At 42.7% G+C, this 144,179-nt stretch overlaps 1 protein-coding gene across 5 annotated transcripts; it reads right to left on the bottom strand.

The window, feature by feature from the left end:
* Positions 1-46,671: 46,671 nt before the first annotated feature.
* On the bottom strand, positions 46,672-130,318 carry ARHGEF11 (Rho guanine nucleotide exchange factor 11). Of its 5 annotated transcripts, XM_075844072.1 has the most exons (43): positions 129,174-130,318; positions 98,341-98,373; positions 96,008-96,022; positions 86,313-86,404; positions 84,771-84,869; positions 83,138-83,187; positions 82,343-82,400; positions 81,927-82,093; positions 81,775-81,846; positions 80,210-80,329; positions 79,802-79,856; positions 79,309-79,385; positions 78,330-78,458; positions 78,179-78,247; positions 77,353-77,454; positions 75,976-76,074; positions 74,961-75,003; positions 74,544-74,640; positions 72,737-72,859; positions 71,722-71,745; positions 71,111-71,255; positions 69,950-70,052; positions 69,184-69,213; positions 67,468-67,594; positions 62,017-62,196; positions 60,691-60,738; positions 59,997-60,178; positions 59,738-59,884; positions 59,555-59,634; positions 58,653-58,778; positions 58,408-58,525; positions 57,546-57,724; positions 57,081-57,156; positions 56,639-56,806; positions 55,514-55,601; positions 55,242-55,349; positions 55,040-55,119; positions 54,626-54,850; positions 54,024-54,443; positions 51,267-51,362; positions 48,708-48,979; positions 47,828-48,014; positions 46,672-47,478 (listed from the first exon to the last, which is right to left on the bottom strand). In XM_075844072.1, the coding sequence occupies exons 1-43, from the start codon at positions 129,206-129,208 to the stop codon at positions 47,429-47,431; spliced, it is 4,794 nt and encodes a 1,597-aa protein (XP_075700187.1). In that variant the 5' UTR covers positions 129,209-130,318; the 3' UTR covers positions 46,672-47,428. The 5 variants fall into 5 exon arrangements, with proteins under 5 accessions (XP_075700187.1, XP_075700191.1, XP_075700189.1 ...); XM_075844076.1 differs by lacking the exon at positions 51,267-51,362; XM_075844074.1 differs by lacking the exon at positions 69,184-69,213.
* Between the last annotated feature and the right edge of the window lie 13,861 nt (positions 130,319-144,179).

Here is a 144,179-nt window from a genome sequence, read left to right as displayed (position 1 = left end):
TACTATTCACAGCACTGACCCCTATTCATCACATTTATTTTATTTATTTTTATTACATTATTACAGTTCTGACACTTTCATACATACATATTTATTTTTTACCATCCATTCACACCCTAGCACTACACTGACACTCATTTATCGCACACCTTTGAGCACTTAGTTTGCCACTCCCCTCAAGACTAGTGGGAGGGGCTATCACTATTTAATGCACACTCCTTCTTCAGCATTCTTTGACCCGTCTGCGTCCTGATGGGAACGGGTTTTCACCCACCCACCTACCTAGTAAGTATGGCCTTTTTTGTGGTTTTTGATGATATCAATGTCCCATTTTTTCTGTTTGTGTTTTTAAATTAGGAACGTAAAGTTCTGGTTAGGGACTCGCAAGGCACTGGGGACCCTTGACGTTGGGTTGCGAGCTTTGCGTATTTTGGCCAAAATAACAACTAATACCCCATGTTTCATGGATATTTATTACTACGTATACTACACTTTTTTTCAGGACGCAGCCGGGTCTTATATGCTGGGAGGGCATGATGTGCTGGCGTTTGGTTTGGAATGCAGAGCAGCCCGCTTTAGCTAACACTAGCGGCGTTACAAATAGGCTGTTATTCGGCAAGTTACGCCATGCCTGACGACCAGCACATTATCCCTCCACGTATTACACATAGTACTGACACCCCATGTACTATTCACAGCACTGACCCCTATTCATCACATTTATTTTATTTATTTTTATTACATTATTACAGTTCTGACACTTTCATACATACATATTTATTTTTTACCATCCATTCACACCCTAGCACTACACTGACACTCATTTATCGCACACCTTTGAGCACTTAGTTTGCCACTCCCCTCAAGACTAGTGGGAGGGGCTATCACTATTTAATGCACACTCCTTCTTCAGCATTCTTTGACCCGTCTGCGTCCTGATGGGAACGGGTTTTCACCCACCCACCTACCTAGTAAGTATGGCCTTTTTTGTGGTTTTTGATGATATCAATGTCCCATTTTTTCTGTTTGTGTTTTTAAATTAGGAACGTAAAGTTCTGGTTAGGGACTCGCAAGGCACTGGGGACCCTTGACGTTGGGTTGCGAGCTTTGCGTATTTTGGCCAAAATAACAACTAATACCCCATGTTTCATGGATATTTATTACTACGTATACTACACTTTTTTTCAGGACGCAGCCGGGTCTTATATGCTGGGAGGGCATGATGTGCTGGCGTTTGGTTTGGAATGCAGAGCAGCCCGCTTTAGCTAACACTAGCGGCGTTACAAATAGGCTGTTATTCGGCAAGTTACGCCATGCCTGACGACCAGCACATTATCCCTCCACGTATTACACATAGTACTGACACCCCATGTACTATTCACAGCACTGACCCCTATTCATCACATTTATTTTATTTATTTTTATTACATTATTACAGTTCTGACACTTTCATACATACATATTTATTTTTTACCATCCATTCACACCCTAGCACTACACTGACACTCATTTATCGCACACCTTTGAGCACTTAGTTTGCCACTCCCCTCAAGACTAGTGGGAGGGGCTATCACTATTTAATGCACACTCCTTCTTCAGCATTCTTTGACCCGTCTGCGTCCTGATGGGAACGGGTTTTCACCCACCCACCTACCTAGTAAGTATGGCCTTTTTTGTGGTTTTTGATGATATCAATGTCCCATTTTTTCTGTTTGTGTTAATAACTACAGGAGTGCACTATATAAGGGACACTAACTACAGGAGAGGACTATATAGGGGGCACAAACTACAGCGGAGGACTATACAGGGGACAATAACTACAGGGAAGGACTATATAGGGGATAAGAACTACAGGGGAGGACTATATAGGGGACAATAACTACAGGAGTGCACTATATAAGGGACACTAACTACAGGAGAGGACTATATAGGGGGCACAAACTACAGCGGAGGACTATACAGGGGACAATAACTACAGGGAAGGACTATATAGGGGACAATAACTACAGGGTAGGACTATATCGGGGACAATAACTACAGGGAAGGACTATATAGGGGACAATAACTACAGCGGAGGACTATATAGGGGACAATAACTACAGGGTAGGACTATATCGAGGATAATAACTACAGGGAAGGACTATATAGGGGATAAGAACTACAGGGGAGGAGTATATAGGGGACAATAACTACAGGGAAGGACTATTATATTCAGGGGCGCAGTGTATAGTAATATTATATTCAGGGGCGCAGTGTATAGTAATATTATATTCAGGAGTACAGTGTATAGTACTATTATATTCAGGAGTACAGTGTATAGTACTATTATATTCAGGGGCGCAGTGTATAGTACTATTATATTCAGGAGTACAGTGTATAGTACTATTATATTCAGGGCGCAGTGTATAATACTATTATATTCAGGAGCACAGTGTATAGTACTTTTATATTCAGGAGCGCAGTGTATAGTACTATTATATTCAGGAGCACAGTGTATAGTACTATTATATTCAGGAGTACAGTGTATAGTACTATTATATTCAGGAGTACAGTGTATAGTACTATTATATTCAGGAGCACAGTGTATAGTACTATTATATTCAGGAGCACAGTGTATAGTACTATTATATTCAGGAGTGCAGTGTATAGTACTATTATATTCAGGAGCGCAGTGTATAGTACTCTTATATTCAGGAGTACAGTGTATAGTACTATTATATTCAGGAGTACAGTGTATAGTACTATTATATTCAGGGGCGCAGTGTATAGTACTATTATATTCAGGAGTACAGTGTATAATACTATTATATTCAGGAGTACATTGTATAGTACTATTATATTCAGGAGTACAGTGTATAGTATTATTATATTCAGGAGTGCAGTGTAAAGTACTATTATATTCAGGAGTACAGTGCATAATACTATTATATTCAGGAGTACAGTGTATAGTACTATTATATTCAGGAGTACATTGTATAGTACTATTATATTCAGGGGTTCAGTGTATAGTACTATTATATTCAGGAGTGCAGTGTATAGTACTATTATATTCAGGAGCGCAGTGTATAGTACTATTATATTCAGGAGTACAGTGTATAATACTATTATATTCAGGAGCGCAGTGTATGGTGCTATTATATTCATGAGTACAGTGTATAGTACTATTATATTCAGGAGCACAGTGTATAGTACTATTATATTCAGGAGCACAGTGTATAGTACTATTATATTCAGGAGCACAGTGTATAGTACTATTATATTCAGGAGTACAGTGTATAGTACTATTATATTCAGGAGTACAGTGTATAGTACTATTATATTCAGGAGTACAGTGTATAGTACTATTATATTCAGGTATTATATTCAGGGGCACAGTGTATAGTACTATTATATTCAGGAGCACAGTGTATAGTACTATTATATTCAGGAGCACAGGTTATAGTACTATTATATTCAGGAGTGCAGTGTATAGTACTATTATATTCAGGAGTGCAGTGTATAGTACTATTATATTCAGGAGTACAGTGTATAGTACTATTATATTCAGGAGCGCAGTGTATAGTACTATTATATTCAGGAGTACGGTGTATAGTACTATTATATTCAGGGCTGCAGTGTATAGTACTATTATATACAGGAGCACAGTGTATAGTATTATTATATTGAGGAGCGCAGTGTATAGTACTATTATATTCAGGAGCACAGTGTATAGTACTATTATATTCAGGAGTACAGTGTATAGTACTATTATATTCAGGAGCACAGTGTATAGTACTATTATATTCAGGAGCGCAGTATATAGTACTATTATATTCAGGAGCACAGTGTATAGTACTATTATATTCAGGAGCGCAGTGTATAGTACTATTATATTCAGGAGCGCAGTGTATCGTACTATTATATTCAGGAGTGCAGTGTATAGTACTATTATATTCAGGAGTGCAGTGTATAGTACTATTATATTCAGGGGCGCAGTGTATAGTACTATTATATTCAGGAGCGCAGTGTATAGTACTATTATATTCAGGAGTGCAGTGTATAGTACTATTATATTCAGGAGTACAGTGTATAGTACTATTATATTCAGGAGTGCAGTGTATAGTACTATTATATTCAGGAGTACAGTGTATAGTACTATTATATTCAGGAGCACAGTGTATAGTACTATTATATTCAGGAGCGCAGTGTATAGTACTATTATATTCAGGAGTGCAGTGTATAGTACTATTATATTCAGGAGTGCAGTGTATAGTACTATTATATTCAGGGGCGCAGTGTATAGTACTATTATATTCAGGAGCGCAGTGTATAGTACTATTATATTCAGGAGTGCAGTGTATAGTACTATTATATTCAGGAGTGCAGTGTATAGTACTATTATATTCAGGAGTACAGTGTATAGTACTATTATATTCAGGAGTGCAGTGTATAGTACTATTATATTCAGGAGTACAGTGTATAGTACTATTATATTCAGGAGTGCAGTGTATAGTACTATTATATTCAGGAGTACAGTGTATAGTACTATTATATTCAGGAGTGCAGTGTATAATACTATTATATTCAGGAGCACAGTGTATAGTGTAATCTGTCCCTTCTCCTGACATCTCTGTTATAGGAAATAATTGTATTCCACAAAAAGTCGTTGTGTAGTCCAGGACTAACAGACAAATGGGTGTTAGCGTTTCCCTTGTCAGAAGGATGTGTCTCTACACAGTGTGATACTGTCAGTATGCGGGGACATATCCCTTTGACAAGGGGAATCGTAACACCCATTTGTCAATTCTTGCACAGAAAGGTGGTATTCACTATAGACACGGCAAAGCACGGGGGCTGAAGTTTGAAGGACAGCCCAGGACCTATGGTCGACTTACTCAGCCACTGATTATATCAGTTGTCAATTCTTTTGTGACTGACGTTTTGCTTTCATATGCCTTAATTAACATGGTACCGACTACCTCAACAGCTCTACTGCACGTGACGCTATTTTTTTGCCAGGAGAATGGGCTTGCCGTTAGCCAATGGCTCTGGGCCATTTTAGCTCCGCCCACTTCTTGTGTCCGTGTTTTGTTTCCGGATATATGTATGTAGTGAGCGTGCTGTATTCATGTATTTAGTAAGCGTGCTGTATGTATGTAGTGAGCGCATTGTATGTAAGTATGTAGTGAGTGTGTTGTATGTAGTGAGCGTGCTGTATTTATGTATGTAGTGAGCGTGCTGTATGTATGTAGTGAGCGCGTTGTATGTATGTATGTAGTGAGCGCGTTGTATGTATGTATGTAGTGAGCGTGTTGTATGTATGTAGTGAGCGTGCTGTATGTAGTGAGCGTGCTGTATTCATGTATTTAGTAAGCGTGCTGTATGTATGTAGTGAGCATGCTGTATGTATGTATTGAGTGCATTGTATGTATGTAGTGAGCGTGCTGTATTTATGTAGTGAGTGTGCTGTATTTATGTAGTGAGCGCGTTGTATGTATGTATGTAGCGAGCGTGCTGTATGTAGTGAGCGTGCTGTATGTATGTAGTGAGCTTTCGTGTATGTATGTAGTGAGCGCATTGTATGTATGTATGTAGTGAGCGCGTTGTATGTATGTAGTGAGCGTGTTGTATGTATGTAGCGAGCGTGCTGTATGTAATGAGCGTGCTGTATGTATGTAGTGAGCGCGTTGTATGTATGTAGTGAGCATGCTGTATGTAATGAGATTGCTGTATTTATGTATGTAGTGAGCGTGCTGTATGTATGTAGTGAGTGCGTTGTATGTATGTAGCGAGCGTGCTGTATGTAGTGAGCATGCTGTATGTATATACACCGCGTTCCAAATTATTATTATTTTTCGCTGACTTTCCTAAATAGTCGATGCAAATGACAGTCAGTATAATCTTCAAGCTATCAACCGTTGGAGTATAATGCAAATTTTATTGAACAAATCTCCTAATGATAACAGATTTTTTTTAGAAGTAAAAAACTCAAAATGCCCTGTTTCACATTATTATGCACAACAGAGATCAAAACATTTTAAAGGTTGTAAAGAGAACTAAAATGGTCATTTGTTGAATTTGCAGCATCAGGAAATCATATTTACAGAAATCAAAAGCTCTTTCAAGAAAAAAAAAAAACTTAACAGGCCAAGTTACATGTTAACATAGGACCCCTTCTCTGATATCACCTTCACAATTCTTGCATCCATTGAATTTGTGAGTATTTGGACAGTTTCTGCTTGAATATCTTTGCAGGATGTCAGAATAGCCTCCCAGAGCTTCTGTTTTGATGTGAACTGCCTCCCACCCTCATAGATATTGCTTGAGGATGCTCCAAAGGTTCTCAATAGGTTTGAGGTCAGGGGAACATGGGTGCCACATCATGAGTTTCTCTCCTTTTATGCCCATAGCAGCCAATGACACAGAGGTATGCTTTGCAGCATGAGATGGTGCATTGTCATGCATGAAGATAATTTTGCAACGGAAGGTACGGTTCTTCTTTTTGTACCACGGAAGAAAGTGGTCAGTCATAAACTCCACGTACTTTGCAGAGGTCATTTTCACACCGTCAGGAACCCTAAAGGGGCCTACCAGCTCTCTCCCCATGATTCTAGACCAAAACATGACTCTGCCACCTCCTTGCTGACGTCGTAGCCTTGTTGGGACATGGGGGCCATTCACCAACCATCCACTACTCCATCCATCTGGACCATCCAGAGTTGCACGGCACTCATCAGTAAACAACACGGTTTGAAAATTAGTCTTCATGTATTTCTGAGCCCACTGCAACCGTTTCTGCTTGTGAGAATTGTTTAGGGGTGAACGAATAATAGCTTTATGCACACTTGCAAACATCTGGAGGATCCTATACCTTGAGGTTTGCAGGACTCCAGAGGCACCAGTAGCTTCAAATACCTGTTTGCTGCTTTGCAATGGCATTTTAGCAGCTGCTCTCCTAATCCTATTAATTTGTCTGGCAGAAACCTTCCTCATTATGCCTTTATCTGAACGAACCCGTCTGTGCTCTGAATCAGACACAAATCTTTTCACAGTACGATGATCACGCTTACGTTTTCTTGAAATATCCAATGTTTTCATACCTTGTCCAAGGTATTGGACTATTTCACGCTTTTCGGCAGCAGAGAGATCCTTTTTCTTTCCCATATTGCTTGAAACCTGTGGCCTGCTTAATAATGTGGAACGTCCTTCTTAAGTAGTTTTCCTTTAATTGCGCACACCTGGCAAACTAATTATCACAGGTGTGTGAGATTGATTACAATGATCCAAAGAGCCCTAAGACACAAGACCATCCATGAGTTTAATTGAAAAACTAATAATTAAATGTTTATGACACTTAAATCCAATGTGCATAATAATTTGGAACACAGTGTAGTGAGCGTGCTGTATGTATGTAGTGAGCTTTGGTGTATGTATGTAGTGAGTGCGTTGTATGTATGTAGTGAGTGCGTTGTATGTATGTAGTGAGTGTGCTGTATTTATGTATGTAGTGCGCGTGCTGTATGTATGTAGTGAGCTTTGGTATATGTATGTAGTGAGCTTTGGTGTATGTAGTGAGCTTTGGTGTATGTATGTAGTGAGCGCATTTTATGTATGTAGTTAAAGCGGTGTATGTATGTAGTGAGTGTGCTGTATGTATGTAGTGAGCTTTGGTGTATGTATGTAGTGAGCTTTGGTGTATGTATGTAGTGAGCGCATTGTATGTATGTAGTGAAAGCGTTGTATGTATGTAGTGAGTGTGCTGTATGTATGTAGTGAGCTTTGGTGTATGTATGTAGTGAGCGCGTTGTATGTATGTAGTGAAAGTGTTGTATGTATGTAGTGAGTGTGCTGTATTTATGTATGTAGTGAGTGTGCTGTATTTATGTATGTAGTGAGTGTGCTGTATGTATGTAGTGAGCTTGGGTGTATGTATGTAGTGAGTGTGTTGTACTTTATACACCTATGTGTAGTGACAGTGAATATGTGGTAGTTTAAATAACACACACAAAAAAATACACTCTGTATGGTGGTATTATTCACACACCTAAGGATAACCATCTCACAGTCAGTATTTGTGGGTAAAAAAAATTAGCAGCCCTCATCGAGGTCTATTAGAGAGACTCCACCCAGATTTTCCACCAGCTCGGATGGATTAAATGATTGGTGCCTGTAAAGGGAAGTGCTTTATATATATGTACATGTGTAGATATTCCTCCAGACATAACTGTGTATTCCTACCCTCCGGGGGAGAAGACAGTGGACACATCCAATGCATTCCCACCGACTGCTCCCCCCCCCCCCTCCACCAGGTAATGAGATTCTGTGTGGAGCAAAAGATTTCCTTTCTTTCCCTTGCCTGTTACACTCCATGTCGGGAGCCATAAACAGTCCCATACCCCCCCTTGCACGTGCATGAGCATGTGATGTCATACAGACGTGCACGTACAAGGTATAAGAGGGGCAACAGGCATGATCCCCCTCTCACTTCCTGCGCCCATCACAGGTCTCACTTCCTGCTCACCAGACACCAACAGACCTCTTTATACCAAGGACCCCATACACCGCTAAGTATCTCCCGCTCCCTCTCTCCTACCCTTCTCTAACCCCTACTTCCCATGGTAACCTTTTTCCTTCCCTGGTCTACAGATTTCCGCTGGTAGTTAACCCACAAGTAACAGGGTCAGCTAGAGCCAGGTGGGGGTGGGTCACAGAAGCATGAGTGTAATGTAACTTGTATGTATGTTTAGGTAAGTGGGTGGTGGTATAGTATAGTTAATAATACTGTGCCACGTGTAGTGTCAGTATACTCAGTACACGTTTAGTTATTATGTGTATTGGGGTATACTGATACCAAACACAGAACACAGTAAATAATCACAGTATAATGTTTTATATCGAAGTGTGATTTTCTGTTAACGACTAGCCTTCTGATCTGAAATGGCTCAGCGGTATGAGTTGCTGGAAGACGTCGCCGTGGTGTAGATGGACCTGGTTCAAATCCTCCTGTGGTCTTATATGACATTGAGGGTTTCATGAGGAGCTTCTATATGTGCTTCCTTGCTGTTTTAGTGACCAAAGTCAAGAAGACCCGGATGTTTACTACAAACTACGTTTTAAGTGAAAAGTTTTCTCAGGGAGGAGCTTGAAGACGAGGGCGACTGTAAGAGTCTTGGTGGCCCTGCGGAGATGACCCTTGAAGTCTAATGTTTGTTGGAGTTTTTTGTTTTAATCCTTTTTCTGCGTCTTGATAGATTATATTCATCTGGTAATTACATTCGGAACTAGTAAATGTTGTGGCACGTAGCGCTGGGCCAGTGGGTTGTCCTATGGCTTCGTGTAGCTCCAGGTTCTAGTCCTGCTTCTCTCGGGAGTATGTTATATTCCTTTATATTAACATCATTGGAGAACATTGTATTTATCTCGCTAGCTTGCTCAGTCATGATGTGGTTCAGGGTCTACAGAAGAACACAAGACTATGGAGTGAGATCCTGGAGTTCTAGCCCCTTGAGCATACTTTATGGTCTTATTAAGAATTATCACATTGGGTATCACGGGAGAAGGTGACCATGGTGGCTGAGGTGACAGATGGCAAAGTTGACCGTGGCAGCCTATGTGGAGATGGCAAAGTTGACCGTGGTGGCTGATAGGGAAGTGGCAAAGGTGGCCAGGGCTCGGAGAGTTGGTCATGAGGCATGGCCAATGGGTGGAATATTTGCGCTCGCTTTTTCTTTAACTGTAATAATATTGCTTACAGTATTGCCTATTAATCCTTGGCTTGGGGTAAGAAGTTGGACGACCCGGGTGATGCCCATGGTTGAACATCATGTTGACTCCTTGATATAGTTGGTCCATGTTGCTCTTTGCTTCGGATGACCCGTGCTACGCAAATAATTTGAAGCTGCGGCGTTAGGAACGGGGCGGGCGGCTGATCTAGGAGATATTTTATGAAGTATGAAAAGTCTTAGCCCAGGACTTCAGATGTTCCTGCAGATGAGTTGGAGATGCCTGGCCTTAGGATTTTCTTTTTTGCTTCTCTCGATGCCTCATCCCCTGATGAACAGTCTTAGGACTTATAGAATCTTGTTTGTGTAACTTTTCCTTTATTTTAGAGTGATAATTACAAAAATCACCTATGAATTTCAGATCTGGCCGTGGGTCAGTGGTAAGTGCAGCAGCTTGGATAGTAAGAAGAAGTCATGGGTTCTAGCCCTATCTGCTGCTAATTCATTTGTTTCCGTCCATTCGGAGCAGATTCTACGTTTTTTTTGCCCACGGGGCTCAGATCCGCCCAGAACCGTTTTCCCCATTCTCGATAATGACAATGAGAACCAAACTAATATATGTATAGAGCTGGAGCTGGCTCAGAGGGTAGAGCGCCAGGATAACCGGTGGGGATGTTGGAGCCACTGGTTTGAATCCCGGGACCGGCTCCTTGGAATAGCAGCTCAGTACTTCGGGACACTAAATACCACGCAACTATAGTGCAGCTGTGTGGAGTGGAAAGTGGGGTTATAGAAAAATGGACCATTTTTTTCACACATTTGAAATCTGAGCAGTAGGGTCTTCTCCACAGCTGGAAATCAGGGTATAAAGGGAGTCGAGGAGATTTGAACCTGGGCCTTCAGGATGAGAAGCAGAGCAGCTACCCTTCAAGCTATCAAGCCATTTGTTAACAGAGGAGGTGTTTTGGTAAAGATGACATCTAGATTGTAACCGAATAATCCTCAAACCCCCGACCTGTGAGGGTCACTTCAGTATTGGGATTATTAAGGGAGAAGCGTCTTTAGTGAAGATGTGGATCTCCGAGGTGACCTCCGAAGCTGCTGGATCTGTGTTAGTGTCGGTTTTGGAAGGCGATGTGGAAGCTCCTTATCCATTATTGAGTGAGCCCACCCACACGTTATGCAATATACTATTCCCATTGGATGGACACTGCTCTGTAGATGATTCAGTATAATTTCTTGTAATGTTGAAACAATGAAACGCGTCCAAACCCGGCCGGGTCAATATACAGCACTGGACATCACCATGTCCATCAATTTATATCCCATAGAAACAAGAGAAGCTCATCGAGGAATCCGTTCAGGTTTTCTAATTTTGTAACATTCAAAAAGTCACCAGAGAAGAATTATGTATTTTGCGTGATGCCTCTCATTTGGAGGGTAAATTAGCAGCTCCACCTTTATTGGCTATGAGATGGAACCTGCCTCTTCTGTCTAGACAAACTAGTCATTACCCTCAGGCACTGCACAGTTAAGAGGACAACATCAATATGGAAATGTTTATTTTATATATAGATACAACGGATACTAACCTGGAGTAAGATGGAACCACAGCTATCCAGCTTCTCCATCCAAGGTCTTGATATCGTGGCTGGTCCAAAGCTGTAAGGTGATTGTCATCAATGTCTCCATAGATAATGTCAGAGAAGACGAGAAGGGAAAGAACCGTTATCGGTGGGTGACCAGATTCTGAACCTTGGACAACAGGGAGCACGAGTGTCAAGATGTTAATGCACATCCTCACCATGAAACAGGCACCGGTACACAGATACCTTAATACTGGATAAATAGATGTAGCGCTGACAGCCACCATCTCCCCTCCCTCGATGGCCGTCAGCTTACCTTCTCTCAATATCAGTGTCTCCTGCCACCTCCCCAGGGAAGCCGGCACATTCTGCTACCTGACCCCCAGATCCCATAGTGGTGCGTGCGCTGGCCCTTTAAAATACCACCAGAGCACATACCCTAAGTTTCCCCAGCCTATCCCTGTACACCCTGGGCTATATAATATGACCTGCCCTCTGCACCTGAGCAATATTGTGCCTTTCCAGTGTTTGTCTTGCAAATGGTTCCTTAGCTGTACCCTGCATCCAGTACCTGTGTCCGGTTCTCGTGCCAAGTCAAGTGTCCGTGATGACCTAACTTGGAACGGCACCGGACACAGATGGAGTGTCCGAGACGATTTCACCATCTGTGTCCAGTATCCGTGCCAAATTAAGTGTCCGAGACAACTTCACCACCTGTGTTTCTGGCACCCTAGCCAAGTCCAATGTCCGAGGCAACTGCACTACTCCTGTCCGGTGTCCCACACAAGTTCCATTAACCTGAACAAGCCCACCTCTAACTATTCAGGTACTTTCACCTCACTGACTGCCATAGACTTTGTTGATCAGCAGCTGCTCTGTTACGGCAGAGTTGCCCAGCGAGTCCACGTATCTGCCAGTCGTTACAATAGACACCACCCAAAATATATAATTACGGGATGTAAAACCGGGTACAGTGCATACCATTGGCTGTCACGGTCCTGGGTTATGTGGACCCACTAGGCCGATATGCCGTATCGGAGAGGCAGCTGACCAAACAGTCTAGCGCGGGGGTACCTGTATAATACTTTTTGCATAGAGTCTAGACAGACACGAGGTGGAACAGAGACTTCGGTAGAGATGGTTCTTGGTGTGGCAGATGACACACACGACTCCAACAATAGGCTTAGGCCCAGGAACAAATACAGCAACTAGATCCATGAAGCAGGGTAAGGGAACACTGGGAGCAGGATAACACTAAGGGACCATTTGCAATACAAACATGGGTAGACAACAACAACGCTCAGGCAAGCAGTGGGAGGGCAGAGCCCTTTTTAAAGTCCAGGGTGATCTGGGGATAATTGGGTAAGTCTATGCATGTGCGCACACAGGGAATCAGAGTGCGTGCACCCTAGAGGACACTACAGAGCAGGACCACTGCATGTGCTGGCGCCTCCGAGGAGGGAGAGAGTGGCAAGCAGCCAGAGGTCTGCAGCCGTTAGACGGCGAGGGACGGTGGTGGTCTCCAAGATTGCCTAAGATCAGCATGCACAATGCCAAGCAGCAGCTGAAGTGGTGTAAAGCATGCCACTCTGGAGCAGCACGTGCTCTGGAGTGATGAATCATGGCTCACTATCTAGAAGTCTGATGGATGAACCTGGGTATGGCAGGTGCCAGGAGAACGCCATCTACTGTAATGCATAGTGCCGACTAACACTTGGTGGAAGAGGAATAACGGTCTGAACACAGTGAGCTCCATAAAGACACGATGTGCGGAATTTAAGGTGGAGGAACTGGAGAGGCTGCACAAAGCCCGAACATCAACTCCATCAAACACCTTTGAAATGAATTAGAACACAGACTGCGAGCCAGACCTCCCTCCCCTCGAACATCAGCGCCCGACCTCACAAATATGTACAAATTCCCGAGGCTCCGCAAAATCTCATGAAAATCATTCCCAGATGAGTCGAGGCCGTTATATCCACAAAAAGGGGCCAACTCCAGATTAAGGCCTCATTTACACGAGCGTGTGCGTTTTGCGCGCGCAAAAAACGCTGCGTTTTGCGCGCGCAAAAGGCACTTGGCAGCTCCGTGTGTCATCCGTGTATGATGCGCGGCTGCGTGATTTTCGCGCAGCCGCCATCATAGAGATGAGACTAGTCGACGCTCGTCACTGTCCAAGGTGCTGAAAGAGCTAACTGATCTGCAGTAACTCTTTCAGCACCCTCGACAGTGAATGCCGAACACAATATACACCAACCTGTGAATAAAAAAAGACTTTCATACTTACCAAGAACTTCCTGCTTCCCCCAGTCCGGGCTCCCGGCCGTTGCCTTGGTGACGCGTCCCTCTCTTGTCATCCGGCCCCACCTCCCAGGATGACGCCGCAGTCCATGAGACCGCTGCAGCCTGTGATTGGCTGCAGCCTGTGCTTGGCCTGTGATTGGCTGCAGCTGTCATTTGGACTGAACTGTCATCCCGGGAGGTCGGACCGGAGTTATCGGTAAGTCAGAACGTCTTTTTTTTTTTTACAGGTTCATGGATTTTCGGAGCGGAAGTCACTGTCCATGGTGCTGAACCAGTTTAACGCTTTCAGCACCGTGGACAGTGACTGTCTCCTGACGTCGCGTACCCGAACATTTTTTACCGGTTTCGGTCAAAACGAGTTTGGCCGAACCCGGTGAAGTTCGGTGCGCTCATCTCGAATTTGACACTCCGTTTGGATGTTTGTAAACAGAAAAGCACGTGGTGCTTTTCTGTTTACATTCAGGAGTTTGACAGCTCTTGCGCGAATCACGCAGTTCGCACGGAAGTGCTTCCGTGCGGCATGCGTGGTTTTCACGCACCCATTGACTTCAATGGGTGCGTGAGTGCGCGAAAAACGCACGATTATAGAACATGTCGTGAGTTTTTTTCTGCGCACACGCGCTGAGCGCAATTCATGCATCGTGTAAACTGCCCCATTGACTAATATAGGTGCGTACGACATGCGTGCAAAGCACGCGCGTCGCACGCGCGTATATTACGTTCGTGTAAATGAGGCCTAACACCAATTGTTTACAACAAGCTCATATAGGTGGGGCAGTCAGGGGTTCACATACTTCACTGTAGATTTAGATTTGTAATAGATCGTCCACACTACCAGGAAAGCAGGTTTAAAGGGTTTGTCCAGGAAAAGAAAAACATGGCTGCCTTCTTCCGGAATCAGCCCCACACCTGTCCACGTGCGTGTGGTATTGCAGCTCCGGTACATTAAAGTGGATGGAGCGGATCTGTAATACCACACACAACCTGCGGACAGAAGTGGAGTGGTATCTGGAAGACGGCAGCTGTTTTACTAATCCCGGACAGCGCCTTTAAAACCGTAAATTAGAATTCATTAAAAAAACAAAAAAATGTATCACACTATAGATTTGCACGCCGGGACGCTGCTTTATTTATGGGAGATTCACAGGTTGATATTAAAATATCTTTCTGAAAAACACAGCAAATGTTCCCCTCACTGTAGAAAGGGGCAACACATTCTACTGCAACTGTACAGCAATAGTGGCCTCTCCAACTTCAGGAGCTGATGAACTACAAACCCCAGCAGAAGCTGCAAGAAACGATTGGGTGCACTGCGAAAACCCTCCCCCCTGTAAGAAGTCAATAGGGAACCTTAAAAGGGTTTAATCACATGTCACAGAGATCGCTATAGCTTGTTGGGACCGTTTTGACTTTAACCCCTTCCCGACATCCGCCGTGTATATATACAGCGAACGCCGGGTGGGAGAATATGGAGCGGGCTCACGGACTGAGACCGATCCACAGCCGACACTTCCGGGTAACGAGCTGGATCCCGTTCGAGCGTGAACCCACTTGCTTAACCTGTTAAATGTCACGTTCAATAGCGGAATTTAAATGACTAGAAACAGGGGAGCAACCCCATGTAACGTCCCAACGGCGCGGCGAGATGGGGGGGGAGCCGTTGGTTGGCACGAAGTCCCCCAGGTCTGCAATCTTTGAACTCCTATGAAGCTCTGCCTCCGGCCCTATGTGGACAACTAAAAAAAATAAAAAAGTAAAAAACAGTAAAATTATTTTTTTTTAACAAACAAAAAAGAAAAATTAAAAGCTCAAAAAAAAACAAAACCTTTTCCCATTTTACCTCAAGCACAATGTAAAAAAAAATTAAAAAGCTAACATAACTGGCACCGACGCGTCCGTAAAAGTCTGAACTATTACAATATATCATTATTTAGTCCGCAGGGTGAACACCGTAAAAAATAAAAAATAGCAGAATTTGTATTTTGGTCCCTTCTTCACCTACAAAAAATGAAATAAAAAGTGATCAAAGAGTCTCACGTACCCCAAAATGGTACCAATATAAACTGCAGCTCGCCCCGCAAAAAATAAGCACTCACACGGCTAATTTCGACAGAAAAATAAAAAAAGTCATGGCTCTCAGAATGTGGCGACTAAACTCTAATTTTATTTTTAACAATCAGTTTTTCCCTTGTAAAACTAGTAAAACATAGAAAACGATATAAACTTGGTATCGCTGTAATCGTATGGACCCGCAGAATAAAGTTAACGTGCCGCTTTTACCGTACGGTGAACGCCGTAAAAACAAAACCACCCAAAAGGTTGAGGAATCGCTGTTTTTTTCCTATTCCACCCCACATATATTTTTTTTTTCTCGTTTCCCACGACATTATACGGTACAAAAAATGGTGATGTGAAAAATCTACAACTCGTCCCGCAAAAAACAAGCCCTCATACGCCAATATTGATGGAAAAATAAAAAAAGAGAGAGTTATGGCTTTTGGAAGGTGGGGGAGGAAAAAACAAAAGTGAAATTCCGAAAAATGGCTGCGGAGTGAAGGGGTTAAGCAGCAGACTAGCCTTTTTTTTTTTTTGATAAACAAATTTTAAAAATTTCAATGATTTCGCTGTCGTCGGCCTCCAGGTTGATATGGTTTCCGAACTTGGCGTACAGCTGGACTTTGAGATCACCGAGGACTCGCTGGATGGATTCTACTCCAGACTGTAAAGAATCAATTTCATCCTGTAATCCTCTCTGCACGGAAAGAAGGATACAAGGATAAAGTTATTACTGGACACCGGCCCTTTAAATTATATATGACCATTACATTTACTCTATGCCAATGATTAGCTCTTCCCCTTATCAGCTGGAGGGTCCCCAGTTCTCTACCCGGCCCCCCGATACACAGGTTTATATACATGATTTCTAGTTGCTTGTCCTGAAGAGACGAAGCGAGAAAAACACTTAAAAGTTGTGGGGGTGCGGGGGATGGAGCGGAGGAAACGGTTAATAACGGAGCCATATAAAGTACAGTAATTATACAGCAGCCGACAGCGACCTCCTCCTGATACATTATACTTATATAATATACATGATGACCGCGTGCTGCTCCCTTATATCGTGTCACATGGGTTATACCCGGCAGAAACGTGAACTATAGAAAACTTCCTACCAAATTATCACCGTATCAATCAGCAAGAAACTAAGTGCCCACCCATGATATATACACACGTATACAATCAACATCCATATGTACAATATATGAAACCTGCACGCCTTTTAGTACCTATAGGGGGCAGTATTATACAGTAATTCTATTCTTGTATATGAGGCAGTATTATAGTAGTTATATTCTTGTATATAGGAGCAGTATTATAGTAGTTATATTCTTGTATATAGGGGGCAGTATTATAGTAGTTATATCCTTGTATATAGGGGCAGTATTATAGTAGTTATATTCTTGTATATAGGGGGCAGTAGTATAGTAGCTATATTCTTGTATATAGGAGCAGTATTATAGTAGTTATATTCTTGTATATAGGGGGCAGTATTATAGTAGTTATATCCTTGTATATAGGGGCAGTATTATAGTAGTTATATTCTTGTATACAGGTGCAGTATTATAGTAGTTATATTCTTGTATATAGGGGGCAGTAGTATAGTAGCTATATTCTTGTATATAGGAGCAGTATTATAGTAGTTATATTCTTGTATATAGGGGGCAGTATTATAGTAGTTATATTCTTGTATATAGGGGGCAGTATTATAGTAGTTATATTCTTGTATATAGGGGCAGTATTATAGTAGTTATATTCTTGTATATAGGGGGCAGTATTATAGTAGTTATATTCTTGTATATAGGGGGCAGTATTATAGTAGTTATATTCGTGTATATAGGGGGCAGTATTATAGTAGTTATATTCTTGTATATAGGGGGCAGTATTATAGTAGTTATATTCTTGTATATAGGGGGCAGTATTATAGTAGTTATATTCTTGTACATAGGGGGCAGTATTATATTAGTTATATTCTTGTATATAGGAGCAGTATTATAGTAGTTATATTCTTGTATATAGGGGGCAGTATTATAGTAGTTATATCCTTGTATATAGGGGCAGTATTATAGTAGTTATATTCTTGTATATAGGGGGCAGTAGTATAGTAGCTATATTCTTGTATATAGGAGCAGTATTATAGTAGTTATATTCTTGTATATAGGGGGCAGTATTATAGTAGTTATATTCTTGTATATAGGGGGCAGTATTATAGTAGTTATATTCTTGTATATAGGGGCAGTATTATAGTAGTTATATTCTTGTATATAGGGGGCAGTATTATAGTAGTTATATTCTTGTATATAGGGGGCAGTATTATAGTAGTTATATTCTTGTATATAGGAGCAGTATTATAGTAGTTATATTCTTGTATATAGGGGCAGTATTATAGTTCTATTCTTGTGTATAGGGGCAGTATTATAGTAGTTATATTCTTGTATATAGGAGCAGTATTATAGTAGTTATATTCTTGTATATAGGGGGCAGTATTATAGTAGTTATATTCTTGTATATAGGGGCAGTATTATAGTAGTTATATTCTTGTATATAGGGGGCAGTATTATAGTAGTTATATTCTTGTATATAGGAGCAGTATTATAGTAGTTATATTCTTGTATATAGGGGCAGTATTATAGTAGTTATATTCTTGTATATAGGGGGCAGTATTATAGTAGTTATATTCTTGTATATAGGGGGCAGTATTATAGTAGTTATATTCTTGTATATAGGGGGCAGTATTATAGTAGTTATATTCTTGTATATAGGAGCAGTATTATAGTAGTTATATTCTTGTATATAGGGGGCAGTATTATAGTTCTATTCTTGTGTATAGGAGCAGTATTATAGTAGTTATATTCTTGTATATAGGAGCAGTATTATAGTAGTTATATTCTTGTATATAGGGGCAGTATTATAGTAGTTATATTCTTGTATATAGGGGCAGTATTATAGTAGTTATATTCTTGTATATAGGAGCAGTATTATAGTAGTTATATTCTTGTATATAGGGGGCAGTATTATAGTAGTTATATTCTTGTATATAGGGGGCAGTATTATAGTAGTTATATTCTTGTATATAGGAGCAGTATTATAGTAGTTATATTCTTGTATATAGGGGGCAGTATTATAGTTCTATTCTTGTGTATAGGAGCAGTATTATAGTAGTTATATTCTTGTATATAGGAGCAGTATTATAGTAGTTATATTCTTGTATATAGGGGCAGTATTATAGTAGTTATATTCTTGTATATAGGGGGCAGTATTATAGTAGTTATATTCTTGTATATAGGAGCAGTATTATAGTAGTTATATTCTTGTATATAGGGGCAGTATTATAGTAGTTATATTCTTGTATATAGGGGGCAGTATTATAGTAGTTATATTCTTGTATATAGGGGGCAGTATTATAGTAGTTATATTCTTGTATATAGGGGGCAGTATTATAGTAGTTATATTCTTGTATATAGGGGCAGTATTATAGTAGTTATATTCTTGTATATAGGGGGCAGTATTATAGTAGTTATATTCTTGTATATAGGGGGCAGTATTATAGTAGTTATATTCTTGTATATAGGAGCAGTATTATAGTAGTTATATTCTTGTATATAGGGGGCAGTATTCTAGTAGTTATATTCTTGTATATAGGAGCAGTATTATAGTAGTTATATTCTTGTATATAGGGGGCAGTATTATAGTAGTTATATTCTTGTATATAGGGGCAGCATTATAGTAGTTATATTCTTGTATATAGGGGCAGTATTATAGTAGTTATATTCTTGTATATAGGGGGCAGTATTATAGTAGTTATATTCTTGTATATAGGAGCAGTATTATAGTAGTTATATTCTTGTATATAGGAGCAGTTTTATAGTAGTTATATTCTTGTATATAGGGGCAGTATTATAGTAGTTATATTCTTGTATATAGGGGCAGTATTATAATAGTTATATTCTTGTACATAGGAGGCAGTATTATAGTAGTTATATTCTTGTATATAGGGGGCAGTATTATAGTAGTTATATTCTTGTATATAGGGGCAGTATTATAGTAGTTATATTCTTGTATATAGGGGGCAGTATTATAGTAGTTATATTCTTGTATATAGGAGCAATATTATAGTAGTTATATTCTTGTATATAGGAGCAATATTATAGTAGTTATATTCTTGTATATAGGGGCAGTATTATAGTAGTTATATTCTTGTATATAGGGGGCAGTATTATAGTAGTTATATTCTTGTATATAGGGGGCAGTATTATAGTAGTTATATTCTTGTATATAGGAGCAGTATTATAGTAGTTATATTCTTGTATATAGGGGGCAGTATTATAGTAGTTATATTCTTGTATATAGGGGCAGTATTATAGTAGTTATATTCTTGTATATAGGGGGCAGTATTATAGTAGTTATATTCTTGTATATAGGAGCAGTGTTATAGTAGTTATATTCTTGTATATAGGAGCAGTGTTATAGTAGTTATATTCTTGTACATAGGAGGCAGTATTATAGTAGTTATATTCTTGTACATAGGAGGCAGTATTATAGTAGTTATATTCTTGTATATAGGGAGCAGTATTATAGTAGTTATATTCTTGTATATAGGGGCAGTATTATAGTAGTTATATTCTTGTATATAGGGGGCAGTATTATAGTAGTTATATTCTTGTATATAGGGGGCAGTATTATAGTAGTTATATTCTTGTATATAGGGGGCAGTATTATAGTAGTTATATTCTTGTATATAGGGGGCAGTATTATAGTAGTTATATTCTTGTATATAGGAGCAGTATTATAGTAGTTATATTCTTGTATATAGGAGCAGTATTATAGTAGTTATATTCTTGTATATAGGGACAGTATTATAGTAGTTATATTCTTGTATATAGGAGCAGTATTATAGTAGTTATATTCTTGTATATAGGGGGCAGTATTATAGTAGTTATATTCTTGTATATAGGGCAGTATTATAGTAGTTATATTCTTGTATATAGGGGCAGTATTATAGTAGTTATATTCTTGTATATAGGGGGCAGTACTATAGTAGTTATATTCTTGTATATAGGAGGCAGTATTATAGTAGTTATATTCTTGTATATAGGGGGCAGTATTATAGTAGTTATATTCTTGTATATAGGAGCAATATTATAGTAGTTATATTCTTGTATATAGGAGCAATATTATAGTAGTTATATTCTTGTATATAGGAGCAATATTATAGTAGTTATATTCTTGTATATAGGGGGCAGTATTATAGTAGTTATATTCTTGTATATAGGGGCAGTATTATAGTAGTTATATTCTTGTATATAGGGGCAGCATTATAGTAGTTATATTCTTGTATATAGGGGCAGCATTATAGTAGTTATATTCTTGTATATAGGGGCAGTATTATAGTAGTTATATTCTTGTATATAGGAGCAGGATTATAGTAGTTATATTCTTGTATATAGGGGGCAGTATTATAGTAGTTATATTCTTGTATATAGGGGGCAGTATTATAGTAGTTATATTCTTGTATATAGGAGCAGGATTATAGTAGTTATATTCTTGTATATAGGGGCAGTATTATAGTAGTTATATTCTTGTATATAGGAGCAGTATTATAGTAGTTATATTCTTGTATATAGGGGGCAGTATTATAGTAGTTATATTCTTGTATATAGGGGCAGTATTATAGTAGTTATATTCTTGTATATAGGGGCAGTATTATAGTAGTTATATTCTTGTATATAGGGGCAGCATTATAGTAGTTATATTCTTGTATATAGGGGCAGTATTATAGTAGTTATATTCTTGTATATAGGAGCAGGATTATAGTAGTTATATTCTTGTATATAGGGGGCAATATTATAGTAGTTATATTCTTGTATATAGGGGCAGTATTATAGTAGTTATATTCTTGTATATAGGAGCAGTATTATAGTAGTTATATTCTTGTATATAGGAGCAGTATTATAGTAGTTATATTCTTGTATATAGGAGCAGGATTATAGTAGTTATATTCTTGTATATAGGGGGCAGTATTATAGTAGTTATATTCTTGTATATAGGGGGCAGTATTATAGTAGTTATATTCTTGTATATAGGAGCAGGATTATAGTAGTTATATTCTTGTATATAGGGGCAGTATTATAGTAGTTATATTCTTGTATATAGGAGCAGTATTATAGTAGTTATATTCTTGTATATAGGGGGCAGTATTATAGTAGTTATATTCTTGTATATAGGGGCAGTATTATAGTAGTTATAGTCTTGTATATAGGAGCAGTATTATAGTAGTTATATTCTTGTATATAGGGGCAGTATTATAGTAGTTATATTCTTGTATACAGGAGGCAGTATTATAGTAGTTATATTCTTGTATATAGGGGGCAGTATTATAGTAGTTATATTCTTGTATATAGGGGGCAGTATTATAGTAGTTATATTCTTGTATATAGGAGCAGTATTATAGTAGTTATATTCTTGTATATAGGAGCAGTATTATAGTGGTTATATTCTTGTATATAGGAGCAGTATTATAGTAGTTATATTCTTGTATATAGGGGCAGTATTATAGTGGTTATATTCTTGTATATAGGAGCAGTATTATAGTAGTTATATTCTTGTATATAGGAGCAGTATTATAGTGGTTATATTCTTGTATATAGGAGCAGTATTATAGTAGTTATATTCTTGTATATAGGGGCAGTATTATAGTAGTTATATTCTTGTATATAGGGGCAGTATTATATTCCTATGGGGCCATGCACACGCCTGTTTTACCAGAACCATGTGACCATCAAGACAAAAATAGGACAGGTCCTACTCCTGTGTTTTTGACGGAACAGTCTCGGCCTTTTCATTCATTTGGTCCGTGTTTCAGGGATCGTCATTGGCAGTCGGCCTTACAAACCTCATGTAAAACAGTATATGATACGATCGATATGAAGCGCCCATCCTCCTCTTTAGGGTATGTGCACACACACTAATTACGTCCGTAATTGACGGACGTATTTCGGCCGCAAGTAGTGGACCGAACACAGTGCAGGGAGCCGGGCTCCTAGCATCATAGTTATGTACGATGCTAGGAGTCCCTGCCTCGCTGCAGGACAACTGTCCCGTACTGTAAACATGATTATACTACGGGACAGTTGTCCTGCAGCGAGGCAGGGACTCCTAGCATCGTACATAACTATGATGCTAGGAGCCCGGCTCCCTGCACTGTGTTCGGTCCGGGACTTGCGGCCGAAATACGTCCGTCAATTACGGACGTAATTAGTGTGTGTGCACATACCCTCAAAGAGAAGTTCTGCAGCAGCCGAACTGTGTATTATAAGGAACATCCCGTCCACTATAGATTATAAGAACATTAGAGGTTCTCTGACCTGCAGGTTTTCTATAGTTACAGGTGACATTTAAAGAGAATCTATGTAAAAAAAAAATCAAAAACATTATTCGCAAAGTTATGGACCATTTTTCTTAATATAATAATTTGGATAAATTTGCCAAATAGGAGGTGACCATTTCTTTTCACTCTGGGCGGTGTCATGTTTTCTGTATGATGCCGTCCAATCAGCACACAGCTTCTCCTCTTCCCTGCACTGCAACACAGCGTGATAATATAGTATACAGCTCCCATTCCCGACTGGTGATACTTCAGGTCAACTGCTGGCATATGAAAGATTAGAATCTCCTCTTCCATATGCCACCAGAACCGCTGTTTTAGGTGGTCCACAGCCCGAGATATGGCTGTTTGATGTGACCTCCCCTTCCCTCCAGCCTCAGTCTCTCACACTGTGTGAAGCAGCTTCATGCTGATTGGACAGTGTCAGAGGCTGTGAGGAGGCTCCACCCCCGGAGAATCGCTGTGGTTACCTCCCACTTGTCTAGTATCAGTCCATTTGCATAGGGCCAGGTAGTGTAGAAGCTGTGATCGCGCCTGGCCCCGTATTCTCCTGAATCGCCGCATGTGGAGTACAGCAGTGAAGTTTCCCCAGTCTAATGGGCTCTGCTATGCACGCGCTAATTATGTCACACTACACCCAGGTGCTATACCGGGGCCAGGTGCGATCACAGCTACTAGACTGACAGGCCCGGTCACTCAGAGAAGGATGGCACGCCACCTAGTGGGGGCATTACCCGGTCTGTACATTACAGTATACAGTTGTGTAGCGGATGTAGGAGAGCCCGTCAGTGCGGATATAACGGCAGTTACCACATCCAGGCCAGGAGCGGGGACGTTACTTTCTTCACTTCAATCTCATCCTTCAGCTCGTTGATTCCGCTTGTATTTCTATTTTCTGCTGGTCCTCGAAGGCGACGTTCACGTCTTCAGCGACCTGCGAGGAAACGGATGTAAAACGTAACGTAGGTGGTGAAAGTAGTCAATAACCCCGATGTAAAAACGCAGCTCTCGGTGTGACTGGAGTAGAAGTCAAAACTGAACGATCAACAGACAAAGTGAAATATTTATACAGTGACTGAAGAATAAATACAGTAAATCTGCTAATCCGGGAACCAACAGTCCAGAAATCCTGCTAATCCGGAATCAAACAAGATGGAGGCATTCACCGGATAATCCGGCAGCAGAGATCCCCGATCTACATCTGATGGGTCACAACGTCCAATGATCCGGCATCTCGCGGTCCTGACCAGAAGATTTACCACATGGGAAGTCCAGAAGGAACTACAATCAGGCTCAGCTGAGAGGATGAGGGTTGTAGTTCTAAATAAGATAGAAGTATAAGGACCATGTACAGGGGAAGTAGTCCCAACTACTCTCCTCATCCTCCTGGAGGACATGCTGAGACTTCTAGTTCCCCAGGAGTCCTTCTTCCGCCGAGCTGACAGGAGCTGCTCAGTCCTCCGCCATTATACAGACATCACAACGTCACTAATTGCGCCAAAGTCTCGTCCGCCCCCCTCTCCGTACCGGCCCCTCCGCGACATTAATCACAGGAGACCCCAATTCTATCCACAGCACCACCCCAAATACCGGCCCCGAGCTGCCTCACTGTCTTCATCATGGTGGCCGCCATCTTGGGACAGTACCATTCTCGGGAGGGGGGACGTGCCTCATCTAGGTGCTATATATGGACTGTAGAGTCCGGCGTAAAACTCCACTTATGTAGTAGTAATAGTAATGAAATAATAAAATATGGTCTGCGGGGAGAGTTTTGTGATAAATAAGACGTGAGGGTGAGATACACGGATGAAGTAATGGTACGGTCCGAATAACGATCTGTGCAGACGGGGCGCAGTTCGCTTATAGTCCACCAGATGGCGCTGTGCCAATGCTGTGCGCAGAGAAGAGACCACGTGACCCACGCTGTTCATTATAAGAATATTACACGCCAGAATGACTGACCAACATGACAATATAAAGTACAAGCCGCGAGATGATCTACAGGAGAGTGTTAAAGGGGCTTTCTGACTATAGGGAACCCCCACTCCCTTAAAGGGGAAATCTCCAAAAACCACTTTCTAGCTGCTCACTTACTTAGTGCTCAATAGTCCATCAGAAAGTAGAACTGGAGAAGATGAAACATTTATGAATGATCTTGTGATCATGTGTGGTCCTCTCCTGTCTGCAGGAACATGGAGCAACACGTGGCTGCAGGATCAGACTACACAGGGTTTCCTTGTAGTCTGTAACCATGGAGACACAAGAGTATTTATAAAGTTGCTTAATTTTTCCTTTTAGATACATTAGGACAATCCAGACCTGGTTGCAAAAGTCTTCATACCCTGTATTTCCATTAACACCCAGAACTACCCGCCCGGGCATTTCCATCTGAACCCCTCCCTCTATACCCCCCCCCCACCCCTTAATGACCAGGCCATTTTTTACATTTTTCCATCGTCGCATTCCAAGAGCTATAACTTTTTTATTTTTGCGGCGACATAGCTGTATAAGGTCTTGTTTTTTGCGGGACAAGTTGTATTTTTTAATAGCACCATTTTGGGGGACATATTATTTATTGATTAACTTTTATTAACTTTTTTTGGGGGGGAATAGAAAAGAAACTGAAATTTCGCCACTCTTTTTTGCGTCCTAAATCTACACCGTTTACCGTGTGCTATAAATAACACAATAACTTTATTCAGCGGGTTGTTACGATTGTAACGATACCAAATTTGTATAGTTTTTGTATGTTTTACTACTTTTACACAGTAAAAACACTTTTTTTTTTCAAAATTATTTGTTTTTGTATCTCCATATTTGAAGAGCCGTAACGTTTTCATTTTTTCGCCGATGCGGTTGTATGAGGGCTTTTTTTTTTTTGCGGGACGACTTGTCGTTTTTATTGGTACCATTTTGGAGTAGATGCGACTTTTTGATCACTTTTTAATCACATTTTTTTTAAGTCCGTATTCACAGAAAACAGCAATTTTTCCGTCGTTTTTTATTTCATTTTTTACGGCGTTCACCGTGCGGGTCAAATAATGTAATAGATTTATAGTCGGGGTCGTTACGGACGCGGCGATACCAAATATGCGTGACTTTTTTACTTTATTTTGTTTTTTTAATAGTAAAGCAGTTTGTAAGGGGAAAAGCTGGGTTTTTCATTTTTTTTCACATTTTTTTAAAATTAACTTTATTAAACTTTTTTTTTTACTTTTTTACTAGTCCCACTAGGGGACTTCACTATCCTCCGATCGCTATTATAATACACTGCAATACTTTTGTATTGCAGTGTATTACTGCCTGGCCGTTTAACACGGACAGGCATCTGCTAGGTCATGCCTCCGGCATGACCTTGCATGCATTCGCTCCAGGCAGACCTGGGGGCCTTTATTAGGCCCCCGGCTGCCATTGGAGACACAGACACTCGGCGATCGTATCGCCGGGTGTCGGTGGGGGAGAGAGGGAGCTCCTCCCTCTCTCCAAAACCACTCAGATGCGGTGCTCGCTATTGTGCACCGCATCTGAGGGGTTAAATGGGTGAGATCGATACTAATATCGATCTCACCCGGTCGAGCAGGGACGCCCCCAGCCCTCAGCTGCCTCTGGCTGCTGAGAGCAGGGAGCTATGACGTCTCCCTGCTCTGTTTACTTTATCCTGATGCAGCGACGTAAAAAGGCCTATGCATCGGAATAAGGCCCGTTAGTGGCCGCTGTGAAAAGGCGTATTGGCGGTCACTAACGAGTTAAAATGAAAAACATTTAGTCGAGCCAGAACATCTCTTGGAACTGATATAACTGTTGTAACTGGGCTATCCTGATACTATACTGTGATTATTTACTGTGTTCTGTGTTTTATATCTAAGTGTGATTTTCTATTAATACATATTGCTTCTATTATACTATTGTGACATGACTCTGCGTACACACGCACACTTAGCGGCAAAGCGATTAGACAAGCGTTAATACAAGGAATAGGCAGGGGAGCTAGGCGTAACCCTAAGATAAAGGATAGATAGTTGCAGGGAAAAAATGTGGATCATTCCAGGGGCGCTGCTGTGTGGTGGAAATGATAAGAGCGAAATCCAGGGATACTAATAAGTTCAATTTAATTGAATAAGTGGCTACGCGTTTCAACGATGGACAATCGTCTTCCTCAGGCCATGTACACATTACAAAGGACATAGCTTATATAGCATCTAGGTTCAATTTACCATGGGTGAAAAAACCGCCAAATCTGTAAAGGTCAAGGTGCGATCGTGACGCAACTCCCGGTTTTTTTCCCCTTATTCCCACCGCGAGGCAGTGAGTACATACTATATTTAGTATACAAGCCAAATGGTTAAATATAAAGAAACAGTTATACAAAGGAACAGTTATACAAACAAAGGGGCAAAAAATGAAAAACAGCGATAATAAATATATAAATACATGGCTAAATGAAATATTCACAAACGTCTCAGTGTCATTAATATACGGATATAAAAACATATATTAGTCGGTTAACATAGTATGGTAAGACCAATAGGATGAGTATATGAAATAGTAAGAAATCATTTGGGCATAGGGTTACAGTAGAAGCCAATGTGTTGCTGAGTTACAATGAGAGACGCCGGGACGCGGTTTCGTTACCAGGGCAACCGAGCAGAGAGCGAAGTGACAGAACCACTGGAGGGATCTGCGCTCGCTATAGGTAAGTTATTAAAAGCTTTAAAAAGGTTAAAATATGTATTGTTAGATTAGAGAATGTACATAAATACTGTATTCATCTTAAACAATCTTTTGTAGCTACAAGAATAAAACAAAAGTATAACGAAAGTAAGAGAATTGGAACTTACACAATTCTCAAAACCGAACAGTCCTATTTTGAGTGGAAATGCACAGTGTATTTTTAGCTCTAGTGTGTGATTCTATGAGAAGAATATTGTATTTTAAATTTGAACAAGGTTAAAATTTGCAATTGTATTGCTAGGTTGACAGTGTCGGACAACGGGACCAGAGGATCTAAAGACGGACGGGAATAAGACGGGCGGAGCATGCTGCAGGTGAGTGGATGATAAAACAATTATATATAACTTATTATTAATCCCGTTTTTAACTGGTTGAATGTGCATTATTTCATATTTAGTATTTACACTAAAGAAAAAAAGACACGGCATGAATGAACTTCGTAGATAGTAAGGTAATAGAAAGAGAACGCATAGTGTATCAATGAATTTTGTCGTTCAAATTTAGCAAATATTTGTTGTTGTGAATTGATTATATTTATTCAGATTGTTTAAATTAAAGTATTAGTTTGCGATTTTACGGATACTGAAGGTGTGGGTTAATCTAATGAAGATTCAGAGATATCATTTAGACCCCCTGGGTGCAATGTCTGTAATTTAAAGATCCAATAGTTTTCCCTCTGTTTAAGCTTATTGAATCTATTGGGAACATCATGTTGTATATCTTCAATGGGTGTAACTGTGATTTGGTTAAATTGGCATTTATGTACATGGGTGAAATGGCGAGACACACTATGTTTCAAAAAGCCTGTGTTCACGTTGAATCTGTGTTTATTTATTCTGGATCTCAGACATTGTGTCGTTCTCCCTACGTATTGGAGTTGGCATGTACATTCCATTAAATAGATTACATAGGAACTGCTGCAACTTAGGGGTGACTTGATTGTGAAAGACTCTTTCGTAACTGTTGATGTGTATGTGTATTTTTTGTTGTTGATGCTATTGCAGCATAGACATCGTGGGTGGCCACATTTGTATGATCCATTTGGTCTAGATAGAAAGGTGGTTGATATTGTTTTTGGTTTGCGGATTCTGCTGGGGGCCAGAATGTTTTTCAAAGTCAACGACCGTCGGAAAGTGATGTTCGGATGAGCAGGTATTACATCTTTGAGGTAAGGGTCACTTTTTATAATGTGCCAATATTTGTGTAAAACTGATCTGACTGTTTTGTTACCTAGATTGAAAGTTGTAATAAAATTGGTGTTGTATTTATTTGGCTCAGATTTTTTCTGTACAGGGTTTAGGCAGGAATCCTGAGATAATAATGAGGCTTTACGTCTTGCATCTTTGATTAGTTTAAGAGGGAAGTTCTTGTCTCTAAATCTTCTCTCCAAAATGTTGCATTCTGATTTAAAGTTTCCATTGGTACTACAATTTTTACGTACTCTTCTAAATTGGCCGAAGGGTACATTTGTCAGCCAAGGGCGGTAGTGGGCACTTTTGAAGTCAATGTAGCTGTTCACATCGACAGATTTAAAATGAGTTTTTGTGACAAAGTGCTCGGTCGTGGTGTCATATCTGATGGTTAGGTCCAGATAATTAATTGAGATTTCGGAAAAAGTGTGCGTGAAAGAAATATCATAACTGTTGATGTTTAGATAATTGATAAAACTAGAGGCTTCATTTTCTGATCCTGACCACACAAAAAACAGGTCGTCGATATAACGCCTATATAAAAGGATATTATTTTTAAATAAATGTTCCCCAAGAATGTATTCCTCTTCAAATGCCCCCATGTACAGATTTGCATAAGCTGGTGCGAATCTGGTGCCCATTGCACAGCCTCTAGTTTGATTATAGAAGCTGTGATTGAAAGTGAATGCATTGTGATGAAGAATAAAGTCGATGCAATCAGTTAGAAAGGAGACTTGGTTATCGGGGATTGAGGTGTTAGATGATAGAAATGATTTGGTTACCTGCATGCCTTTTTTATGAGGGATGTTACTGTACAAAGCGGTTACATCTGCTGTAAGGAAGTGTATATCGGATGTGGTCGTATCAGTTTTGAGATTAAATAAGTCTTTGATTAGTTGGGTAGAGTCTTTGAGATAGGATGGTAACGTGAGCACAAAAGGTTGAAGGTGTAAATCTACGAAGTGAGAGAGGTTACTGGTTAATGAGCCAATTCCTGAAATAATTGGGCGACATCATCATTAGACATCACATATGCAGCAACCTCTTTTTTAGGCCTTCCCTCACAACTCACCAGACCTCCATTAACACCTACAGTTACCAGCAACGACATTCTCCTACCCTTCATAATGAGCCCCAAAGCACAAACCATCACCAACTTCTTTCCGAAAATTCAGAAAATTTCCATAAAAAGAAAACTCAATACAGACATAGAGGACGGAGAGGAGGAAAGAACCGTAATAAGTCACTGTCCGAGATTGAACCCAAAGAAAAATCGAACAAAGCAATAAAAATATTTAACCTGTCATCTTACTTATTAAATACTCATGAGACGAATCTACTTAATAAAGGACTGTCCTTTTGTCCTACATCTCTATCTAATGACTTTGATTTATTCATGGACCTCAACCGTTTTATTAGAAAACTTACCCTAATCAGACACTTCGCCTTACAGAAACCCATCACATCATCCGTTATTCTAGAGGATACACAACTACTGCATCCAAATATCAAAGCCATTCCAGTTGAAGTCCACTCCAAATCCGAATTTTACCCTATCCATCACCAGGGTCCTCTCATTGAAACTTTCTCAACACTAGTGAGTAGTGAATTCAGGTCGCTGGAAAACCCTTATCCCTATCGGGACAATCTGACCCCACATGAAAGAAGGGCTATCAAATCCCTGCAAAACAACGGAGATATAGTCATTCGTCCTGCCGACAAAGGGGGAGGCATAGTGATCCAGAATAGAGACAACTACCTCGGAGAAACTATAAGGATTTTAAACGACAATACGTTTTACTGCAAATTAACTTCGAACCCCCTTCCTACTTACACACTCAAGTATACATCCATGATAGAGAAAGCTTTCAAGGAGGGCTTACTCACGAAAAAAGAAAAACGTTTCTTACATGTACCATTCCCAAGCGTACCTTTCATTTATCATCTCCCCAAGATCCATAAAACACTCACGGACCCCCCCGGACGCCCAATTATTTCAGGAATTGGCTCATTAACCAGTAACCTCTCTCACTTCGTAGATTTACACCTTCAACCTTTTGTGCTCACGTTACCATCCTATCTCAAAGACTCTACCCAACTAATCAAAGACTTATTTAATCTCAAAACTGATACGACCACATCCGATATACACTTCCTTACAGCAGATGTAACCGCTTTGTACAGTAACATCCCTCATAAAAAAGGCATGCAGGTAACCAAATCATTTCTATCATCTAACACCTCAATCCCCGATAACCAAGTCTCCTTTCTAACTGATTGCATCGACTTTATTCTTCATCACAATGCATTCACTTTCAATCACAGCTTCTATAATCAAACTAGAGGCTGTGCAATGGGCACCAGATTCGCACCAGCTTATGCAAATCTGTACATGGGGGCATTTGAAGAGGAATACATTCTTGGGGAACATTTATTTAAAAATAATATCCTTTTATATAGGCGTTATATCGACGACCTGTTTTTCGTGTGGACAGGATCAGAAAATGAAGCCTCTAGTTTTATCAATTATCTAAACATCAACAGTTATGATATTTCTTTCACGCACACTTTTTCCGAAATCTCAATTAATTATCTGGACCTAACCATCAGATATGACACCACGACCGAGCACTTTGTCACAAAAACTCATTTTAAATCTGTCGATGTGAACAGCTACATTGACTTCAAAAGTGCCCACTACCGCCCTTGGCTGACAAATGTACCCTTCGGCCAATTTAGAAGAGTACGTAAAAATTGTAGTACCAATGGAAACTTTAAATCAGAATGCAACATTTTGGAGAGAAGATTTAGAGACAAGAACTTCCCTCTTAAACTAATCAAAGATGCAAGACGTAAAGCCTCATTATTATCTCAGGATTCCTGCCTAAACCCTGTACAGAAAAAATCTGAGCCAAATAAATACAACACCAATTTTATTACAACTTTCAATCTAGGTAACAAAACAGTCAGATCAGTTTTACACAAATATTGGCACATTATAAAAAGTGACCCTTACCTCAAAGATGTAATACCTGCTCATCCGAACATCACTTTCCGACGGTCGTTGACTTTGAAAAACATTCTGGCCCCCAGCAGAATCCGCAAACCAAAAACAATATCAACCACCTTTCTATCTAGACCAAATGGATCATACAAATGTGGCCACCCACGATGTCTATGCTGCAATAGCATCAACAACAAAAAATACACATACACATCAACAGTTACGAAAGAGTCTTTCACAATCAAGTCACCCCTAAGTTGCAGCAGTTCCTATGTAATCTATTTAATGGAATGTACATGCCAACTCCAATACGTAGGGAGAACGACACAATGTCTGAGATCCAGAATAAATAAACACAGATTCAACGTGAACACAGGCTTTTTGAAACATAGTGTGTCTCGCCATTTCACCCATGTACATAAATGCCAATTTAACCAAATCACAGTTACACCCATTGAAGATATACAACATGATGTTCCCAATAGATTCAATAAGCTTAAACAGAGGGAAAACTATTGGATCTTTAAATTACAGACATTGCACCCAGGGGGTCTAAATGATATCTCTGAATCTTCATTAGATTAACCCACACCTTCAGTATCCGTAAAATCGCAAACTAATACTTTAATTTAAACAATCTGAATAAATATAATCAATTCACAACAACAAATATTTGCTAAATTTGAACGACAAAATTCATTGATACACTATGCGTTCTCTTTCTATTACCTTACTATCTACGAAGTTCATTCATGCCGTGTCTTTTTTTCTTTAGTGTAAATACTAAATATGAAATAATGCACATTCAACCAGTTAAAAACGGGATTAATAATAAGTTATATATAATTGTTTTATCATCCACTCACCTGCAGCATGCTCCGCCCGTCTTATTCCCGTCCGTCTTTAGATCCTCTGGTCCCGTTGTCCGACACTGTCAACCTAGCAATACAATTGCAAATTTTAACCTTGTTCAAATTTAAAATACAATATTCTTCTCATAGAATCACACACTAGAGCTAAAAATACACTGTGCATTTCCACTCAAAATAGGACTGTTCGGTTTTGAGAATTGTGTAAGTTCCAATTCTCTTACTTTCGTTATACTTTTGTTTTATTCTTGTAGCTACAAAAGATTGTTTAAGATGAATACAGTATTTATGTACATTCTCTAATCTAACAATACATATTTTAACCTTTTTAAAGCTTTTAATAACTTACCTATAGCGAGCGCAGATCCCTCCAGTGGTTCTGTCACTTCGCTCTCTGCTCGGTTGCCCTGGTAACGAAACCGCGTCCCGGCGTCTCTCATTGTAACTCAGCAACACATTGGCTTCTACTGTAACCCTATGCCCAAATGATTTCTTACTATTTCATATACTCATCCTATTGGTCTTACCATACTATGTTAACCGACTAATATATGTTTTTATATCCGTATATTAATGACACTGAGACGTTTGTGAATATTTCATTTAGCCATGTATTTATATATTTATTATCGCTGTTTTTCATTTTTTGCCCCTTTGTTTGTATAACTGTTCCTTTGTATAACTGTTTCTTTATATTTAACCATTTGGCTTGTATACTAAATATAGTATGTACTCACTGCCTCGCGGTGGGAATAAGGGGAAAAAAACCGGGAGTTGCGTCACGATCGCACCTTGACCTTTACAGATTTGGCGGTTTTTTCACACATGGTAAATTGAACCTAGATGCTATATAAGCTATGTCCTTTGTAATGTGTACATGGCCTGAGGAAGACGATTGTCCATCGTTGAAACGCGTAGCCACTTATTCAATTAGATTGAACTTATTAGTATCCCTGGATTTCGCTCTTATCATTTCCACCACACAGCAGCGCCCCTGGAATGATCCACATTTTTTTCCTGCAACTATCTATACTCAAGCGGTCCCATCTGGTAACCGACTCGGATCTGGCAGCAGCACTGTGGTTTCTATTTTACATGCCCTAAAAACGTCCTATCCAGGTGAGCACATTTCTCGCTCTATTGTCTCACCCGTACCAACTGATCTGCACAAGGTGGCGCCGTGTTTTTTTCTCTTTATCACTTCTAAGATAAAGGAGGTAGCAATAGTGGGTGACACTAGCCCAGCGAATCCCGCTGTTATTACGAACACTTTTACAGCGCCAATCGAAGGCCAAAAGCATAACATGGCAGCCACCAAGATGGAAGTCTAGTTGTCTTTTCATGTGTGGTTTTGGGGTACACTGGAATATGAGACTGGCTGCGTGCGCTCCTTATCTGAAATGGCTCAGCGGTATCAGTGGCTGGTAGACATGGCTGTGGTGTAGATGGACCTGGTTCAAATCCCCCTGTGGTCTAATATCACATTGAGGGCTTCATGAGGAATGTCTGTATATGCTTCCTCGTTGTTTTAGTGACCAAAGTCAAGAAGACCCGGATTTAAGGAGCTTGAAGACGAGGGTGACTGTAAGAGTCTTGGTGGCCCTGCGGAGATGACCCTTGAAGTCTAATGTTTGTTGGAGTTTTTTGTTTTAATCCCTTTTCTGCGTCTTGATAGATTATATTCATCTGGTAATTACTTTTGGAACTAGCGAATGTTGTGGCACGTAGCGCTGGGCTGGTGGGTTGTCCTATGGCTTTGTGTAGCTCCAGGTTCTAGTCCCGCTGCTCTCATTATTTTATATTAACATCATTGGAGAACATTGTATTTATCTCGCTGGCTTCCTCAGTCATAATGTGGTTCAGGGTCTACAGAAGAACACAAGGCTATGGAGTGAGATCCTGGAGTTCTAGCCCCTTGAGCATACTTTATGGTCTTATTAAGAATGATCACATTGGGTATCACAGGAGAAGGTGACCATGGTGGCTGAGGTGGCAGATGGCAAAGGTGACCGTGGCAGCCTATGTGGAGATAGCAAAGGTGACCGGGGTGGCTGATATGGAAGTGGCAAAATGGCCAGGGCTCGGAGATCATGAGGCATGGCCAATGGTTGGAATATTTGCACTTGCTTTTTCTTTAACTGTAATAATATTGCTTACAGTATTGACTATTAATCCTTGGCTTGGGATAAGAAGTTGGACGACCCGGGTGATGCCCATGGTTGAACATGATGTTGACTCCTTGATATAGTTGGTCCATGTTGTTCTTTGCTTCAGATGACCCGTGCTACGCAAATAATTTGAAGCTGCGGTGTTAGGAACGGGACGGGCGGCTGATCTAGAAGATATTTTATGAAGTATGAAAAGTCTTATCTGCAGGAACATCCTGGGCTGAGTTGGAGATGCCTGGCCTTAGGATTTTCTTTTTGCTTCTCTCGATGCCTCATCCCCTGATGAACAGTCTTAGGACTTTTAGAATCTTGTTTGTGTAACTTTTCCTTTATTTTAGAGTGATAATTACAAAAATCTCCTGTGACTTTCAGATCTGGCCGTGGGTCAGTGGTAAGTGCAACAGCTTGGAAAGTAAGAAGAAGTCATAGGTTCTAGCCCCATCTGCTGCTATTTCATTTGTTTCCGTCCATTCGGAGCAGATTCTACGTTTTTTTTGCCCACGGGGCTCAGATCCGCTCAGAACCATTTTCCTCATTCTCGATAATGACAATGAGAAAGGAACTAATATATGTATAGAGCTGGAGCTGGCTCAGAGGGTAGAGCGCCAGGATAACCGGTGGGGATGCTGGAGCCGCTGGTTTGAATCCCAGGACCGGCTCCTAGGAATAGCAAATCAGTACTTCGGGACACTAAATACCACGCAACTATAGTGCAGCTGTGTGGAGTGGAAAGTGGGGGTTATAGAAAAATGGAGCATTTTTTTTCACACATTTGAAATCAGAGCAGTAGGGTCTTCTCCACAGCTGGGAATCAGGGTATAAAGGGAGTCGGAGATTTGAACCTGGGCCTTCAGGATGGGAAGCCGAGCAGGTACCCTTCAAGCTATCAAGGCATTTGTTAACAGAGTAGGTGTTTTGGTAAAGATGACCTCTAGATTGTAACCGAATAATCCTCAAACTCCCGACCTGTGAGGGTCACTTCAGTATTGGGATTATTAAGGGAGAAGTGTGTTCAGTGAAGATGTGGATCTCCGAGGTGACCTCCGAAGCTGCTGGATCTGCGTTAGTGTCGGTTTTGGAAGGCGATGTGGAAGCTCCTTATGCATGACCCCTGCAGATTTGTCCATTTATTGAGTGAGCCCGCACACACGTCATGCAATACACTATTCCCATTGGATGGACACTGCTCTGTAGATGATTCAGTATAATTTCTTGTAATGTTGAACCTTGAAAGGCGTCCGAACCCGGCCGGGACAATATACATCATAATGTCCATCGGTAAACAAGAGATCATCGAGGGATCCGTTCATGTTTTCTGACGTGTCAAATGTTACTAAAGCCTAAGAGAAGAATTATGTATTTTAGGTGGACCCTCTCATTTAGCGGGTAAATTAGCAACTCCACCTTTATTGGCTATGAGATGGAACCGCCCAAATCTTCTTTCTACTATATCAAGGCAAACTAGTGACCCCTGGGACTGGTTGTTTAGAGGACAACATCAATATGGAATTTTTTTATTTTTTACAGATACGACGGAGAATAAACTGGAGTAAGATGGAACCACCAGGAATGCGCAGCGGTCGTCCATCTGCGGTCTTGATATCATGGCTGGTGTAAATTGATTCTCACCAATGTTTCCATAGATAACGGTTCTTCCCCTTGTATTCTCTGTGTGTCAGATTCGGGAACATGGTAGACTGGGGCACGAGCGTCAAGATATGAGTGCACGTCTTCACCATAAAATGGGTGCAGGGTCACGGATATCTTAGCACCGCATTAATAGATGTAGTGCTGACGGCCACTGACCACCAGCATCTCCCCTCCCTCGGCGACCGTCAGCTTACCTTATCTCAATGCCAGCGTTTCCCTCCACCTCCCCGGGGACGCTGGCTGCTTCTTGGCCCCAGCTCCTGTAGGGTGCACGCACTGGTGATCTCTTAAAGGCGGAGTGCGTGCACCAATTAGGGTACGATCTCATGCTAAAGTAAAGACGGCTGTATAATACAGTGTTGTTTTCAAGGGAAAACAGCCGCTAATTTTCAGCTGTTTTGAAAGTATCAAGCGTTTTTTGATGCATTTTGCCCCATCTGAACGAAACGCTGTTTTTCCCATTGAAATCAATGGGCAGATGTTTGGAGGCGTACAGCTTTCGTTTTTCGGGGCATTTACGCCCCGAAAAACAGCTGAAAATAGCCGTGTGAACATTCCCTAAAAGTTTCTCCAGCCTCTTTCCGGTGTTTGTCTTGCAAATAGTTCCTTAGCTGCATCCAGTATCTGTGTCCAGTTCTCATGCCAAGTCAAGTTTCCATGACGACTTCACCATCTGTGTCCAGTGCCCAGTCAAGTGTCCAAGACAACTTCACCCCCTGTGTCCAGTGCCCTAGGCAAGTCCAGTGTTCGAGACGACTGCGCTACTCCTGTCCGGTTTTCTAGCTCGCTTCCTCTGATTGTCTGGCACAAGCCCACCTCTAACTGTTCAGGTGCTTTCACCTCACTGACTGCCATAGACGTTGCTGATCAGCAGCTGCTCCGTTACGGCAGAGTGACCCAGTAGGTCTGCAGACGTGCCCGTCGTTACAATAGACACCACCCAAAACATATAATCACTGGATCAAAAACCGGGTACGATGCGTACTATTGGGTCACGGTCACACTGGGTCTCCAAGGCCTGACACAGACTATTTTTATAAGGTCCTTACACACAACATAGACATCTCCCGCTATAACATGTGGAGATAACCGTCAAGTTGAGAAACTACAGCTGTGATGTGTCCTGCCCCTCGAAAAAAAATTGCAGGATGTAAGCGAGTCCCAACTAGACCGTCCTGGGAGAAAAGTCCTTCGAAGGAAGTAGAGCAACCTAACTGGAGCAAGTTCAGTTTATCAGGTAGTCATGACCCCTACGCTAAAACTTGTGGGGGGTGGAGCACTGTAGTAGGAGGAAAAAAAATAATTATCTCTTTAAGAGGAGGGTAGAAGAGAAAGGAGGCGCTCCAATAATGTGTTGCACAACAAACTGCCTCCAACATTAAGGCCATGTCTACACGTAGTATAAATACTGTTATTTGCTAGATCTGCCCTAGTCACCTGTAAGTGCTATTATTATCTGCTAGATCTACCCCTGTAAGTGCTATTATTATCTTCTAGATCTACCCCTGTGATCTATCACTGTGATCGTCCTGTCCCGCAGAATAAAAAAGTAACATGTAATTTTCACCGTCCAGTAAACACCGTAAAAACTAAACTCATAAGAAAATGGCGGAACTGCTGTTTTTTTCCAATTCCACCCCATTCTGAATTTTTTCCCAGCTTCCCAGTACATCACACATCATATTAAATACCATCAGAAAGTACATGAAATGAGATTGTCCCGCAATATTATATATATACACACTACCGTTCAAAAGTTTAGGGTCACTTAGAAATTTCCTTATTTTTGAAAGAAAAGCACAGGTTTTTTCAATGAAGATAACATTAAATTAATCAGAAATACACTCTATACATTGTTAATGTGGTAAATGACTATTCTAGCTGCAAACGTCTGGTTTTTAATGCAATATCTACATAGGTGTCTAGCGGCCCATTTCCAGCAACCATCACTCCAGTGTTCTAATGGTACATTGTGTTTGCTAACTCGGTTAGAAGGCTAATGGATGATTAGAAAACACTTGAAAACCCTTGTGCAATTATGTTAGCACCGCTGTAAACAGTTTTGCTGTTTAGAGGAGCTATAAAACTGACCTTCCTTTGAGCTAGTTGAGAATCTGGAGCATTACATTTGTGGGTTCGATTAAACTCTCAAAATGGCTATTCTTGTTCTGAGAAATGAAGGCTATTCCATGCGAGAAATTGCCAAGAAACGGAAGATTTCCTACAACGGTGTGTACTACTCCCTTCAGAGGACAGCACAAACAGGCTCTAACCAGAGTAGAAAGAGAAGTGCGAGGCCCCGCTGCACAACTGAGCAACAAGACAAGTACATTAGAGTCTCTAGTTTGAGAAATAGACGCCTCACAGGTCCTCAACTGGCAGCTTCATTAAATAGTACCCGCAAAACGCCAGTGTCAACGTCTACAGTGAAGAGGCGACTCCGGGATGCTGGCCTTCAGGGCAGAGTGGCAAAGAAAAAGCCATATCTGATACTGGCTAATAAAAGGAAAAGATTAATATGGGCAAAATCACACAGACATTGGACAGAGGAAGATTGGAAAGTGTTATGGACAGACGAATCGAAGTTTGAGGTATTTGGATCACACAGAAGAACATTTGTGAGACGCAGAACAACTGAAAAGATGCTGGAAGAGTGCCTGACGCCATCTGTCAAGCATGGTGGAGGTAATGTGATGGTCTGGGGTTGCTTTGGTGCTGGTAAAGTGGGAGATTTGTACAAGGTAAAAGGGATTTTGAATAAGGAAGGCTATGACTCCATTTTGCAACGCCATGCCATACCCTGTGGACAGCGCCTGATTGGAGCCAATTTCATCCTACAACAGGACAATGACCCAAAGCACACCTCCAAATGATGCAAGAACTATTTAGGGAAGAAGCAGGCAGCTGGTATTCTATCTGTAATGGAGTGGCCAGCGCAGTCACCAGATCTCAACCCCATAGAGCTGTTGTGGGAGCAGCTTGACCGTATGGTGCGCAAGAAGTGCCCATCAAGCCAATCCAACTTGTGGGAGGGGCTTCTGGAAGCATGGGGGGAAATTTCTCCCGATTACCTCAGCAAATTAACCGCTAGAATGCCAAAGGTCCGAAATGCTGTAATTGCTGCAAATGGAGCATTCCAAGACCAAAGCAAAGTCTGAAGGAGAAAATTATTATTTCAAATAAAAATCATTATTTCTAACCTTGTCAATGTCTTGACTATATTTTCTAGTCATTTTGCAACTCATTTGATAAATATAAGTGTGAGTTTTCATGGAAAACACAAAATTGTCTGGGTGACCCCAAACTTTTGAACGGTAGTGTACGTAGAGTGGAAATCTACACTAAAACATTCTTGTATGTGAATATCTTTATTTGGAGTCCACTTTAACATAGGGCGTATTTGGAATATTGTAATTGTTTTATTTTATTATTAGAATCATTTTCCATGGAGCGATACACCGCAAAACACCGCGACCCCTGCCCGCCCCCCCCCCCATTTTTCGGGAATTTGAAATGTGTAACTCCCTTACCTGACGCTCATTCCCAGCACCTAGAATCGTATTGTCAAATTAAATTCTCTGTTCTAATGAAAAAAAAAAATCTCTCAGGCCCCATGCACACTACCGTAGATCTTATCCGTAGTTACGGACCCATTCATTTCTATGGCCGACTGACCCCTTCCTGTATTTTTACGGGAAGGTGTCCGGGCCGTAGAAAGCTTCTGAAAAAATAGGACGTCCTATTTTTTAATTTTATGGACTGAGCTCCCATACATTATAAAGGGAGCACGATTGGATGGATCAAGCACATGTGACTCATGTGGCGCACCCTCTTCCGTTTTTTTTTTTTTGTCTAAAACCATGGCCAGATGGTAGTCTATTGTAAAATCTGAGAATGGCTGTGTACCTGGCATTTTTAGGGTAAGGATCCACAATACTGATGCAATGTGTTCCGTAATGTGTCAGTGTTGCGGATCCGTATTATGCACGTTTACAAATACTTTTGCGAGAAACTGGCCCATATAGTTTTTGATGTTATTATGTGAAGGTTTTTTCTCATTTCCCTCGTATCTGTATAGTGCCTGGTACACTTCCAGGAAGGAAAATCTGTACATCAAGCTCTGTGCAGAGACTGAACAAGCGTGGAGAATTATGAATACAGCTCTGGAGTATAATACAGGTTATAACTCCGGATCAGTAATGTATTTAAAGTGGTTGTCCACTACCGGACAACTGATGACGTATCTGGTGGATAGGTAATCAGTACATGATCTGTGGGGGTCCGACACCCAGACCCTGCACCATTAAGCTGCTCCGGATGCCTACAGGCACCGGATGGAAGCAGTTGGCTCCGGCCATGGAACAGTGGCCAAGCTGCAGTAGTCAATTGAATAGGAGCAGAGCTGTAGTTCTCACTCCGTACGTCTCATAATGGGCAATAACACCCAGTGTCCGCAGGCCACCAGAGCGGCTGATCGGTGGGGTGTCGGACCCACACAGATGATATATCTGGTAGTGGACAACCCTTTAACAGAGTTAGTGAACTTTTAATGTAGATAAAGGCCCGTTTCACACCAGGGGCATATTTTTACACTTCAATTATAGCCACAAATCAGCCTGGCCCCAGGTCTAATGACCCACACCAACATCATCATAAAGATCGGATGCCCTCGTTCGGGTCATTAGTCCTCCAGTCGGACAAGGATTCATGGCCATATTACGCTAGTGTGAAACTGGCCTAAATCTATAAGTAAAGTGGTGTTCAAAGGTGGACTAATCGTAGCGTGTTTATGGACAAGTAATGGAAACTCTGGACCTGCGAGAGGAAACACGACCTGGAGAGAGTGCTTATATGCACTGATATGAGCGGCTTTCTACCTATAGGGATACATGATGCTATAGGATGAACTGGACCTAAAATAAAAAAAGTTTCGTTTTTGTTTTACAGGCCAAAGTCAGAACAAATTTGGAATTGTCCAATGGCCATGGCTCAAATACATCTGGAAGCCTTCAGACTATTTAAAGGGAAACTTCACTTATTAATTTTACTCACATTTATACAGTGGAATGTTGTACTGTCTGTTCATAAGTAAATTTCTTTCTTTAAAGGGAATATATTTTTTTATTTTATTTAAACTGTTAGTCAATAAAGGATTACACATTGTTCTAATTTTTTTAATTTTTTCACAAGTCAGGAAATATTATAAATTAGATTCTTATTTATAACATTTCCATGTGCTGGTCACTAGAGGGAGCAATTCCCAAAATTGCAGCATTGCAATGTGGTAACGCAACCTCATTGCTTTTTGCTGCAAATTTGGTGTAGACACACACGCTCTAGTGTCCTCACACAATCCCCCCTCCTTTATTCTGGCTAGTGCCAGGAGAAGGAGGTGGTTGAATGTTCAAACCTCCTACACTGTGTGCCGCCATTTTTGGAGCGAATGCACAGTGTAGGAGGATTAGATACAGTGTAATTACACAGTATAACACGAACATACACAAACATGACTTACCTGCTCCTGCTGCCGCCGCTGCCTCCGCTCCTAGTACTTGCTTCTGAACATATGGACGGAAGCCGCGACCGGAAGTAGTCATCTTACTGTCCGGCCGCGGCTTCCGGTCCACATGAAAATGGCGCCATATGTCGCTCGGCCGAAGACCTTCCTTTTGGACTGTGTGGGAGCGGCGCATGCGCCGTTCCCACACAGACGGCGTACGCTATAGTGAATGGAACGGCTCCTGTTTGCATTCACTATGGGGATGTATGTGCCGTATTCCATCTCTGTATGTGTCGTTAATCGACACATACAGAGATGAAAAAAAAAATGCCAGCCCCATAGAGGAGTAAAAGAAAGAAAAAAAAAAAAAAAGTAAAACACGAAAACACAAATAAAATTTATTTTGATAACATACTAAAAGCAAAAACATATAAAAACATTTTTTTTTCGTGGCACCTTCCCTTTAAATATCTTGTACTCCATTCTAAAGCTAAATTTAGAATTCTGCAGGTTTCCCATTATTACAGAGCAGTGCATTGTGGTGACTCAGATGAGTTAGAGCTCTGCTTTTAGTTCACATGACTGACAGCAGGGTGGAGCTAAACCGCTGTCTGTTTCCAAGGGCAACCAGCATAGTATTGAGAGTTCTGTAGATAAAGGCTTTTTATATAGTCAGGCTGGTTGATTATCCTACATAAGTTCATCTAGTTTAAAATCAGGGTGGCCAACCATTCAGTGATACCGTTCTGTGCATACCCCAGCCGTCTCCGGCATCTTTGGGAACACCTCTCTTTTCAGCACTCGAGATTAGGTGGCTGGACATGAGCAGTGTTCAGTACTCAGCAGTTTCGGCAACTTTCATAAACTAGAATGGAGAGAGCCACACTTTTAAGTATAAACTCCACTCCTACTCTCCGGAGGGCCGAGTGTGGGAGTAAAGGACCCCCATTGGAAGTCTCAGAAATAAAACCCAACCTTTTAGACAATTATGGTATATACTGTTATGGTATACTGAAATACCCCTTTAAATTTTATGTGGCCCCCCCCCCCCCCCGCAAACTTCTCATGGCCGACAGTCCGCAGCTTTCAGCTGCATCGCTGGGTCTCCTAAGTGACCCAACAATGCAGCACCAGCAGCCGGGGGCGTCACTAAGGCTGGGTTCACACACCCTATTTACGGACGTAATTCGGTCGTTTTAGCATTGAATTACGTCGGAAAATGCGGCTCAAAAGCATTGGCAAACATCTGCCCATTCATTTGAATGGGTCTTACGATGTTCTGTGCCGACGGTCATTTTTTTTTACGCGCCGCTGTCAAAAAGCGGCGCGTAAAAAAAAGACGCCCGCGTCAAAGAAGTGCCTGTCACTTCTTCAGACGTAAATGGAGCCGTTTTCCATGGACTCCATAGAAAAACAGCTCCAATTACGTCCGTAATGGACGCAGCGAAAGACGCCTGCACATGCCATTACGGCTGAAATTACGGTGCTGTTTTCTCCTGAAAACAGCACCGTAATTTCAGGCGTAACAGACGCTGCCGTGTGAACATACCCTCAGGGCTTAAAATGTCAGGGAAATAGCCCCAATACATATGTGTCCGCCCAAAAAAAAGTGTGTATATGAGACAGCATTGCATATCTATAGCACTACGACCCTATAAACTATGGATAGGATTAGATACAGTGGCTCAGCAGACAGTATCACACATGATAGTATTAGATACAGTGGCTCAGAAGGCAGTATCACACATGATCGGATTAGATATAGCGCCCAGCAGACAGTATCACACAAGATACGATTAGATACAGGGCCCAGCAGACAGTATCACACATTATTGGATTAGATACACAGCTCAGCAGACAGTATCACACATGATTGGATTAGATACAGGGCCCAGCAGACAGTATCACACATTATTGGATTAGATACACAGCTCAGCAGACAGTATCACACATGATTGGATTAGATACAGGGCCCAGCTCGCTGACATTGCGGCTCCAGCGCTGGACCCAGGATAGGTAAGCATAATAATTTTGCTTCTTTATGTGTTACTGATTATTTTTGTGTGTTTGTGTTTTTTTACAGGTTCGGTTGTTGGACTTCGGATTCGAGGACTTCAATGACAGGGTTTTTTTAATTCTCAATAAAATGGTTAATGAGGGTTGTTTTTTTATTTCAATAAAATATTTTTTCTATGTGCTTGTATCTTTTTAAACTTTATTATCACCACCTTAGTAATGGCCGCTGGCTGATTGACAACCTCCATTACTAAGGCGAGGCTTAATGTTAGCCGGTGCAGAGGCTACACTAACCCTCATTATTACCCCGGTACCCACCACCACCAGGGGTACTGGGAAGAGCCGGGTACGAACTAGTACCCGACCGTCTGTAGTGACGGGCAGGCACCGGGGTGGCCGCAGGCTGGTAGTATTAGGCTGGGGGAAGGCCAAAAACAGTGGCCCTTCCCACCCTTGTAATGCTGCCTGCTGCTGCTGTGTTGCATCTGGCTGGTTATGAAAATTGGAGGGGACCCCACATCGTTCTTTCCAATTATTTTTTATTTAATTTTTTTTAAAATGACGTCCCACCCATTTTTCATAACCAGCCAGATACAATAAAGCAGCAGCAGCCTAGCATCACCAGGGTAGGAAGGGCCACTGTTTTTGGCCTTTCCTCTCCTGATAATACCAGCCTGCGGCCACCCCAGTGGCCGACCATCACTACAGATGGTCAGGTACTGGATCGTACCCGGCTCTTCCCAGCACCCCTGGTGGCGGTGGGTACCGGGGTAATAATGGGGGTTAGTGTTAGCCTCTGCATCGGCTAACACTAAGCCCCGCCTTAGCAATGGATGCTGTCAATCAGCCGGCGGCCATTACTAAGGCGGTAGTAATATAGTTAAAAAAAACAACACAAAGACATAGAAAAAATATTTTATTGAAATAAAAAAAAAAAAAACACACAACCCTCATTAACCATTTTATTGATAATAAAAAAAAAGCCGTCATCGAAGTAGTCCAGGAAACCGACGTAGTCCAACGACCGAACCTGTAAGAAAACACACAAGAAAAACAATTAGTAACACATGTGTTAGGCTTAGATACAGGGCCCATGTGTGATACTGTCTGTGGGACCCTGTATCTAAGCCTACCACAACGTAGGCTTAGATGCAGGGTCCAGCAGACAGTAATCTTATACAGTATAAGATTACTGTGTGCTGGGGCCCTGTATCTAAACCTACAGTGTGGTAGGCTTATATACAGGGCCCATCAGACAGGCTCACACATGGGCCATGTATCTAAGCCTACCATGTGATTGGCTTAGATACAGGGCCCAGCAGACAGGATCACACAATCTGTTGTACAGTCCCTAAACATTGATGGCCTATCCTCAGGATAGGCCATCAATAGCTGATGTGTCTCTCGGGACCCGCAAATCAGCTGTTTTGAAGGGGCCGCAGCACTCGTACGAGAGCTGCTTCCCCTTCATTTCACTACTCGCCCACACTGTGAATCGCCGACACGAATTCACAGTGTGACCGGAATGAAGTGACAGGAATGAAGGGGAGCAGCTGTCGTTCAAAACAGCTGATTGGCGGGTCCCGGGAGTCGGACCCCGCCAGTCAGGGCTAACCTTACCTTCCTCTTCGGCCGCGGCGGGAGTTCTGTCGTCTCGATGCTGTGCGCGGCGCATAGCGCTGTGACGTCATGCGCTGCGCACAGCGCTTGACGTCAGGACCTTCGCTGCGATCCGGAACCATGAAGGTAAGTAAAGTATGTTACTATAGTAACAGGGGCCCGCGGCCCGAGTTACTATAGTAACTTTTTATTGATGTGGTGCGGGGGGCCGTTGGCCCCCCGGCTTCGGGGCCCGGTCGCAATTGCGACCGCTGCGACCCCTATAGCTACGCCAGTGGAGTGGTGCCACCGGACAATGGTAGGTCAAACAGCAGGATTATAGGTTGGACCCATGTCTTTATTTCAACCTGATCAGCTATGTAATGTGGCCCTCGCACTAAAAAAGGGCTGTGTTAAAATATAAAGGTATATTTATGCAAAAAAATTACCATGTAGACAAACTAAGCCCCTCCCATGAGGAACAAAGCAACACAATTGTGGTAGGAACAAGGAAGAATTCTGTAGCTCCTAATAAAGTAATTTTATGGTTGTGTGAATGGAAGCAGAGGATTTATTAATGTCATTATATATCTTTATATGGGTTGGAGCTCTGTTATTCAGACCTCTGTTTCCCTTTACACAGCCATAGAGCTAGATGACAATTATGGCTGCCGTCCGCCACCACTAGGGGAAGCTGCTTATAATTTATACAGTTCTCAATTTTGTAGACATTAATCTCCCCCTAGTAAAACACTCAGGATATCATGTACATACATTGTCCCATTAACAATATGTATCACCTATTTCACAGGTGATACATTTTTAGATCTTTTGGGCTTGACCTCTGGGACCCCCACCATTCGCTAGAACAAGGAGCCCTAAAGTTATAATAACATTCTCATTGATGACACATGCCAATGGTAAAAAGCCTGTTTTATTACAAGATGGAAGAGAGGGCAAAGGGGGGAAAATAAAACTATATACAAAATAAAATTTTTAAAAAATGCACATACATACATATTTATACATGGGGGAAAAAAGTAACGGGAGGCGGCCCCGGTGTGCAGATGCTTGGGGCTTCTCTTGTCTTTTGGAAATAGTGCATTTTCTACAGAACAGACTCTCCACAGTGTAGAGGGACAACCACAGGCCAGAGAGAATGTCTTTCCACAACTGTCCACTAGGGGGGTCTCCTTCCTGCCAGGTCCATTTATACGGAAGAGGCATGCGCGTTACGGGGGATTGGGGAAATACTCCAATGTTTTGTTAGAAACCAATCCGTGATAGTGTAGGTTTTTTCTTTTAAATAGGTATATAACTATACATATATTTATATATATATTTATATTTAATTTATTAAGCTAACATGCTTTGCGTTTTTGTGGTTTTTTTTTTCTTCCAAAAAATAACAATTCCAGTTTGTTTTTTATTTTTCCCTCCATGTCAGTTCTTGTCTTTTTTTTTTTATTTTGATCACAGTCCAAGTTTTGGCTGTTCAGTAAAAGCCTCAACTGTAAAGTGCCCATGTCCTTAGCCGACTGCCATGTTTGCGTAGCTTCATGCTGTACTGCCGACCTCTTGAATACAATTCTGGACAGACAAGACTTTGAACAGTAGTGGTAGAGACCCTAGAGATTTTTCTTTTTTCTTTTTTGGCGTCTATGCACAAGGTTAAAGGCCCACGGTAAAATTTAAAGCATCATCGAGTGGATCTGTAAGACCTAAAAAAGAATTTTTATTTAAAACTTATTTAAGGGATTTCTAAAACAGTGCCACACCTGTCCACAGGTTATGTGTAGTATTGCAGTCAATCGCATCAATAGAGTTGAGCCGCAATACCAGACAATTTGTGGAAGAAAGCAGCCAGGTTTTTCGAATACCATAAAACCCCTTAAAAATTCCTTAACCCTAACCCGAGGGGGAAGATCCACCTGGATCTGAAAATACTTCAATGTAGTACCTGCCCCAATGCATCATGGTCAAGATTGAAAAAAAAAAAAAAATCTTCGTTTTAAGCAAGCTGCCCACCATATGACACCCACAAAGACCACCAAAGAAGGATCTACTTACTATCTCGATGGATGGACACTGACATGCTGTTTTTCACAAAGAAGAGAGAACTACTATTAACATTGGAGACGTGGTCTATTTCTGGTTGCTTTTCCTCATCCACCAGTGGATCAAGCTCCTGAGATGCGTCTTCAGTGGATTTATCTTTCAGAGACCTTAAGAGCTCCTGATGTGCCGACTCCACCTCCTGATAATGAGAGATTGCATAAGTATACTACATTTTTCATTTTTTTTTGGTGGGGCTGTGGCTAGAATCACTAGGAGGAACCCCGCCCATGAGGAGCTTTGGTGTAACGGCTAGCATTCTTCTCGAATACTGACTCACCCTTAAACTAGAGAAGCCGATTTAGAATCCATGTTTTAAATTCACCAAAAATTTTCATTTGATTAAATATGTGGAACGGTATGATGAAGACGAGTATGGAGCTAATCCAGGAGTGACATCATAGAACTTTAAAACTGAACTACCAACTATCAGCAGATGACAGGATTGTTTTTGGTCAGGATGGAAAATTTGGCTTGAGGAGTGATGACCATGGAGGGGCTGAATGGTTCGCTCCCATCGGATTTGATACTCAAAAAACAGATCAATGGTCATGGTCAGATAAGTTTTTTTACCCAGAGCTTGACCAACTAGTTGAGTGCAAGTATCTGCTCAATGTTTGGTTCAGTTCCCTCAGTACTTGTTTAAGCTATGAAAATCCAGATGTGACAGACCAGCAGGTTTTGTGTAATCCTGCCTCAATACCCAACCTGGTTCTTAGTTTGGAAATGGACAATAGTACAGCTATAGAGCTCGATGGAGTCATGTATTATTTCCATTGGTGGGGTCAATCATACCACACCTACAGTTGACTATTTGGTGGAGGCTTCATCTCACCTGTAACCTGTGTAATTTGGCCGTTAGCTGTTCAATTGTTTTGAAGATCGTATCAACATCTTGGATAACCAAATTAGGTGGCAAATCAGAGCCAGATGCTTCACTTTCTATACTTCGAGCCGAAAGGTTATTTTCTGAAATATTGGCCAATATAGGCACAATTGGGCTTCCTTCTGATTCTCTGTACCTACTCGATTCTGAAGGTTTTTGGGGCTCTTCCGCAGGGGCAGGCAATGTCGGTACAGTGGGCATGACTACATAAAACAAATTTCCTATTAGGTGGAGTGGAGAGAAAACAAAAAGTTATGGAAAGGCGAATTGTAGCATCATAAAAACATTGAGTTCATGCAATCACTGTTTTACATTGGTGAGGAGTCATCTGCCCAAAAAAGTCTAATATCTAAGCAAGGGGTTGTTAGACAAGACTTCATCTCCACTCGTGACAAATGGTTATGGGTATTCAAACCAATGGATTAGAAGATTAGACTGGTCTGAACTTTTTGTACATTCAATCACAGATGTTAATATGCAAGAAACATGAGGGTTAGGAGGTCCAGAGACCTCGAGGGGGATGTGGAAGCAAGTTAAAAAACAAAATCAAATGAGCTAGCTGGATGAGCAAAAGGTTACGAGGCATCACCCTTGACCGAGAACCACATTAGAGAAGATCAATCATTTTGGACTCAAATGACAATGTGTGAGGAACATCTCCAATCAGACCTCATCTATAACATATCACAATATTGAGAAGAACACAATGAAGGTGGGATGACTTAAGTTTACCTAAAGCCTTCATGAACACTTCACATTTTACAAGCAATTTTCTCACGTTGAGAGGGAAGAAGAATGAAACTTCTGGAAAGCAAATCTTTCGAGCCTTAGCGTAGTTCGGAGGAGACGCATGGAACTTTATTGAAAAGCATGGGGACAACCTGGTAATGAGTGGGATATATAAAATAGTTTCCCACCATGGACCAGTAACTATAGAAGACGAAAAATGGCAGGGTCATCAACCTAGCCTTCACAAAAGAACCAACAGACCACGTACCAATATCTCTGGAGGACAACATCAGATGGTTCATGACCCATCATCGCGAGGGCAAATCCCATTTACCATTTCAACCATCAATATGTTCTCGAAGTTGCCTCCAGAATCCTCCTCAATTCCCTTCCACCTACAGCCCTGTCCTCTCAAACGATTGTACAGATTAATGTGCCAAGATCAGCACAATCATCTCCTGACAGACTCTGTGCTGCTGGGGAACTACATAAATCATACTGTTTCGAGATGTAAACCACGTATATGTGCATTCGTTTCGACTCTTGATTCTTCTAGTCAAATACATATTATCGTGTAAACTATGTTATGAGATTTGATTCGGTGACATCTTGATAGCGTATAAAAAATAATAACCCTAACCAACAAGGCAAAAGATGTATATAAACCACACCACCTCCCAAAAAAACAAAACCACCACCTAAAATAGTTATCAAATTACCCTCATTCAAATATATATGATGTAGGGGAGAAATATTAGACCTGGAATATGGAGGTAAAAAGTTGATTGGGTGAGAACAACATATAAGACACCCATTGAAATTTTTAAAGAAGTCTCATTCGAGGGAATTTCTTTTTTAACATTGGATATAAACCTAGATCCTAAAGCCGTATGAGATCACGACGGTATAAAAATAAAATTAATTTTAACTAGAGGGGCACGTTAGATGGTCATCATCCACCAGGGACCTTCGCAAAAATGGGTGTCAACTCAACAGAGAAAAGCTTGTTCAACCATCTATCCCAGGAATGCAGAGAAGATACTGTACCTAAAAAAATTGTAATTTAAGAACCGTGACCACCCTGCCGTTTGCTTACATGGGATGGAATCGGGGGGCGTAATGGCTGAACACAAGCCTTGCGGCCCAGCATTCAAAGTCTCCTCAAAATATATATCCAGAAAAAAAGCCCTCCAGGGCATGCCAAAACTGTCCCCATATGCACAAACTCTAGAGACCACAATAGGAGTATGGAGGTCATTAGGTCACCACGGAATATCAAAAGTTTTTGGGATCAAAAAAGTTTTAGACCTATCGTTTTATAGGTGGTTTGCCCATTGTAGCCTCTACTCACATGATGGAGGCCTAGAGCCGGAGCTTGGTTACTCTAGACATGGTGGTCCCAGATACAAGATGTGGGCAACCAGATGTGTCTAAGATATCAGAAGATCCTTCAACAAGAAAATGTTGAAGACAATAGACCATCTAAAACTTACATAGGAAAAAGAACATGTTCCACCCCAACAAGTAGACATGTTCAACCTTATGATCTAAAAGACCAACTTCAATATGTTGACCGTTATACAGATGAGGCAACTTGTACAAAGTCATTTATGTATCAGATTGAGTGTTTTTAGTAATTTGTTTTTATTTTTTTAAGAGAAGGGTGATGCCACTGAGTGCGCAAAATGATGGTGAGAAGATAGACAGCGTTTCATCATCACGTTGATAAGGGCCGACTCCTCCTCTCCTGTCAGTTCTTACAACGCAAAAGAGATTTACCATCTAAAACCGTTCCGCCGCCAGCTTCCTGCAACACTCTTTCTGATTGGCTGCTGTCTGGCAACGGTATGACATCATTACTGCCCACCACCTCAGCTGTGCAGAAGACACCAGAAAAAAAGGGAAAATAAAAGGAAAAAAAAAAAGAGAAAAGAAAAAAGAGAAAATAAAAAGGAAGGGGGAATATGGTGGAAAGACAAAACAAAAATAAACTTTAGAAGGTAAAACAGAAAATCAGCTGAAAGATCGTTAGTGTGCAAATTTGATTAACAATTCTGAGGAAGAATAGTTCATTGCAGACGTTAATTACTAGCCCGTCGGCTTAGAAAGTAATGTCACTAATGGCAATATAGTAAGACGACGCTGAAGAACCGGCAGACACTCCGTCAGACTTACACCCCCAACTCCATCCAAAACCTAATCATTCAGACGTGACTACCGAGGACCCACTGGATCCCCCACTGTAGAGCTTCTCTAGCTGTCCCAGTGATTTAATTACAGGGGTTAACATCCCCGATTATTAATTATTTTTTTTAAATCCTGGACGACCCCTTGTAAGATTTTTATTTTTAACCTGGCAGAGGAAAGAAAAAACAAAAAATCGGTAATCCGTATTCCTTCCATGGCACCGGGACACATCTGCGTCATGGCTTCTGGCCGGATCCCACCGGAACACAATGGCCCGATTGACTTATTATGGAATCCGTTGGGTTCCATGCAACGCTATTCTTCTACTCAAACCTGACGGAATTAGTGGCGAAGCCCCCAACACAAATCTGAACGTAGCCCAAAGTAGTTTTACAGTTGGAGGATCCCACCAATCTTAGCTCCCTGGACCCATGTGTGAGAGGAGAGCGAGAGACTAATGGGGTTAACTGTAGACAAGTTACCATTTGGGTTTTAAAGGGGAGTTAGGCTTTAAATGTAAGTCAACTGATTTACACGTAGGACATATTTTTCTTATCCTGGAATTTATTCCCAATTTTTTAAAAGAGATTAAAAGGGGGCTCTGTCGTGAAATTGTAATGAGAGAAGTCAACAATAACGAACTTTGTAAAATATTGGAGATTCCTATTAAAAAAAGAACAGGACACAAGGAGGTCGAAGACGGTTCAGACATTGAACGAAAGTGAATGGTCTTGTGTACGATTTCTACACCAAGGGGAGGATCGGGGAGGATCGGGCAGGGAGTTGCTGAGAAGAGGATTGGCCATTGGTTAGAAACCATTGACTCTTTTTGGCCTGGCAGGTGGCCCAATTTTTTTAGGCTGGGAGGTGACATTACAGTCTATACAGTCTGATATTTTTGGACTTTCAACTGAACATCAGTCTTCTGCGATCCATGTAATGTCTTCGGTTGGCTATCGCCTTTAGTCTCTCAATTCTTATTATTTCCACGCGTGTCAAAATATCCTGACACTATTAAAAGGGACAGAACACAATGTTTCTCCCTTTTCAACCATTAATATCAAAAGGAAAGCAGAACGCAATAAATTCTTAATGGCTTTTCTTAGACATAATTGCGTGGACAAAGGAAATGTCATCGAGATGGCACCCAAGTGCTGCCGACTAAGTGCCCATACATATTAGATGAAAGTGGGCCAAACCCTTCGATTTAGGCGGGACCGGCTAACTATCTAATGTGTATGGAGGTGTCCAGAAACTCACCCAATAGCAGTTGTTGGGGGAATGAAGAATCCGGCACGTTGAGTTATTCTACTCCCCCCTTTGAAAACACATGCGCACTCGGCCAAGCCCAGCATGCATGTATACGGGGGGGGGGGGGGGGGTCTCAGAAGGAATAGCTGTTAGCCAAATGAGTGGTTGGCCGACAGCTATTTTAACTGTATGGGCACCTTTAGAAGCTATAGTAGCTGGCCTAACACAAGTACAATACACGAGTGGACCTCCTCACATCATGACTTTGGCCGTGTCCTCATTTTCTACAAGACCAGCACCCTCATCTCCTAAATTATTCACAATTTCCTTCACAATGGCAAAATAGTCAAAGTTAAATTTATTCATTATAGTCCCTGGTGTCCATCACCACCAAACAGTAGAACGGACCAGTGGTGGTACCAATTAGTTTGAGCCTCACCTAAAATGTAGATATGTGTTTTTGATGAGGAATTTTTAGATGAACCACTGTATCTTCATCTAGAATTCATATTAAGAACTCATATTTAAGTGGCTAAAGAAAATTGTGTATGGAAAAAGATCGTACAGACGGAATGGACTGTATTACAAAACATCAAGATGAAACTCCACCAAAAGGCCCTTTGCCAAGTTTAATTTACCCCCATAGAGAGCACTTTTCGGCCTACCTTTGAAATCTGCTGCTTGTGTGTGGTAATGGGGTTGTCAAACGACACCCCACTCCCAATCTAAAAATCAGTTATGGAGGCTGTTGAGTCCACCAACATCTGGAGGACATTTCTGGACCCTACTGAGCTACCCGACTACCCTATGCCTACGTTCTAAATGCAGGTGAGGATGAAATCTAAGAAGTCCACAAGGGTGAAGCCCTCAACATCAAATATCATTACCAGGCAACCAGTCAACTTGTGTATGGTAACCTGTGGCACGCATACGCCTCTAAAGAATAAATTTATAGCCCAGATGACCTACACGGAGGCCGTAAGTGCAGTGTTAGTCCTGGTCTTATTGATTGTATCCGAAAAGCAGATATTTTCAGTTCATTTTCGAAGATCTATATCCACGATATCATGACAGAGAAGGTGAAATCATTACTCTTACCTTTTCGCACTACTTTGTACGCTTTATTACTATGGTCCTCAGAAGTAGTTTGTAATGAATCATTCTGGTTCTCAAATTCGGAAATCCCTTTCACATGGCTCTCCGCAAAATCCCAATCACTTGCCTCTCCATCTTTAGAAACTTTCCGCCTGTGCTGGTGAGTGAGGTCCACCACAGCCCTACCGATCTCTGCGACGCTGGAGCGTTGCGATGCCAAGTCTACCCGGTCGACAGCTGAGTTTTCTCTATCTAGAGTCTCTAACACAGAGTCTGTTGCAGTCTCCCATGGGCGTCCAGCTCCACCGGAAACTGAAGGCGTGGGCGTGTGGTCGTCCTCTGGTTCAGCCGAGGTGGCAGATTCATATTCTGAATGTCTCAAGGGGAGAAGACTCCGTAGGATAAGCTGCCGAAGATTCTGGACTAAAGGGAGATCAAGTTCAAGCATGAAGAAGTTCATTTAAGTGTGAAACTGTAATTGTCGGTGAACTTCGCCTACATTACACGGTTATGGAAGTTTTTTAATTTTTTTAGAAGAGGTTACAAAGCAGAGGCTAGAACAGAACATGAAGGTCCTAAACAAGACAAACTAGTCAATATCTCACCATCTTCCAGTGCAGATTCCGCCAAACCCTCACTCACTGATGGCCACTGGTAGGCAAGGTAAATGGGATCAGACTGGTCTTCTGAACCTCCTCCGGCATCCTCCACTTGAGAGGGAAATGGCAATTGAGTGGGGGTTGGTGCTTCATCCTCCTCCAGGCCCTCTGCTTCTTCCAGTAGAACCTCAGGCTTGTGAGAGTTTCCCAGAAACTCCCCCTGATTGTCATCTACATGAACAGATTAGTAGCTTGTTAGGGGGCTGTGGAACCCACATAAGATCTTTTGAATGTTCCTATTGGCACGGAAGGGTACATCTAAAATTTTTGGCTATTCTTTAGAACAGCTTAATATTTGAAACATTTTAGACTGGAAACAGACTCGTAAGACAAGATTTTCTAGTAAAATATACAACTCACCGATTGTGTGGTCCTCGCTGTTGGTTCTCATACTAGCTTCGGACAAAAAGTTCGGGACGCCTGCATCCTGTAACACCGAACTGCAAAATGAAGACAAATTACATTGAGTCAAGGACATTTGGTGGTAAATAAAGTTTTGCTATTTCTTTAAGAGGACGATCCTTTGTTCTTCTTTTTTTCTCTTCTCCACGGTTGACCTTACCTGGTAGAGGGTGTCCTGGAATGGACCACGTTCTGAGTGCTTGGTTTTGTAGAAGTAGGTGGATGTCTGGTGGCACCTTTGGCAGCTTCTTCAAGTAGGTCTTTCCACCTGTTGAACATTTTGACACACTGTATGAATATATCTATCTATCTGTATAGCAAAGAGACCAAAATAAAGACAATATGGAGGATATGTGCTAATAGTACTATATTCTCAGATTTATATGAAGAGAAACCTAATCCGACTTCATAACCTCCTCTAGGGAGACTTACGTGTTTTTTTCAGAAGATGTCATTGCCACCAACTCATAGATCTGGGGCCCAAGTTCAGATGTGCAAATAATGAAGAAGGCTCTCTTATCTGTCAAAGGAAAAACGTTTTATGTAGTATACACAATTGAAAACCCAACGCATACATGATGCAGATAAGTATCTTCTAAATGTTCCTGTATATCCAGCTGAGGAGCACCAAACTCAATACGATTGAGGGTTGAGGACTAAAGGTGCCCATACACATTAGATTAAAGTCAGCCGAACCCATTGATCTTGGCAGGATGGACCAACTATCTAATGTGTATGAGGAATTTCCAATTCTCCCCCAATAGTAGATGTTGGGAAAAGAAGTTATTGGCACACTGGATTTCAACATGCCCCATCCTTTATTCCCGTGTTGGCGAAGTGGTGTATCTGGCAGCGGATTATTCTCGTCTTCCCATGAAGCTGAGCCAAGTGTGCTTGTTTTATGGTGGAGTCGAAAGGAACAGCTGTTGGCCAAAGCAGTGTTTGGCCGACAGTTACCTTACAATATGTATACGGCCACCTCCGGTCAACATATAGGGAGGAAATTTACAGAGGAATATGCTCCAGAATTCGAGCTCAAATTGGGCCAAAATAACCTGCATTCATGCCGTGCACCATATTTATGTGTTGACTCTTTACACGACACTTAATTTTCGAAAAGGTCTACAATAAGGAGCGTGGCTAAGAGAAGTCGCAAAATGCACAGGACTTATTAATGGCGTGCGCCATTCATTTGCCACAAAATATTGCTGTAAAATACACCAGCCAGGAGTTGGCGTAAGGAAAAGTGTTTAACATGTCTATTAAGATTCGCCAAATTTATCATACAGCGCAGTTTTCTCCGGTTTGGTCTACTTTTAGCCCCTCTAGCTTGAAGAGTATTAATAAATCTGCCCTATAGTGATTGTTCTAGTTAGTGGATCTTAAGATCTCCGATCTATAGTGCTACTCGACTGATCTTCATTGGAAGGCGATAGGGTTTACGAACATTTGCATAAAATGGCCAGTATTGAGTCTCAACCCAACATGAAGTGAATGTCTTTAGTGGTCTAACTTCATCCATTGACGCAGTTTCCTCATTTCTTATTGAGTTATTACCTGTGGCTACTGCTCGGACCAGCACGGAGTTCAGCTTGATAACAGGACTGAAGGTCTGCTTGGTATCGGAGGACACCACCGACGTCTTGCTGTGACACTTAAGAACCAGCTTCTCGTCTTGTTTCTGAAGGAGAACCAGAAGATCCTCCAAGAGGAGAACATGAAGATCTGTATGAAGAGAAAGAAGAACCATATACGTTAAGGCAAGAAGTAGTCATGTAAGTTCTAGTACAATGGCTTCTTCTTCTGGATACACTGTAGTAATAGGTCATTGTGTTCTGCTTCGTCTCTTGATATCCTACATCCCCATTAATCTAAGGATGGGGTATTCCCGATTATCACCTACCTCAAGTCATGATCTCCTGGTTTCTCATGAGGTCACCTACATATATTGACCCCATATGTTAACTCATGAGTCTTTTTGCCAACACAGATCCCTTACCAATGGTCTTATCTTTTGTTATCCTCCACGTTAGAGATCCTTCATGGATCATACGCCTCGTTGTGAGGTCCAAGTTCTGTAAAGTAGGAAACATGGTAATTTACATTGTACAATTCCTCGAGTCTATGCCACCGGTTCCCAGCAAAAGTCAATCACAGAGATCGTACCAAGTCTTACTGTACATATTATGGAAATGGCGCAAACCAGGGCGGGTCTAATCTCAAGAGCCAAGTAGTCAAAATGACGTAAAAATTGGCCAAAACCCCGTGCCTAATCCATGCCCTCACTAACATGAGTGGACAATTCATGTCTTACACGAGGACAGCTTACTTATCTCCTGAAATAATCGGTGCTGCTGTGACTCTAGTCAAAATTGACAGTACCGGTAAAATTTTAACCATCAAGTTGTTAGACCTCATTTTCCAGCTGAGATAGTGGTCTGATTATATACACAACCCTATTCACCTTAAACTCTGCAGCCAGTGGGTTATTGCTTCTCTCCAGGGAAGTGGTGTCCAAACGTTTCTGGTATTCCGCCAACCGATATTCATTCTCTCTCTGCTTCACCGACTCATTCACAAATTTTAAGATGTCTCGACACCTATCCCGACACCGACACAGCTTCTCGTATTCTGGTGTGGCAGCTGCAAAGATAAAAGAAGAAGACAATGTGTGAGCTTCATTAGGGATGGGGGTGATGGGTCATTTTTATGAGAAGGGGAGAAATTGACAAGAAATGTGGTGATCGAAAAGAAAACCTAAAAGTTAGAAAGTCGTTATTTCCCTCCGTTATTCCGTTATTTTTCATTTTATTTCCCTCTGCTGACTTTAGATTATGAGAACAATACGTTTGTAGGGAGAGGGCAGGGCTTCTGTTCCTTTGTCTCAAGTTAACCCCACCCCTTTGGTTAAGTCCCTCCCTTTTTTTACATCGCCATCAAAAAATGAAAAAATACCAAGGTGTACAAGGCCCCTGATTCTCTGTGGACACGGCATGGATCTTAATCAACACTTACAATGGTGGCCCTATGACAACACCATAATTGCCGTAGGCAGGAAGTCTTGTCATGGGATCACCACAGCTACTGCCTGTAACGTCAAGCACTGAAAGGTCCTTTGCCTTCCCGATTGGCACATTGAGGTGGGCACTTTAGCGAGTGGCACCATTTGACACAGTTCAGCATTCCCAGGGTATTTTTAAGGATCCATAATATGAGGGAAGCTGCCCCGATGACTGGTCCCCATGATGTACAGTTAATTTGAAAGCAATATCAAGTTTCCAAGGAGTCGAGGAATGTTTTTGCGGTTTTGTTTTTTTTATTCTTACCATCCGTGTGTTTGATAATGTTCTCCAAAAGCAGAGGGTATTTCGTCAATCTCTGCATCTCAGATACGATGAGATCTTTCAGCTGAAGTCTCCGGCACTGAGGGCTGCTTTCTGCTTCCTATAACGTGAACAAAAAGAAAATTCTTGGATCTCGGGAGGCGAAGGGAGCAAGAGGACTGTGACGAATGAAGAAACCTAGAGCTACAGATGACCAAGGAAGAAGATTGAGCCCAGATGGACAGTACCTGCATGAACAGGTTGAACCGAGCCTCTTTACGCTTTTTGATTTTAATAAGGTCCAGGCCGATCGTCTGGCAAGAGCAGAACTTGGCTGTTTCTTGGCACACGTCTTCTCCTGCTGCTCCATCAAACTAAAATGCATTGGAGAAGAAAAACTCAAGTATTTTAAATGGCAAATCCAATAGTTACAATAGCCAATACAGAAGAAGTTTTTAGGAAAAACCAAGAAGGGATCGTCAGAGCTTCGCCCGGCATCACTGATCGTGTAATTGGCCTTATTGGTGCTATTAAAATAATGGTGACAAAAACCCAAGATGTGGCTGTCTAAGAGGATAGTCACCCCCTTCTCCATCTTGCCAACAGTGTTCCAGGAGAACAGGTAAAGCATCTGGGAAGGAGGGAAAATCATGAAACGGCCCTTCAAACTTTCTAATATGAAGGTAAATGTTATGTAGCGTCCTATAAGAAATGAGTAAAGCCTTCAATGCTGCACTTCCCGCACAATTACCTCCAAAACAGCACCCTTAAATACTTATCAAGCAATCCAGAACTGGGTCCTGGCCACCCTCTTTATCTTCCTGTCAGATGGGACCTTGTGGTCCCATGTGCACCACCATCCCTACTACTAATTGTACGTGACACCATCAGATCTCCATAAAAGTTGAAGATCCAGCAGTCTCATCGTCTGGCCATATATTAGCAGAACAGTTTGCTAAGCCAGACAGCGATGACTAGTAAAGATGGAGAGACAGTCTTCGATGTATGGTATGGTCAAATTGCCATCTACTAGATATCAAATCTTCCAAACTCCGGTCACAACTAGGCAATGTTATATTCTATGTAGAAACCTGTTTAGTCATTGTTAATGCTCATCAGTGCCCTCTAGATTTTCAGCAAAAATTCTTACCCGGGACAACATGAGGTCACCAATCTCCTTCACAACTGGTCCTTCCTCTCTGACCCTTTTCATAAGTTCTACTAAATAGTCTGAAAGTAGAAAGAGAGGGGGAGAATGTAAGAAACTCTATGTCTACCTTCATTCCCGTGCAATTCTGGTCAAGAAGTCCTTAGGAGAACAAAAAGTCCTTACTGTGGATCTCAATCAGCTCAGGGAGATTGGGAAACACAAGCATAAGTTCCTCGGTGGACAGAAGGTTCTCCTTGCGCATCCTCTGGTAGAAAATGTGATCAAGAACTCGAAGGACCCGAAGATGAGAGGCCTCTGTCATAAACAGCTCTATGGAGGAGAAAATGACTACAGTCAATAAATGTTCTCATTGACCAACCATGAGGACCAGGTGCAAATCGCAATACATCAATGTTCTCAGTATACCCATATAAATACCCACCATGTATAACTTCCTGGCGTGCCCTCTCCTTTGCAGTAAGATGCTGAGCCACCTCCCTGCCCACGGTGTGTTGCCAGTTCTGGGCGTCCGGTTCGGGATCTGACATATGCCCCAAATCATCTTCTTGTAGGTTGGCAAGCAAGGATTCTCCAGTAAAGATCATATTTGGAGACTCCATACTCCTATAATAGAGACAGTTGACTCAATTCCCCAATGGTAATGGTTCCACTTGGGCCTATTTATCCAAGAGAGACCTAGGACTTCCTATCCACCATTAGAGTAAAGCCTACTTAGTGATCATTATGGTCAATACAGTCCCTGAGGACCTAGTCAACAAAGGAACTTAGCCCCTCTAACCCCTCTCACAGATAATAACCACCATAATGATATTATAAGGTTTCTTGTAATTTTAGGGGGCACAATATGAAGCCACAACCCAACAATTCATCGTCGTCCTTATGGCAGATCCTCTTGGCCGAAGCTGGTGGTTCAAAAAGTGGGTTGTGAAAATATGGCTAAAATAATCAAGCCAATATAGTGCTCAAATCTAATGTACATCGTATTAAAATTCTGTCCAGGAGTACCATCTCAATGACGTGGATGCAGATGGTGGGCTATGTTTCTCCTTCTTAAGACTTCTCTATGGACAAGATACTTACATACGTCAACCCACAAAAGGACAGCACTTTCTCACCTGCGACATAGCTTGGGGGTGTAGGGTGGTGTTGGGTTATCCAGGGACCTGTTACATAAACAGAGTTTGTTAAAAGAATGACTCCTTACTAGATTCAGATGGTCCCTAAAAGGAGAAAATTCCATCCTACCCCTTTTATTTTAAAGGGCAAGAACCAGGGTGACAACAGCTTGAACCTTGTAGACAGATCTGTATCCAACTTCTGATGGGTCTGCAGGAAAGCTACATGGAATTTGAGTGCAGCCCTATGGTGTTAATATTGGAAAGTTCCAACAGATTGAGAGTGTTATCCCATCATAAAAGATACTATAGGCCACTACTTACTGACCAGTGGGGCTCCGGCTTCCGGGACACCACCATATTTAGGTAAGCCTTTGGCTCCTGCAGAGTTTCCCTGTCCAGCAGGTGGGACATGCTGCCCCCAAGAACTGGTGGATATGACGGCGCACAAAGTAGGGTGGATTGGTGCATTTTCCAGTCGTGCAGAAGACTGGCTGATACATTGACATCATTTTAATAACCGGATCGAGAGAACTTCCCCAAACCGGTCAAATCCCACCCCTGGCTTTCAGGGTTCATGTGGGTGCTTCTATACCACTGTAGGCAGTGTCAGACTGGCCCACCAGAGAAACAGAGTATCCTCCGGTGGCCCAGGCTCTAACACAATAATAGACCTTAAAGGCCCAGCAGAAGACAACCCCATTTGGAGCCAAATCACTTGGCACTAGGGTCTGTTTCTTATGGGATGAGTCACAAACGACATATTAGACCTTATTGAGGATACGTCCTGTGTGTACAATGATAACAAAAGGACTATGATGAAATTAAAAGTGGACATGTACATGTTCTACATAGATGGAGGGTGGGCCCTCAGAATCATCTCCTCTGGTGGGCCCAAGGACCCCAATCCTACACTGACTGTAGGAGTGCCTTTTCCCTCTAACCCATTCCAAGTAGACAAAGGAATGACATACAGATGATTGACAAACCAAGAGAGAAGTACGAGAGAACAGGGAAACTTTTCTTTATATTTGCATGCATGTGACAGGGTGACCAAAGACAACTCTCCATAATTTTCAAAATGGCCAACTAGGTCAGCAACTTCCTTTCAAGTTGGAACAGCAGCTCCGGAACACAAACTGCTGCTCTAAAAGGTACAAAACTGTGCAGAATAAGTAGAGGAACACTCCAGAGGTCCAGTTTAAAGGAACAACACTAGTGATAACATTATGGTAAGGTATTGCTATTTAAGCGTTTCCCTAGCATGTTAGGACAGGGTCTCTAGAGTTGAATGTTTCCATGTTAATATTAAACATTGAAGGTCACCTTGTAGACAGGCTAGACGCTGAAGATGATGCGGACTGATGTAGTCTAGTCGCTTCCGCCGCAGCATCCATGTCCACATCACTGCGAGATCGAGGAACGTTGTCAGCTTTGCGGGATTTCTTCAGCTCTTCCCGCCCCTTTAAGCTTTCTGAGCGTCCAAGTTTAACCTCTGACCGTGCACTGTAACCGCATAAAAAAATAAAAGTCTGAGAATCGGTTACATCCGTGATGAAAGACCGCAGTGGCGTACGTAGTAGAGAGGGGGCCCCATAGCCATACTCCATACGAAGGTAATCCTCCATAATGGCCCTGGGTTTTGTCACCCAGGACAGAAGGACTTGGTGTTTGTTCCCCCTCCACATCCTTTTTGTGACCCGTGGGTCTATTCTCTACCCCCTGCTTGGGAGAGTGGGGAGTCCTGAAGAGGTCCCCACCACCCAAAAACAAAGAGAATGAGACCAAGCAGGGCTGGGCCCCCTCTCTCCAAGGGCCCTATAACAGCTGCATAATCTGCCTCTATGGTATATACGCCCTTAAAAGATTCATGGAAAAAAGGGTGGGATTGTGACAACCTAATTTGCTTGTAACAATATCTGGTTATTTGAAGAAGAAAAAAACTTTGCCCCCAAAAAAATAAAAACAAAAATAAACTGTGACTCAGTTTTTAAAAGCAATGGATCAATCCAATTAAAAAGTAGGGAAAAAAAATGGTAAAAAATGTGTCAACTTTTTTTTTTACAAAATTTTTAACAATGAAAAGTCACACACGAGAATTTCAAAAATTTGGCCTGGAAATACATTTCTTTTAATTGACTCGCTTGTACTGACACATACATGACCTCGTCTATACCAACACCGAGGGATTCAGCCTCACACCATATCCGAGCAGGTCATTAATCCTAATCCACCGTTAACAGGCTAATCTAATTATACGCAGAGATCAGACAAACATCCGCTCCCCCAAGGGTAAATTATTATTTCATTACAGACAAAGGATTACATGAGTGGAGAAAAACGTATCACAGGAAGACGAACCATCAAAAAGAGAGACCCAATGAATAGGACACCCGCACACTGCTGCATGGGATTTCAGTTAGAGAATGATGGCCGACATTTAAAGGGTATTGGCCAATAAATCTAAATCAGAACATGGATAAAATTGTTATAAAAACATCCGTAGGGACTATAAAAAAAAAACGTAATTTTTTTTTTCAACGTCTGTATTAAGCAAAGTTTCTCAATTTCAAAAAGATCTAAGCGGGGGCGGGTCTTGTACCTTGCCATAGACTATGAGGGAGGCGGAAAGGAGTGACAACCCCTTTAAGAGCTATTTTGTGGTGCCTATTAAGCACGTTTTGCACCTATTTCTTTTACATCACGGAATATGAAAAATAAATTATGGGTGACTTGCCCTTTAAGTGATCTATATACCTATGTGAGTAATACATGCACATATATAGGCTCAGGCAATGAAATGCTTCATAATAATTTGGGGAGGGTCTTACCTCTGCCATAATTTCCTCTCCAGCCTCTTCTTATCCATCTTTTTGGATAGCCCCCAATAGTCAGGCTCCCCCCTTGCCCCCTTGTCTACATTTTAACCCAGCTGGCCCACGCTTGTTTTTTCATTCTGGGGGCTGCGACAGCACAGAGGCCTTCTCAGCCTGCCTGCGCTTCATGGCAGCATCCAAGCAAAACCTCTATTGATCCCATCTCCGTCCTAATACGAGCAGTAAAAATCAATGGTGCAGCAGACAGGACAGAGCTGGCATATGAGCAGGAGGCCCGCCCCGTTACACGGGCAGAGCAGGCGTCCTGACACCTAAATGACAAGGACAATTGCCAGCTGAAAAAAAAATAAAAATGAATAAATCTCTTGCTGTTTTTCAGGTCCTGCTGCTGCCCGATGCAGCTAAAAACAGCTGCACGTAGGATGGACCGCCGCGTCTGCACAGAGGCTTATAAAAATAGAGGATTGTCTCATGGACGGAATTAGAGACTCATCGATTTAACCTTTCCGAATAAATGTCACATAGACCAGGAACAGAGCGACTGTCTCCATCTACTGCCTAAAAGGTCCACGAGGGCAAAACATTACTCCAACGTAAATATACCACATTACCCAGAAACCTCTTCAGCAAAATGAAGGTTGTAGATTAAGAAATTTAAAAATAGAGTAATAGATTAGGGATTTTTTTAAATTGATGTAATTAAAAGGTAAAGAAATTCCACATTTAGGAGGAAAAAAAAAATAATTAAATTTTTTACATTTTTAGATTAAGGCATCCACTAAATCTTAGAGAAAAATCCATCAATAAATAAAAAATATATAGTAATATAATATAAATTATTTTTATTATTACATATATTTTGTTTTTAATTAATCAAGTCCGATTGGCCAGATTCAAGCTAATAAGAGTTTAAAAAAAATGTATATGTATTTTTGGAAAAAAAAAAATCACCCAATTCAAATATCAACTAACCCTCAGACAAAAAAAAAAAAAGTTCCCACATACCAAGTTTCAACTACAAAATTCAAGCATCCACTAACCATTCTTTAACCACTTCTTGACCGGAAGATTTACCCCGCCCCTTCCTGACCAGGCCCAATTTTAAGTTTTATTCATGTGCCAATTTAAAAGCCAATAATTGTTCTATTATTTTTCCAACCTACATGTATTTGGTCTTGCTTTTCTCAGAACAGATTGGGCTTTCATATCGAGTAAAAAATAAAAATAAAAAAAAATAAGTGATAATTTACTTTAAAATATGGAAGAAAAATGAAAAATAAAAATAAAATAAATTATGAATCATTTTAGGTGATTTTTTTTTTTTTTTGTTTTTTAAATCTGGTGCATGCCACTAGGTAAACACACCTGAATACATATTTGGCAACTTCTGCCGACTTGAACGATACCAAATATGTGTGCATTTCATACACGCTTGGCGCAAGGCGGAGCTTACACCGCCGCTACAAGTGTGTCCGCGATTCCCAGTGTGAGCAGTAAAGGAAATGAAGGGGAAGGAGCGCTCGTATGAGCGCCGCGGCCACTTCAACACAGCTGATCCGCGGGGCTGCTGGGAGTCGGGCCCCCACCGATCAAATATTGATGGCATATCCTGAGGAAGGGCCATCAATTTTTGTGGACTGGAAACCCCCTTTGACACCCCCAAAATTACCCTTATGGAAATTAGACCCCTCCCCCCATCTCCCCATCTCATCTACTTGACTGGTACTGTAATCAGCTGCAGACTTTTCCAGCGCAAATCCGCAGGTAAAATCTGCAGCGAGTCCGCCACATCTAATTCCACCCTAAGGCCCAGTTCACAAAGAGTTTTTTTGTGCTGATTTTGAAGTGGAAACTGCATCGGAATCAGCTCCAAAAAGCTGCCGAAAATGTTTTGTTTTTTTCCCGGCGGTTGGGAGGCAAACATTTTTCGCGGCAAATAAGGGCAGGCAGGTCAAAATCTGCCACAGAATTCCTGATGGAATTTTGAGGCAGATTTTTTCTGTCTGCAAAATACTTGGTGTGAACAGGGCCTAAGGCTGGGGTTACACGGTGACTTTGGCCACGACACAGGTCGCCCGGCCAAAAATCGATACGTCCCATAGCTTACACCACAAGCAATGAAAGTCAATGTGGTCGTGTTGCGACCTGCAAGTGACTGACACGACAGTTTGAATTTCATGTCGCGGCCAACTTGCGCGTTTCGACACAACCACAATGACTTTTATTACATGCCATGTAGGCTAGGGGACGTAGCGAACTTTTGGCCGGGTTTTTTTTCGTTCCTTGGACTACACCTTGCAGTTTTCCAAAGTTGACATTATTAATAGGGTCTGTGGGAGCCACAATCATGATCCAATCTGAAATTTTTGACATAGTTTCCATACATAAAACAGTGATGCCCCGTGGAACACTACATGACGTTACAGTGAAAGTCCTTTAATCCAGCACAGATCTGCATGATCATCTTAAAGGGGTTTTCCAGGATTAGAAAAACATGGCTGCTTTCTTCCTTAAACAGCACCACAGCTGTCCCCAGGTTGTGTATGGTATTACAGCTCAATCCCATTCACTTCAACGTAGCTGAACTGCAATACCAGACACAACCCATGGACAGGTGTAGCGCTGTTTTTGGAAACCAGCGGCTATGTTTTTCTAATCCTTTACAACCCCAATAAATTTCATAATACCAAAAATGCAATTGCGCTCACTAAACATCTTGCTTAAGTGTCCATCAAGAGGCCCTAAGATATTCAGCCAACCCAAAAGCGGTCGTGTGACAAAAGATCTGACTACTGAGAAACAAGAACGGTCCTTTAACGGGGTTCTCCGCTTTGGACAATCCCCACTAATTAGAAGGGTCTCCCGACAATAAGCAGATCAAAAAAAGCGACCCCCTGCTAGGACCCTCTCTGACCAGCTGTAACTTGTTGGGAAGGGAAGTGATTAATTTCCCTATAGTGCCTCCACAGGGCAAATTAAGCATTACACATTGCCCATTCATATCAATGGGTTGTATGTGTAATGCAGGAAAGGTCCTCCAGAGAAAGAGATGCTCTTTACAACCGCGCTCCACTCTTTAACTCTTGGCCAGAAGACCCCATCTTAATTGAGTCCCTAATTGGGTATAGGAAAATAGGTATTCTAAAATGGACAACCCCTTTAAGAAAGGAACCAGTGAACTAGGTTCACTTTTGGCCCTCTGGGTGGAACTTAGCTTTGTGTGTCCCTACTCTAAAAAAAGGCCTGTCCTTGCAAGATGTACCATACTATGCATGTCCACATTGTTGAAAACACTCTCATACTAGAAAAATTACCCACGGAATATTTTATTTTTACCTACAATCGCCCATCTCGATGTATCTTGAGACCTCAAATCCAAGGGAAAAACTTTGAATGATGGTAAGGGTCTCATCTCAACAGTAATACCAGGGGATTGAGTTGTTGGATCTACTCCCTCTCATTGTTTTTGGCACAGGGACTAAAAGATTCAGGAGAGTCCCATGGACACTACCAGTTTTTCTAAAAGAAGGTAACAACTTCGCTCCAAAGGGAACTAGAGTGGATAAAACCATTAGGCAACAGGATTGGGGCAGTCATTTAGGAAGATGTTCTAGATGTCCACAATGGACCACCCATGGGATCCATTGAGAAGAGAGCTTCTACTGTTCGCGAGCTGAAATGTCAACATCAAATGTACAAAATCCAAATGGGCCTTCCTGATGCTAGGTCATGTAATGTCAGGACATTACACCACCACACCCTACTTTCCTTTCCATATCATGTAGGAGAGAAGCATGTCATGACTCTACAGACAGCTCCACCGAGTGGAAGGAGGGAGAACCTTACCCTAGTTCATAGCAACCATAATGAAGGAGATACGACCAACTTGATATAGGGGTCCTTCCTCTGGGACCATGAATGAGATGAATTTCCTTCTTACCTGTCATTGTCCATCAGATCATCAGGAAAGCTTCCGGTAGACAATCGTTGCATGCCAAGTTCCAGGAGGTCATACTGTTGGTTGTTTTCAAAGTGTTGGATGATATTTCGGACATTGCCAGGTTTTACTGTAGAGAAATAAAAATGTGAGATAGGACAGGCCAAGACTCTGTAGTTTGTGCCTGACAACATCTTGAGTGGCCATTTTTCAAACTTTGAGGCCACCACCTCAATCGGGAAGTGACATTGTAAGAAAGGAGGAGAGCAGGAGCCACGCAGAGAAGATAGAACACCCAGAGATTCTACGAGATAAGCAGAGCTTCGAAGTCGGAAAGAGAGGGTCTGAAGAGCGAGCTCACGTTAGTGAAGTTAGGTCAAACGCTGAAGAGGCTACAACCCAATTACGGTTTTGTCACTTGACAGCTGGACTGGACTCCGTGCCCTCAAGATCTTCGACTTCTTCACCCAAGAAGATCCACATCCCCAACCATCCCTTGGTTGAACTTGCTGACCATAGGTCTTCTTCTAACTGTACTTATATATCTATGTAGCTATGTAATGGCTTCTCCACTTGAATCTAGTGGTTTTTTTTTACCAAAAATGTTATTAAAATTACTGGAAGATGCAGAGAAATGCTTGGTATGAGCCCCATGACCCCTCAGTTGATCTAAAGACCCGAGTACCCCAAAACAGGTTGGTTGGTAAAGCAAGCTATTGACGGAATAATAAAATAAGAGGTTGTCGGAGGAAAAAAACAAAAACTAAAAAAAAGACCTTTGGTCTAGGGAATGGGGCTAAGTTGCAATTCCAGACACAGCCAAAAGACAATGGTGGCGCTGTTTCTGGGGGAAGAAGTGGATATCCTATTTTTCAGACCTCTTTAATTAATACAACCATAAGAGATCATCCTTAATGATAATTGTTTATTATGGGATCCCCATTGAAAACCCTATAGCTACAAAAACACCCAGAATTTACCGGTAAGAACTTTTTGGTGAACTTTTTGGTACCATAGACTTGTTAACGATGGTCATTTATGGTTGGACGATTAATGATTATAGTTAGGTATATGGCCACCTTAGAGGATAGGTCCAGTCTTCTGTAAACAAAGCTTAATCACTGTATAACAAAAAGTTCTGCAATTTTCTAATATACTTTAAAGATCTCTACTTGCCATCAGTGAATGGAAAATTCTGGTTTACTTGAAGAGGCTTAAATCCTACCTTGGCCTGCTCACAGAGCTGTAGTTAGTTCCCATGTAGGTAAGAGTAATCTGCATGGAGCACAGCACCGCTACTGCTGACACATTGCAACAAACCCTCAGCTGTGAGTAGACTAGCTCAAGATGGATTTTCATATTTTATTCACTGACAACAAGCAGAGATCTTAAAAAGAGAGATTTGAATCACAACGTATATTAGGAAGTCGCAGAACTTTATTATGAAGTGATTAAGCAAGTCACCTCAACAGCATGACGGAATTATTGTTAGATTGTAAGCTCCTCAGCGCAAGCACGTGATTAGCCATACGACACGGTTCGAATAAAGGAAAAGTTCAGGTTGACAGGAAGGTCGGGAATTTATAAAAAGCTTCATTTGGATTGCCACACACAAAGATTAAAAAAAAATATTCATGTTACGTGAGGATTAGTGGGAAATTGCTTCATTAGAGCCAAAAAGGAGGCAAAGAATTCAGACGTTAAGAAATTAGGTTTTACCTTCTCCGGGGGACAAAGGGACATGAAATGCTACAAAAAGGGAAAAAATTGGAATTAACTCAATTAAAAAAAAAAAATTAAAAAATTAAAAAATGAGCAACAGAGGAATGAAAAACAGCAAAAAGCCTCAAAAAGTGTGGGAGGTAAATTAGCAAAAATCACCCCCCGGCCCTCGCAGAGAACCATCAGGTCAATCATTAGTGGTAAATTATTAAATTAATAACCATATTTATGACAGAATAGAAGAGGATGGGTGAGGAGTGGTAACAGTGGCCCACCGGCCCACGAACATTAGGCCCATGGACTACAGTATTGATGATCATTGTCCTCCCACAATCCCATAAACAATTGTAAACCACTATCCAACATGGGCTGGACCTATAGATATGTTCATCCTGATCCTCCTAGTTCATGAATACATTGCCAGAAATATAGTGAGGACTGACACCTACACAGTCAAAACAGTACAAGAGTGGGAGCTGGGGGCAAGGGTCCCTGTGGGCGGAACGGGCCAGTTCATGGCCCCAAACTTTTGGATCCAGAAGCTGCCGGAGAAGGGTAGGGGGAAGTGTTACCCCTCTTATTGTCCCTAAACTTCTATGAACATGAGGAACCCCTTTAATCCAGGTGTTAATACAATACATGGGGTAGAATATCTAGAATAGAAAAATTCATTAAAAAAAAGTTCCGCCCGGAAACAGTGTGGGCCCACAACCACCCAAGATCATTTTGCCCAAAGAGATGCCCCGAATCTTTTTTTACTTACTGCTCTGAGAAGAACTTTTGGGTTTGCCGATGTATTTAAGAATTGGGTTCCGTTTCTTGTCTTCTGCAGATTCTCGGTCCTTCTCCTTTTTTGCATTGCTGTTCTGTAGGGGCAAAAAAAACAGTGGGGTCAACAAATGAATAATACATTGAGTTGTAAAAACCAAGACGACTATCCCGCAGATTATTAGACATCAATGAATATGATCAAGATCCTACTACACAACCGGAACATCCCTCCACCACCAGGTCGAAAATACCAAAAACACCACCTAAAGGCAGGAGCTCCACAGAGACTTTGCCCTTTGATTGGCTGCCGGAGTGTCTATGGTGCAGTTTTGCAGTCCATTGAAAAACATCAACGTAGCACAAGGTTAACGGCCCTATAACCGTTTCGGACTCCCTACCATAGACACGAGAAGGACATCCCGAAGCGATGGTGGGTAGACCATCTTGCACAGAAACGTAGTATTTTTGAAAAAGGTTTCCACAGTATTTTTTATGGGCCCAGTCGAATATTCCTACGGTTTCTTTTTCCCCTTTGTTCCCTATACCCAACCCAACAAATGCCACCATAGATAGGCAACCTACTCACTTTGAGATGGGAACATCCCTGAGCCGGTAGTCCCCAGTCTACCATGAAATGGTGCCACTGTTTTGGGAAAGTCATGTGACGCTACAAGCCGCTACTGTACCAGGGGCAAGACAATCACTCCCCATAAAAATCGTTTGGGGTGACTCTTCATTGACCTCTAGGAAAACGGTTGGCCTGAGTTAGGCATCAAAATTTTGCTATATGGTTCGTCCAACTCTAGAGATTATCAATAGATGTTGTTGGCGTCAAATCAAATTGTTGGGTTCAAGAAAAACCCACCATAGGACATATCTTGCCCCTAGAAAGTAGTTTCGAGTAATGCACCAGTGGGGAAACTTTTGAAATTAAGAAGTCTTCGGATGCCACACCAGTTATACTTCGACCATCAAAAGCGAACACGAGGCCAACCTGTTATTATTGATACAAAAAATACTTGGATGGACCTCCCCTTTAAATAAATGTGAAACTTATTAGCACGTTGAATTTCCCTACATCCAGACCCTTGATAGTCCAGAAAATGTAACCATTCGGCATCAATCTTTTTGAATTCTACATTTCGCCCCTTACCTTTTTAGTTTTGGGGAAGAATGGGAGCCACTTGTCCTTGTCGGGAAGGATCTGAGACTTCTCAGAGACGCTGACCGGGCGAAATTCTCGGGAACTGATTCCAACATGATTCATATAGGTGCTTAGTGCAAAAGCCATAGGGGAGCTAGAGGAAGATAGAGGAGTCATAATTAAGAAGTTGCATTACTGCAGATCAATATTTCGAGCAAGATTTTGGACTTCTTTAACAAGGGGCGGGGTTGTGACAACCTATTTTTAATTCGGTCGTTATTATTAGGGACTGAAATCACATGTGACTTACGTTAGATGTAGGATTAAGACTTAAAAGATATATATAAGCTTATTTTTTTCTAAAAACACAGCGCCACTCTTGTCCATAGGTGATTTCTAGTATTGCAGGTCAGCTTCATTCACTTTAATGGGCTCAACCGCAATACCAGAAACAGCCTTTGGATAAGAGTGGCGCTGTTTCAGGGGAAACCAACCAAAAAAGGAACATATCTTTTTATAATCCCGGGTGAAAATTTATAAGGTTGTAATAGGCTCCATGAATGTTACAATGTCAAGTCAGACAGATTAAAAAATAATCGAATGGAAATCAAGCGACCCACCTTCTCTCCTCTTCATATTTCGACCTGACAAAAAAAAACAAAATAAATAAAAATAAATCAGTTTAGAGATTTTTAATTTGACACATGACTATACTGTACAGGTTTCCCCCTCAATACCTTTCGGATTAAAAAGGAGAACCATAAAATACAGTAAGCAATAGCAAACAGCGCACACGGTGGTGACAAGGGGTACTGCAGCTCCTTCAATTTACAGTAAAATATACTATTTAGCAACCTTGTAAATATACGGTCAATAAGGTCCTCTGCTGTTTACACGTGTGCTGCTGTTGACAGATCTTATTATTCTTTATTCAGATGGGCTGTGGGTCTCACTGGGTCTTTGACACCTTAATATTGACACAAAAAAACATGAAAACCCAAGACTAGTCTGCCTTATGAACATGTGAAAGCCAAAATTGTACACTCAAAAGTACAGAGACACATATTACGAATAAGATCTGTCACCAGTAGCAAACCTGCTTGTTGACTGTTTCCAGGTAGCAACACAAGATTTTTATTTTTCAGATTTTGAGGGCAGGGTAGTATGTGACATGTGCAGTGTCATGATTTGAGAAGAGAAACAGACCAGTGGGAGGACACATACAATGGACAGAGCCAAGAAGCACAGAGTATTTCAGGAAAATACTTTGCTGACACTATGAGAGGCAGTGACCGCTTTATTACGGTTAGTGAGGACAGAGTAGTACGTGACAAGTGCAGTGTCATGATCCGAGAATGGAAACGGACAAGTCGGAGGACACATACAGTGGACGGAAACAAGCAGCACAGAGTATTTCAGGAAATGAGTGTGCTGATACTATGGGAGGCAGTGAGCTGTCCGTTCATATGATATTGGGCAGAACAGGACTGCATGTGATGGAGGAAAGGGGATCAAACCTTACCAAGACTACGGAGGGGGGCGCAGAAGATCTTATGGGACACAATTATCCAGATACCATAAAATGACGGCGCAAAAGCAAAAATAAAATATGTGACCCCCAACCCACAAACTTACAGAATCTCCCCCAGCTGTGCGATCTGCTTAGCAGCGACCAGACGCTCCCTCTGAGGGTCAATTTCAAGGTCCAGCAGGTCATTTTCTCCATACAGACTGCCCAGGCCCATCGTTCTCTTCGTCCTGTAAAGATGATGACGTCATCAAACCAGAGAATACAGCAAAACATCACAAAGTACCGGGAGGTCCTCATTACTGACATAAGGGGGAATCGGCAGAACTGCGGGTACCACCAGGGTGTAGTCAGAAGAAGCTGTGGTATTTACAATGCAGGGCAGGGCATGCTGGAATATGTAGTGCACATCCCTGGTACAGTGCGGGTAAGGGTCACCATCCAAACGGACCTCCTTTGTGGGTGGGGGGGTGTGTGTTCCGTAGTAGTGAAGTTCCAGTGAAGTAATATACATAGCTACAAGAGTCGCCCTCTACAGTTGCGTTGTTATATCAATAACAGCCTCTTAGTTGTTCCCCTTTACTGAAGAGCTGGGTGACAACCAATATGGCCGCCATTGCAGCTTCTACAGGGAACAGTCACCTGTCCAGGAGTCAGTTAATAATGGCAAGTAAGACGTATCCGTGTAAGACTAGGCTAATGTGTCATACAGAAGCAGCGTCACCACCTCTATATAATGGCCATATTGGTTGTCACCCAGCTTTCCCTGGAGCAGATACAAACTGAAAAACGGTCATTGTGTACATAACATTACTACTGATCCAGAGTCACAGCTTGTATTATACTCCAGAGCTGCACTCACTATTCTGCTGGAGGAGTCACTGTGTAAATACATTACATTACTTATCCTGTACTGATCCTGAGTTATATCATGTATTATACTCCAGAGCTGCACTCACTATTCTGCTGGTGGAGTCACTGTGTACATACATTACATTACTTATCCTGTACTGATCCTGAGTTACATCCTGTATTATACTCCAGAGCTGCACTCACTATTCTGCTGGTGGAGTCACTGTGTACATACATTACATTACTTATCCTGTACTGATCCTGCGTTGTATCCTGTATTATACTCCAGAGCTGCACTCACTATTCTTCTGGTGGAGTCCCTGTGTACATACATTACTTATCCTGTACTGATCCTGAGTTACATCCTGTATTATACTCCAGAGCTGCACTCACTATTCTGCTGGTGGAGTCACTGTGTACATACATTACATTACTTATCCTCTACTGATCCGGAGTTACATCCTGTATTATACTCCAGAGCTGCACTCACTATTCTGCTGGTGGAGTCAGTGTGTACACACATTACATTACTTATCCTGTACTGATCCTGAGTTACATCCTGTATTTTACTCCAGAGCTGTGCTCACTATTCTGCTGGTGGAGTCACTGTGTACATACATTACATGACTTATCCTGTACTGATCCTGAGTTATATCCTGTATTATACTCCAGAGCTGTGCTCACTATTCTGCTGGTGGAGTCACTGTGTACATATATTACATTACTTATCCTGTACTGATCCTGAGTTATATCCTGTATTATACTCCAGAGCTGCACTCACTATTCTGCTGGTGGAGTCACTGTGTACATACATTACATGACTTATCCTGTACTGATCCTGAGTTATATCCTGTATTATACTCCAGAGCTGCACTCACTATTCTGCTGGTGGAGTCAGTGTGTACATACATTACATTACCTATCCTGTACTGATCCTGAGTTACATCCTGTATTATACTCCAGAACTCCATTCACAATTCTGCAGGCTCCCAGCATTGCCTGCTTGTTAAGGGACTGCACAGAGCTTGCAGTCTTTACATCAGGTTCTGTATTGCACATTACCTGTAGTCTTGTATCTGCTCCTGTATATCCGGTAACATGGCGTCTTGCGCCTCACTCAGTGCACTTCGAACATCCTCAGAACCACGTAAACAGGAGTCTGCGATATGGGGGGGGGGGGGTACAGACAAAAAGCAATGTTATATTAGTCGCTGGATGAAGAAGAAACTCCCAGACTAACACAGTCCAGCCCCCCCCCCCCCCCCACACACACACACACATCTTGGGTACGTAGCACCTGATGCTAGTTTGCCCCAACACAATCCTATTCTGATATGAGATAGATAGATAGATAGATAGATAGATAGATAGATAGATATGAGATAGATAGATAGATAGATAGATAGATAGATAGATAGATAGATAGATAGATAGATAGATAGATAGATAGATAGATAGATAGATAGATAGATAGTTCACCTATTTCGCCCAGCAGGTTCTCTGAAATTTTCACTCTCAGAGGCTGAAGATACAAGAAGACATTATAGATTGTGGGTCAGACAGTATAAACAATGTAAAGCACGTTTGTCATTGGGTCAGTTCCCTTGAATAAGATTTGTATTCTGATATATGCAATGCCTCATTTCAATTTATCAAAAGATCTCTGCTTGCTGTCAGTGACATGGAAAATTCTTGCTTACATCCAGTGGTTCAAAAAAATAAAAAAACGGACAGATTTAATAGTTGTCACAGCTGACGGTCGGCTACAATTGCATCCGGTGTAGGCGATTCTCTGTGGACTCCAGACTGATACAATGTAACAAACTCAGGACAGGAGAGAGATTTGTGCAGACAATTGTCTAGACTGGGTACATTGTAGCAAACCTTCAGCCGTGCTAATAAAACCGAATCTGGATTCGTTTCAGACTCTGATTAAAGAAAAAAGTTTGCCTGCACTGACAGCAAGCAGAGTTGTTGAAAATGGTGAGGAATTGAAATGCAAAAAATATTAAAATAGTTGCAAAAATGTTTAGATAAAGAAGGGTTAAGCTTAATTTAGGATTTCAGACAAATTAGTGGTAAAAGGGAGCCCCAAAAAGGACTCCCTACAGAAGCCAAGGGCACTAGAATGGATGGAATTATGGGTGAGGGTACGGACTGTCCACATACGGGTTATCTATACCTCATTTCCATGGGTGGGATCCAGAGTTGGACTGGAGTTTATTGGGCCCACCAGGTGAAATCATTCTGAGGGCCGATGTTTTTATTATTTACTATGATTGGCCCCCAAATCAGCTCCAAATAAGGGTTGTCTTCTGCCGGGTGCCCATTGTATTAGGGGCCCATTGTTGTATTAGAGCATAGACCCGCCCGAGGATTCTCTGGTACTTTGATGGGCCAGTCCAACCCTAGTGGGATATAATTTGACCCTACAGCAGAACATACGGACGGGCCATATATACTCTGACCTTATAATAAATCTGCGGCCACTTACCGCGCTTTTATCCAGAAAGATATTCCACACGTCCTTCCCCAAAGAGCAGGCGTCTCGAGCGCTGAGCTGCTGGCAAACTTCAGCACACAGATAAAACAGCTGGAAGAAACAAAGCAAAACGCAAGTAAATTTACTGACGGCCAAAAACAGGAGTTGCCTGCGTTACAATGGTTATAGCGGGAAAAAAAAGCAACAAAAAAAAAAGCTTATTTATCAGATGTAGAAAATGTCTTCAATTTTCTAATGTACTCTGCGTATCAATTCCTCACGGTTTCCAAGATTTCTGCTTGCGGTCAGTGAATGGAAATCTGCCTGGTCATGTTATGATCCCACAGGTGCTTGGCTCGTTATTAAGAGAGAACGGGGATCACTGTAGTGTAACGAGCCATGCACCGGTGGGCTCACGGGACTGGGACAGAGGCTCATTTTCTAGAACTATTTCCATTCACTGGAAGCAAGCAAAGATCTTGGAAACAGTATGGAATTGATACAAATGATATGTTTTTGTTATTTATACCATGAATAAGCTTTATTTATTGGAACTGGGAATCCCATTAATGGATATAGAGTCGGGAAGGAATTTTCTACCTCCCCTTTCAGCCCAAATTGACAGATCCTGATCAGTATTAAATGTATTCAATATGGTGTCCCCCATTATATATTCACAATAGCAATCAAATATACAGATGGAGACATTATTTAGAGAGATTACCTAGTTCCGACGATCGCTCATTATTAGGATCTTCCCCCACAATCAGCTGTTATCTGTGGGGAACTTGACTTCAAGTGTTCAATTTCCCTGCAGCGCCACCACAGGAGAAATGAAGCATTACGCAGTTCTCATTTAAATCAATGGGCTACCTGTGTAATGCGCAGACGTGTCGGGTCCTCCAGAGTGAGAGACGCTCTTTGTAACCACTCTGGCTAATAGATTAGGATCCCGAATGGGAGACCCCCTCCCCACTCTATTAAATAATAGGGTATTTAAAACTGGGCTTACTAAGCGAGACTTCGCCTTTAAATGAAATATTAGGCCACTGGAACTAACTAGTCAAAGAGGTTTTCCAGTCTTATGGAAATCAGACGTATCACTGTTTGCCGTCGGTGAATGAAAACATTGTTTTCCAAGCAGCCGTATGATCAGGGTGGGTTTTAGACATGTGTAAGGAAACCATGTAGCTTCCATTCAGTGACAGAAAGCAGAGATCTTGAAAATGGTGAGGAATTTATACACAAAGCACATTTGAGAGCTGTAAAACTTGTCACTATGTAATAATGGAGTTTTATTTAGAGAAAAGCAGAGAAATAGAAGGTAACAGGTGATATAACAAGACACAAAAAAAGATATATAAAATAGAAATCACGGATGAGTCTCACCAGAGGATTGGGATCCGCTTGTGAAAAGATGTATCTCAAAAATACCCCCATGTGGGCCGGCCGAGCTTTTAATTTGTCCAAGTCTTGGAATAAACCGTCACACTGCAGGAGAAAAGCACAAAAAATACTTATGAAACGAAAAAACAAAAAAACGAATAAAACAAAAAAACAAATAAAAAAAAAAAAAGTTCACGGCTCAGGACAAGATTTTCTGATATCGGGGTAGGTTTTCTAGATAGGTCTGTTGGAGTAGATACTTGCATTCCCCATAAAATAATTCTGGAGCATCTTTTCTTAGAACTTTGTGTTCCTCTGTTATTCCTCCTGAAAATAATGAATAAAGTTGATAACGGGGAATTAATATTCCTCTTGTCAATAGGGAGTGCCCCTTCACAGTGACACTATCAGCACTCAATGTAGTGTCAGACTGTGTAGGGACAAATGCCATTGACAAGGACGGTGGTAACACCCTGTTGCCAATTTATTCCTACATTTCCAGGAGGAATAGCAGAGGAACAAACAGTACTAAAAAAAAAAAAAGATGCTGAAGAATTATAGTTGTTAAATAGGGAAAACAAGTATTGACTAAAACAGACATGTCAGGAGAGCTGCCATGTCTTTGAATCCCTGTGTCATGCTTTAGCAGCAGCTGCCTGACATTGGTTGCTAAGGTTACGTTTTACCCTGTGTATAGCCATTTAATATGTTTTCTCCCGTTCTAAGTGTGTAATCTACATTACACTTAAGACTTCACCCTCTGTAATACACTACTATCCTGTTCTATATTAAATACAGGACGACGTGGAGTATGAGGACCGGGTACTACCTCTGAGATGTCATAGCCATGGTCATACTCCTCTTCTGGGCAGATGATTATCGGTCGGGCACTGTCCACCTGCAAAACCCAAGTAGTATCACTCTCAGATACACCTTAGTGTATATTCTAACATACACAGAAATAGATAAGATCTCTGCACCTGTTCTTGAATCAATGCCGTGTCCGATCCCTGCCACCGGTGCTGGAAGAGTCTTGCAGAGATGACCGGAGAGGTATGAGAGCTGTCTAACCCGAAGTCAGACAAGACGGAGTTCCTGTTTATGGAATACTGGAAAAAGGGCAAAGTATTATTTACGAGGAGGCAGGTAGTTCGGGGCGGGGGCTGGCATGGTGGCAACGCTTAAGGGTTGGCAAAGATATATTGGGCTGAACCCTTAAAGGGAACCTGTCACCAGCATTTCACCTATTAAACCGACTATACCTGGTGGTAGTGGGTGAAAAATCATTTCTATATAACCTATAATTATCTTCTTAGTCGGCTCTGTAGCTTTAGTATTTAGCTTTTTAGTGTTCCCACACCGTATGCTAATGAGCAGAAAAGAGTCAAATCTTCATTTGAAAAGAGTCAAATCTTCATTCCTCAAGTCTTTCCAAGTTTATGTCGCCTCCTTACTTTTGATTGACAGCTCCTCGCCTTCCCCCAGCACACAAAATCCTGCGCTTGTGCATTGACGTCCTCTTCTGGGGTGTGCGCACAAAGGGACACCGGATTATTACGATAAAAGGCGCAAAGCGTTTGCAGACCGATATTTACAGTCGGAGGAGGAGTTTAGGAGCAGGGATAACGGCAATTAACTTTTTATAGCAGCGGCCAGTGAGGGAGAAGTAAAGTTCAATAGGTGAAATGCTGGTGACAGGTTCCCTTTAAGGAGTTCAATTCAATTGGCAATGGGTCTTGCCCCCCCTGTACACCATCAACATCAGCCCTGGTTTGGAGCTTCGGATCCCTGGACCCTAATGGAGGTCTATTCAATTAATTGACAGTTTAGAGGATTGTATAGAAAATAAGGGACAAATCAAACCTCTGCTTTACCAGCCCCAGACTGGCATTGTGCGCACGTCGTAATGAGATGAGTTGTGAGGTTTCCATTAGTCCGGATCGCCGGCGGCTTTCTTACCTCGCTAATTGATGGGATCCTTTCAGTGCCAGAATCTAAGCCGCTGTCCCCATCTTGTGAATCTACAGACAGACGGCCTACAAAACAGAGAATACGTCCAAATTATCAAAGTTTCCGGATTATTGGAAGCCACATTAAAGGAATTTTACTGCACCCAATTGAAAGGGTCTACAAATTGTCACATTACTGCTACTACGTTCTAAAGCTTCGTTCACCACCATGCAGTACCACTTTTCACCACCACTTGCAGACACAAATACTTTACATAAGGATTAATGCAACAGCGCCCCGTCAATGTTAAAAGTATATTAAGCAACTGCTATTCAAGCAATTACCAAAGCTTCACTATAACATGAATTATTTTTCCATCCCTCTGTGCATTAGACCAAACAATTACTTTTTCCTTTAATCCAAATCCTTACAGTGGAATATTTTGCTCCATACAGAACAAGCGAATATTTTAAGGGTACGGTTCCCAAGAAATTCAGCTTACCTTCTACTACTTTATAGCCTATGGAGCTGCAGTCACTGTATGATCGCAGAATATCCTGAAAAATATAAGAGCAGCCTAAATAGTCATCCCCTAAAATACTGGAGCAAAGTCTGCAAGCTGCCATAGAGTAAAATGCAATATTTCAGACTACCTGTAGCCACCACTAGGGGGAGCTCCCTGCTTACCAATAATGCAGTATAATGGGATCGTAATAAATCTGTATGCACTTAGCTCCCCCTAGTGGTGCTTGTAGGCAGTCAGTTATTTCATTTAACTCTACGGATATACAGGGGATATCAGCACCCATTAGTAGAGAACCCCTTTAAGGTCGTCATGAATAATTACAAAATATATCAATTTAATATTGTGGGGCAACAGCTTCTTAGCGCATGATGGGATTGTACTTACTCCAGGTCCTGCTGTTTCCTGACGTATCTTTAGTTGCAGTTGATGGACCCTCCTTCTGGCTCCTTCTATCTGCTCCTGCAGACTGGGGTTCGGGGTTCGGTTATAAACTTCACAGAGAGCCTGCAAATAATAGGAAAGATGTCTTTTAGAGGGGTGGTCTTCTCAAAGAAGAGGCCAATATACACAGAAGATGAGGAAATCAAAAATCTAGGGTGGACTTCTCAAAGAGGTGGGCCGTTTTTGGAGATGTTTTACTAAACTTAGCATTTTTAAAGGGCCACTAACCTCAATTTACATTTTTCAAAAGATGAACCTTAGATTAAAAGATCACGTTCACTTTAAAAACGAATGTATTACGAGGACATAAATTGTATTTCGGCTGTTCCTGGTCTTATGCGACTATGGAGCATGACATCAGCAATGGATCTGGAAAACTAGGAGTCCTAATATCAAAGTTGAACTACTACACAACTGTAGTAGCGGACGTGCTGGAAACTCGACTACTCTGCTTCGGGGGGAGGGGAGCGGTAAAAATGCGGAGGGACCAAGAATGGGAGGAGCAACTGTTTATGCTCATTAGCATACAGCCACAGCATTTTCCCGCCCCTTACTTGAGACTTTGAGGGCCAGTGACTGGTAACTGTAAATCGCAGGTGCCCTAATCTAACAGAAGAAGGGTAACCTTCAAGGCATGCGTTCGTGATGGCGGAGCGGTACCTGGGAACTGCGCCTGGACTTTGAATTAAGTCAGTACGACATCTAAAAAGAGTTTATTTCAGGGTCCAACTGAACTGGCCCACCACCAGGAGAACATTGAGTGGGCCCAAGTTACCTCAGAACCCATCAGATCAAAACCTGGGAAATTTCAAATTAAATCTCCTCCAAAAAGAAGGAAACTGTTTTTCTAGTGCCACCTATAGATATTCTACCCTGTAAGTCAATGTCCGTCCCATTAAAGAGCCCTGAAACATGGCTGGGTGTTTCGGCCAAACTAGAGACATCTGGACCGAGGAGCCGGGGCTCCAAAACAGTGCCGATCCACAGATGGGTGTCTCTAGATTGGCCGATAAGTCACTTTTAAAGGTTCTTCAATGGGTTGGAGATGAACTTACAGGGCGGTTACCTATAGGTGGCACTAAAGAGACTGTTTTTTTTCCTTCTGGAGGAGAGCTAATTTACATACTTTCCCAGGGAGCATTGCCTGTAAGACCCACTCTCCACAAGGTGAACCAGTACCTTCCCAGAGTTGGGCAATTTCACTAGCTCAGCCCCTAATCTACCATTCATTCTGCATAACAAAAGGGGCACCCAGAATTATTTTCCCTGATGGTGACCAGTTCAAACTGGTTTCAATTGGCATACAGAATACGTCTCCACTGTAATCAATGGCGGAAGAGATGGGCCAAACCTCCCAACTGAGCATCAAGGCCCCTTGGAATTTGGCTCCCAGTTCATGGACCTCACCAAAGTCTGGAAATGGTATGTCATAAGATTAAAAAAAAAAAAAAAGAGTGGATTTCCCTTTTAAATGGCTGTTGATTGGCTGTTGTGGAGACAACCCCTACCTGGAGCTCCGTCTCTTCTTGCTTCAGCATGTTGCGTAGGATCTGGGTTGCGTGCTTCTGAACTTCGGGATCCTGAGCCAATGAAAATCATGTGAGAAAATGTTAAAAATAAAATTACATGGAACCCTCTACCCAGAACGCCCCGTCATTACCTGTAGTGGTTTAGGTCCTGTGATGCGCTGGGGCGGTGGCAAGGGAGGAGGCGGCGGCACCGGAGAAGATACATTTCTGGGGGAGGCCGAAGAGCTAAGATCATGTCCAGACATTGTGGTGGAAGGCGGAGGAGAACCGAGGAGGGTGAGCGCAACGTATGTTCCAGCTGGATCAAAACAGAGGAGCATTGAAAGGAGGCTGTACTTATACATATCTGGAGTGGAGCGATCAGTCATGTGATACCTCCCAGCCAATCAGAGAGGAACGGACATTGTAAATCCCCACCACTACCGTCAGCACAATGGGGGGCAGTTCAGGTGGTGCCATTTCAAATATTAGAACAGTCATATAAGGGTATTTTATAGACGCCCAATAGAATGAGGTCTGTCTGGTGACCCTATATAATAATACTCACATTTGATGAGCTTCACCACCTCGATGTGAGAACTGTTCGCAACCAACGTGCCATTAACCTGGAGAAACATGACAAATAACTGAAATACAGTACAACGTGGTCCTCCAAGACTGTATCACACATGGTAGGCTTAGATACACTGGCTCAGCAGACAGTATCACACTATAGGGTTAGATACACTCACTCAGTGTATCTAAGGTTATCATGTGTGATACGGTCTGCTGAGTAAATATCTAATCCTATAGTGGGATACAGTCTGCTGAGTCGGTGTATCTAAGCCTACCACGTGTGATACGGTCTGCTGACTCCGATGACAATATCACACAATAGGGTTAGATACACCAGCATAGCAATCAGTATCACATGATAGGCTTAGATATGCCAGTTTAGCAGACAGTATCACACGATAGGATTAGGTACACCGGCTCAACAGACCGTATCATACATGACAGGCTTAGATACACCAGCTCTACAGACAGTATCACACATCACAAGATTATATACACCAGCTGAGTAGGCCATATCACACGATAGGCTTAGATACACCCGCTGAGCAGACAGTATCAGACATAATAGGTTTAAATACACCCGCTGAGCAGACTGTATCACACATAATAGGATTAGATACACTGTCTCAGCAGACAGTATCACACATGATAGGCTTAGATAAACTAGTTTAGCAGCACACTTCCCCTACATATTAGTATAGAATGAAATTCAGTAATATTACATGATGGGAGTTGTAGTGTTGTGTGAGTTGGTGTACAATCTCACAAAAATACATTCTAAACTGACCTTCACAATCCGATCGCCCTCCTGTACTCCCGCCCGCATGGCCGCACCACCTGAAGGGAGACGATATTAAAAAAAAGATTAAAAATAAAAAAATCTGAATTTAAAAAAGTGTAAATGTGTCTGTCACACGGGAGGAGGATCCCGGCAGAAGAGACACCAACAATACAAAGCAACATAGCCCCAAATTAGGGGTTTTGGGGTGATTTTTCGGTACATACACACACATAACCAGGGGCGATGTACATTATGGGTGTTCAGAGTTGGGGGCGCAGAGTCACACTGAAAAATCACTGGTATCTGAAGATCACGTGCATTTAAGGTCACAGTTACCGATATCTAATATATAGTCATGTGACCCATTATACAAGGACCAGCTCAATAGCGCTTATTATGAGGCCATGAAAGGCACGCTGGTCTCAAACCCAGTCAAAGCATCAACATTACTGATGGCTCCGATAACCTCACCTCCTGCATGTAGCAATGGCCGATTCTAGATTAGGTAATAGGAAAAATAGTTCTACATATAAAATTAAATCTATCATCGAAAAATAAAAAAGATACACAATATACAGAAGAGACATATAGATGGATGGGAGATGGATGGATGGATGGATGGGAGATGGATGGATGGATGGATGGGAGATGGATGAAAGATCGATGGATGGGTGGATATGATGGGAGATAGATCGATGGATGGGTGGATATGATGGGAGATGGATGGATGGATGGGAGATGGATGGATGAAAGATCGATGGATGGATGGGAGATGGATGGATGAAAGATCGATGGATGGATGGGAGATGGATGGATGAAAGATCGATGGATGGATGGGAGATGGATGAATGAAAGATCGATGGATGGATGGGAGATCGATGGATGGATGGATGGGAGATCGATGGACGGATGGATGGGAGATCGATGGACGGATGGATGGGAGATCGATGGATGGGAGATCGATGGATGGATGGATGGATGGGAGATCGATGGACGGATGGATGGGAGATCGATGGACGGATGGATGGGAGATCGATGGACGGATGGATGGGAGATCGATGGACGGATGGATGGGAGATCGATGGACGGATGGATGGGAGATCGATGGACGGATGGATGGGAGATCGATGGACGGATGGATGGGAGATCGATGGACGGATGGGAGATCGATGGATGGATGGGAGATCGATGGATGGATGGGAGATCGATGGATGGATATGATGGGAGATCGATGGGTGGATATGATGGGTGGATATGATGGGAGATCGATGGATGGATGATCGATGGGTGGATATGATGGGAGATCGATGGATGGATGGGTGGATGGATGGGAGATCGATGGATGTATGGATGGGAGATCGATGGACGGATGGATGGGAGATCGATGGACGGATGGATGGGAGATCGATGGACGGATGGATGGGAGATCGATGGACGGATGGATGGGAGATCAATGGATGGATGGATGGGAGATCGATGGACGGATGGATGGGAGATCGATGGATGGATGGATGGGAGATCGACGGATGGATGGGAGATCGACGGATAGGAGATGGATGGATAAAAGATCGACGGATGGATGGGAGATCGACGGATGGATAGACAGATAGAAATCGTCCTACATGACAAGTTCACTCACCCGGACGCACTGACTGGACAAGGACAATTCTGTCCCCGCTGACTGTAAAACCAAATCCATTCTGATCCCTCTGTACAACCACACAGCGCTGGACCAAACCTACAGATAATAGAAAATAGTTTTAGATAATGGTCACTTTCATTTGAAAACAAAAACATATAAAATATACTAATATTTACTACAATAAATGACAGTATTTTAATCTATAACAATTAGAATACGTGATCTAATAAAATACATAATGCAAACTAAAATAATAATAAAATATACAAAAATACAAAATGAAATATAAAAAATATAACATGAAAAGATCTTCTAATAAAATACTAAAAACAGAATAAAATACATAATACAATCCAATATAATAAAATACTGACAATAAAATTATTAAAAATACAAAAATATATAATAGCTAATTTAATTTAAAAAAATAACATGAAATATAATATAATAATAAAAAATAGAAAAAACAACATAACATACAAAAGATCACAAATCCATTATAGTATTTCAAAAACGGACCACACGGGGGAGCAGCAGTCCAGTCCCGGTACAGGATATTCTATAACGGAGGTCATGTGAACGGCTTTCTGCCAAGGCTGCTGAAAATCTTTGGCTAGGACTACAGTTCAGATAATGGCAGGAGGGCAGAGCGGTGGCAACATAACAGGTTAAGTAACTGGCAGATTAACTATGTAGGAGCGGGTATAACAATTTGTATTACACGGTAATTAACGTGCCACAGTTTTAGAACGCACAACAAAAAGAAAAAGTGAAATGGCAAACTCAACTCGGCTATACCGGTGCATATACAATAGTATGAGTGACCCTGCTGGCGCGTCAATCACTGTGGCAGACGATTTAGACTCCCCGCCGCATGGTGCGCACTTTTGGCTGCACTTTTCAGCTGCAGCTCACTACTTGGTCTCCCTCGGATGCCGCCTGCCTAGGTAGACCCATACCTTCATAGATATGCCTATGTCCTTTATGTACCTCCGATAAGCTGGGCATATGGGTTATTTTGGGGGCGATACCAGGGTCAAAAGTACGGTGCCAAGTAATGCCACCCAGCACAGTCCTAATATTACCTTGTTATAACGGTTATGACTATAACTATAGTCCAGAACGGCAAACCTGCCTAAATATGCCAGGCCAATTTCCCATTTAGGACTCTAAGAAAGCTGGGTAAAAATCTCCAAGGGTCCGTCTTGTTGGTCACAGATGAATAGAATATTTAACTACTTGTTAATATCAAGGACTTTTTCTTAAAGAAATACTCCGAGCAGAATTGATCTACTGTTATGCCAAGGGCTGAGAGGACGGGCCATAATAGAGATTCTCTCATTGGTTTTCTTTTAATCTTTTTGTGTCATTCTCCGCTCCCTCTGGCCCTAGACATAACAGTATCGGTTTTGCCTGGAGTGTCCCTTTAACATTTCTTAAAGGGGAAATGCTCAAAAAAAAAAAAAAAGTCTTGAAATAAATCCTGGGGCTTATATATTCCTGCGCAGAGTAGGACTGTGGAAAAATGTGCATGGTTACCTGTTGACTCACTGTAGTCCGCGGCTTGGCGCTGGTGCCCTGGAGACCTTCGTTCTGATGCCCCGTCACTAACAGATGACAGGCTGCTCAACCTGCAAGTAAAAGGAGGAAAATATTACTATGTAAGCAGACATCATCATCATCAGTCACTATACATATGTTCAATACAATCCGTCCAGTCCATCATTAGTCCTTATGTGTAATCGGTCAATATGATCCGTTCACACGGATTCATTGTCCAACCAATCGGATCTCCTTGTGTTGAGCAGGGGAGGAGAACTTGTAATCCCCTCCCCTGCTTGATAAAGCAGGGGAGGGACCCTTCCTTGATATGGTGCCCTGGAGGCTGAAAACGGGACTGGTTGTAACTTTCTAATATACATCCTATGAAGGACTGGTATTGAGGGTCTGATTTAGGACAGGGTATATATTAAGAAGTTGTACCCTAGTGCGGCACCATTCTTTGTAGGGTAATAGATTGCCTAGCCTCCTCAAAAATAGAGCTTTCTTGCCACTGGCGAAGACCTAAGAGGGTCCCGAATGGAAAAGAAGGTCCACATATTGCACCTCAATATACATGGTGTCCCTTTCCACCCCCTGACTGGCACTTTGGGCCCATTCATAGTTCAGCACATTGAAGAATATGCCTCCTTATAATAAAGGTGCCCAGTGGTAGAACACCATCATAGGTAACCACATCGAAATGATCACGTCCAATGCTCAATGTGTATTGGGCTCAGTTGGGTTGGTCCACGTTACGCCCTAAAGGTGCATTGACCCCCATCTTTTTGCCCGATGCTTTACCAGAAAACCTTTTTTTACTTTTATCCGATGGGATCCGTTCCCATCATTGGCAATAAATATGCAGCTCAGTCTAGAAGCAGGAGATGGGCAATGGACCATCCAATTCCTCAAGAGCAGAAATTAAAGTTCAGTGATGGAGATGGATTGGGTTTCTCCGTAACCGTTTGCTTATTTCGGCATTAACAATTAATTTTCTCTGAAGTTTGAAAGTAAAATTGAACATCAGCGCGTGTATGTCGTCCCTCATAAATATAACATCACACAGCGAACTTCAAAGAGAAGGAAATCAGGAGGAAAACCACACTAATAATTAACGACGAGACCTCAGAAATCCTGTCAGTCGACACTTGTCACATCAAAACCAACAGACTCCGGATTCTAGAAAAGTTTTGAGGACTAATTCCACTCCGATATCAAGAAATATACATCTCTTTATATTCTTGTTAATAGGGGGCAGTATTACGGCAATTCGTAATGGTGAAGTCTAGATGGTAGGCTAAGGTCGGCGTCAGAGATTCCAGTAGTGGCCTCCGTTGCGGATTTCTTCAAACTTGGCATACAGTTTCGGTAAAATGATGGACGCCATGACAGAACCCAAGTCAATGGGTCCACCATGCGCCGTTCTTTTTTTGCGCTATGTCACGGATCCGTCACAGCACTGAGTTTTCTGCTCCTATGATGGAACAGAAAAAAACTGAATTCTTAGCGCAGATGTATACCTAGCCTTAGATCGTCCAGCCAGTGGCTGATCGGGCTTTAAAGGATTAGAAAAACATGGCTGCTTTCTTCCAGAAACAGCGCCACAGCTGTCCATGGGTTGTGTCTGGTATTGCAGCTCAGCTCCATTGAAATGAAGGTGGCTGAGCTGCAGTATCAAACACAACCTGTGGACAGGTGTGGCGCTGTTTTTGGAAGAAAGCAGCCATGTTTTTCTAGTCCTGTACAACCTCTTTAAAAGTAACCACAATCTACAGTATATGTTCCAGAAAGAGTCATTACATACATTACCCAGCAGGGGGCGACAAAGAGCCCAGGAGAAAGCTCCTCCCAATGTAGAGAGAATATGAAATCCTGAGGCATGATGGGAGGAAAATTCTACACATTATATATATTTGCCCTTTAACAAGCACTTTCACTTTATCTAATATCTAACCTTTAAGGAGTCACCTCTCCTGACATGTCTGTTTTAGTAAATATTTTTATTCTCGACAAAACAATTTTGGAGCATCTTTTCCTAGAACTACGTTGTGTGGTTCCTCTATTAATCCTCCTAGAAATGTATGAAAAAATTGACAACTGGGTGTTACCAGTTGGGGTGTGTCCCTACACAGACTGACACTGTCCAATCAGGATAGTCAGGTTATGAGGCAGGTTGTCACCGCCACTTCCACTAAGACTAGATGTTGTAAGTGAGAGGTTGTCCCAGCCACTCCCCTAATGTTGCAGTGAGAGGTTGTCACAGCCACTCCCACTAATACTAGACGTTGCAGTGAGAGGTTGTCACAGCCACTTCCACTAATACTAGATGTTGTAGTGAGAGGTTGTCACCGTCACTCCCACTAATACTAGACGTTGTATTGAGTGGTTGTCACAGCCACTCCCACTAAGACTAGATGTTGTAGAGAGAGGTTGTCACAGCCACTCCCACTAAGACTAGATGTTGTAGTGAGAGGTTCTCCCAGACACTCCCACTAATACTAGATTATGGAGTTATGAACAAGATGTTACTAGAAGTACTGGACGATGAAGATAGGAGTAAGATGCCACAGACATCCCCTTTATGAAAGAGAAAAGTCCTTTTTAAAGCCATGTTTACGAATATGCACTAAAGTCTACTCACACTGTAGCAGAACCACAAGGTGGACTTGTTAAACAGTAAACCATCCCTAGAAAGAACTTGATATCTCGGGCATCTAGGAAGTGAAGAGCGATACACACAGTCATCCAAGGCAAGGAACAGGTCAAGAGATGTGTCCTGGGAGAAGGATGCCCATCATGCTTGGCAGTCTGCCAACATAAACCTCAACTGATATTTTTTAGGCCCAGCATGGACCGTGGGGAGGTTGTAGCTCAGCTGAAGGTGCAGTAAAGAAAAATCAAAGGAAAGAGCAGTGGGGGTTAAAAAGGCTGTGGGAAATCGAAGAAGAACTTGGGTGATACCCAAATTAAAGTGACCCTTGACACCACCCTAGTGACTTCCTGGGAACTGGTGGGATCTGCAAGATATGGTACCAGATATGTGTGTGAGCGCAGAAGCAATACCGACTGCTACATGACCTCAGTGCAGTACAACAGCTCAAATACAAGTATATACTATTATATGTATTTATAAGAAACTGAATCCTCCTGTAAACCCACTCGTACATTACTGCATGAAGATCCAGCCATGTCACTAATTCCTTCAACTATTAGAATGCTGCCCCCTATGTACAAGAATATAACTACTATAATACTGCCTCCTATATACAAGAATATAACTACTATAATACTGCCCGCTATATACAAGACTATAACTACTATAATACTGCCCCCCTATGTACAAGAATATAACTACTATAATACTGCTCCTATATACAAGAATATAACTACTATAATACTGCCTCCTATATACAAGAATATAACTACTATAATACTGCCTCCTATATACAAGAATATAACTACTATAATAATGCTCCTATATACAAGAATATAACTACTATAATACTGCTCCTATATACAAGAATATAACTACTATAACACTGCCCCTATATACAAGAATATAACTACTATAATACTGCCTCCTATATACAAGAATATAACTACTATAATACTGCCCCCTATATACAAGATTATAACTACTATAATACTGCTCCTATATACAAGAATATAACTACTATAATACTGCCCCCTATATACAAGAATATAACTACTATAATACTGCCCCCTATATACAAGAATATATCTACTATAATACTTCTACCTATATACAAGAATATAACTACTATAATACTGCCCCTATATACAAGAATATAACTACTATAATACTGCTCCTATATACAAGAATATAACTACTATAATACTGCCCCCTATATACAAGAATATAACTACTATAATACTGCCTCCTATATACAAGAATATAACTACTATAATACTGCTCCTATATACAAGAATATAACTACTATAATACTGCCCCCTATATACAAGAATATAACTACTATAATACCGCCCCTATATACAAGAATATAACTACTATAATACTGCCTCCTATATATAAGAATATAACTACTATAATACTGCCTCCTATATACAAGAATATAACTACTATAATACTGCTCCTATATACAAGAATATAACTACTATAATACTGCCCCCTATATACAAGAATATAACTACTATAATACTGCTCCTATATACAAGAATATAACTACTATAATACTGCTCCCTATATACAAGAATATAACTACTATAATACTGCTCCTATATACAAGAATATAACTACTATAATACTGCTCCCTATATACAAGAATATAACTACTATAATACTGCTCCTATATACAAGAATATAACTACTATAATACTGCCCCTATATACAAGAATATAACTACTATAATACTGCCTCCTATATACAAGACTATAACTACTATAATACTGCTCCTATATACAAGAATATAACTACTATAATACTGCTCCCTATATACAAGAATATAACTACTATAATACTGCTCCTATATACAAGAATATAACTACTATTATACTGCCCCCTATGTACAAGAATACATTTGTGATCTGCTCCGTGCCCTACATGTTTTCTTCTTATAAAACAGCACACATCATTTTGCATTGGTATTGGGCTCTTTTCCACAAGACATCACTTTTTTAATTTGGATTTTCTGTAGTATATCCTGCCGTGCCCTATAATAACTCTGCAGCAGGAGAAGAATGACATCACAGCAGGAAGATCTTCCCATCCCACAGAACAGGAAATAGGTACATGAAAATAAATGAAAGGGTTCATGGGAAAACAATAGAGGTAAAACCAAAAAAGTCACACAGCGTGAACACCACCGTGCAAGGGTCTTCATAATATGGTGGGATTCATATCGCTAAATTTTTATGAGGGCTCAACACAAACACAAGATGGCGGACTACCCGAGCGCTGCAGTTACAGGATAGGCCCCTTTAATAGTCTTATATTGAATCTCTCATGTAGATTACATAGGGTGGTCATGTGCCCATTGGGGCAGTGTGTGGGTTGGTCATGTTACACTGTCCAATAAGGTCAGAGAAAAGGGATCAGAAATTGATCACTATTGATCACTGGTCCTCCTCCCCCGACTTCCACACATGACCCAATTCTTGCCTCAAATCAGGAGAGTGGGCAAAAAGACGCAAAACAAAAATAGATCAGGTCTTTTGCACGGCCGGCTTATTCATAGTCACATTGTTGTATATCAGAGAATTGCTTGACTAGAAATTCCCCAATAAAACGTTATCACCCAAACTCACTTTGGAACTAAACTCTAATGCCCGGCCCATTGAAAGTATAGGTCCTATGGAGACACTTTATATAAGAGAATTGCTTAAAAAGCAACTGCCTAGTATCTACAGAATAATCATAGTTACTTTGTTTAATCACTGGCATGTTTCATTTCCCTGCATTGCTTCAGCAGACCGACTGTATACTGTGGTAAATCAGCCTAAACCTGGTGACAGCATAAATAGCAATTCCCTCATATATGTTTTTGTTGTTTCTGCTTATTATATGTAGGAGATTAAGAAAACTAAAACATGCTTGCTTTCTTCACAGAACAGCGCCACCATTGTCCAATGGCAGCGTCTGGTATTGCAGCTTAGTACCATTTAAATGAAAGCTGCTGAGCTGCAATACCGGACATAGCCATTGGACTAGTGTGGCGCTGTTCCTGGAAAGAAAAAAAAAAAGCAGCCATATTTTAATCTTATACTATTCCTTTAATGGCAGCAATGTACGAATCATCATACACAGTCGAAAGTCAGGAATCACCTAAATACCTGTAGGATGTTTCATATTAGATTAATTGCCCTTATGTATTAGACCAAAAGTACTGAAGATCTGCGACTGTCGGGAGTTGTAGTTCCACGACAGCTATTGAGCCCCAGTATGGAGACTACTGAATTAGACCAATAGGTATATCGACGACGTACAATACCCTACTCTAAAATTTCAAATTAAAAAACCGTTACGTTCCTGAATTTATATAAAACATAACATGTGTACACACCAGTCTGGGTCAGTATATAGATTATATGCCTCCTTTTTGGGGAGACTACGTTTACTAATACTTGCCAACTCTCAAGGAATGTCCGGGAGACTCCCTGAAAAAGGGAAGATCTCACTGGTCAACCCGTCCTCAAAACACTCACCTGTTCCTGCAGTACACTTCACTCGCAACGAGGAGAGTAGAGTAGCTACAGGTCTGGAGTCTTCATTTCGGTTACAACGGTCTAGTCCGGGCTCCGCGTTCCTCTAGGCGGTCTAGTCCGGGCTCCGCGTTCCTCCAGGCGGTCTAGTCCGGGCTCCGCGTTCCTCTAGGCGGTCTAGTCCGGGCTCCGCGTTCCTCTAGGCGGTCTAGTCCGGGCTCCGCGTTCCTCTAGGCGGTCTAGTCCGGGCTCCGCGTTCCTCTAGGCGGTCTAGTCCGGGCTCCGCGTTCCTCTAGGCGGTCTAGTCCGGGCTCCGCGTTCCTCTAGGCGGTCTAGTCCGGGCTCCGCGTTCCTCTAGGCGGTCTAGTCCGGGCTCCGCGTTCCTCTAGGCGGTCTAGTCCGGGCTCCGCGTTCCTCTAGGCGGTCTAGTCCGGGCTCCGCGTTCCTCTAGGCGGTCTAGTCCGGGCTCCGCGTTCCTCTAGGCGGTCTAGTCCGGGCTCCGCGTTCCTCTAGGCGGTCTAGTCCGGGCTCCGCGTTCCTCTAGGCGGTCTAGTCCGGGGTCCGCGTTCCTCTAGGCGGTCTAGTCCGGGGTCCGCGTTCCTCTAGGCGGTCTAGTCCGGGGTCCGCGTTCCTCTAGGCGGTATAGTCCGGGGTCCGCGTTCTTCTAGGCGGTATAGTCCGGGGTCCGCGTTCCTCTAGGCGGTCTAGTCCGGGGTCTGCGTTCATTAGTCTAGTTTGGATTCTGCATTTGTTTAGGGTGTATACATTCCTTTAGGGTGGTCTATTCTGGGGTCTGCATTAGTTTATGGGGGTCTAGTTATCGAATGCTTTCAGAATATCCCCGATGTCCCTTCTCAGGCACTGGCATGTACGTGTTTACCCATAGCGGACATAGAAGGAAGAGCAATAATCCTACTTGGTGTTCCCGATCCTTCATTGCTACACATTTATTATAGGGGAATACAGCCGTGATTAATCTGTATATATAGAACCGCTTCAGGTTGCCTTTTATGGGTAAAGACAAGAACGTATTATATAAACCAAGGCTCACTTTTATTATATGCATGTTAACCGCATTCATGTTTAGTTGCAATTGGTTTCAAAAGTTCTCCCCGGAGGCCAATATGCCTTGTACAAACACGTGTGAAAGTGAAAAAGTATGTGTGTTGCCCTTTAAACCGAGGCCTAAAAAGTTCACCTTGACCTGTCAACTACAAATAATATATGAACAGACAGTGGGTGCTGCAGGTGGAAACATAGGAAAGTAAAGTCATCTGCTATTGGAGTTTGGAAAAAATAAAATCAAAATTTCGGCAGAGAAAAAGTTCAAGCCTAGGTTAAATTTATACAGATTTCCAAAAACAGACCTGGCGGGAATTACCACTTACAATTATAGGACAGCGGCCCACATTTAATTTTTAAAAAACCCCTGGTAAATATAAGTCCTTTCCTGGTCACTAAAGCCGCCGTGAAAAAAGTTCAACTGCCTAGGTATTCCGCACTACAGCCGCACTCGTCCATTGCCATCAAAAAGTTTTGGAAAGCCGTGTTGGAGCAGTGACCATCACCATATTGTTTTTTGGAGTCTTTGGTAGTCTGAAACCCACCTCCTGACTCATCTAAGGCTCAATCGTCTCCTCTGTCCCTCCCCAATGTATTACACTGCAGCTCTGCCTGTTCTGATTGCCTCCTAGATATGAGCACAAGCCCACCCCCAAGAAGTCATTGAATAGAGCGCGGACTACCATTAAAATTGTGGCTTTGTCCCTGGTGCCAGAAGGGGACCAACAGCCTCTCTACCACATAAGAGGACACTAGTTTTATAAATGGAACATGACAGTGGGGGGGGGGGCTGTTTTGCATTGGGCCCAGGAATTTGCCCCTGTTGCCCCGGCTGGATTCGAACCCTAGGGTTGAAGGGGACAGCCATGGCAATGGATCCAAAATAACCTGACAAACATGTAAAGTGATATAAACAAGGACTTAACAGGAAGAAGGGCTGCGATGTTACCAGCAACACAATGACGGAGGTAAAGTGGAAATTCGGCCCGTGCATTCTTTACATTCTTTAACACGGTTGCAGGAATTCTGAGATATAACTGTAGTAACACACAGGACGAAGAGCAATAACCTTCAAGGCATGTCCGCCATGTGTAACCCTTTCATTACCATCACTGCTAAGCAGCTGTAATAGACGATACACCCTTAACAACTACCAAGGGGTCATATACTTACGCCATGGCCCTCAAATAAAACTAGTTATGGGGAGTTGGTTGTAGAACAGTTTACAATTCACTATTATGGTATCAAAGGACATACATACCATAGATGTAGCCCCTGTGGCAGGAGGAACGTGAGGGCCTAGTGCAAGTTGGACCCATCCCACTTTCACATTGGCCATGTAAACCTGACGGGCATCATAAAGGGGTTTTTACAAAAATAGGAAGACCGTGAAAGCAATGTCTTTCCCCTTCCATCTAAAGACCTGAGTTATCTGAACGAGACTGGTTGCTAAGGATGTGCTGTCTGACAACCCCCTGAAAAGACTGTGGTTGTTAGGCAATGTCGGCCCTACCAACCAGTCTGTCTCAAGCTCAGAGGTGGGCTGGAACTGCAGGAACCCCATTCAGGGTCGGTCAGGCTTATTAAAAAGGACCAAACGATCCTCGGGCAGGCCCAAGATGTGACATGATAATGGGCCATTTCCCATCCATGGGTCGAGTATCAATCAGATTTTTCTATACATAATATAGGGGAGACCCTGGGTAAAGGATTGGGGGGGGGGGATGGGACACCAAGTGTCCACTCTAAATATGGAGGACTTGGATACAACACAAAATGCCGCTGACCATATGATTTTCCATAAACAAGAAGCAATTTGTTTCGGAAGATAAATTGGACAATATGGAAAGGTTGGATCTACATTGGTAAGATGGACAACACCGTGACCTGTGGCAACTTCCACGACTCCACTGGTTGAAGTTTCTTGTATATTTGAATAATCGTTACCCCATTATGGCCATTTTTTTTTACATGGAGAATCTGAACCTTGGTTGGATCGAGGACAAATCTTCAGATCTGGTTGAGATGACCAATTTTGAATTGTCCTATTGGGGCTTTTTGGCAAGAAACCAGGTACCACTACCCCCACCCACACTATGGACCCACCAAGTCTTTAGAACACGGTTATTGTATTACACAGTCGGCCCATTCATCTCAGTGGGCGCTGTATAATGCTTCAGGGGAAATTAGGACCAGCTGGTTACTACCATCATTGGCCGATCATGGGTCCTCTTGAATCAGGGCCAACCCAGCAACCAACCTATCAATGAAATTCCCTTATCTTACATGTATGGCATATCCCTAGCAGTATACACGGTAGGAAAACCCCTTTAAAAAAGTTGGTACCAATCAGGAAGGAGAGAAATATCGGGAGGTGTGGAAAATTCACAAATCGGGGGACAGTAATTTGTTACGGTCACATGCAGTAAACATAGACAGTCACATCTTACCAGGCTGCAATGGGGCTGATATAGGAGGATGAGACAGCGGCAAAGGTGAAATGGACAAGAGAAAGACAGACACGTTAGTAACAGACAAATGAGCGATCACCTCAACATGTGCACAAAAACGATTTCCTTTATAAACCGGTTTCCGCAAAAGATGGCGGCTTATGTATAAAGTTTCACATTGGCATTTTCAAGATGTTCCCTGGGGGGGGGGGAGGGGGGAATGGCCATGGTCTTAACCAACCAGAGTTCAGCTTTCACTAAAAGGGTCCAACACGGATTGCTGTGGGTAGGAGGCCACATAGGAATTGGATAGAAGGACTGTGTTGCCTTTGTAAACATCATTCCATAATTTAAGAAGTTATTTCCCATTTTCTCCATTCATATTAAAAGTTATTCTTGAATTCCTGCTGGTTGCCGTTGGAAACCGACAACCGTTTAGCTCCAGCCTGCTGTCAGTCACGTGACCTAACAGATTAGATCTATCTGAGCTCCCACAATACATTACTCTATGGTAACGGCAGAATTCGGAATTTAGCTCCGGACATGAATGGAGAAGAAATCATCTTGTAACCGGCCTAAAAGTTGGTCCAAAATGACGGCCACCAGTGCTCCGCCTACATGTCCAAACAGGGCCGGTTTTATCGGGAGCCCACCCAAGGACTAAACCATCCATGTGGGTATTGTCCTAAAATGCCCCGTTCACGCGCATTGTAGGCGGAACGGTCGCAGATCCTCTCAGGATTTAGGTGTGGAATCCGCTCCTAAATCCTGAACGTGTGAACATGGCCTTACTGCCCTGAACCATCTGGGATTTTACTATTGACACCTTCTTTATTTAGACGTTGTTTGGCAGTATTATTTGGACACAATGGCAGTATTGTGAGGGAAATAAATGTGGATGTTATGGGGGCTCATCATGGTAGTATTATTTAGATACTGTACGGAAGTATTACTTAGGCATTGTATGGCGGTATTATTTAGGCACTGAATGGCAGTATTGTGTGGGATATAAATGTCACTTATGTGGGCACCGTGGTAGTATTTGGATACTGTATGGAGGTATTATTTACGCATTGTATGGCAGCATTATTTGGGCACTGAATGGCAGTATTGTGTGGGATATAAATGTCACTTATGGGGGCACCGTGGTAGTATTTGGATACTGTATGGAGGTATTATTTACGCATTGTATGGCGACATTATTTAGGCACTGAATGGCAGTATTGTGTGGGATATCACTTATGGGGGCACTGTGGTAGTATTTGGATACTGTATGGAGGTAATATTTACGCATTGTATGGCGACATTATTTAGGCACTGAATGGCAGTATTGTGTGGGATATCACTTATGGGGGCACTGTGGTAGTATTTGGATACTGTATGGAGGTATTATTTACGCATTGTATGGCAGCATTATTTGGGCACTGAATGGCAGTATTGTGTGGGATATAAATGTCACTTATGGGGGCACCGTGGTAGTATTTGGATACTGTATGGAGGTATTATTTACGCATTGTATGGCGACATTATTTAGGCACTGAATGGCAGTATTGTGTGGGATATCACTTATGGGGGCACTGTGGTAGTATTTGGATACTGTATGGAGGTAATATTTACGCATTGTATGGCGACATTATTTAGGCACTGAATGGCAGTATTGTGTGGGATATCACTTATGGGGGCACTGTGGTAGTATTTGGATACTGTATGGAGGTATCTACGCATTGTATGGCGGCATTATTTAGGCACTAAATGGCAGTATTGTGTGGGAAATATAGGTCATGGTTATGGGGCACTATATGGTAGTGTTTGGATACTATATGGCGGCATTATTTGGGCACTAAATGGCAGTATTGTGTGGGAAATATAGGTCATGGTTAGGAGGCACTATATGGTAGTGTTTGGATACTATATGGCGGCATTATTTGGGCATCAAGTGGCAGTATATGGAAGTATTATTTATATATTTGGAGTTATATTCGGGCTTATATGAATTTGTGTTTTATATATTGTAGGCCGCGGGGGCTGGCCTACTTTGTTGCCCAGGGCCCCCATTTTTTATATAACCGTCATGATGTCTGAAAAACGTCACTTCACTTTGAGTGCAGTTATACAGACACGTGACCATACTGGCTGCAATACCCCCCACCGCTTCTTTAACGAGACCCTTGTATCACTCCTCCAACCAAAAAAAAACGGAAATTTTTGAAAAATATAAAATTAAAAAAAATCAGGCTAGACTTTGTGGTATACAGCATGCTGCAACTTGTGGTTCCACAACACCAGGAGAATACCATCACACACAGACATATACAGAACACGTTCCTACATACCTTGGCAAATGGGGGTGTCGTTTAGAGGGCGTTCTGCGACACAAAAAGTGGACGGCAGATAGATGATGGAGATAGACGGCAGATCCCGTGAAGGCACAGAAGAGAGAGAGAGAGAGAGAGAGACAGGCATGACAAGAGACAGCTTGAGAGACACCTAGACAGACATGACTGCGGGCTGCACTGCTAAGGTAAGTACAGGTAATAATTTTACTACAAAAACAAACTAAAAATTCAGTGTCAGGTAAAATAGTCAAAAAAAAGTAAAAAATATTGAGACGGGAACCCTGAGCGAGAGCGTTGGAGAGATCGTGTGAGTACGCAGAGCATGTTAAGTGCACATAGGTAAAGACCGGAAATACAGAACAGAAGTTATACAGTGACAAAAACACTTAAAGGGACAGCAACACATGCAAATGAGGGGAAAAAAAAACATGAAGCGCACAGGGACAAGGAAATTGTAAAAAAAAAAAAAAAAGATTCAATGTTTTATTATTTGCATTGGCTCAAAGCTAAACCCGCGTGTTTTATTTTTATTTTTCCCCCGCCAATAATGAATTTGGTAGTCCTAAAGCCCAACTCCGCTGCAGCATATGCCTGCACGTGCACTCCTCAACATCGAAATTGCAACACCAAGAAAGAAAAGTTTTGGAGTTGTGGAAATCGCAGGATCGGTAGACATGTTAATGATATGCAAAATGATTTAAAAAAAATGTAAACGAAATATTCCAAACATCTTGATTTATTCAGTATGGAGTTAGAGCGCCACGTGCAGAAAATCCACGCACTTCCATGCCTTGGCATGCGATCAATGAGGTTATTAATGGTTGTCTGAGGAATGTTATGCCACGCTGAATGCACTTGGGCACGCAAGTCATCAAAATTAGCCGCTGGCAGTTCCCTTTGCAATTGCCCACCAATGAGGTCCTAGATGTGCTCGATGGGAGACCAGTCCGGAGACGCTGCAGGCCGTGGTAGCCCGTTTAGGCCACGCAGGCTGCTCACAGTAGGACGAGCGACACGCGGCCTGGGGTTGTCCTGTTGAAAAACGGCTTCTGGAACACCTTAGAGAAATGGCCGCACCACTGGTTCCACAACCAAATCAATGTAACGCCGAGCTGTTAGTGTACCTGAAATGAAGACAAGACTGGTCTGGCTACCGTACATTATGACACCCCACACTATAATCCTGGGAGTAGGACCAGTGTGACATCCCCTTGTGAAGGTCTCTTCATGGCGTTACTAATCTCCAGCTATCATTGCGTCCAAGACAAAAGGTGGGACTCATCGCTGAAGAGGATAGACCTCCATTCCAGCCTCCATTGCCGTGCCGTCTTGGAGAGCGGTGACGTCTTGTCAATGGAAGACCTGTAGCTGGGCGTCTGACTCGTAGCCCAATGTCGTGCAAACTCCTTCTGATGGTTTGTGTAGACACTGGTTGCCGCCCTAGGCTTGGGAAGTGACGTCCAAATTCACTTGCGGTACAGAATGGATCACTAGGCGCCATTCTTCCAATCAGACGATCCATCTGTGCAGAGATTCGCCTCCGCACAGATTTATAGGTCATTCCCGTTTGTTGTTGTTCTCCCAACCTCCATAACACACAATGTTGAACAGTGCCGACATCTCAGCCTAGACGCGTAGCGATGGCGCGTCGATGAACAGGAGGCAGCGCACAATCATCCCACACCACTTGATCCGATATTTGAGGTTTCATGTGGCTAAAAAAAGTTGCTTACAATCTGGCTTTTATGCCTCCCATAGGCCACAGGTTGGAGCTCGGTGCTGTAAAATGTGATCATTTGCAGATCTTCGCAACACCGGCTACTCCCTCGATTTGCATACCCTTACGGCTTGTCCTTCTTAGCACTGCAATTTCAATGTTGAGGAGCGTATAATAAAAATTACATATCTTTATAGAATCTGTGTTAATGTCTCTTCCCTATGGTATTTTGCAGCGTGTGGGAGACCAGATTGCTTAGCAACCACCTGACTTCCTGTCTGGGTGACCACCATTTCAGTACATGAAGCTACAAGTAGAGAAGTGGACATAGGATTTTCTATCTGCTATATCCATACAGGGTAGCTGTATGATATGTAGGCTTGTATTTAGGTTCTACCTGTACGGAGAACATATTGAGATCAAGAAAAAAGGGTCTGCAGGGGCTTTCCACCTGAAAAAAAAAAAAGAAAACTCCTCCTGTCCTCCATATGTCTAATAAGGCACATTGAAAGGGGTCGTCCATACAAGGAGAATGCTGGAAAATCTTAGTATTGTATGCCATAAAGAGGACTGGTCACCGGTCACCCGTCCTAACAGGTCTATTTTAGTCAAATTTAACACTACGTTGTGCTATTCCTCGGTTGTTCCTCCTAGAAATTAATAAAATTAACATCTGGGTGTTACCATTTACCTTGTCAAAGGGGGTGTGCCCCCTGACGGCACTGATTGGACATAGTCAGTCTGTGTAAGGACACACCCCTAAGTGGTAACACCCAGTTGTCAATTTATTCATAAGTTTCAAGGAGGAATAACAGAGGAACGGGACAACATAGAGTTCTAAGGAAAGATGCTCCAGAATGGTTATTTCCTGGGGTATATGTCCGTTGAGGCGACAGGTACTCTTTAACGGGATCGAATGTCTGTTTCTCATCCCGTAGCTCCCCCTTCTGGCAGGCTGTTGTACTTCAAGTTGCTTAGCAACTACTTGACTTCCTGTCTGGGTGACCACCATTAAAGCCCTAAAGCTACATGTACAGAGGTAGTCACCGGAGGGGATATGAGATATAGAACAGACCACTTTCCATGTTGAGGAACAGGAAAGATGGAAAGTCGTGTGCTCTGTGTACCAAGAGGGAGGCTTGGCAGAGATATCATATCGCAAACGGGGACAGGCATTCATTTTTTCATTAACGACAGTATGAACTGCAGCACTTGGCAGCCGCCACGACACGTGTGACTCTACGCAAGCCTATAGGCACAACCGTGCCGACCTCAACCCTAACATTTTTAGGTTAGTTGGCATGCCCTTAATGTGGAGATCTGAAGTCTCCGTGCCCACTTCATTTGATATTTTAAAAAAAAAAAAATACAAAAAATTACAAAAAGTTCCCATAGACCCGTCTCCCGTTTCCTACTGTACCAGTAACTTTTATATATTTTGTGTAAATCTTTTTGGTCAACATTTCCAGGTCAAGCCTAAATGTTCGGGGGCCTGAGTTGGTCTTCTTTCCCAGGACAGACTTGTTTGGATAAAAAGGAGAAGTTCTTGGCCCAAAATATTTCTATACCTAAAATAAAATCAGCGTCAGACAGGAATTATTTTCCTTTCAAACTTCCGCTTATTAAAAGTCAATAAACGGCTGAGGTCCCTTACACGAGACGATCATCAAGGAGCAAGATCTAAGGAGGACCTGATCTCTGGGATCGAGATAGATGCTAAATTTATACTGTGGCCCAGGCAAGGGCGTAAATACCCTAGAGGTAGAACATGCAGCTGCTATGGGGCCCTTGGGGAGACAACGGGCCCAGCCTTGGTTGGTCTCCCCCGCCCCCCCTTTGGTTTTGCGTGGTGAGAACCTTGTGTCTCCAGATGAACCCCACTGTGTGAAAACAAGATGGTGGGGAATTGGCCCGAGGGTCATGAAAAGGGAAAAAAAAAAATGCCAACAGGCCTTTCTGTCCTGGATGGCAAAAACCGGCACCATAATTAGGGACTTCTACCTCTAGTCTACATACACCACTGGACCCAGGATTCGGTGGGTCGGTTAGTAACGGCCCCGTATTAATATATAAAGATATGGAGACATAGTTTTTGCTAATTTTTGTGATATTTCGACCATGCTTTCCTCTGTCTAGCGAGGCCCGGTCAGATTAGGAGAAGAGGGGGCACATTGACCAGGTGCCACGTAGGCCTGCCCCAACATTCTCCTGAGTTGACCAATGGAAAATGAGGTCAGGAAGAGGGCATATCGACAAATCACAAGTTAGGGGGCAAAACAGGGCTAATAGAAAACCAGCTCTGGATGGGACTGGAGTATATAATGTAGCTCAACATCAAGTAAAACAACTAATTGAAAGGCGTTGTATGAAATTTGAAAATAAAAAGAAGAACAGCGCCACTCTTGTCCACAGGCTGTGACTGGTATTGCAGGTCAGCCCTATCCAAGTGAAAAGCAAATTTGGAGAAATTTAACGTTTATTGGGTTGTGGAAAGGGGGGATATGGTAATTCTGTTTATTGATATAAGTGTCGGAGTAGTTACGCGCATACAGCTCAGCTACACCTGTTTGTACTAGAACTACCAGGCACGGTAAACAACCTCATTGTGAAATATACTTATCCTCTACCCCTAGTGCCCTTATAAATCCTTTACAAAGCCTGAAGCCATACAGGAGGTTGGCGCTATGAGTTCATTAACAAAGGGTCAAATACGGCCCGGCAGCCGGGCAGCTACACGGACACATCACACAGATCATAGTGCGGGTCACTGCACGGAGCGGACATCTTGGCTATGAAGTCGTCATTCTGAAACCTACAGGCGATGAAGAAGCAAAGATTTAATTCGAGGACACAGTCGGATCATTAGCAAGTCGCTCAGGGGAAAAACCACTTACGTCGCCATGGAAACACGAAGCCGGCGTTACAAGACAGATGGACCGTCTTCATACAAAGCCTGTCCTAGGAGTAGGCGTAGTAGTGTCGGGAAGGATGTTACGAACGCATACTATTTGAAATTTTTGCATAGGAGCTGTATACACAAAACGATTTCGTTATATTGGTTTCCCGGTTTTATGTAAATAAAGCTTAAATCATTGTATAATGAAAATTGATGCAACATTCTGATATATTTTAGGTTCCAGTTCCTCATTTTCAAGATCTGTTTGCTGTCAATGAATGAGGATGTTTTTGCTTAGATCCAGATGCTGAAAACCCTACGTAGACCTAATTCTTCTCACAGCTGATTGTTTGTTACTATTCTATCCAATTTAGACAATCCTCTGTTACAAAAGCACTTCAGCCTCCAAGTCTCTCTCCAGTCCTGATAGTTTGTTACAGTGTATCAGTATAGTTAAAAATGTTTCAGCCTGTAGTCCAGACAATTTTGCTTGCATACATAGGATTGTCTAGACTGGATATAATTGGAGTAAACTCTTCGCCATGACAAGTATTAGGTCTGTACAAGTTTTCAGCCTCTGGGTGTAAACAAGAATGTTCCCGTTCACTGACAGCAAACAGATGTCAAACATGGTAAGGAATGGAAACCGAAACGATGTAGAACTTTTTTATTCTTTTTTTGTAACGATTAAGCTTTAATTTACCTAAAACTGGAAAACCCCTTTAAATTACCCATAATTCCATGGACACTAGCTACAACCCTGTATAAAACATAGCTGTTCTGCATTGTGCATGAGATTCACTGGGTCTATCCCAGAATGCCACATACCTGCGCCAGAACTTCCTGCTGGAGGAGGGATGACCACGGGGAGGGCAACATAGAAGTGGTACATGTTGCACTGTGGCCGGCACTCTTAAAGGGGCACCACAACTAGAATTCCTATGGGGAGGCGCCCCCGAGTGAAGTCATGGAGTGCACTGAATCGGTCAGTTCCCTCCCCCATCTACAGAAGTTGGAAGCTCTCCGGTATAGTTCTATAATGTGCGGAGTGCTTCCATAATGCCGGACAATTCTCTATAGATAAATACCAAAGTTCGAAGGAGCGGCGCTCAATAAATGTAAATAAAGACACTTGGCACGAAAATCACACTCCAAGGAGGGGGAGAGACTGCGGCAGCCAAGCGAGGGGACTTTTCTAATAATTCATGAAAGTATTTTCCAAAGTCTGGTAATTGTAAGGCAATGCCCCCCCCATCCGCAGCCTACAGGAGTCATTAATTCAGGCTGCTTTTCTGCAAGGCCCAGCAAACAGACAGTGGGGGGGGTTTACAGTCGAAAAAATACACAAACACACAGGAGCGAAGGGACTGAGCATACACCGCAGTGCCCGCATTGTTAACCCTATGGGTTTAAGCTTCATACCCCAAAAACTTGTGCATTGGTTAAGGCGACGTAAAAAAGGAAACCAGCAAAGCTCCGACAGGTTTAACCAAACCAAAGAAATAAAAATGACATTTTGTGACGGCATATCATTTCGTGATACAAAATAAAAAAATGTAAAAATTAAAAAAATAAATAAAAAAATAAAAAAATAGGGACAACGTTGTGAAAAAGAAATCCATTCTATGGCACAGACGACCTTGTCGGTGAAACAGAATGCGGTTTTGGAGCGAATTAGAAAAAAAACGTATGACTTTACTGTTTAGTGGCACGGTGCAACATGACATCACTCTGACAACGTTTTGTGAAAATTATGGGGCACACCGGGAGGCCCATTTGTTGGCCAAACCGTGACCGGTAGGCCCTTTTATCAAGCCAGCTGGATCTTTTCTAGGTAGGAGGAGAAGGCAGGAGATGCTTAAAGAATAGAAGTAAAGTAGGACTCCTGCATCTAAAGGGTTTCGAAAAGAGACATCTATAGGTCACCAATATCAACCAATCAGAATTTGGTCATCAAATCAAAAGCAGATGGCGACTACACAGGTTTACAGAACTAAACCTTGTCCTCGAGGCTTCACATGCCACACAATACTATGACGACTGGAGAAAGGACGTAAGACGATGTGCAGAATTCACCACTCAAAGAACAAGATATAACCCTACAGGGAACTATTTACTTTGGCTCGTGACCCATAAAGTTGGGACATGACCTGTGCTAATAAATATAAATCACATTTCCGCATTACAGTCACCTGTAAATCCCTTATTTATTTAGTGAGAACTCTTCCAGGAGAAACAATTACAGCTTCAAGTCTTCTTGGGTATGTCGCCTTCAAGCTTCGCACACCTGGATTTCGGAATTTTCTCCCTCAAGCTCTGTCAGGTTGGATTGAAAGGGTCAATGAACAGCTATTTCGAGGTCTCTCCAGAGATCTGGGAATTGGCTGGACCACTTAAGGACACTCCTATGTTGTCTTGGCGGAGGGTCGTTCTACTTCTGAATGCTGAACCTTTGACCCAGTCTGTGGTCCAGAGAAGGTTTCATCAAGAATCACTCTCCAGACTAGTTTCCAAGCTCAAGAACATCCCGCCAGAATGATGCATCACCGTAAGGATGCTTTTGGCCAGGTGATCGGAGGTAATTGGTTTCCTCTAGTCGTGATGTTTGGTATTAAGACCAAAGACTTCAATCTTGGTTTCATCAGACCAGAGAATCTCTTGGGTTTGTGAGTGCTTGAAGTGCCCTTGGCAAACTCCAAGCGTGCTACCATGTATCTTTTACTGAGGAGTGGTTTCCATAAAGTCACTTGGAGTGTTGGAAGGTTCTTCCATCTTCACAGAGTAACTTAGGACCTCTCTCAGAGTTATCATCAGGTTCTTGGCCATTGTTTAGACCAAGGCTCTCCTTCCGATTGTTCGGTTTGGCCAGATACTTCACTCTAGCAAGAGTCCATCATGGTGTTGTTTTCGACCTTCAACATTGCAATTTTTTTTGTACCGTTTCCCCGATCTGTGCCCCAACACAATGTTGGTCTTGGAGGTCTACAGACCATTCCTTCGACTCCATGGCTTTTTTTCTCTGACACGGTCAACTGCGCGACCTTATAGGCGGGCGTCCAAATCATGTCCCATCAATTTATTTGACCACAGGTGGACAATAAAAGTTGTAGAAACATCTCAAGGATCTGGGATATGGCTGAGCTCAACTAGGAGCGTCAAACATAGTGTCTAAACTACTTGTAAATTTCATATCTCAGTTTTTAATTTTTTCACATTTTTCGCGCAAATTTCTAGAAATTTGGTTTTTGCTTTGTCATTATGGGATGTTCGGTGTAAAGATTTAGAAAAAAAATAAATTTTTTAGAATAGGACTAACAAAATGTGGAAAATACATGGGTCTGAATACTTTCCGAAATCACTGTATGCCACGATACATGAATCTCACCCTACTACCGGACTTTCAGACTGAAGTCGTAGAATAGCCCTGGTCTTTAGGAGTGATGGTAACCATGCACACAATCCCGGCTGAGTCAATAATACTCTGCCGGCATGACAGGGGTTAACCCCATGTATGTTTGCACAGGCATGCCAAGCAGGGTCTCAGGGTCTCACAGGACAATGTCACAAAGCTAGACCTTTGTGTCGGCCATGGTACCTAGGTAACAGTCTAACACCCTCCACCCCTTTAACTCGTGACTCATAAGTCCAAGAATGAAGTCCGAATTCCCATCTCATCATTTTAACATTTGAAACACAGGGAACGGTGAAGGGTGGGTCACCCGTCCACCAGATCAAAAGCACAGTTGATTTACGGAGCGAATTAAACAGATTTATATGCCAAGAGCCCCTCAGTCCAGTCCTACGTTCTAAAGATCCAGCCCTGTAACTTAGTAGAGGTCAACCACAATGCACATCATCTTATATGCAGCATCAGACCGGTATAGAAGAGCCCAGCATGGTATTATTATGGCAACCCAGCGCCAATGCCCCATGTGGCAAATCCCTGAAAGTTGTAGGTGGTGTCCAACCAACAGGTCATCCACGAAAGTCAGGAACCACCCAAAACTCTTCCACCACTTACAAACTTTTTAGGTTGTGTTCGATATTGTGGCTTTGATATGACAGAAGAGTGATGTCATCGTTTCAGCAATCGGTGTGGTATGTAAGGGGTGACATCAGTCTAAAATTAAGATCCTTGGAGCCTTCTTGACTTTTGAATCCCACCCCCCTGTACGTTCACCAATATTCCTCTTTGAAGACCAAGGGCAGGAGATACGTCCGGCCACCACTTTCTTGTAATGTGCCATGCTTTTAAATATACCTGTAGTTAGACACACCCCTTATGACATCACGCTCCACCCAATGACATCAGCTACTACACTACACAATATGCCGCCCCCTAGCTATTGTACTTTGAGACAATCACTACTTTGTGCTTTAGCATTTAAATGGCCCCCCCTGGCTCCTAATACCACACCTATATTCTTAGGACATGAGGGCCTGGCCTTAGGATATAGGGGCAGCATGACATCTGACATCACCCAATGGTTCAGACAATCCAGGGTCCTAAGGTTGATCATAGACACAAGTTAACGGTTGACCACGATCATTTGGCCACACAGTGTTAGAAAAACATAAATGCTTTATCCCAAAAATAGCACTACACCGGTCCACAGGTCGTGTATGGAACTGCAGGTCGGCCCCATTCCCTCCAACGAAGCTGAGCTGCAATGTCAGATATAATTTATTGACAAATTTGGCTCTGTTTTTGGAAGAAAGCAGCCATGTTTTTTTAAATCATGTACAACCCCTTTAAAATGCATGTCTAACTTGGCAGGGAATATATTTGAAAAGTTATATTTCCTCCATATACAAATAATACAGACTACAGATCCGAGTCAGTGAAAAGCATGCAAACTGGTAAATGATTTCCCAAGTATGCTGATCTATTCTGAAAACCAGGCAAAATTCCTTCGTAATCCTGTACTGAAAGCACATCTCCATTCAAAAGGCAGAAGCGATTTGTGCTGACAACTCTTCTAGTTCAATCACTAGGTGCTGCGTTTTCTTCCTATGTCAGTCAATTACCCGTCTGACCTCTGCTTCCTCTTGAAGCTAAATGACAGCAGCCATTTTTTAAGCAGCTATGGAGCGTTTAGTTAGTCAAATAGTCACCCAGGCTTCATAGAAATGCATAGCCCCTGCTCCCTCTTGCAATCTCTTGGTCCTCCTGTCAGATTTGACCCTAAATTAAATGCATCTATTCTATGACAGCCCGGGAGTGAAAAAAATAAACCAAAAATAGTAGGGGATATATTAACTTTTTATATCCAGAAAAAGCTTTTTGTCTCTGGTTATAATAACCCATCCAATCGTGATAATCCACAGACCAGTAGAAGGCCTCGAGACTATGACTTTAAAATTCTTGCTTTACAGACAATTTATAGATGATCTAATAACAGAGGAAAGTGGAAACCCTAAAGAAAAAAAAAAAAAAGAAAACATTTCAAAAATAATAATTTCTGTTCTTTCCACAACCACAAACTTACAAGCCCGGCAAAGACCGTAATTACAGAGAGGAAAGGATGTGTAGGCAAGATACTGTTCCGTCATCTCAGCATTATATGGTTCATCCCCCTACGTAACAGTCCAGTGGCCAAAAACATCAAATCTGAGGGACTGGTTAGAGATTATGACTCAAAATAGGGCGAGAAGAGATTCTTAGGGCTCTCACACAGCTGTATTACTGATCTGTGCTATATGGATCCATTATATGGCAGTCATAGACTGATATGGGCCCATACTGCACCCATCATGGCCTGTTCCATCACATGATGTATTATGAAGGTATTCGGGTCGTAAGGAGGCATCATATGTTGGAGGTTCTGGATCATCAAGGTCTTTGGACCATAGTTGCAGACAATATTTCATAGTCATCTGCATTCTATGGTCTGGCACAACGGGCAGCACTGCAATTTTTTGGATCACTGAAATTCTTAGGTCCAAATCTTATTCTTGAGCAGAGTCCCCTTCATAAATATTCCCCCATTAAGGTGGTTTTGCACTGGTCGATTAACGGGCAGACGAGCATTCATGCAACGCTCGTTGACGATAATTTCCCTGTGTAAACCGGGCAGCGATCAGCAGATGAACGAGCAATCGCTCGATCATCTGCTGGTCGTATAGTTTTAAAAAAGTGAAATATCATCGTTGTCGGCAGCACATCTCGGTGTGTAAACAGGGAGACGCGCTGCCGACGTGATAATGGATGGGGACGAGCGATCGGAATAACAACCGCTCGTCCCCATCCATAGCTCCGTGTGACAGGAGCAAGCGAGCGCCGATCAACGATGTCTTGTTGATCGGCGCTCGCTGCATCGGCCGCTTTAGCTAAATCAGTTGTGCCATAGTGCCAACGATGAACACAGAATTCTCTAACACAAGTCCAGATGAATTTATCGATGACCCCATTTGCTTTAAAAAAAAAATTCATCAAGGGTCTCCGCTAATATTGTCCCACCAACATTCTCTCAACCTTGAGATTTCAAAGGACTATTCATTAAGTTCTCCACCCGACTCCAAAAGGAATAATTTCATGGCTGGGGTTCTTTCCAAGCAAAAGCCCAAATATCTTGGTGGCCCACTCATATCCTCCAGACTCTTGTGGAGATATGGACATGTCAACATATAGGTGAACTGTGTGACGAGGTCTAAGGTCTCTTGGTTCTTTCCACCTTTTCCCTACCGCTGTTGCACATCCAACTAGGTTCCTCCTTTACCTTTGATGCGTCGTTAACCAAGAAGTTGGGCACCCTCAACTGGGCCTCATAGCAGCTGCTATGCCTACTGCCTTGGTATCTACACCTGCTGGGCACAACCTCTACCTGCAGAGTAGCTTAGCTTCACCATACACTCTCATGTAAGGACGATGGTACAAGGTTTCCCTCAAGAAGGCCTCAATTTAAGGTTTGCGGTTTGGTTAAATCATATAAAAAAGGTGCAAATACAGTTGGCCCTAATGTCAATCACTCATCATTTCACAGGGGGGCAAGGAAACAGAAAAATAAAGAGCTGTTTTTATGGGGTCCACACACTGTAGAGCTGTTTGGAGAGAAGACTGTGGGGGGGGGGGGTCTTCAGTGATTATCTCAACTAGACTAGCAAAATAAAGGCTCTACAGCCTAGGTTTTCCATTTGAGGTACATATACCAAAGGATGTACATGCCCGGCCACTAGAGGGTACTCATATGGTCCTCTTGCCTTTACTAGGAGCAGCACAAATGTATGATCATAGTCTTGGGGACTACTGTGTTTCTCCTCGTTCCGGAGTCAAGAGTTCCTGCAGAACCACCCAGGGTAAGAAAACCACCAACGACTACAATTTTCCCACCAAGTCACAGGGACAACTGAAGTAGCTCCACAGTGTGAAGACCCAACCAAACCGTTCCCCAGATCTCAGCTTCAAGACCACAGTATTGCATATTGGTGGTCAAAATCAAACACACACGTGAATTTCCAGGTTTTGGTGGAGCTATCCTTTAAGTAAATAGCAGCAGATAAATGGTTCAATTCCCATAGATCATCACTAACTGGGAAGTCGAAATCCAGAGTAGTCTTCCTTGTGCTAAACGCAGCCCGGATTCCAGTCAAGGTTAATCGAGAACAGGGATTTAGGTCAAGGGTTAAGCAATGACGGGAACAGTAGGTAAGGGAGAGGTCAGCTTGGGTCAGGTCAGCGCCTTCCAGTCAGTCATTTGTAAGGTTTTCGTGACATCATAAAGACACGATTTTTCTCCCCAGATGTTTTGGGAGGCAAAACTAAAAATAGGACTCATTGTAGTATCAAAACAAGATCCAGATGTCAAGTAGTGTAAAAAGTACGCACTATGAGGGTTCTGCGAATACACGTCAAGTACCTTGTAAATGTACACACTAATACGTTCCTTATGAAAGCTCAGAGACCCGCTGCTTATAGAGAATGACTAGTATGGACAACCCTCCTTCCGTACCGCCTATTAGGGCATTTAGAGGTAATAGGGGGGTTAACTAGAGCAGACAGCCACTGCAAAAAGCTCTCGAGGACCACAGTTGTCCATTGACCTCAACAGGTACTCAACGAGTGGTTCCCCCGACAAGAACCAGGAGTATCAGGAGTTCGTTTATTGCCAAGGATCATGACTACTTTGACGGTAAAGTCCTTCTTACTTACAATGTGATCTGATTCCACCATTGGAGCGGTGACCAACCTTGACGTGTCCTACACATGTACCTGCATACCGTCAGAGGAGATACAGCCACCATATGTATCGCCATTCACTAGGAAGATGAGAGGTCCTGTGCAGGACACAAATCGATGAAGACCATGTTGTTAGGCCACAAAATAAGAAGTCTACACCCCCCGACCTCATGGTATTTAGTTCACAAGTTGTCGGACTCCTTACTCAGATGAACTTCAATAATGAAAACCTTTATAGAAACTTCTTTGAACGGTTTGGAAGAAAACACAGATTGGCAAAAAGGATCAATGAAATGCTTGCAGTGCGAGTACAGAAGTCAATAAGCATTTATGTCAGAAGAGAACAGCCGCATCAAGAAGTTATCGGATCACGGTGCATCACGCAGGCCATTAGGCAGCAGAAAGCATCATTAGATATTCGCAAACACATCAACTTTCCCTATTTAACGCTCAGACCGCGAGAGAGTCCCAAGCGCCATTTCATTAAGTTTCAATGCTGAAAACAGTTTGTAAACCGGACGCTTCGTAAAAACACTTAAAAATGTGTAATCCATTCTAGAATAAAAAGAAAGGGCATAGTGTGTCCCGAAAAGGGCATGGTGCGTCCCGAAAAGGGCATGGTGCCTCCCGAAAAGGGCATGGTGCCTCCCGAAAAGGGCATGGTGCCTCCCGAAAAGGGCATGGTGGGTCCGGATAAGGGCATGGTGGGTCCGGATAAGGGCATGGTGGGTCCGGATAAGGGCATGGTGGGTCCGGATAAGGGCATAGTGGGTCCCAAAAAAGGCATAGTGTCCCACGAAAAGACATGTACAATGACTGAGATACTTGAGAACGGTATCATTGATATGGATCGCATTAGTTGGTGGCTTTGAAATAGGGTCATCTCACCAATATGCCAGACCCGGAGGAATGTTGGAAATCGACAAGAAATTTGAAGGGGTGGGGTATTGAACGATCCATTTTGGCCAACTATATACCTTTTTAAACTAATTCTGGGGCACAATGCAAATTTTGTACTTCAGTAGGTCTCCAAATTAACATGTCATTTACGGTACTACTGTCCTTACGTAGAAAGGTTCCTTTGGAACCCCTCATGTAACAGGGCCCAACTGCGAATTTAATGTCAATTTATGCTGCGTTTTAGCGGATATTTAGTTGTGGGTTTTCTTCATTGAATTCAATGGGGAAGGAAAACCCGCAACAGAAACCCAAGTGTTGTGACTTTTGCAGCGTAATTGCAGCGATTTCGCCACAAAAATCACAACTCATGAAAAAAAATATTATATATATATATATATATATATATATATTTACCCAGAACACCCTCCTCCTTCCTGCAGGCCGGCACCTGGGATGACGTTTCATCCCATGTGACCACTGCAGCCAATTACAGGCTGCAGCGTCACATGGCCTGCAACGTCGAAGGCCGGACTACGCACAGAGAAGACCAAAGGGGGTAAGTATGAGCGCTTTCTTCCGCAGTGGAAATTCCATTAGAAAATCCGCACCACAGCATGGTGCGATTTTTCGGACGGAATGCACTGCTGGTTCCAGGTCGGACACTCTGCGTGATTTTTCCGCTTGAGCATTCAATGCTGCGGTCAATAGAGACCACAGCATTTGAATCGTTAGAAAGAGGGGGCAACCCCCTCTAGCAGCTCATCACCCTCCCCCCGTTATGCAATCGAGGGGTGCCAATGGTTGCTATGGCAGCCTGGGAGCCTAATGAAGGTCCCAATGTCTGCCATTTTTGTGCTCCAATACATTAGTATTGCAGTATATAGTGCAAGCGATTCAACAATCACTGGTTCAAGTCCCCTAGGAGGATTAATAAAAAAAAAAAGTAAAAGATCAGTTAAATAAATAAAAATGTATGTACAAAAAAAATAAATATTTAAAAGTTCCAAAAAAACCAAAAACCTTTTCCCATTTTCCCCCTGAAGCATTGTAAACTCTTTTTATAAATATACATAATTGGTATCGCCGCATCCGTAAAAGTCTGAACTATTACAATATATCATTATTTAACACGCATGGTGTACGCCATTAAAAAAAAAAAGTTTTTGGTCACCTCAAAAAAAATTAATAAAAGAGTGATCAAAACGTCGCATAAGCCCTCATACCACTTAAATCGACGAAAAAAAAATAAAAAAAAAATAAAAAAAAAGCAATGGCTCTCAGAATTTGGCGACACCAAATAAATTTTCTTTTTCAGTTCGTTAAAAAAATGAAAATGTAAAAAAAATATTATAATTATATATAAATTTGGTATCGCCGTAATCGTACTGACCCACAGAATAAAGTTAACATGTCGTTTTAATTGCACAGTGAATGCCGTAAAAACCCCAAAAAAAAAAAAAAAAAAAAAAAAAAAAAAAAAAAAAAATCGAGGAATTTGTTTTTTTTCATTTTCCACCCCACAAATAATTTTCCCCCCCAATTCCTAGTACATTATATGGTACAATAAATTGTGCAGCCCGTCTCGCAAAAATCAAGCCCTCATAGGACTAGAATTCAGAGAAGAAAAAAAAAAAAAAAAAGTTATGGCTTTTGGAAGGTGGGGAGGTAAAAGAATTTAATTGAAAATCTGAAAAATGGCTGTGGCGGGAAGGGGTTAATTATACTAGTTTAGCGATCCGTGGGCTTCGTCTTTTGCTCGCTTCTTGTGCTCCACTCCAGTTTTGCTCGGTCTGGCTAGCCTGAACTTTTTAGTGAAAATATTGACTCGCTTAGCCCAGTTTTTAAGGATTTAATAAAAATTTTCTTTAAGCGTTCGAATTCAGATGTTTTTTCTATTTTTGGGATACCCTCCTAATAAAATTGGAATTGTCCAAAGTGGACAACCCCTTTAAGACGAAAGTGGAGCAGCTACCTACAGCAAACAGTGAGACCACATTATCCTTCTTCTGATTGGCTGATACGGGCATTGGCTAAATTTTTTAATTTGCACTTGAATTTATGCAACTGGCCCGTAGCCTTGGAAGTTCGGAACAAGAAAAGTTGAAAAAGTTTGGTCTTGGTAGTATATTAAAATCCAATAGGAAATACATATACAGTAGAATTCCTCTAATCCGGCATGAACAGAACTTGATAGGCAACAGAATATGGAATATTCTGGATTATAAAATGCAACCAACCTCCAAAGAGGCCCTGGACTCCTGCACATGAAGCACACCACCCACTCCGGTGATTTGAATAGACAGGTCTGTGCCTCCTGGCAGCAGGTGAGCGTCCCGCACCCGGCTTTGTGGTCTGTAAAAATGTCTCTTGGAAGCTGAAGTCTCATACCCCTCGGGGCTTGTGAAAAAATTGTAAGAAACTAATTTTCTGTAGGTTCATAGACAATCCGGGCCATATTTAACGAGCCGGTCTGACGAAAGGTCAAGAGTCCTCTCGACTTTATTGCCAGCCAACAACACATGGCAAGATGCCCCACTGGTGCCTACGGTTGATAAGAGATCTTCAGACCATCCATTGTACCCATGCTGCCTGCGGATACACAAGGTCTCACGTACCATAGAGGCAGACCATGTAGGTGCTATGAGACCCTTAGAGATTGGGAGCCAAGTCCTGGTTAGTCCCATCACCTTTGATCCTGGGTGTTGAGAACTTTTGCAGGACTGCACTCTCTAGGGGGACTGTATTGTTAGCAAACCCAGGGGGAAGAATCGGCCCAGGGCTGATAAAAAGGTTGTGGAGGGGTGAATAAAGAAAGAGAAAAACACTAGACCCTTAGGTCTTCGGTGGCAAAACCCAACACTATAAATGGGGAACCCAATTTGATTCTCTCTTCTGGGCTGAAGAGAAGATGGGTAAAGAACTCCTGGTCTCAGAAGGAACCAAAGTACCTACTAAGGATATGAATGGACCCCCCATCCATATAGTTCCGGGAGCTGGATACAACGGCACTTGCTAACCAACTGTGATTTGGGCATCTAACCATCACGTTGGCTTTAGATTATCTTTGAAGTGGACCTAATCCTCAAGAAAAATGGATTTTCAGAATTTTTCTAGTTGGTAAAGAAAGAAAAATCTCCATTTATAAACCACTCGTTCATTCACTCCATAGTAACAGTCCACGTGGACCAAGCTGTAATATAACAACTGTGAAAGCCACAGGAGGCTATTTTTTTCGACATTCTTGGAGCCACAACCATCTTATCTTCTTGGATAAAAAGTTCCCCTGGTGTTCCAATGACCAGCGGCCAAGAACAGAGATGGGTACATTTAGGTCAGGACTTTGCGGTGATGCCAAGTCCTAGAGAGCATCAAGATGGCCACTCTCGAAAAATTAGGACAAGCTGGAAAATTTTGGTCATCTAAAACAGTAATTCTCGAAACCACGAAACTCTGAAGAAAAGCTGGAGGACCTTTACCTCACATTTGTGTGAAGACAAGGTGGAACCTCCGATAGGATTCTGGATAGCGGCACTCTACCAAGTTTGGATTATAGTGGAACCAGAGATCTCTAGGGGTTGCCAAAGATGAAAGCTCCATCAACAGGGAAGATATAGTAGGTGACACCTTCAAGGTCATCTGCTAGAATGAACATGATGTGGTCTTGTCTCTTGGATCCCCCTGAGCAACACCACCGCTAGAATGCCATCAGTGGCATGCCCCCGTTTTCTACCATTACCTATTTTCATCTTAGAACCCCTAAAATAATTGTATCATGGCATCTAAAGGGTCAAAGGTCAGACAGAAGAAGCAAAGAGAACACTGGGGTCGGAGTTGGCTCACTAGGACATTCGAGTGATGTCTATAATTGAGCTTTATGATAAACACATTTTAGTCTAAACTAAAAACTGCAGATTTTGTCAGGACCGGCCAACCATCTAAGGTGTATGGGGGTGTCCCAACTCTTGATGGCAGATGGGGCAAAGAAGGATTCGGCATGTTGGAGGTGTCTGGCAGCGGCTTTTTCCCTCTCATAGAGTATATATGCACCGAGACGAGAACGTATATGAGTGGGGTAGTCAGGAGGAATAACGTTCGGGCAATAGCTTTCTAAGGTGCAAGGCCACCTTAAAACATCTTCTAAAACTTCATTGAGACCTCTTAGAAGCTGTGGTCCATGAGTGGAGACCTCTACAACCAGGGAGACATGGTCCTCCCTTCATCATAATTCTGCATCTCCAACTTACGTTGACGGGTCTTCAACTAAAATCATTGGGACTAAGCTTCTGGTACTTCACGAGCCTAGATTTGATCGTGAGTGAGATGGATGGTAGGTTTCTATGACAGGGAGAGGGAGGAACCTTTTGGTGACCAGGTGACAGAAAAATCAGCCCTACGAGGGCCAACATGGCTGGTAATGGTTGCGGTTATCCACTCCTTGAGGTTTTGAGTACAGATAGGAGAGTGGAGAAGAAAAAGTCTATGAAGTTATGAAGAATATTAACCTAAGGTTGATTCAGGATAAGGGAATTTTCGGCCCGTTCACCTGTAAGGATTTAGCAATTGTAGCCAGACATTCCACAGAACAAAGGAAAAGCTATGCTCCTCCGTCACTGGAGATTTTTTTTTTTTTTCCGGTTTGTGTTGTCTGCGGTTTTCAGATTTCATTATAGTCTTGGACACTGAAGATGAAATTCCTCTTAATTACTGCATTTGTCTGAAATCAGAAATGTCAAATTTACACAAGCTACTTAACTCCTACAGTAACAGTCCTGCCGCAGATCACATGGGCCGGTCCGGAACAAAAAGCAACCGATCCAGGATCTTCAGGCAGACAATCCGGCTGGACACCATGTTTTAAAGGTGGACATACAAGCTAGATAGTTGATGGCCAAATGCTCGTTTTTTCTATAACCTTCTCTCCCGACCCCCATGAACATGCAAACTCAGCACAATCAAGTGTTCACATTTCATTTAGTGGGGAGAGGGGGGATATGCAGCTGCAAGAAACATCTGATCTCCGAAGGATCGGGCAAGATGGAACTTAACGAACGTCTACCATCTGAGGACTGAAGGCTCCTGTACACATTAGGCCGATCCTGCCAAAATCAGTGCCTTCGGCTAACGCGTATGGCCATCGTTCAACGGGCGTAACAATGACCTTGATACAAGTAAAGAGTCCTCATCACGACAAGTCCAGGATCTATGGCAGTGGCACCCTAAACATTATATACGCTCAAGAAAATCCAAAGGCTGAAAACCCGTCCCGATCGTCTGTACCTAATCACGGCTGAATACAAGAGAATACACACACACTGTAACGAACCCTGCAGCTCTATCAGTTAAACCAAATTCACGTACCCAATATTTTTAAACATCCGTTTTTTATCGGAAATATTGCACAACTGCTACATCTAAAAAAAACACAGTTTTAAATCAGTTTTTAGTAGTCCTGCTCACACTGCTGTAACACCGTTACAATGTTTCAGTACCAGTAAGAACATCGTAACAAACAGCAGATGGTATACTACAAATTTGCAGAATGTTTCAATGGTCAAGCCTTATTTAGATTGCGGCTGAGCTGCAGTACCAGACACAGCCTATAAAGAAGTGTGGCGCCGTTTCAGAAAAAACTGATTCTCTCTTCTAATCTCATGCTTCGTCTTTAAAATAAAGATGTGCTATCACAGAAGGGGGGAAAATAAGGTCGTCCAGCGGCCACAGACTCAACGGAGACCAATCTGCCGAGAGAAGATGAAATTAAATGTCTACCTGTCTCTGGAATGAACCAATCAGCTGGCAGTAACCAGATTATATGGGGGCCGCACAGGAAGCCGGCCTAATGACCACTAATAATCTGATGGATTGCAGAATCACGCGCTTATTTTACCATCCGCTTCTGTTCAGTTCGATCTGTTGCTGGAAAAGCTGAGTGACAACTAATACCGTCAACTTTTTTAGACTCCTGAATGGCAAAAAGTCTGGGAAAGTTGGGTGACAATTATGAAAATATAGTATGCCCCATCCATTAAGCGATCTGCAAGGGGTCAAACACTTTGATCATAACCCCTTCGGAGAAAAAAAAAAAAGTTCAAAAAGAGAATCCCATATGAGAATGGGCTTTGAATTCACCATCGCCGCCCAAAAGTTTCCCATAATCCTTTGCTGTGAGTCAGACCGCCGATGTTCCCAGTACATACAAGCAAACCATTGAGATTTTCAGCGCAACGACTGCCCCGGAGTCTCTCCAGCAATAGAATAGGGAGCATTGTATGGGACGAGTCAGATACCGGGGGAAGGGCCGATGACATTGGGATCTGGGACTGAGGGGATATGGCTCGGCCTCATTGATCGGATGTCATTTCCCTACAGAGTGTAGGAAGAGATAGGAGATGAAAGCGGGAGGGAAGCCCCAGGGGTCTCCACTTATACAGATCTATTGTCCCACGACAGTAGACAAACATTCAAAAACTTTCAAGTGCCCAAATAGAGACTTTCTCCAAGTCCGAACACAGAGCCCCGAGGCAACGGCTAAAAAGCCCTACTGTCTACTCAGCCGTTTCTTACATGGAAAGATGGATGACAGGCATAAAACGGCAACCGTTACAGCGCCCACGTGGCTATGAAGTGAAAAATTCTCCATTCCAATGGGCCAAATTGCCCTTTGGGTCTGTGGGGTGTCAAGGATGGCCGTATTGTTTTTCACCCAGCTTATGCAAAAACTGGTATTGAAGAGAAGGGGAACACGGATAACCCGGTAGACTTGGGATGTAGTCACATGGTGCCGCCATATTTTGCAAAAATTGCGGCAAAAATGTGATTTGACCGCATGGTGTGAACACACCCTTAAAGGGTAACTAAGCTTTTTTCTTTAAAACTTTTGACATGTCATAGTGACATGTCAGATGTTTTGATCAGTGGGGATCTGATCACGGAGACCCCCACCGATCACAGAGATGAAGCGGTAGAAGCCGTTTCCGATTGGCTTTTACAGCGGTTTATGGACTCAATAGAAAGACTACGAGCTCGTACGTTCCGAGGAAAGCCGATCAGAAGCGATCACCCGAGGGCTTCTGCCGCTTCGTCTCAGTGATCGGTGGGGGTCTCCGTGCTCGCACCCCCACTGATCAAAACTTCTGACATGTCAAAAGTTTTTAAAAAGTTTTCTTACACCTGAACCATCTCTAGACTTATATTCAAGTACTTTCTATATAGCAGTGATCTCCAACCTTCGGCTTTCCAGCTGTTGCAAAACTACTACTCCCATCATGGACGGCCTTTCAGGGCATGCTGGGAGTTGGTTTTGCAACAACCGGAGAACCGCAAGTTGCGGAACCTTATGATATAGGAACGTCAGAGCTCTACAACCTGCGCCTCTCCAGCTGTTACAGTACTACAACTCCCAACATACCCTTATAGGGATGGTCCAAACACCATATCAGTTACAGCTCCAGTGAGGATTGTTACCCAGCTTTCCCAGGCTCCTGAATGCCAAATCTGACAAGTTAACAAAGCAATTTTGAAAGGTATGATGGATCAGTACAGATTGGCCATTCAGGAGCCTGGGAAAGAGTTGTAATGACGGTCATACTGGTTATCACCCAGCTTTCTCGGAAACTGCGCTTGGGTGGGAGTGGGGGATATGAAGCAGGGAATGCTGACAGGAAGCGACAGAGGAGATGGTCACAAAGGGAGAGATATCCCAGACAGAGCGTTCTCACACAAAATATCTCCCCCCCCCCCAGACAGTTCACTATACACCAGTACAAGGACCTTTCCTCTATATACCAGGGACTTTCCAGTAGCGCACAGCTTCTATCCGGAGGGTCCATCATTCTTCACTAGAACATGACTCATCCTCCACACTTACCTAAATAGAGTGCAAGCTCCGTGCCAACAAACCCACCCGCCAACAATACACAACATTTTATACCCATTCCATAAGGGCATTTGTCCCTAGGCAGGTGGCACATAAAGCTATATTGTTATACAGTTATACAGCCCTCCTCCTATTCTCTCTGCTGCTCTACATGTATAACAGAGTCAGTCTTTACTGCAGTTCTGGCATTATATTCATGAAATATGAAGCGCAGGATGAGCAGCGCACTTGGTCTCTGTTAGATAGGGGACTATTACAGCGTATGGAACGGCGGAAGGACACAAGAAAAGGCGAATTTAAAGGGCTGGATTGGAATAGTTGTCCCTAAAGACCCATTTGATTGCATTATTGTATAAATGTATACAGAACCCGATCTACTGGCCTCATAGTCAACGACGGCAGCTCGGCTCCAGCGCGCAATTGGTCTCCAACCTGGCAATTTCAGAAAACAATTATACCCGCTGTCAGACATTGGGAAACGCATGCCTGACCACGCAGAATAATGACCGAGCCCGGCCGACAGCCGTCATCCCAGGGGTGTCTGGCACCGAAATTAAGTTATATAAAAAAATACACAGAAAAAAAGGAAGGGATGAGTCAGCCGTACGGAAGAACAGGCGATGCGTTATATTATTATAACCCCTGGATTTTATGCGCCATCATTGCCCCGTGGCAGCTTCATATATGAGTATATGTTTGTGTAATCGTCCTATACAGAACATGGTACCGCAGTATACATGGTAGTCGTATAAATGTAGAGGGGGGGGGGTCCCCTCACAAATACATTAGCCCAGGTTTTCAGCCACAAGTAGAAATTCACCTGGAATGCTACGGTTAGGTCATATCCAGGTACCTGCACAGGACTAGAGCGACAATAGACCAGCACCGATTTATTCCTATGGAGGTACCTGCACAGGACTAGAGCGATGATACTCCACCACCGATTTATTCCTATGGAGGCACCTGCACAGGACTAGAGCGACAATACTGATTTATTCATATGGAGGTACCTGCACAGGACTAGAGCGACAATACTGATTTATTCATATGGAGGTACCTGCACAGGACTAGAGCGACAATAGACCACCCCCGATTTATTCCTATGGAGGCACCTGCACAGGACTAGAGCGACAATACTGATTTATTCATATGGAGGTACCTGCACAGGACTAGAGCGACAATACTGATTTATTCATATGGAGGTACCTGCACAGGACTAGAGCGACAATACTGATTTATTCATATGGAGGTACCTGCACAGGACTAGAGCGACAATAGACCACCCCCGATTTATTCCTATGGAGGTGCCTGCACAGGACTAGAGCGACAATACTGATTTATTCATATAGAGGAACCTGCACAGGACTAGAGCGACAATAGACCACCACCGATTTATTCCTATGGAGGTGCCTGCTCAGGACTAGAGCGACAATACTGATTTATTCATATGGAGGTACCTGCACAGGACTAGAGCAGCACTACACCAACAACTTATTTTAATGTAAGTACCTGCACAGTACTAGAGGAACACCTATTTATTCCCAAGCAGGTACCTGCACAGGACTAGAGCGACACTATAGAACCACCGATTTATTCCAATGGAATTACCTGCACAGGACTAGAGCGACGATACTCCACCACCGATTTATTCCTATGGAGGTACCTGCACAGGACTAAAAGCGACAATAGACCACCACCGATTTATTTCTATGGAGGTGCCTGCACAGGACTAGAGAAACACCTATTTATTCCCAAGCAGGTACCTGCACAGGACTAGAGCGACACTACAGCACCACCGATTTATTCCAATGGAGGTGCCTGCACAGGACTAGAGCGACGATACTCCACCACCGATTTATTCCTAAGGAGGTACCTGCACAGGACTAGAGCAGCACTACCGATTTATTCATATGGAGGTACCTGCACAGGACTAGAGCGACAATAGACCACCACCGATTTATTCCTAAGGAGGAACAATACTTCACCATCAATTTAATCCTACGGAGGTACGTGCACAGGACTAGAGCGACACAACTCCACCACTTATTTTGCCTGCTCAGATATAGAGCGGTATTACGGCGCCACTGATACTGAAACATTGTGAACATTGAAACACTGCAGCTGTGTGAGCAGGACTAAGCTATTGTAAATGTTAAAAAAAATTATTTTAATCCACAAAATCTATGTAAGAAAATTCTCTTACACGACGACTCCATGAGGATATGTGGCGAATCGATCAGAGAGTCCAACAGGAAGAGAGGCTCATTGTACTGGGGTCTACCCACTGAGAGTTATTTTTAAGACAACCCCTCCGTTTTCTTTGAAATCCAGTTCTATCTCCTTCTCGGGAAGCGCCGAAATAAACAGGAAAGAGGCTCAAAATGGAAACCTCTTTAATGGGACTTATGGAAAATCCACTCCGCTCCGAGCCCGCCCCCCGCCTAATTATCCACCTATACAGGGTCCCAAGCCAGGAGCAACAATCACTCATTTTCTTGATTACCGTCCTCTTCAACAACATTTTCCTGCAAGCGTTTCCGAATTTTCTTACCATAGTGCATTCCAAGATGTTAAAATGGCCGACAACCGCTTCCTGCCACGGTTATGGTGCAGGGAGCGGCTTCCTGTTATCGCTACACAAACGCAACAATCTTTTAGCTTTATAGGCGTTAGGGGCCAATATGCATTGGTCTTAATTCTACCCGTCATATCCTCAGAAATGGAGGAGGACTTCGAAAATAAAAAGGAACGATATTGAAATTCGGCTTCAAAAATTTTTCAAAAAGTTCAGTAATAACAGATACAAGTATGAGATACAAGATAGACCTGACGTTTTTGGTCTGTGAATTCCTCCAATTTCGATAAGGTCCACCAACATGGAGACAAACGGACTGTTCCGACATCTCCAAATGGTGGAGAAAAGGTCGGGGTTGACGGCACTTTGACAGGGTAAGCTTTTTTTCTGTTCTGATGACTTGGCAGCTGGAAATCGTATCTTCCTATAATAAGTCCAAGCTGAACCGGCATATTATTGTGGGTGTCGAAGAAGACGTAAGATGGCTGGATATCTTATATCTGTGGGCAGCTCTAAGGTGGCAGAGGACACAATCACGACCTGGCCCCTTTGTCCAGTGGGTCCACCGGTGTCCATGCCATAAGAATTTTTTTTTCCATGTGAAAGGTATGACGGCATGATAGCACGGACTACATAAATGGAAACGGTGTATGCAAAACGAGGCCACTTTTTCTTTGAGACAGTTTTCGTACATGAGGCCGACCACAGGGATGGGAGGAAATACCGTAGACTTCGTTAGACCACTCCAGGATCTAGGCGGACTTAAGGGCTTCTACCAACGTTGATAGAATCCAAAAAGTTAGTTTACAGGAGCAAATGCATAGACAACTTGTCACGGGGTCCGTGGGTAATTAAACGGTCACTGGGCCTGCAGAGGATGGTATGAAACCACTGTCTCACGGTGGGATTGGACGTGGGCATAAACCGGGGACACCAGGTATGCACCCTTTAACCCCCTATACAGTGAAGTCTACCCTCAAAGAAGTCTACCTTGGCAATGGTCGACAAACTGGCATTAGTAGAAAATTGGCAGACAGAACGCAGGGTCAAGAATTAAAAAAAAAAAAAAAAAAAAAAAAAAAAAAAAAAAGATCAGGGCAGGCGGCAAATGGACTCTCACGATTGGTTGAGAAAAAGGTCAGGGCAGGCGGCAGAGGTTCGCCACGGGTCACAAGCAAGAGTTCAGGGCAGGAAAGCATAGTTAAAAAGGTACAGGCAGAGGTCGATCCCAGGTAACGAACCTAAATGCTCAGGCAATTTATCCAGGAAAGGGAGGTCCCTTTAAACCCAGAGAAAGCAGGGTAGTAGATCTGAGCGCTGACCCTTCAAGACTTCGAGGGTCAGCACGCGCGCACTAGGAAATGCAGGAGAGCGGCTGCGATGGACGTCATGAGCAGACCTGACTGGGAGAGGGACGGGGCACTGACCAGGAGCCAGAACCTTGTAAAAAAGTATATGGCAGTGGTGGAGAACAGGAGTGGCAGCCATTAAACAACCATCCCCATAGGACCTACCAAGCTCAGGCCCATCATGTTTTTTTTAAGGAAACATACATATGTTCTACACATCATGAGGTTAGATCGCAGGCCCAGACATTTCACCAAGGCCCAACAGATTTATACTATGCCTCTACGTCTATGAACTGGGACGTCACCAGTAAAATTATAGGTTGCATGGTCAGGAAGATTGTGGGGGCCCATAAAATTGTTCCTTCATTGTGTATATAGTAAACACTAATGTATGGCATCTCCCTAATTCCCTGTCCACGCCTTATAGCCAGACAGTCCAAAATCCACATCCCATTTGAAGCCTACAGACTAATAAATGGTGGTCTGTTCCTCCCTCACAAGATCTCAAGGCATAACGCAATCTAAATACCCTCATTGCCCAGGTTGGATTGGAACCCACTGCCCTAATGCTGCAGAAGAGCATGGCCAACTACTGAGCCAACAAACGGACAACTCATGTAGTCTAACCCTTTGTAAACGCCCGATCAGGGCATTCTGAAGTAGCAGAGATGTTCGTTATTCGGGACGTTCTTCAAGCATGACGTTCTGGAGAACCACCAGTGCCCATTGAAATCCATGTACCTATAGATCTCGAATGTGTCCACGGATTTCGAATGGTTCCAAAAACGTCCTGAATGTTTTACAAAGATGACTGGACGGATACAATGAGGGTCACGTATAGAAACCAGCACACGTGAAAATGGTTGCGATGACAATGCTCGACCTTGAGTCGAAGAAGTTTTCCACCCTGAAGCCAAACCTGCTACACATTATTTTGTTTCCAGCCACGTCTATTATTTGGCTCTATAAAATATTCATAGTCCTATAAAACATGACAGAGCGAGGTGACAGTCATTCTGCGCTGGACGCACTGCGCCGGAGTACTACACCGTGTTAGGTCTGTACTGATGACACACATTGGCCCGAGGCCGCTATCCTTGGCATTGGCACCATCTCCCATGAATCCACTTTCCAAATACAATGTTATTGTTCGGGGTAAGACTTGGCACCTGTCCTAGGTGCTTCTTCAACGGTAACGGCCCGCGCTGCAGTCTGCCCGTACAAAGCAGAACAAAGGCATTAATAGTCAGCAGATCCTCAATACTAGAGGGGAAAGGGATATCAAATATTAATATCCTCCACCTTCTGCGTTAGTGTACTACATCGATGCCAGGGCCAGAGATTGGAAGGCATTAAACAAAAACAAAATTTCAGCCTTAAAGGGACCCTGTCACCCGGACAGACCTCTCCTCTCCATGTTGAAATAGAGGGCGGAATTGAACCCACAAAAAGGACCCTTGAAGCGCCAATCATAGGGTCTTACCCCTTCCCACACACCTTAGAAACCGGGCTCGTAGGTCTCATGTACCGACCATGTTGCAGCTCCATCAAACTAGGAAAAGGCCCCATGCTGTTCCTCCTTGGCGTTTACGGAGGCACAAGGAGTGCCTATGGCCCGGTGATATGTAAGTGTAGGGACGCGGTGTAGCTGCCGCCATAGTGATTCTGAGTAGAAAGGGATTAGTCATGTGACCATCTCAGCTATGCCGAAATCGGCAAGAGTGCTCGTGAAGGGGAGGAGCATAAATGGCAGGGCCAGCCTTAAGTTGGTTGGTGCCATATCTTATATTAACACCCACTTCTTATGGAGTGCTGAAATAAATCTGCCAGATATTGCCTGGACAACATTGTTCAATCAAAAAACCAGGGACCCATAGGGCAGTTCGGGCAGCAGGTGTAGAATCAAGAGTACAAACTTCACCCCCAAACCATCAGGGCCAGTGGTTCCCCCTTCAGTATTGACGGGTACTGTACCCTTAGGTGGACATTTTGGGAGGAAATTCAATAGGCACAACAGCATCCACTAATTTAGTGAAGAGAGAAACGAAAGCTGCAGGTAGAATTTTATTGGTTGCCAGGGGGAGTAGTACCATTACTAGAGGATTACCTGTACATTAAGGAATTTTAATGGTTACTACAGAACAAATAGAGAAGGATTATCTTAAGTCAAGTGCAAAAGGACAAAACGGAGGTCAAATAAGGAAACCTAGAGTAACGACTTTCATCTCGAATACAGGTCAGGAAGGTCGCGTGTAAGGACGTCACATTGACGTCTATGAAGCCTTACTGCTGGGCCACTATGGAGGTCAAAATGGCTCCTGGACTATTACAGCTGGCTCCTGAATTCGAAAGTATTTAGTCCGTTCCTGGTTTTACAGGACCATTACCATTGTAGTAACGTTAAGTCCTGCTATACCCCATAATGAGGTCTTCACTACAATCAGTGATCACTTAAGATCGGTCAGGTAAAATTCAAGCCCCCAATAAAAATGTGCCGTTAGGCCACAGCTACAAAAGGTGACATTCAAGGTCACTATGACATGTTCCGTCCACATAAGACCTGTAGCATTTGCTGCATATCAACATACTTGAGCCTGAAAAAGGCAACATGACATGGGATTGTATGTACACTACTATTCTGTGCCACCTAAAAGAACAGTGAGTAGTCAAGCCATTTTAGAAACATGGCAAGCCACCGGTGAGGACAGAGTAGTAACGCCCCTTAGGAAAAGTCTTTTGGGCACCTAATACAAAAAAATGCTAATAAACGGGTTGTCCTGTTTTTGGATCCAACGAAAATAAGCTGATCACAGGTGGTCCCTCAGAGATCACCTGTATTCAGCGAAGGAACCAAGCAGCAAGGGTTTAATTTCTCTGCAGCGCCACCACAGGGGAAATGAAGCATTACATGGTGTCAATCGAAATCAAAGTGCTTTCCATGTAACGCATGGATATGCTGGGTCCTCCACGGCGAGAAACACTGTTTGCAGCCGCTCTCTGATCTGGCAATTGATGGAGGTCACAAACTAGTTAGCCCCCCCCCCCCTCTATTAACTCGAAAACAGACCTAATAGGGCATTTCAAAAAGGGTTATCTAAACCAGACAACCCCTTTAACTACCTACTGTAAGTAACCTGTAGCGTACGCCTATAATTTAAAGAGAAGGTTCACATTTGGTGGCTAACGCTCAAGGAAGACCATGACGTCTACCATGTGGTCGGAAGCAGGCAAATGGGAACATCACCTTTGAGGGGAACGTCAACTGTTTCTAAGGCCTGGATTTGACAGGTCTAAAGCAAGATACATAAAAACATTCAAGACTCAAGGTTGGACCAAAAGGTATAACAACTCTGTCCGGTTAAACTACTATGTCCCAAGGTAGAAGCCATATGATATAGTAGATAACAGCTGAGCAAAGCAAACACAAGGCCCCCCCCCCCCCCCCCCGTCTCCCACAGGGAGGTGAAGGTAAGGCCGCTACTGTGCAGAGGAAGGTCTGGCCCACAGCACATTCGTAACAAAAATACCTGGTATACTGGGCAAGTCGGCTTTCTGAGAAGGTGGACATGTCCAAGCAGGCCTTACCTTCTGAGATGGTCACCTAGCAAACTCATATAGACAACCCTCCCCACCCCAATCACTGACAACTAGACAGATATGGTTTGTCTGGAGAAAAAAAATGGGAGGTCAGCCTCAGTTTACCTGAACCGGTCATACAAAAACAAAGTAAATCCAACCAGATTAAGTCAATGGCGGTCTAGTAGTAGATCAACCTCTAAACGCTTAACCCAGCCCAATAACAAAAATATAATTTACATGGCAAAGATAGGAAAAGAAGGAATAAGAAGGATCTTATTTATCTACAGACCCTTAAGGAGGCCATAGATGTGAAGATAATTGTGCTACTAAATCATGGATGGAACGAGAAGGTTCTACGGGGATGATGTGGATGTTTTTGTCCAAAGGAAATCCAATCTATCGGTTGGAAAAAAGAAAGAAAAATTCTGGATTTTTCTAGTCGACTAAATTTTTTTGTTCTACTCAACAAAAATATATATCAAGGGTCACTACAAAAAAAAAAAAGGGGAGGGATGGGCCAATTTATATGTCATTTTTTCTCAACAGTGGGATATATGCATTCCAGATCGAATGCCGGAGGGGGTGTGAAGATTTTTCATTGTATATCAAATCACAAGGCCGTTAAATAAAAATACAAAAACAGCAAAATTCATTCATTCATAAGACAATTCTGCCGGTCGGTCTCATAGTAAACTTTGCTCGTGTAATCAAGTCACTCCGGAACGCCTAAGGAAATGGATTTCAAAAATTGCAAGGTAAGCGAGACGGGACGCTTTCATACCTTTCCATCTGTCATTTTAAGGTCGGATTCACACAGACACAGCGTTTTTCTGGGGGGTTTTTTGTGGCGTTTTCATTGGCGTGAGGAATTATTGAAAAAGCTACGTACAATGGATTTTGGTTTGTGAAGTTATTTTGGGGCTCAGGGGGCAAATTTTTCAAAACTCATTGGGTATGGGTTTTTTTTTCCGATAAGCTTCTCAACAAGACTTGAAAAACACCCGTACAACAGGACACTAAATAAAAAACCACAAAAAATAAAAAAACAACTCAAAAACATTTAAAAAACATTGCCGTTTTTACGTGCGGTTTAAAACGCCAGACAAAAACCCTGTGTGAAGGAGGCCTAAAAGCTCAAACAAATTCACAAAAGGCCCAAAAAATTTAAGACGTATATATAATGTTTTTTGGATGGTTTTCTTTTGGTTCTTTTTGGGGTTTTTTGACACAATTTTTTGTAAAATTATTCAGAACTGCAAATTTCAACCCCAGTCATTTTTTTTTATTATTTTTATTTTTTTTTAAACCCATGTATGTGTTATGTATTGTGAAGACGAATCCATCAGAAATTTCTACTAAAATTTATTTCAAGGAGTAATATTTAAAAATAAAAACACGTTTTTATTATTTTTTTTTCCAACTGAACGAGCCCAACCATTGCCCACCAATTGGAGAATGGAGTATTGTTGTATCACTAGGAAGAGGGAGTGTTGGGGGAGGAATTAACCTGTCACATATAATAAGGTGGAACGTCAGAACGCTGGATCGTCACATAATGAAAAATGTATAAAAAAATTTTTAAAATTGACAACCAAAAATATAAAATTTAATAGCTTTTCCCTGTAAAAAAAAAAATCTAAAAATTTTGAATATACATAAAAATAAACACATAGTACATTATAAATATATGACGCTTAATAACCCATGCAGCCTATATATAGAAATTTTTTAAAAAAAAGACAAAAAGGAAATTATTTTTTACCTGTCAATTGATGTCGGAGGAGAACTGATGCTCATTTTTGCTAAAGATATCCCAAAATCCAGTGTCTTGTCTCCGGATCGGAATAATTTGTTGAAAAATGCAAAAATGAAGAATAAATTTTGGCCGTTTTTACGAAGTACAAATGCCACAATGAATTGTTAAAGGGACAATCGAGCCCATCTTGTGCATTACCCTCCTTCCTGTTCCAAGCCAAATAAAAAAAATAATCCTGGCTCTTCCGTTTCAGGTAGTCGAAAAAAAAAATAAAAAAAATAATAATATCAAAATAAATAAATTTACAGCCCCTTATTTTCCTGGCTAAACATTACGACCAGTTGAAAAAAAAAAACAAAAGATAAAAAAAAAAAATCCAATTTTGTTTTAACAGCTGTTGTTATGTTGACAAGGCAAACTTTTAACCCCCAGTGTTCAATTGGACGTCTTGCCGTGGTTTTCATCCTCTGCATAAATAAAATATTATATTCCTCGGCATGGATCATCCAGATCCCAAATAAATAAATTGAAAAAAATACTAAAAAAAAAAAAAAAAAAATTATTTCTTTTTTTTGCATTCACTACATTTTTTTTATTTTATTTTTTAAATCAGCAGCAAATTATAAAAAAAATAAAAAAATTCCCCCATCCAAAAACAAAACAAAAAAATATATATATGCTAAGGCATTTGCACAATTCCTATAGGTAACCACAGCAGAAGGTAAAGCAATGTTTTGCAATGCACCAATTTGGGTAATGAAGACCCCCCCTTGCAGCAGTTTTTGGATCCTTCCAGGCAGTTTTCTCGCCTCCTTTTTAGAAAATTTTTGTCTTCTCCCTTTAATGCAGATCCAGTTTTGGTAAATCCAAGGGGCCTGTTAGATCCTCAGGCTTTCCAGGAGACCCTGCCCAGCATGCACCATCCTTCCCATAGTCTGAGCACTCCTCTTTCCACATCCAGGGACAGCAAAATAAAATAAAAAATTACAAAAATTTAAGTATACGGCCGTTTTGCTAAAAATTGCAAGGCCCAGATTTGCCAGCTGAGTGCAGGGTGTAGGTGCCTGAGATAGATAGAAGAAAATCAGTTATTTTCTGCTTCACTATCCCCTCCCTCCTTCCTTTCTTTTCCCTTTTTTTTTTTTCTTTCTTTCTTTGCCCTCCCCCCTTTCGGCAGGAGCTGTAATAAACACAGACTGGGCTGTGCGGCTCCCCTCCCCCCTTGACTGCTATAAGCTGGGCTGGGCAATGGCTGTTCCCCTCCCCTATCTCACTCCCTTCCTCCCAGTGACTGGGATCTGGGAACATTCACTGTGTACAATGTATCAAGAAATCACCGTTTCAGCAACAGTCGATCAAATGATCGCACTCAGCCCATTCTAATATTAATATATGTAGACATTGAGGGTCCACCAAGGGGGCACAGATACATTGATATCTCAGCCCCGTCCTCACCCAAAGCAAATCATATGATAATCGTAATGATCACAAATGTTCAATTCGCCTTTGTTTCTTAAAGGGGTATTCCCATAATAAATAAGGGTCACCGCCCCTTTAAATATGTTAAAGGGGCTGTGACCCTCACTAATGTCCAGGAAGAACAGGTTCTCCGTTAAGGTCAGAGCCCGGATATGTTTGTTCTGGACGAGTATTCAGCTCTGGGACTCGACTAGATGAACTAAAAATATCAAAAAAAATTCAAAAATCTTTCGAAAAAGCAAAAATTACAAAAAAAAGGAATTATGGTGAAATTTTTTTTTAGGTTGTTGCTTGTGTCTCTAGAGACGGTGCCAATCCTGTATATAGGCTGTGAATGGTATTGCAGCTCAGCCATATTCACCTGGCTGTTGCAATACCAGACACAGCCTATGGACAGGAGTGGCACTGTTTCTGGGGAAAAAAACAGAGCTGTTACATACTTACCCGACGTTTCTCCCTGCTGGGCGCTGCCACAATGAATGTCTCAGCAGGGATATCGGGCCGCACATGTGCAGAGCGCCCGGCTGTCTGGCCAGCGCGCTCGTCTCAGTGCCGATTGTTGTTGCTAGTTTCCCTACCTGGTTTAGCTCGTTTCTACCAGCGCCTTACTGATTAACCTGATGTTTTCTCCCTGACTACTCTTGCGGATTACCCTCTGTACCGCATACCCGTCTCTGCTACATTGTTGTTGCCGAACCCTGGATTGTCTGGCAACGCTCCTGTACTGGACCATGTACTCAAATCTGCTACATCACCATTGCTGAGCCCTGGATTGTCTGACTACCCTCTTGAATGGTACCATGTACTCGACTCTGCTACATCGCTGTTGCCGAATCCTATATTGTTTGGCTGCCTCCTGTACTTTGGTGTTGTACCACATACTCAACTCTGCTACACCCCCATTGCTGATCCCTTATAATGTGAGTCCTTCTTCTCACTTAGTAACCTCCTTATCATTATACGTCCGGATCCCATTCCGCTGATATTAATCCCGCTAATGGAAACCAAAGTCCCGGGGCCAGCCGAGCACCCCGACCCTAACCAAAGTCGTGGTAAAGGGGGTGCTATAGGTGAATTGTGCCGCCTGGGTGGTTCTTTCTCTGGGTATCGTAGGAGTCAGAACGTAACAAGACCCTTTCTAAAAATCTTTTACAATCCCTTTAAACAATGGTGGTCAGCCGCCCCCTACTCACCAGGCCAGTACTGTATGTGGGGCTGCTTCAATGCATCATTTACACCTGAATAGATTGTCAGCTCTGTGGGCAGGTTCACTCTGGCTTTGTGATTTACCCGGTACTCACCGGCCGGCTGGTTTCATCATAATATACTACGATGATGCTGGAGAACGATTGTACAATGGGGAGGTGATGGGGGAGTTGGTCACATCAGGGGCCTCTTGTCTTCTCCTCCGCAATATGTTGCATGGACATCATAGTAGGTCTCGGGGTCATGACTTCTGGGGCCGAATTGACGGCAAACACAGGGGGGGATGGGTTTGCAAAGTAAAAATACCTTAGTTATATACTCTGTACTGTACAGTAACCAGATGGGCCCTTCCAAGAACATTGGGCCGGTCACCAGCCCAGGTTTGAGGCCTTTGAAGGGTCACATGATCACATCCGGTGGTACGACTTATGACCGTGGCCCCAGGGCTTACAGGATATTATGTTGTTCAATGTGACGTAATGTCCAGCAATCATCTGATCTAGGGGGGATCGAAATGGACCATTCCCTAACACTTCGGGCCAGTAGGCCCTAAAAGGGTCAAGGACAAATGGCCAACACTCGCTGAAGCTTAGGTCAACTCCCGCAACCCTGGTGTCTGGATAGGCAAATATCCTATGGATTAAAGTCTAGAACAGCTTCCCCAGAAGGGGCAACAAGGGGTGACAGGAAGTTGAGGAATGAGGGAAACGTACACCCCCCTAGAGCATCAGGAGGGACAGCCCATGAGGGCAACAAACCCTCTAATCTCCTTACGATGAAATATAGTACAAAGTGGATGTACCATAGAGGCAACTATGGCCTCATATTGGCTCCTCCTCTCCACAAACTGTATGAAAAGCTGCTCACGGCTTAAAGGTGTGAACTGGGGGCTATCAAGTGGACATCAGATTGGTTTTCAGTTTATACAACACTTATCTCAGCCAATCAGATGCGTCGAGAGGGTTTACATGATGACAACTTCTGTCAGGGAGACTGACGTAGTCTATGCTGGTGGAAGGTGGTGATACGGATACAAGCAGTTCTGCAGCCAACAGGGTCAAGTATACTATCATATGTAGTACGCCACCCTCAGGCTACAAGTGGTACTAGATTTTTCTTTGTGCAATAATTAGGTTTGGAGGTGGGTTATAAGACCACTGCTATCTCATTTTTTCAAAACGATTTTATGATATGGCCCTAGAACATGTGATAAATGATCTATCATCTTCCCAACTTGGGACTGGTCCATCACACCGCACCTCACCCTTACCCTGGAATAGGAAGGCCAGGCTCTTCTTTGTGCCCCCCTCCCATCCCTTGAAGGAGAAAAGGGTGGCATCGTCCTGTAGACAGTTTTTGCCAACTTGCTTGCTAATGATGGGCAAGGCCATTGGTATAGACGTAAGGCTCTGGTATAAAGCAACTTTCAGTAGGTAACCAGCCTGGTTGATGCCATGGTCATAAGGTGTCCTCAGTCGTGCTTGAAAATGACTAATAAGTAGGTGCTTTGCCCACACATATGCCAGATGGTAACACATAAATATTTAAAAAATGTGTTGTCTATAGGGATGCGTTGGCTTCGTGGGACTCTTTTGGGGGAATATGTGTGGTCATTGGGTTCCTCACACCCCTGCAACCATATGTCCTCTACTGTAGGTCACTTTGTCCAGACTCCTGATAGATGATTTGGCAAAAATGGGGATGTTGAAAGTCTGTGATCCTTGCGAGGGCTTCTGGCTTAGAGGGTTCTCGGGGGTACTTTCTCCACCTTATAGACCACACCTAGATCTCCACCTAGATGAAGAAGACACTATCTATGAGCCAGAGCACAGAGATACTACAAAGAGGTATGTGTAAAACCAAGCGTAGACGGAGGTCCGAGAATACCCTCCTCCATGCTTGTAGGTGACCGTGATCTGGAGCAGCTGGATGGAGAACAGAGAATCCAGAAGCAATTGACCCCAGGTCCGTTAAACTAGGGTGGTGTAGATCGTTGTCAAATCTAATGTTGAGTCTTGGGTAGAGTTCACTTTTATGTTGTCTGGTATGTTTCCATTGAGTAGTGGCATACGTACCATGGAGTCAAGCAACCCAACTTAGAAGGTGGTGGTCTGCAATCAATACCCTTGACGCCCAAAGGCCAAATCCCTGATCTGCAAGAAACACTTGGTGAAGGACATTTTGGTGTTGGACTACCCAACCTTCTAACCCTGTTCCCAGGTCTACAGTACTTCACCAAGGTCGATAATCATCTGGGCAAGTAAGTGAGAAGATTGTGGTTGTGGTGGTACAGGTTACAGGCCAAGGGAGTGTATGGTGACTATGTTGGTGTCTATGTTTGGACTTGTTGAGGGGTTGGAGATCAAGATCCCCCACCAGAAGGCCTTTCTCTCTCCATAGAGTACCCCATTACTATGTTGTATCTACACCAGCCCAAAAGGGAGTCCTCAAGTGACAACTATCTCTTTCTCCATGCAGTAGAGTATTATATATATGACTGTGTGTTATTTTACTCCATGTTGAAGGAATAACACATCGTTTCCCTGGCACGGTCGTCTGTAGCAGAAGCCGCTATACCCGCAGGAAGTGAGATTTCCTTGGACAACATACAGTAGCTGCTAATGAAGTAATGACGGGTGTGCGGCGGATGTGGGGCTGTCTCTCAGCTGGACAGTTTTGCTGCTTCCATTAAGCACGCAGGGTCGAATTAACCCCCTTCGACCAGGCATCTGCTCGCTAACTGCACTCCGTCTCCTCGTCACAGGGGATTCTGGGATTCTAAGCACGTTGGCAGTCGCCCATATCCACAAGGGACAGAGAAACACACGACCACAAGAGCATTTGGCTTTTTTCGCCTCTCTAACTCTTCTGTTTATTTCAGGGGACAACAAAACTCTAGTTGTGGAATTACCAATTCTTTCAATGAGGAGAAAAGGAGTAAAATTCCCTCTAGATTGGGGCAACGAGTGTGTTCAGATAGGCCCAGTTAATGCCTTCAGACGAGCGTATAACGCCTCCGTGTGACGGCCGTTAAAACAACGGACACACGTATTTCAATGGGGCAGTGCACGCGGCCGTTGTTTCAACGGAGCACGTGAAGGATCCGTGGAAAAATAGGACATGTCCTATTTTTGTACGTTTTCATGCAACCCTCCATAGACTCTAGTCTATGAGGGATCCTTGATAACGCGTCCTGCGCGGGTGCACCTTGGACGTGAAAAACAGCCGTTTTTCACATCCGAGGTAGCACACGCTCGTCTGAACGTAAAAAATGGGCAAGGCCTCTCGACTCTGTTGAATAGATGAGAAGGCTTACAAGGGGGGCGGGGGTAGGGCCAGACTATAAGGGCAAAAGGGGCAATTGCGCTTGGGCCATCACCATACCAGTAACCTGTCTGAACACTCAACAAAAATCAATGGATGCCCATTTATTTCATAGGTGCCCTGTAAAACCCAACTTTTACCAAACTAAATTTAGGGTCACAAAGTGATATTGTGACGCAGAATGACACTCTGTGACTAAGAAATACATTTTGTGACGAAAAACGCTATATTGTGATATATAATGTCATCTTGTGACACAGAATGACATTCTGTGACTAATACATTTTGTGACACAGACTTTAGTTCTGTGACTAAGAAATACATTTTGTGGCACAGAACACTATTTTGTGACATATAATGTCATTTTGTGACTCGGAATGACATTCTGTGACTAAGAAATGCATTTTGTGGCACAGAACACTATTTTGTCCCATATAATGTCATTTTGTGACTCGGAATGACATTCTGTGACTAAGAAATGCATTTTGTGGCACAGAACACTATTTTGTCCCATATAATGTCATTTTGTGACTCGGAATGACATTCTGTGACTAAGAAATAAATTTTGTGGCACAGAACACTATTTTTCCACATATGTCATTTTGTGACTCGGAATGACATTCTGTGACTAAGAAATACATTTTGTGGCACAGAACACTATTTTGTCCCATATAATGTCATTTTGTGACTCGGAATGACATTCTGTGACTAAGAAATAAATTTTGTGGCACAGAACACTATTTTGGCCCATATAATGTCATTTTGTGACTCGGAATTACATTCTGTGACTAAGAAATGCATTTTGTGGCACAGAACACTATTTTGGCCCATATAATGTCATTTTGTGACTCGGAATGACATTCTGTAACTAAGAAATACATTTTGTGGCACAGAACACTATTTTTCCCCCATATAATGTCATTTTGTGACTCGGAATGACATCCTGTGACTAAGAAATACATTTTGTGGCACAGAACACTATTTTGTCCCATATAATGTCATTTTGTGACTCGGAATGACATTCTGTGACTAAGAAATAAATTTTGTGGCACAGAACACTATTTTTCCACATATAATGTCATTTTGTGACTTGGAATTACATTCTGTGACTAAGAAATGCATTTTGTGGCACAGAACACTATTTTTACACATATAATGTCATTTTGTGACTCGGAATGACATTCTGTGACTAAGAAATAAATTTTGTGGCACAGAACACTATTTTGGCCCATATAATGTCATTTTGTGACTCGGAATTACATTCTGTGACTAAGAAATGCATTTTGTGGCACAGAACACTATTTTGGCCCATATAATGTCATTTTGTGACTCGGAATGACATTCTGTGACTAAGAAATACATTTTGTGGTACAGAACACTATTTTGGCCCATATAATGTCATTTTGTGACTCGGAATGACATTCTGTGACTAAGAAATGCATTTTGTGGCACAGAACACTATTTTGGCTCATATGATGTCATTTTGTGACACAGAATTTAGTTTGGTGACAGCTGGGTTTAATCTTAGAACATTCATGTATTTTGAGTTTACAAAAAATTTTTTTTTTACTACAAAAGACAATTTTTTTTATAAATGGCGCAACATATACATAGACAAATAGAACCTGTAACTGGGACTTTTTAGTAACTGAGGGGGTACTCGGTGTATTAATGGGGTGTGAACACTTTTCCACTGGGCCACCATGTAGGATCTGGTCTCCTATTATGTTCACTTGAGTCGTCCTTTTCTGAATACAAGTTCCAGTTGTTTCTTGGTTGTATCTGTTTTTAGAAAAGCTGGGTGACAGTCAATATGGCCGCCATTACAGGTATCACAGGGTAGACACCCAACTGTTATGGCGTCCTGAAATTCACGTCTATCTAGTTATGCGGAGATACAGAGTGGGGGGTGTAGTACTCCATAGCTAGGCAGATTTGTCATTCAGAAGCTGGGAAAGCTGAGTGGCGGCCATATTGGTGGTCACCCAGCTTTTCCAGTATCAGATAGAACTATTACTAGAATATTTAAAGGGGACTTGTACCATGTATTTTCTCGTTTATGGGGACGTGTCCCTATTTTTAGGCAATTTCACTTGTTTATCGAGAATGCTTATATAGAATGCTGCCCCGAGCTTCCGAAATCTTTGATCCCATTGTGTCACAATCCTTCCCAGAAACAGCAGGAAGCCGGTGGGAATTCATATGGCAGGTTCCTATGGCTGCTGACTGCAAGGAAAGCATGGGGTTAACCCTATAGGTGCATGACAACTATTTAAAGGGACACTCCACTAAAAATACACAATTTCCCTATTATCACTTTGAACATCAAACTACTATGCCGGGCTAATAGGGACCCCACTGCTTATACTAGGGACTTGCACAGACTCCAGTTCTGTCCGTAGAGTGTTGCCCAGTGCCACCTTGTACCGGTCTGTGGTATAGATGCCAGCCCTTCCTCAACACAGATTAATAGATGAACTGCTAAGTACAGTCAGGGTTTGGTTATACATCTGAAATCTGTCACTGCCTTCTACAAGAATATGATTCTTATTTCCTGAAATACTCTGTGCTGCAGAGGGCTGTGACCTTCAATATCAGTCTCAGAGGCAAAACTATAGGGGGTTATTATTATAGGGGGTGTAGAGGTAGCAGTTGCTCCCCGCCCCTTGTGCTACATAAGACGTCACCAGTATTATAATATTAACATAGGTGGGGGCCCCTGATACAGATTTTGCATTGGGGCCCAATAGCTTTACCTTACGCATCTGATTACTCTGCAACCTGTAACTTCTCTGTCACATGCAGCCATGTCCTAGCTAACGTCATAACTGCCTCCCATAAGATCAGCACAGTCCCCTCCTGAAATACTCTGTGCCACTGCGGCACTTCAACTGTCAATATGTGACCTACCACTTGTCTCCATTCCCTTCACACAAAAACTACTCTTGTCAAATGCAGCCTTTACTAATGTCATCACATGACCGGAGAGCTCAGCACAATCCTGTGCTGAAATACTTTGTGCTGCTGTGGAATTCTGCACCTTCAACTTTTCTCTAACTTGTCTCCATTTCTCTCTTCATATTATGATGCTGCCTACAACACCTATAAAAACCTACATAGGTTAGGATAAATGTGTATTTTGCGCCCCCCCCCCCCTAACCGCAGGTCATATCGATAAAGTAGTTCATTAATTTAAGGTCACATCCATTTGGAGAGGGTACACAGGACAGGGATCAGAAGTTTTATATTGGTGATTACATATAAGTGATGATGTTTCCGGTGTCATGAGCAAACTTCAAGGACAAGTCAGGACACTTCCTCTTTAATGTCCTTTTCAATGGTCATTACTGGAGCGATCATTGACTGAGAGCACTGTGCTGCCATCTAGTGGGGTTACTTAGAATTACACTGATCAGTAGATTTGCAAATTGAAAAAAAGTATAGAAAAAAAAAATTGTATACACAGAGAACAAAAATAAAAGTAAGCCCCTACCCCCCCAGTCCATCATGTCTATACTCTATATTGTAGCACTTGTCTGCCTTCTTATTACAGAGGGCGCTCTGACGGTATGATCATTAAAGGGTTCCATTCACTTAGGAGAGAAGGCTGCAATACCTGTGAATCGCAGATAAATGCGTGTTAACGATTCACTGTGAGAAAGTACAAAAGAAGGGGAAGCAGCGCTCATTGAAGTACTCTGGCCCCTTCAAAACTGCTGATCGGCGGGGGTCCTGAATGTCTGACCCTGACCCATCATCTATTGAGGGCCTATCCTAAGGATAGGCCATCAATTTTTAGTGGCTGGAAAACCCTAGTTCATCTATCCCTAGTGTGTGATCATTGCAGCGCCTGGGGAATAGAGAGTCTTTTGTAGATTGACCCTACCCACGGCTGGTATCCGCACCTGGTGAAGCCGGATATTGGGGTCCACTGTCATTGGGATTGCCAGGGCCAGTCTGGGTATTCCACTATGCCAAAATTGCATCCGTCTATTGTTGACAGCAGTTCCACCTGTCAGTCTAGCTGCTTTGGGGACTGTGATGATGTCATTACGCACCCCATGTGTAATGATGTCATCAGTCCCAGCTGGCGCATCAGTGGGACTTGAGAGTCAGCACCTTGTGGGTAAACTCTGTGGTGGCTGACATTGTCATTAGTGGGAGACTGTGACTCACATTGTCAGGGGGCAACTGGATCTCCTGTAGATACGGCTAGATGTTGTATAACTTTGACCACGTGGACATCAAATATATCTAGACCATCTTCGGCAGGTAGAGTGGATTATGGTATAAAAGGAGTTATACTCACCTTACTAATCCCATGTGGCTTCCTGTAAAACCACTTAGGTGATGTGTTAAACAGCCAGGATTGGAGTCATCTCCTATCCTGGCCATTGCCGCAGGGTGTCACCTTTATGTTACAGCTGCCATCCGCTGCTGAGGGCGCGGGCACGGCTCCAGAGCCTGCGTCATCCCCGTGCCATAACCCTGCTGTGGTGCGGAAGGGGATTATTTGGGGTACACTAACATATTATTGGCTCTTTATACCCTATAGCAGGTGCACCCAACTGGCAGACCAGGTAAGTTTGTGGTTGTTTGGCACTTTTACAGGGGGCACTGTGTGGCACTATCTACAAGGGACACTGTGTAGTACTTTCTCCAGGGTCACTATCTACAAGGGGCACTGTGTGGCACTATCTACAAGGGGCACTGTGTGGCACTATCTACAAGGGGCACTGTGTGGCACTATCTACAAGAGGCATTGTGTAGTACTTTCTACAAGGGGCATTGTGTAGTACTTTCTACAGGGGTACTGTGTGGCACTATCTACAACAGGGGTGGGGAAACTTTTTTATGCCAAGGGCCATTTGGATATTTATAACATCATTCACAGACCATACAAAATTATCAACTTAAAAATGATCCTCCTATATTTGGTCAAACATTTAATTACCTCCCCCTAACATGATGGCTGGAACTGCTTCGCTTTGGTGAGGCGTGTGATGTTCGCCGGTATTGATGATGTGTCGGTCAGTCTGGAGCGCAGTCGTCTCTTTGGTAAGTTTTGAAAAGAACTCGCAGCAGTAAGTGGTTCCGACTTCCTTACTTAAAGGGGTTTTCCCATCAGGGACATTTATGACATATCCACAAGAGATCTCGTAAATGTCAGATAGATGCGGGTCCCACCTCTGGGACCTGCACCTATCTCTGGAATGGGGTCCCCTAAACCCAATACTACCTCTCTGTGCTCTGGCTGATTTTCGACCATGAAGAAGAAAACAGCATAGCTCGCTGAGCTGCGCTGTTTCCATAACTCCCATAGTAGTGAATGGTAGTTATGGAAGCAGCGTAGCATGCGAGTTACGCTGTTTCCGTAATTACTATTCAGTTCTATGGGACTTACGGAAAAAGCATAGCTTAGCGAGCTATGCTGTTTCCTTCTTTATGGTCGGAAATCACAAGCTTCAGTACAACACAAAGAGGTAGAACAGTGTTTAGGGGCCCCGTTCTAGAGATAGATCTGGTACCCTCATCTATCGGACATATGAGACTGGACCTCATATTGAGTAAGTAGGGAGCGCGGACGGAACCAAGAAGGGAATGACGCAGCGGTGGTCAGAGTAAGGTCAGGGCGTGCTGTGACGGGAGTGGACCAGACCAGTCCAGTCACTTTACCTCACGTCACTGACTCAGGTCAGGTGAGCAGACTAGTCCACTCTTGGGTCGGCACGCACCAACCTCACTCAGACCGCGGCGCCAAACTTGGCTCCGCCCTTCTCCTGCTCCTAAGTGTGAGTGAGTAGGGTGGATGGAGTCAAGGAGTGAATGACACGGCGGCAGTCAGAGTGAGGTCAGTACGTGCTGTGACAGGAGTGGACCAGTCCACTCACCCGCCCTAACGTCACTGACTCAGGTCAGGTGACCGGACTGATCCACTCTTGGGCCGGCACAGTCCAGTCACCTGACCTCACGTCACTGACTCAGGTCAGGTGACCGGACTGATCCACTCTTGGGCCGGCACAGTCCAGTCACCTGACCTCACGTCACTGACTCAGGTCAGGTGACCGGCCTGATCCACTCTTGGGCCGGCACACACTGACCTCACTCAAACCACCGCTGATGGTGTCAAGTAGCGAATGACGCGGTGGCAACGCGGTCTGAGTGAGGCTGGGCCTTACCAAATGATCCCGTGGGCCTTATACTGCCCACAGGCCGGACGTTCTCCCCCTGATCTACAAGGAGCACTTTGTGGCACTATCTAAAGGGGGCAGATAAGCCTCATATTTCTGCCCAGTGGCCGTAGACAATTCCGACCCATGTGAACGTAGCCTTACTATTGGTGTCCAGCTCGGACCTCCATCTGACACAGACCCAATCGTTGAGTATCCCTGCCTTATGGGGTCATGATGAAGCCTCCCCTGTGATTTATGGTAGAGCACGGTTTAGGAAATGTCTGTAAGGGTATATTCACACGATGCACATTTGTTGCAGGAATTTCTGCGGCCAAAAATATGTTCAATACTTCTAAGCGGGGTTATATCTGCAGCATTCACAAGGAATTAGGCAAACTGTGAACATGTTCTTCCCGTAATGTCATTTCTTCTTGTATGGAAGGTAAACAAGCCCGCCGAGCTCATAAGACGTTCCCTTCCCCCACTCTGTTATTAACCTGTTATTGATCTGTGGTGGCTTTGTTCATGGTACAGTACATTCAATACTCAGCGAGGATGACGTCACTTTTACCTCACTGACTGACACCACCGTAATGATTCTAGAGAATTTACTATCCATCCATCTGTCCGTCCATCCAGGATAGGACAGAGACCTTTTAACCAAGTAGTGGAGAAGTATTGGGTGCTGTACGGCATCACATGCGGCAGATCGATTAAGAGTCTGAATTGACCTCTGGATTTGGCCGACAGGAGATCATTAGATACTTTGGTTAGTGGTTTCAGTAGAATGTAACGCATGGAAGCCAAAGTGTAAAGTGTCCGTCAGATAGACGAGTGTACATCAGCCCTTCTAGAAGTTTACATATCCATCTCTCTCACTACGTCACCTCTCTCTCCTCTCTTTCTCGCTACGTCACCTCTCTAGCTCTGTCTTTCTCTAATTCACATCTCTCTCTCTCTCTCTCTCTGGCTCACATCTCGCCCTCTCTCTAGCTCACATCTCTCTCTCTCCTGCCCATATCGCTCTCTCTCGCTCACATATCTCTCTCTAGCTCTGTCTTTCTCTAATTTACATCTCTCTCTCTAGCTCACATCTCTCTCTCACTAGCTCACATCTGTCACTTTCTCTAGCTGACAATCCTCTAACTCACATCTCACATATCTCTCTCTCCCGCTCAGATATCTTTCGCACATCTCTCTCTCGCTCACTCTAGCTCCCATCTCTCTCTCTCTAGTGCTGTCTTTCTCTAGCTCACATGTCTTTCTCTAGCTCACATCTCTCTAGCTCACATCTCTCTCTCACTCTCACTCTAGCTCTGTCTTTCTCTAATACACATCTCTCTCTAGCTCACATCTCGCTCTCTCTAGCTCACATCTCTCCCTAGCTCACATCTCTCTCTCTAGCTCACATCTCTCTCACATATCTCTCTCTAGCTGTCTCTCTAGCTCACATATCTCTCTCACACACACACATATCTCTCTCTCCCGATCAGATCTTTCTCACATCTCTCTCGCTCACTCTAGCTCTGTCTTTCTCTAGCTGACATCTCTCTCTATAGCTCTGTCTTTCTCTAGCTCACATCTCTCTCTCTCACTCAAGCTCTGTCTTTCTCTAGCTCACATCTCTCTCTCACTCTAGCTCTGTTTTTCTCTAATTCACATCTCTCTCTAGCTCACATCTCGCTCTCTCTAGCTCACATCTCTCTCGCTCACATATCTCTCTCTCTAGCTGTCTTTCTCTAGCTCACATAGCTCTCTCTCCCACACACATATCTCTGTCTCAAATATCTCTCTTTCTAGCTGTCTTTCTCTAGCTCACATCTCTCTAACTCACATCTCTCTCTCTAGCTGTAATGATGGGGGTAAGGAAACAGACAAGTGAGCCCTAATCTACCCGCCACTCAGTCCCTGCCTACTTGCAACGACCCGCCCTAGGCGACGGGGTACAACTGGGCGACGGTCCCTACGCTCAATAAGTGCACGACCGACAAACAGACAAGGGTACACAGAAGCAAGGGAAAAGGGGCAGTTGCCCACGGCAACACCGTGAGCAACAAGAGTGGTGAACGAGCCGAATCAAACCAGGAGTGTACGAGGTACCAAACACAGAGCAGAAGAGTAGTGAACAAGCCGAGTCAAACCAGGAGTGTACGAGGTACCAAACACAGAGCAGGAGAGTAGTCAGTAAGCCAGGGTTAATATGAAGCAGGGTCAAAAAGATCAAGAAGCTGCAGCAGGGCCAGGAAACCAACAGAGAAGAATCACAAGCAAGGAGGAACAGGAAAGGCAGGTATAAATAGACAGAGGGCGGGAGCTAGCTCCGTCTGGCCAGGCTGTGATAGGCTCTCCCACTCCTAAGCCTGCCATCCTGAGTGGTGAAAGATGGAGTCAGTCTCACAGACATAGAAGCAGGTGCAGACTGATTACCTATGGGCGTTGACACAGAAGCTGTGCCTGGCAGATCCTTAACACTAGCTCTGTCTTTCTCTAGCCCACATATATCTCTCTCTCTCACATCTCTCTCTCTAGCTCACATATCTCTTTCTCTCTCTCCCGCTCATATCTCTCCCTCTCACACACATCTCTCTCTCCCGCTCACATCTCTCTCTCACTCTAGCTCGTTATTTCCCTAGCTCACATCGCTTTATCTCTCTCTCTCTTTAGCTCACATTTCTCTCTCTCTCTCTCTCTCTCTCCCTCTGTTTTACATCTTTCTCTCTCTCTCTCTCTCTCTTTCCCTCTAGCTCACATCTCTCAAGTTGATAAATTTTTTGCTTGCTCTTGTGTTGAGAAGTTCTGGATTGTTACTCTACAATGGACGGACGTATCA

Source organism: Rhinoderma darwinii, chromosome 12 (assembly GCF_050947455.1).
Source record: "Rhinoderma darwinii isolate aRhiDar2 chromosome 12, aRhiDar2.hap1, whole genome shotgun sequence".
NCBI lineage: Eukaryota > Metazoa > Chordata > Amphibia > Anura > Rhinodermatidae > Rhinoderma > Rhinoderma darwinii.
This window is presented reverse-complemented; position numbering and strand designations above follow the sequence as displayed.

Coding starts and splice junctions, on each gene's coding strand:
- ARHGEF11 (XM_075844072.1), bottom strand. CDS start 129,208: ATGAGCATCAGTTCTCCTCCGACATCAATTGACAG. Junction 83,188..84,770: donor TGTCCAGTCAGTGCGTCCGG/GTGAGTGAACTT, acceptor GTCTCCCTTCAG/GTGGTGCGGCCATGCGGGCG. Junction 57,725..58,407: donor CATTATCAAACACACGGATG/GTAAGAATAAAA, acceptor TTATCTTTGCAG/CTGCCACACCAGAATACGAG.